This window comes from Scomber scombrus, chromosome 3 (assembly GCF_963691925.1).
Source record: "Scomber scombrus chromosome 3, fScoSco1.1, whole genome shotgun sequence".
NCBI classification, from domain to species: domain Eukaryota; kingdom Metazoa; phylum Chordata; class Actinopteri; order Scombriformes; family Scombridae; genus Scomber; species Scomber scombrus.
In genome coordinates this window covers 6024420-6168598 of record NC_084972.1, presented here as the reverse complement: position 1 = coordinate 6168598, position 144179 = coordinate 6024420, and the positions used below count along the sequence as shown (strand labels likewise).

The following is a 144179-nucleotide window of genomic DNA, read 5'->3' as shown; positions in this document are numbered from 1 at the left end:
TCCAGAACTAACCCTCTCTTTAAAAACCCAAACTGCTCCTCAAAATATGCGCTATATGAGCTTTTTTGGCTCATGATATAACTGGACATGTCTGAATGAGGCCATTGTATGTGGCAGAGAGGGGGACCTGGAAGAGGTGGAAACAGATCTCAGCGAGGGCCAAACCCCGCTACCAGCCAGCTGCAACCTCTTCCAGCCTTCCTCCACGTAGCAGAGGAAACACTCCACTAACCAGTTTGGTAATTAAATTGTTCCTCAACACAAACCTGTGGTTCACGGGGTTATATACAGACACGGGGTGGGACTGATGTGATGGTGGGGATAGGGAGGGAGGATACTGTTGGCTCAGTATGAAAAAGAATTAATACCACACAGAAATCCTTTTGATCTGCTGTAAAGTCATTTCATCACCCCTTTCTATATCCATGCACTTAAAACTGTAGGCTATAGGAATGTATACACATGTGTTTGATTAGACACGTGGACATAAGCAAACCTAAACAGAATGGGACCAGCTGCCCTGCTGCATTTTAAACATCAACAACATTAAACCATACAGACAACCTATACATTATATATGCTTTCAGATTTGTGCACAACATATAAAATACATGATATTGTCTAAAACATGGGTGTGTACAAATATATGTCCACTAATTCAGAAAAATGCATTATGTTTTATGGGACCTCAGTTTTTTTACATTCTTGTGTGTTGTATTAGTACCTCTGTAGGTATCATTAGGCTTTAATAAAGTTCACAATGATAATGGCTGGGATATGGCTAGTATCCTTAACACATCATTATATTCTAACACAGATAAATAAATAATTAAATGATCATATTATAAATGTTAAATGTATTTGAATGAATTTCTGCCCACCTGGCCTCAGATTGCTGTTAAAGTAAAAGATGACCATAATGAAGCATCCCAGACTCAAGGCAAAAACCATCCGAATGACTTTAGGTTTCCTCATCCTGAGTCTGTGGAAGGGACCGAGCAGCAGAGCCAAGTCCTGCCGGCGTTCATGCGACCAGAGGCGGCTTCTCCTTCTGACGGCGCCGCGGTGTCTGAGCTACTTCATCACGGAGAGGAGCATCGATCTGGCTCGCTGACCTTTGCCGCTCCTTATCTTCTTACGGTACATCCTCGCATGTCCAGTCTGGAAGTCTCGGTGGTGAAGATGGAAAAGGGGGGGGGGGGAAATAAGAGGCAATAGACGATCGGCAGACCCCCGGTGGTCCACCGTGTCTTAACGTTACCGTAATGTGACTGTGCGTCGGTGTAGAGAGAGTGGAACAGGAGGCATTACAGTCGGTGTAGTCCGAGCAGGGGCCGGTCTGTTTGTGGAAGAGGGGGTTTTTATGCCCGCACGGCGTTTTTCCAAACCTTTAACCCCTCTCTACCCAAAAATACGCCTGCAGAGTCTCAGCAATCCGCACTCCAGTAACAGAGAGATCCGGATAGACGTTTCAAAGTGACACTCCCATACTGAGCCCCAGGTGACAGCATTATTTCATTAGGATTTGTGCTTTTATTTCAGCTGTTCAGAACAGAAGGATCATTTTGTTCTTTGTGCAAAAAAAAAAAAAAAAGGTTTCAAAACATTGCATTGTCTGTACAGCTGTCACTCTTTTATAATAATTTAATTGGGTCTCAGTTGCTGAATCACAATGTGTTGTTTGAAAATAAATCTGCAAATCATATCCATCTCTTGATGTATTTCTTAGATTAATACCATCAGACACTTTCTGCAAACCACCATTAATAATTATACAATCTGTTTTTCATCAGATGATGATAAAGTACAAATGATATGTGAAATAAATTTCACTTAAAAAATGTGTTTTTGCTTAAACTAGACCGACTTAAATGTTCAATAGAATTTGATGGCGTAGAAAGACTTAAATGTCAACAGATTTAAATCACAACTATGATTAAATAGTTTGTGTTTCTCTTACTAAGATTACATTAAAATGCCCAGACTTTTATTCAACTAAAATTTGACAAAAACACATGTTGCCTGTTAAAAAACGAACAAAGTCATTTGATACAAGACTACATTTGTAGGTACATATATTATTTTTTACAGATGTAAAATTCTAAATGTCATACTTTCTACATGATGTCTACATGCCTCTCATGAGGACAGCTGTTGTACAAGTTTCAGTTGTTAAAAGCACAATGATAAAAACCCCAAAACAACTGCCAAAAGGGTTTTCAAACCTGTTCATATGGACTTTGAGTGCAGAATTTACTTGACTTAGTAGACCATTAGCTTTAAAGGAGGTGGATTCAAAGTGAAAAATAAAATAAATAAAACAGATTATTGTGTGTGTGTGTGTGGGGGGGGGGGGGGGCAGTGTTACAGCTATGGCCCTGAATACAGTGGACACTTTTGCACATATGCATATACAATAATAGTATACCAAACAAGGTGTAAGAATGGTAAAATTCAAGTTTCAGTTGGGTCTCCATGTCGAGCCATTCCCTGCTTTTATTTTGAAACCGAAATGAACACATATCCGTCCTTTCTCTGGCTGAGTTTACACAACTTTTAGTGTCGCAAACATCCACGTGTGTATGACAAAAATCTGTCAAATTGATGGATCAGTCTGTAGTAGAACATCTGCCGTTGATTTCTCCCATCATCCCCTCTGCATCACATCATTATTCACCCTTAGATCAAATGTCTCTGATGATATTATTTTCTATCTTTAATGATTTCTCTGTGGTTGTGCAATGTCACCCCACCACACTCAGCTGGAAAACAAACAAAAGAAAAGATAAAGGTCACAATGATCTCATCACTGGACACAATGGAAGTACAAAGGATAAAGAAATATTCCATTACTGTTTTTGTTGCTCTTATGTCATTTCAAATGACATTTGCACCATTTAAGAAAAATCAAAAGTAGGACTGAATGCTAATGAAAATGTCAAATGGTGTAACCACAAAAGAATGATAAATATTAAATATTTTATCCACCTACAGTGTTTTTAAATATACGTATACAAATAATGACTTAATTAAAAACAAAGAAAAAGTAAATAGTTCCTGATTGACATGATTCCCCAGATTAAATGTAATATTTAGAACAATTGTATTCGATTACCTTTATTTAATATAAAAAAGTTATAATGTAAGATCATGCCAAACTAGCTGATATGGTGTTTTATTGAGAATTCAGTGTTTTTATGGTTACACCACTTAGACATTTTTGCCATAATCCTCTAATACATTCTCTCAAAATGGATTAAAAGCAGAAATTTAATGCTGGGTCCACAAAAAAATAATGTGTGCAAGTTATTCATACGTTTATTTTCACATTTTAACCCCTTTAAATGTGACTAAACCACATGGACACAAAAAAACCTAATTGACCCTCATCCTAATATATGGTGAAAAACATCATTTTACAACATTACAAGTTAAAATAATTGTCTTTGTGGATGGTTATGTAAACTCTGAAAGTGTACACTATGTGGTACTATGGAATGAATTGTGCTGTAGACATTCTAGGTGATTTTCTTTGACAAATAAAGTCATAAATCTCATGACACTTTAATGATGATTCACTTCTGGTACGATCCTTGGAAACATTTTGCCAAGTTATCTGCAGTACAGTGCATAATCTTCCATGTGTCTACCCTTAATTCCAAACACTATTCTGAGAAGCTGAGTCTCTGTTATAACCCTCATTCCAGGATCACACAGGATATTCTGCTTATTCACTCTTGGCAGGCTATAGAAAGAAGAGGAAGAGCTAATACTGGATGTGGGATGAGACTGTTGGATCAAATTTCAACCGAACCATAATCTCTTGATCCACTTCGGTTCTTGCCAAACGCTGGGTAGAGCATCTGTAATTATGTGGCTAGGTTACTCAGATATAACCCAGAAATGCTTTTGACACACATCCTATCTCCTGGAGACATCATGGGGAGTGTAAACCCCCCCCCCCCCCCCACACACACACACACACACACAGGACAAAGCACATGACTGGTTAATCCGACATGTGATACGACTGCTCCCATCCTGAACCCTAAGGTCCAAGAGGGGATCAACCAGTCGGTGTCCTGTCACTCCATTTAAACCCAGAAAAGGAACCCAGGTTTAGTTAATTAGAACAAGGTGGACTTCCTGCGGACTTTCTTTTGACCTCTGACCTTTCCTCGCATTCCTCTTGTCCATCTTCCCAAGGCATCATGGATCAGATCCCTGGGAGAAGTCAGGATGGGTTAGGAACCACGCGACTGATCAAACCCCCGACCTGATGGCAGGACGGTGTGAAGCCTGTCAGTGTTTACTGTCTGAGAAAGGAATGATGGGTTACCATTGGTGGATTTGGGGCTGGTCAAAGATCTCACGCACATTCCCCCCCACCCCCCCGCAGCTGACCAATAACACAAGAGGTGTCAAGGTGAGTCGTTACAATGTGAGAATGTTAAAGCAGCTGGCTCGACGCAGAACGTTGTCGGTTTGAATCTGGTCTGTGAGGAGAAGAAGAATAACTTTCCCTGTTAATGAGCTCTTTAGCGAGACATTACGCTCCCAATTTATCTCTAATCGCCTGTCAGGAGACGACAGATGGAAAAGAACACAGAGCTCAGCGGACTCTCTGCTGTTCGATATTAAATCACAGAACATTAACTCGCTTTTAAACAAACGATGTGGAGCTTCTGGCTGCTGCTGTAGTTTTTCTCAGCTGAACCCAGCCGTGAAACTTGGCAGGAGAGACAAACAGAAACAAAGGAATGATGACTAGAATGTGAGAATATGATTGTATATGTGTAACATTTTGCTTAATTGAGAAAATCATCCAATAACAGACCAGAATTTGTTGTATGATGTCTTTTGTGGCTTTCGTTTTCCCTCCTTTTTAAAATGTAGAACTTTTTGTATCTGTAGAACAACTGTACAAACTTTCAAGTAAACAAGAGATTCAGTAACATTGTAAAACTTAATAATAACAACAATAATAATAAAAAAGACTGAGGCACACATATGAGCCAAAAAAACATCTAATAAAAAACATTTGATTAGAAAAGGAAGGAGTCCAGCAGTCTTATTTTTACTCTTTGTACTCTTTGCTTGTGCAGACAGACTTAATGAAGTACATATCCAAAGTGTTTGATGCTGTGTGTGAGAAGAAAATATCTGGATCTAAAGGAGGATGTGGAGTTGACTTTCAAAGATCCTCCCAAAGTATCCTCACAGGTAAAGAACAAATGATTGGATGGGTTCGTCATATTTCAAATAAAGAAACCCCATCACATGTATGCTGGTGGTGATGGCCTTGGACCTCTTAACCAGGACATATCAGAAAAATGGATTTATTTTGTTGAACTGCCTAAAAATCACATGAATGATTCCATACTATGTTCTTTGCAAGTAAAATTAATCATCACAAGTTTCATTGAATTATGGGGTGTATAGCATGTGAGAGCGCCCTGGTAGCTGAGTGGTTACAGCGCCTGCCATATGCAACGTACCTGGTTTGAATCTGGCAAAAGGACTTTGGTTGCATGTCATACCCAATTCTTTCCCCTAACCCCTAACTTACTAAAAAAGGCAAAATAGCCCACTCAAAATACAAATATATAAAAAAGGAATGCATGGCCGATGGCTTGAAGAAGAAGGACCGCACATAGACTCTCTTGTTTCAACACATCAGCCAAACAGGACAAACAGGAAGAATGGGTCAACTATCACAGAGGCATCCTATGGGATAATGACATCGTTCAGTAATCATCAGTAAGTCATCTGTGTCACCTGTATTATCATCTGTCTTTGCTGTACGTGTTGTAGCACCATCTTGTGATTAAATGAACACAAATCAAACTAGCAAAGGCAAGAAGAAAAAAAATCTAATTTCAGTAAAATTTCCAAGAAATAGTATGAGAGTGAAGGCCTCATTTCCCACAGAAAATACAAGAGCTGTCAATATCTGTAAATGTAACTAGAAACAACCTGGAGATAGAGAAGTCAATCAAATATTAAACATTTCTTTTCTGTTTAAGGACATTTATTCTGTGCCTTTTCTTCTTTCTAAAATATGAAGCTTTTTTTTCCCAACAGCTTTTTTCAATATAAGTCAATGGATTATTTAACCCTTTTCTACTGATTCATACTTTTCATCCCTACTCTCCTCCTCATTACTATCCTCATGTTCATTACTATCCTCTTCATCATTTCAAAATAAAAGCCGCACAGTGTCTTAACTAGAAGCTCAGGATGAGGCTTGTTTTTCACAATAAAAATCCTCCAGGTGGTAATAGCCGAATAAACAAAGCTGGAATTTCAAAATAAGTAATTCATTTCAGAGGCAAGACTTTGTGATTTATTTCAGCTGTCAGCACTCACACACAGTTTCTACAGGAAATGCATTCTCTAGTGTTATTATTCTTTTAATATGTTTGTATGTGCTTTCATTTTGTGCATTTCTTATAAATCTCTCCCTCTCTGGTGTGTGTGTGTGTGTGTGTGTGTGTGTGTGTGTGTGTGTGTGTGTGTGTGTGTGTGTGTGTGTGTGTGTGTGTGTGTGTGTGTGTGTGTGTGTGTGTGTGTGTGTGTGTGTGATAGGCTGCAGGTGGTGCGGTGGTTCTTGGGAACTGGGAATAGGGGACTCTCTTTCTCTCATATTGTGCCAGGAGTTCCCCTAGGCCGGTTCGTAACATCCAGTAATATTTGTAAGGCAAATCTTTTACAATTTATTACCAATTATTAAGTTATAAAAGTTCATAAAACAAACAAGAGCAACAAAACACCCAAACAGAAAATGGATTCAGACATGTATGAAAAATAAGTAACTGTAATGAAAGGACAAGTGAAAAGGAAAAATGGGAGCAATAAATAAATGGATAAATGGTTAGGCAACTGGATTGAAAATAAGATGAAATAACATTGGAGCTACCAGTTTCACAGGATGCTTTAGAATGCTTTACAGTGGGTCTCAAACAAGGACCATAAGAGAGTAACTGGATGAATTATTATTTATAATGAGTCCCAGATAGCTGAAAATGTAGTAATTGAGTCAGCTCTCTAAAAGAGTCTTTTGGCAGCAATCAAAGCGTGTTGTATGGTAGTCAGGAGCCATACAGTGGATTGACAGCAGCCGAAGAGTCCGGCCTCCAATTGGAAGCAACTCTTAACCCTCCCGTTGTCCGTAAGTCAGATTTGAGGAGGTCAACAGGTGTTAACTCAAAAATGAGGTATAGTTTCTTGCATGTATCAAATATTTTGGACCAAAATCAAGTTGCACATTAAGATTTAAAACACAAAACCTGATCTTACTCAACGGGGATGATTAAAGTAAATCATATATAAAAAGGAGCACGAATGAACTCCACCTTGACCAGCTGCTGCTTATATGTTAATGCATCATTTGGCTAATAATAATCCAGTAAAATAACATTTACAAAACAAAATTCTAATTATTTGAAACTGGAGTGTTTATTGGACCTTAATTTAAAAATTAATGAAATATCACTTTGCAGATGTGAGTTTTATTTTGTCCATCTGGAAGTTTTTGTAGTTTATTTTTCATAGCATGTTTTTTTAAACAAACAAAAGCATATAAATACAATGTTATTTAAAGCTCTTATAGGTCCTGTGTAAAGCTCATATCAATATCAGTATTATATGGATATCTGTAGACTAATACAAATCTAACACTCACAGAGCCCATTCTGCATAATGAATACTTTTTTGTGATAAATGACATTTTGCTGACTCAAGTAAATAAAAAGTTTTGAATGCAGAACTTTTAATTGCACTCTCTCTTCCACTGAATCTAAGCACACATTTCACCTTATTAACCCTCCTGTTGTCCTCGAAGGAAGGAAGGAAGGAAGAAGGAAGGAAGGGTGGAAGGGAGGAAGAAGGAAGGAAAGGAGGAAAGAAGAAGGAAGGAAAGGAGGAAGAAGGAAGGAAGGGTGAAAGGGATGAAGGAAGGAAGGAAGGAAGGAAGAAGGAAGGAAGGAAGGAAGGAAAGGAGGAAAGAAGGAAGGAAAGGAGGGAGGAAGGAAAGAAAGGAAAGGAGGAAGGAAAGGAGGGAGGAAGGAAGGAAGGAAAGGAGGGAAGAAGGAAGGTAGGAGGGAGGAAGGAAGGTAGGAGGGAGGGAGGGAGGAAAGAAGGAAGGTGGGAGTAAAGAAAGAGAGAAGGAGGGAGGGAGAAAAGGAAGGAAGTAGTGAGGGAGGAAAGAAGGACAGAAGGAAGGGAGGAAGGAAGGAAGGAAGGAAGGAAGGAAGGAAGGAAGGAAGGAAGGAAGGAAGGAAGGAAGGAAGGAAGGAAGGAAGGAAGGAAGGAAGGAATTAAGGAATTAAGGAAGGAAGGAAGAAAGGAAAGGAGGACAGAAGGAAGGAAGGAACAGTCAAAAGAGACATGGTCAATTTGACCCGGGAGGACGACAGGAGGGTTAATGAATTCATGTTTCTACTCTTCAGGATGAATGTGCTATCAATAATTCATATTTACTACTACATTCAATCCTTGTGCTTTTTTCTTTCTCTGCTCTCCCTGATAAAGCAGGAAACCGAGCTGTCATTCCAGCTTTATACCGCTTGTTCATGAAGGAAAACAGAAAAGAGAGTAAAGCTACTTTTAGGTTGTTATTCTTCCATCTGTCATCTTTATTAATGACACCACAACAGACCATTTATTTATTTGATTGTCATTCTCTAGAGGGGGAATAACACGGCAGCAGTGAGAACACATCACTAAACTCTTTCCCAACACTTCATCGTTCTATCTCGTCTGTCAAACAGATCCATGTTATGCATGTGAAATGAAATATAGAGAGCAGAGGTTGCACTCCCTCTCCGTAGGTCTGACACAAGTCCAACTCTCAACTCCCAGCTGAAAGGAGTCGCTCTATGCTCCGAACGCCTCGCTCTCCCACTGCAAAACCTGCCCCGAAGATTCATGAGCAACACTCAGTGCAGCAGCGGAGGAGGAGCAGGAGTACACACTGCTTTATGGGGAACAGCATGTACTATTAGAGCAGACTGCAGTGATGCTTATCAATGCACAGGAAGAAAAAAAAAGACACTTAGATATTATTGATGGGGTTTTGATCAGCTGTAATGTGTGTGTGATTGAATCATGATGTGAAACACTATGATGACTTATCGGAGCACTTTGTGTGACATGTTACAATGTGAGGTATTGTAACACAATGTACAACCAATAAATGCTATTATCCTAACCAGGTTTACCGGACCAAGACATTTGTTAGACTGCGCTGCCCCCTAAAGGTCAACGACTGTAAGCAACATGAGAGTGAACAAAAAGACATGATTTTCCAATGAATTTATGACATCATTGATTTCTGTTTGTGCCCGTAGATTAAAAACATAACTGTCTCTTCCTCATATTTTAACCACAGCGCATTACTTTTTTATTTTTTAAAAGCAGATGTTTATGTACTTGTGGAAACTGACATGATAAACATAGAGCGGAACAAACTAAAAATTCATCTATTTATTGAGGCTTTATGATAAACATTATAACACTTTTTAATATAATATTCAAACTGCAGAAATATACCATATCCTGTGAGTGCAGATCAGAATCAGAAGCATTACATTTGACATTATATCTGTTTTAAAGTCTTTACACTGCTTGTCTGACAGTACACAGCAGATATTGATTTTAATAATAAATTCTTGTACCAGTTTTTAAAGCTCTTCAGGGTCTAGCACCAGCCTGGGTTTAGTTAGTAGAGTCTTTAGTTGTTTCAAATAGCAAGACTGAATCATTTGATGTGGCAGCTTTTAGCTATTATCCTACAAAGCAGCTGAAAATGAAAACCTGCAGCCCACCTCTACCTCTATAGCCTGGCTTTTGATTAAGAAGAATTTATAGAAGTTTACTTTATTCACTTATTTTGTTGCATTCATGTTGTAAAATTGTAATTTTTTCCACTGGTATTGATTTTATTTCCCATTCTCATTTTTTAAAATCTATTTTCTCTAGTTTTTTTTTATCACACTATCATTTCGCCCATTTTAATATCACAGTTTTTTAAAATCTATTTAAGGTTTCAAGGTCATCTTTATTATTTTTTAATTTTTTATTTATATTATTATACGATTATACATAAACAACAAATACATCCAATAAATACAACAACAAAACAAATACTAAATGACATTTTTAAAGGAGTCATTTACAAGGCTGAATAAATGACATCATGGTAGATTTGGTTTGTTTTTTTAGTTTGATTACATTTTCATATTTATTATAGTCTCACATTGTTTTACACTGTCTTGATTTGCTGTCTTTTAATTGGTTTGTCAGTCATTTGTGAAACACTTTTAAATGCACTAACCTGTATCAAAGATGCTATACAAATATACAGATGTTTGATTGATTGATTATTTGATTGATTGATTGATTGATTGATTGATTGATTGATTGATTGATTGATTGATTGATTGATTGATTGATTGATTGGAAATGTATGTTTTTAAATGAATGTAATTAAATGATTTGTATAAGTATAGGAAATAGATTCATACATATGAGGAAGCTGTTATATTAGTAATCATTTATGGGGAAGAGGTGGGGTTTAATGTTCACTTCTTCCTGCTCCTTTTAGAATGTGGTTGACAATCTAGCATTGCATCATGCTTACTGTTATATGTTAGTCTATTGTTTTCACTATGACCATTTTGCTCTCTTTTTCATGTTTGTTCTTCTCTTTCACACATTCAAAATAAACTGTTGGACACAAGATGTCTCCTATTTCACTTCTTCAAGCTCATTCTCAGTGTTTGTGCACTGCAGGCATCAAGTTTCCACATCACACTTGTGTAAGCTGAATATTGGAAGACAATTGGTTGATGTCACACATCCTGCTGATTGGTACACACCTTGAGCTCAGATTTAAATATGAACCTTACCTTTTCACCTCAGGTTTGACTATCAGTGGACATCCTATTATGATCTAAGTAGTGAGTCGAGACTTCTTTCAAACTCACACACACCTTTATAATTCTTACAGGAAATAAGAGAATCATATTTCAGGTGAAGACACTTCATGACTGCATGACTCAGTTTCAGGTAAAAGCAGTTAACCAGGCTATCAATGAGTAACCCTATCCAATAGCATGTCATCATTACATTCAGAATTTTATATTCTGACTTGAGGCTGTTCGATTCAACGTGTGTTAATGATTTCCAGCGAGTACCACTCAGAGGAATCTTTCTACTCATTCGACAGCTGTAATAAATGTGAGACTTGATTACGTAAGCTTGGGTTTTACCAGCAGCTTGTGCTGGCTGGTGTTGATAAGGATTGTGTTGAAAGCAGCAAGTCATAGTGAAACAGGGATGACTTTTCACTTTTCACTGATTACACATGCAGCGTGGCGTCAGGTTTGTGTTTCCTTCTGGCAAACTCCAGCTTTTCCAGGAAACTTTATCCTGGAGTTACATCCTCCACAAAGCAGCTATCTGAAAGAGGAATCAAAGGGGAACTGGGTGATCTTTTAAATGACGTGTCAGTTTGAAGAATTGAAATGATATCAGACATAATGGAGGAAAACAAAGAGATTTAAGTTTCAGAGGCAGAGGAAGAAGGCCAGACTGAAGTCCACTGTGGTTTGTTCTCACTTAGTTCCAACATGAGCTGGTCTCAGATGACACTTCCTTATTAGAGGGTGGTTGAGTAAAAAGAATCTCGCAACAGCTGCAGGTCGCTTCTTGCAAGATATTCTCAGAAATACAATAAAAAAAAGAGTGAAGCCACAAGAAAGACAGAAAGAAAGTGAGAAGTACTCTTTTGTTGCAGTCTTGTCTATTGTTGGATGCATTTTAGTTAAAACCCTGACATACTGTTTATATCCTGACTCATAATAAGTCTCTACACCAATTCACATTCATTAATTCCCCATCAGTCATTGATAAATGTTTAATTAATCCTTCTGTTCATAATCACTATTTATGGTCCAGGAGAACATTTGATAGAATATGATGAATACAACATGTTTGAATGCTGGTGACACAGGTCAAATTTGTATATTTCCATATATAAAAATGTGTATCAGCTGCACAAGTATTTTAAAAAAGATGCATTTTATTTCCATGTCTGTAGGGTGCTTTTACAACTCTCAAATGTAAAATTGGGTCAAATTTGACCCTGTAAAGTTGAAATACTTCTGATGAGATCTCAAATATGTATTATTGGACGTTTAGAGGATAGTTATCTCTTATTTATTGTACACTGCTGATGTGCATAGTATAGGGGCCTTCTCTGTCCGGACCCCTCAGTTATGGAACTCACTCAGAACCAGTCATCTTTGAAATCTCTTCTTATGTCTTCTTATAGCTTTACTGACTGCATTCCTCATCCTTTTTATGTTTTAATTCTATATCATACATATATCTCTATTTCATGGTTTTGACTATTGTTGGTTTTATTGTTTTATGACTTGATGTTTTATAATCTAACTGCCTGTTGTTCGTTTATCACAACTATTAATTTCCTCTTCCTGTTTTAATTGATTTTATGGACAGCGCTTTGTAACATTGTTTTGTGCTATATAGATAAAGTTATGATGATGATGATGATGATGATGATGATGATGATGATGATGATGATTATGACTGTAAAAGACAAGCAACAGCTCCACCTCTGACACAAACAGCAACAATCCCAACTCAAAGTCCACTTACTAGCTTTTTTCCAGAGCTTTTAACTTCGTCACACAGTCTTCATCAGATGATGGAGTTTGCTCAGTTGTCATGGAGATACAACTGTTGACATGCAAGCTCAGTAGATGTTAGTTGTGGAAAAGCTAAGCATCAAAGTTCATTCTTGAGCTTAGAGACAGTAAATTGAGACAATCCAAACTCAAGATTCACTCATTAGTTTTCAACTGTATCAATATTGAATATAGAACTATTTCCAATGTTAAGGTTCAACTTTAACTTGTGATTCCACTTTATTACATGGACTGATTTCTTACATACAGTGTGTCCATCCCTCCTCTTGACTTCCTGTCGACAGTGCAACTTTTGTCCTCCTGGGTCAAAATGTACCTGATTTGGTTTGAATGTTTATAAAACACAAGGTATAATTATCACCCAGTTTTCTGTTAGACTTTTTAATCCAACTTCATTCCAACTTATTACCAAAAGGTTTTACACATAGTTTATCAGGAATTTAGGGTCAATAAGCATGTTGTCCTCCTGGGTCAAAACTGACCCAATGACAACAGGTGGGTTAATAACCTGATTACAAAGGAAAGTCACTGCCACTTTATCCTTAGCCGGGTTGTATTTGTGGTCTAACTTATGTCTTCTTGATGCTTTGTGTTTAAGGAATGATTTTTACAATATCACTGTAAAGATGACTTTATTTTTGTATGTAAAAGATGGCAAACTGTAGTATCCATCCAACCTTACATTTTTTGTGCACTTTTTTCACGTTTTCGCTTATTAAAATGGTGATTTGAAAGTAGTTTATAAACCATAATGCAACACAAGACACAAATGAGTAAATCACTGAAGGACAGATAACAGGATTTAACGTAGCAGAAGCATCGAATAAGACAAACAGTAAAAACAAGTACAACATAATACAATGAAAATGGAGCAGAACATTTCCACAATAACAGGAACATGATTAATACATTTTAAAAAATAGGCCAAACCTCATTCTATCGATAAATGTAATAATTAATTATTAGAGATTGATATTGATCTGAAACTCAGGCTTTATCTGACTCCTCTAGTGGCCAATGACAACCCTCCATGCACCAATAAAAGCTGAAAGTGGAAGTCCAGGTTGTTGTTTGGATTTATGCGTCCATCCCCTAATAAACACAGCTGGACACATTCTGGCTGTAGTTTATCTAACAACTCTGACACTTTGATTACTTCAACTAGAGAACATTTCAACATTAAATGAAGGAAAAGACTTGCTTCATTTATATACTTTTATACAGCATTTCTTAGCAGTTGCTGTGCCACTTTGGAAAACTGAACTGTTGTATAATAATACCTAATACCCAATGCACTGAAGCTCATGCTCATTCTGCTAGTATCAAACTGACAAATAAAACAGACAATCATCAATCATGAGACTTGTATTTTATTCTGGATGGATAACCATGCTGTCAGGTGGAAACCTTGTAACTCCATATGTTGTTGTGGACATACTAGGTTTCTGACAGTGACCATAACTATCAACATAAAAAGAATGGGTCGAGCCTTTGTTGTCATATTTTTGTGGAGCCTGACAAAAAGATACACCTTTTTTTTCTTTCTCCCATCGTGAGGGGCCCCTTTCTGCTCAAGGGCCCCTGGGCACACTGCCTGTATAGATCCAGCCATGATAATACCTGAGTGTAAATTTGCCATGGATGGATAGATAGATAGATAGATAGATAGATAGATAGATAGATAGATAGATAGATAGATAGATAGATAGATAGATAGATAGATAGATAGATAGATAGATAGATAGATAGATAGATAGATAGATAGATAGATAGATAGATAGATAGATGGATGGATGGATGGATGGATAGATAGATAGATAGATAGATAGATAGATAGATAGATAGATAGATAGATAGATAGATAGATAGATAGATAGATAGATAGATAGATAGATAGATAGATAGATAGATAGATAGATAGATAGATAGATAGATAGATAGATCAATTCTCTCAAAGCTCATACATATACATAAATAAACACATATACATAAATAAGAACAAATAACATTATTAAAGTAAAAGAAAATGATGTTAAGAGGAGCATTAAGCATCATTTTACAAACAGCTGGAGTGAGTCAACACATACTCATAGTTAAATTAAGATGCATTTGCTCTCCTTTTCAATGAATCATAATAATAATAATATTCCTGCAGCTCCTCCTCTTTTGTAAACACTAAAACCTTCTGACTAGAAAATCAATATACATTAAAAGAAACACCCAGACCATCTTGTGACATCCAGACCACATCCACCCTTTGTTCTGGTCACACCAGAGTAGAAAAAATTACTGTTCAGCACAATTGTTTCAGTTTATTAAGGAGAACCAGCTACCAACAGAGTGTGACGTATACATGTAAGCCACATGGACCCATGAGCAGAGGTTTGAGTAGTTTTAGAGAGAATAATGAGGATTTATAAGGCAGGATGAAGCATATATGTGTTTTTAAAAGACTGATATACTCTGATATTAAACTCCTTCTTCATTCCTTTGGATGTACGAGGATGTAAACGATGTATAAAGTGAGTCAGCACATAAGAGGAGCCGATGTCAACTTTGAACCCCTCCACAGCCTCTCTCACCCCGTTTGTTCTGTGTTACTGGAATAACAAACACCAGAGAATCAATGAGCTCATATCATAGATTACCCCCCCCCCCCCCCCCTCAATAAAAATGTGCACCGGCCAAATAAAAACTCATCAAAGCCCCCCGAGTTGTCATGGCAGCCCGTGTGCAGGTGACAGCGTTTTTTTCAGATGTGGGCCAACAAAGGCTTCACACCAGCTCGGAGGCTATTGATGAACACCGCCACATGTGGAGGCTGAATAGTCCCACACGGACGCAGACACACAGAGGAAATGAAGCTATTATGTCTGCGCCGCTCTCTGATGTGGAGCGTCGTGAATGGGCCCGCACCACTTCAACAGGACCATTTTGATCCACTGTAACCTGTGTGACACTCAAAATAACCCCCCCCATCTCTTCATGACATGAGTGGCAGCTGGTGTGGCTGAGGGGCCATGAGACGACACAGGGATCAGGGCCAAAGCAGGACCAACAACGTTTGGGTCTTAAATATAGGTCCGAATTTGGAGATTGGTGTAATTTTGCTGCCACTTATTTTATTTACATTTTTTCATTACTTATTTTCTCTCGTGTGCATTGGTCTCAATTTTTGTCTTTGAATTTGTTCTTTGTTTTTTTTATCCCTTTTCTTTATGTTGCCACTTGTTCTGTCTTATCAGCTTTTCAATAAACTGTGAAGAACTTTGAAATACATTAACCTGTATGAAAGCTGCTATATTAATAAAGTTTGATTGATTGATTGATGTATGATGATATTTAAAGGATATGAGATCTGTTCCAATACACACACACACACACACACAAACACACACACACACACTACTATAACAAAAAAACTGACACGATGGATTTAGTGTGAATACAATGGAACGTTCACACATTCACCACATTGATGCCAACTATTAAAGGTAAAATCATCACTATACTGGTTGAAATGCAGGAATTTTGCTAACAAAATATGAATGAAAAGTTTTACTGACACTAAATATACTATGTAAACTTGTGCAAAAATGTCACATTCTCCAGATTATCACTTTAAATTCTTCTGTATCCTTCTCTGACTCATTTAATTCCATTTTTATAAATAACATCCAACATTGTTCATATTGACATTACCAATGCAACTAAAGGGGAAATAACTCATAGCACACTATTTATGATACATAATGTTGTTACAGTGAATAATTTGAAGAGTATGAATGACTGACTCATGTCACAACCATGACACAGCACCTTTAGAGGCCTGCATATATATCACACATCCTTCAAAGATTATCACTTCACATTCTTCTATGTCCTTCTAGATCATTCTTTGACTAAATTACATTTTTATAAATAACATCCAAAACTGTTCATATTGATAATGTCAATGCAGCTACAGTGGAAATAATTCCTAATATGCTACTTATGATTCATAATGTGGTTACAGTGAATAATATGGAGAGTATGAAGGTGATGACTGATGTCACAGCCATGATACAGCACCTTTAGAGGCCTGCTATTCGCTAAGATATTGCGCCATTGTAGGTAGACATGATTGTAGTTCTTACTTTCCAACATGGAGGAAAGTGCACTTCTTTTAGGTTGTTTTTTTAATATATAAAACTTCTCAGTCATACTTTTTATTAAGAATTTGAAATCCTAAAATAAAGTTTAAACCCTTGTAAAAGTTAGTTACTATAAAATCTATGTTTAAAAAAAAAAAATGTACCACCAGATACAATGAGTCCTAATTAAAGGTAAACTGTTCCTTTAATACACATTTATAGTTTACAGTAAAATATTGTTATCAGGAAGGCTAAAAAATCTATATATTTTTAGCCTTCCTAGTTTAATAATAAATTACACAATATACACAAAATGTTACTTCTCTAAATTTAAAAGCAATAGTAATACTTAAAATATTGCATTAATCAGAGGATAGAAGAATGCTGCTAACTTGGCTAAAAATAGGCACTAAATCAATAAGTAATCATTGATAACTACATTATCAGTCCAGTTTGTATTGAGTTGATAGTCAAAGCTTGAATTAAGTCACACAAAAAGAAACATTCAGACAAAAGTTGAAGGTGAATCCATCCTTTATTAAATCTTTAGAGAAGTGATCTACAGTGGTTTGACACCAATAAACGAGTCATTTAGACAGATGACCAGTGTCACACTGACAGCAGCCAGAATACTGTCCTCTACCAGACTGAATATATCTTTTACATACACATAAAGCTGAGGCAAAAAAACAGCAAGATGCAACCAACAAGCATTAAGTTAATAGAGTAAAAACGCTTCTTTTTTTTCTCCTTCTTCTTTTAAACACATGACATTCAATTCAGTACGATTCAGGTTGGATTTTTATTCCATTTGGATTTTGATGTCAGAGGTTTGAAAGGTGAAAGTCTGCCAGCTCTTGATCCCCTCTGTCCAGCACCAGTGTTTTAACACTTTACTGGTCAAGTGTGTCCTCTTTTAAAAAGGCGGTGAAACCTCCACACACACACCGACTTGTACAGTACACACCTCAAATTCATCTTCAAATCCTGGTAAGCTGGAATGTGTGGAATGATTAGAGCTCAACAGAAGAGACATGAACACACACACACACACACACACACACACACACACACACACACACACACACACACACACACACACACACACACACACACACACACACACACACACACACACACACACACACACACACACACACACACACACACACACACACACACACACACACACACACACACACACACACACACAGAGTTTCCTTCAGGAACTGGATGAGAGGTTCAGAGCGGAGCATCCATCTGTTCAAACCTTTGTTTTAATCTGTTTTAATGAAGTCAATTTCAGTCTTTATAATAGGGGGAACAAGGGGGTTGTTGGACGAAGGGTTCGGGCCACCATCAGGTGCTTCTGCAGAGGTACATCGATCCTCGCCCACCTCAATATTTTGGGTTACGGGTGAGGACGTCAAAAACAGCCCAGACACACACCCACATACACACTCAGAGGTGCAGTGTGTATGTGTGTGCTGGTGCTCCTCTGAGAAAAAACAAAACACACTGGTGGAGCCCGTAGTATCAGCAGAGTAACCCCGCTGTTCAGCAGGCTGCACTCATAATTAAAAACCATCTTAACCAAGGGAGACAGAAACAGAGACCCCCCCCTCCCATCACCCTCAGTGAGCCGCTCCAGACGTGTTAGGTTTGTCCTGAGAAACGGCGTGGAGGTGAAGATGAGCTCAGAGAGGGGAGAGAAAGAGAGGGGTGTTAGGGGTCGGTCGGTTTTTAACATGAGAGCAGCCCGCTAAACGAGCAGGGTTTAACCTCAGCAACCGGACTGGGTGACGTCTCCGCCCGAGCTCTTGGTCACGTCCAGAGTGGTGAAGATCTGAGGGGGGGGGACATGAGACAGGGACACATTTAACCTTTAGTAACATTAAAACTGGAAATTAAACTCATTAATTAATACTGCTTCATGTTTAAAACTATAAATGTCCTGATATCTAACATACATGTTTCCTGAAGCAGTACTTAAACAGGAAGTGCATGTTTAGATGTTTACACATCTGTCTGGAAGCTATATAATTAAGCTATACATTAAAGATACACACATCACAAAGCTTAAATGTTAAAAACTCCATTAATATTAAAATTGAAGGCATTTTTAAAAGGGGAAAACACCTTTTACATTTAAGGTAGTTCATCAGGCAGATCACTTATAAAGATGCTTTTTTGGGGAAACGAGACACACAATATTCAACTTTAATGGGCACGACATGCTCGGTCCTGCCTTCATTTAAACATGAAGATATGTGGGCCAAAAATGGTAAACACAAGGTGTAAAAAACATCAAACAAGATGCACTCGAGCAGCTTAATGTGCTGCAATTATCACCGTAATACATTACCATAATGAACAAGACGTGCTGGGACTTTAGCTAATTAATGCACATAATGTATCACCGACAGAAGAAATGAAATATTAATAGTAAATCAGGTTTAAGCTTTGCAACAGACTAAAAAAGTGATTCAAATGAAAAATGTTTCAGCATAAAGAAAGTAAAAAATGAGACGTGTTAATACTTTAAGCCGCTGCCTGTGGCTGTGCAGGTTTTATGCGCTCTGATTGAATGTGTGTCTGGCACAGTGAGATCATTCACACAGAATTAGAGAGAGAAAGAAAAGTGGAGGAGAGAACGAGCAGAGAATGTTTCTACCAGAGAGGAAATGTTTACCACCTGAGCAGAGTTTCCATCTTACTGATTTAAAACTTAAATATTTAAAAGCAGCTGTGATGTACTCACAGTATATCTACACACATATACAGCTTTCTATGTGTGTTCTGTTTATAGCAGGATGTTGTCACTTCCTGTTGCGTTCTTACTGATTACTCACACAATACTTTAGCAACATCCTGTAAAAAACATTTTCTTACACTGGGAAGTTTGATGAAGACAACTTTATTTTACTTTTGGCTGCTTGTAAGCAAGAATGTGATGAACTAGTGCAGCGCCTGTTTAAAACATGCCTGGTCACAACACTGTTTTTTTGGCCTCCAGCTACTAATTCAACACATTCAACATGAATGAAGTGGAAGAGGTGTGAATCAACAGGAGACATGAAAGAAACTAACACTATTATATACAGATGATGTCAGTACTGTAATGGTAAATAGATGTTATTTTCTCATTTCAAAGTAAAATAAGGGCTGCATTTCAAAATAAAATAAAGTTGATAGATGATATTGAGCTCTTGGATCGTTCTTATTTTCTGAGCCTTCAGTTCAGATTTGAGTGTGTGCGTTTGCTCTGAAAGTTTGCGTTTTGTCTGTAGTGGCGCTTCACAGTCACCACTCTCGTCATAACATATGAGACTAACTGGGTCTGAACTGCTTGTGTAAGTACTTGTCCTTGATGTACTTACACAAGCTAGTTAAGTAAAACAGAGCAAATATACATACAGAGATTCCTTCCTTTAGTTAACAGATGTGAACACCAGGCTACAGATTCACAATTATCGTTTTTGTGTGTCTTTACATGATATATATGTATACTGAATTTTGTTTGTCTATGTAAATCTGGAGCGAGGGGCTCAATATTTAAAATTTGCATAGGGGGCGCTGTTGAGCCATTTTGCGATGCTCATTTCAGCAAACTCTAAAATATCACATTTTTCACTGGGTCTGGCATGGGAGCAAATTTTCGTGAGTTTTGGGCCATGTTTATCCTTTTGTTTTTGCAGAAGAATAATAACGAGCAGAGAATGTTTCTACCAGAGAGGAAATGTTTACCACCTGAGCAGAGTTTCCATCTTACTGATTTAAAACTTAAATATTTAAAAGCAGCTGTGATGTACTCACAGTATATCTACACACATATACAGCTTTCTATGTGTGTTCTGTTTATAGCAGGATTTTGTCACTTCCTGTTGCGTTCTTACTGATTACTCACACAATACTTTAGCAACATCCTGTAAAAAACATTTTCTTACACTGGGAAGTTTGATGAAGACAACTTTATTTTACTTTTGGCTGCTTGTAAGCAAGAATGTGATGAACTAGTGCAGCGCCTGTTTAAAACATGCCTGGTCACAACACTGTTTTTTTGGCCTCCAGCTACTAATTCAACACATTCAACATGAATGAAGTGGAAGAGGTGTGAATCAACAGGAGACATGAAAGAAACTAACACTATTATATACAGATGATGTCAGTACTGTAATGGTAAATAGATGTTATTTTCTCATTTCAAAGTAAAATAAGGGCTGCATTTCAAAATAAAATAAAGTTGATAGATGTTATTGAGCTCTTGGATCGTTCTTATTTTCTGAGCCTTCAGTTCAGATTTGAGTGTGTGCGTTTGCTCTGAAAGTTTGCGTTTTGTCTGTAGTGGCGCTTCACAGTCACCACTCTCGTCATAACATATGAGACTAACTGGGTCTGAACTGCTTGTGTAAGTACTTGTCCTTGATGTACTTACACAAGCTAGTTAAGTAAAACAGAGCAAATATACATACAGAGATTCCTTCCTTTAGTTAACAGATGTGAACACCAGGCTACAGATTCACAATTATCGTTTTTGTGTGTCTTTACATGATATATATGTATACTGAATTTTGTTTGTCTATGTAAATCTGGAGCGAGGGGCTCAATATTTAAAATTTGCATAGGGGGCGCTGTTGAGCCATTTTGCGATGCTCATTTCAGCAAACTCTAAAATATCACATTTTTCACCGGGTCTGGCATGGGAGCAAATTTTCGTGAGTTTTGGGCCATGTTTATCCTTTTGTTTTTGCAGAAGAATAATAACGAAGAAGAAGAATTCAGGCCCTAAAAATAAATGAGATAGACAAAAAAAAAAAAAAAAGATGAAATTTAGGCACATAAAGGGCGACTTGTGTTCTTACCTCAGCACAGGTCGGGTGGATGCCGATGGTGCCGTCCAACTGCTCTTTAGTGGCGCCGCATTTCATGGCTGTTCCGAAGCCCTGCGTTACCTCTCCTGCGTTTGGACCCAGGTAGTGGAAGCCGATCACTCGCTCCTACAGTGACGACAGGGAGGGAGTTAAAGCTTACTGGTTGCTACGGGTTACTGCTGAACTAAAAGTAGCGGAGTAAAAAAAACAGTGATGGTCTTACATTGTCCAGTTTGTTACAGATGAGCTTGGAGTAACATTTGTTGTTGTCTCTGCCGGGCACGGTGAACTCCAGAGGCCAGAACAGACTGTGGTACACCTGAACACAGAGAACACTTATGTTACAGCGTGAAAAGGAACAAACAGCATTAAATAAACATCATCAGTTCAACTTCAACCCCATTCAACACATTAAGGCAGGGAGGCCTTGTATTCACAGTACTAATGACACACATTTGCTCAGGAAATTAGGCTCTCTTTCAGCTATATCCACAGTTAAAGTCTCTCTGTGTGTGTGTGTGTGTGTGTGTGTGTGTGTGTGTGTGTGTGTGTGTGTGTGTGTGTGTGTGTGTGTATGTGTGTATGTGTGTTTTGCTGAGGAGCTTATATCACTGTGAATTGTGTAATAATACAGTGTTTGCTGGCTGGCAGCCTGCATGCACAAACAAGTAGAGGTTCACATCAGTGCACTGTGTGTGTGTATGAGAGTCAACATTCAGGCTGCAGGCAGTGACGTGAAATAAACTACACACACACGCTCTGACACTGTTTCTACACAGGAGGCCTTCAAGTACAGTACAGAGTGTGGGTCGTCTGTGTTCGAGCGGCTATGTGCGTAAAACTGAAGAAAATACAGTCAAAGCATTAAAATAGACTTCTGGTTGCAGTTACAGGCATTTAGAGTGAGCTGTGTGGTTTGTGTGGACAACTGGATTGATTAAAATACACAATACTGCTGTTTATTCATCTTTCTATTGATTTTAGAAACCCTGATTACTAATAAAACGTAATGTCTCAGAGTTGCACTTTGATCCAGACAGTCACAAGGTTCACAGTCAGGTGAAGCAGATAAATCATAAATTATTCAAATGACTGTGTGTGTGTGTGTGTGTGTGTGTGTGTGTGTGTGTGTGTGTGTGTGTGTGTGTGTGTGTGTGTGTGTGTGTGTGTGTGTGTGTGTGCGCGCGTCACACCTCGATGTTCTCCTGCCCGTAGAGCTCGATGGCTCTGTCCTCTGACAGGCCACAGGAGCCGTACTCCAGTGGGGTGAAGACAGTGGTGGGGACGTTGATGTAGTCACACTGCACAGACACACACATTATTCAAGTTAGAGGAAATAATGCACACTGTCACATGTCACACAATACTGCAGTGATATCTGAAGAGGGGCAGATTTGACATCAGTTAGGGAAGTTTTTAACAGGTGCATGTTTCAATAAGCTATTGAACATTTTTATTATCTTTTCATCAGGTTTTCATGCTAAATTCACACTGAAACAGCTGCAAATTAATAAGTTACATATGTGAAGAAATATTTTACTTTAAGCTTCTAGTGCCATCTTCTCATATTTCATATCACACTGGTAGTATACAGTGCTAACAAGTAATCAGCCTTTATAATTACAGCAGATAGTTTGTTCTTATACAGTATAAAACAAAACTGTGCACCCCTGCTCAGTATCACTTAAATGTTCAGTATAAATCCTTTCCATTTAATACTATTTATTTAGAGACACAATCCAAAGAAGAATGAAAACAATTTGAAAAACAAAATGTTTGATTAATTCATCTATAATGAAAGGTCCATGTTTAAGAAACAACTTAAAAAAAAAAAAATCAGCACACCCTTCATTAGTAAGACTCCATTCTTTCAGTTTTTAAATACGTTGTTTGTCTGCCTTTGATAACAGACTGGATCCTCCTGGACCTGGATGATTCTTCACAGATCATCGTTTACCTTCTATTTTTAAAATATTCTAAAAAGATGTTGTGTTGGATTCATAGTCTTGTGTCATGTTGTAAACTTCCTCTCCTGTCTACCCTCTTGAGACTGAGAGTCATCTTTTCTTCACCATTTGGGTAAACAAACTTGTATTCATGGTGCCATCTATAAATGTCACCTCTTTCATCTCGTTAAAAGAGGAAGTGTTTTTCTTGCCTCTGTCACCAAGTGCTGCTTGTGGAGGAACTCTGGGTCTCTAAATTAAACAGTAGAGTGTAAACAAGTGACCTCAGATAACTTAACATGCTGCTCTAACACTGATGCTTCAGTATTAATAATCTAATGATATATAATAGTCATATATAATAATATATCAGTCAGAGGGACCAAACCACTACTTCTACTGCAATACTTTAATTACATGAAGCTCATAATAGTCACAGAGACAGGATAGTACTCGCTTTATATTGAGATGAGTCCTCCTCTACCTCCTAATCACTGCTGCAACTGTGTTTTGGCTTTTGTTTATTATCCTCCTGAAGATCTTGTACCATGATCTTTATCGAGGCTCAGTGTCTTTTCTTACTTGTTGAGGCATTTCTTCACCATGTGGAGTCTCGCTGCATGAGACGCAACCCAGCACAGGACTGACAGAGAGTTGCATAACCATGTTTCTGGTAATTAGTGTGAACTACAAGTCACAGTGGTAATCGCTTTTGTCTCGGTGGTCACAGGTGAACTCGTGTTTGTTGCGCTGCGGCCTGTTTTCAATGTAGTCTATCTAACCTGTTAGTTTTTAAAGGACTACATACCTTGAGTGTGGCGCCCTTGTAGAGGCGTCGAGCCAGCAGCCTGCCTGCCTGGATGGCCACAGGTGTCAGCTCCCACTTGCCTTCCAGAATGTCTCCGATGGCGTAGATGTGGGGCACGTTGGTCTGCTCTTCATCGTTGACTGGAATCTTTCCATTTCTGGAAGGTTATAAAAAGGAGATGTCATCATACATTTAATTTAGGGTTGTTTTTTTTTTTTTTTTTTTTTAAACTTTTTCTTAGTATTTTAAACATATATGTAAGGATTTTGAGTTTTCCCAGAGCTAATGCTATAGTCTATTCATCATAAAAGTAGTAATGTAATATAGTGGATCAAAGGTCATGTTGGGGCAGCATGGAGTAAAGCAGCTGTAATAGTATTTATATTCCACACTGTACAGCAGCAGAACAAGCAGACCTGCTGACGGGCCCCTGAACCTTTTGCCCCCCTGGTGTGTCGGCTCCTTCTAAATACTGCTGTGGTCATAAGACCAGGGCATATGACTCAAAGCGCACTTTTAAAGCTCGCCTCATGCCGTTTTAATCTCTGCTTGAACAGCTCATTCACAAAAAAATCATGGAGAGAAAGAGAGAGAAAAAAACATCCTCTGAGAAACGGCTGCATTGTCCACACTGGGAGTAATGGAGTAAATGAAAGTGTGGATAGAAAAAGAGCTTTTTCTGGATGTGAATTTAGTTTTTTAACCAAAGCAGTGAAATTATAAATATGTAGGAAATAATAAAAAAAGAAGATGTACTGATGATGAGGCAAATGGAGTCTAATGAAATCAGAGCAGACAAAGAAGAAGAATAATGACAGCAAGATGAAAAGCTCTCAAATTCACATCGTTTATTTTCCGCCATTAAAAACCTGCTGATACCTTGTTCATGAGCTCTCTCATCTTACTAACAAGACCCCCCCCCCACTACCACTACTAAATCCCCCTGCACACACTCATACACACTCCACCCCCCCGTGGAGAGCCATGGGATGGCAATAACTGCTGAATCACCATGACTGTAGCACCAGTCTTAAAGGCACAGGCTGCCACGTGTGAATGAATGGATGGAGAAAGAGAAAGAGAAAAAATGGGAGATAATAAACTTACTTGGGGTTGACTTTGACCCCTGTCTTGTCCAGGCCGATTTTGTCTGTGCATGCGTCTCTGCCCACTGCTATCAACACCTGGGGAAAGAGAGAAAAAGGCTTAGTTTAGTTCAATCTAAGCTTCAGATAAAAGACAAGTGGAATAAAATAGAAGATTTTAAAAAATGCAGTGGAACACATGAATGTCTTATCTGGTTTAAACTGATTATCTCCACAGAAAAAAACCTGTTCATGTTTATAAAGTTATAAAAGATGTTTGAAGGAACATTTAACTGCTGTTTAAAAAAAAGTTTCTCTTGATGTATTTTGTGTGTTTTATTTGTTCCATTCAGTTTTCATGTCATGACATGCTGAGGCCAAAGTATACCCTCACACACATGCACACTGCAAAATTAAATGATCACAAATTAAAAGTCATTCTTAAATTGGTAAAATTAAGATAAAAAAAAGCAGCTTGAGTTTTGACACCAACCTTCCTTTCATTTTTATGTTTTTATTTTTTTTAATGTTATTATAGCTATATATTGTAATTATTCATTTTGTTCTATGTAGTCATATTATTTTCTGTAATATTGTGTAATTTTAACATGTTTTAAGGTGGAGGCTTTAATTAAGCCCAGTTGGGTTTTTCTGCCTCTCACTGTTATTTGTCATATCTGTTATGTTTTGTGTAAATTTTAACTTGTGCAAAATAAACTAAACTAAGATTTGTATAAATTGTTTCACATTAAAAACAATCATTTTTTAATAGACTGGCACCAAAAACTGATGGTAACCTTTGATTTAATAAATAAAAATGTGGAATAAAACAGGCAATGTACAGATATCTGTAAAAATAACAAAAATACACCAAGAACGAAACATCACACATAACTTTCAGTAACATTGGTAACAGATGGGAGAGTTAAAGGTGTGTGTGTGTGTGTGTGTGTGAAGTGATCAGTACATACAGTGTTGTATTCTCCCTCCAGGAGTTCACCGGTGTCTGTGGACTTGGCTGTCACCTTCAGCCTGCCAGGAGTGCCTGCTTCCAGCTCCTCTATCTGACACACAGACACAGAGGAGAGGACAAGGAAAAAGAAAGAGAAAAAAAAGAAAAAGAAAAAAGAGTCACCATTGTGCTTCTGTCAAATGTCCAGAGAGATAAAACTTCACATGAGACTGTACAACAATAAATGACACACAGATAAAGCGAAATGAAATAATTACAAATTAAAAGTCATTCTTAAATCAGTTAAATTAAGATGTAAGTTAAGTCTGGTCCACGCTAACCTTTACTGGGACGTATTTGCGGAGGAACTTGACTCCGTGCTCCTCCATGTGGTCCCCGGCTCGGTTGGCCATGTCCTGATCGAAGCCCCTCAGCAGGATGGAGCGGACCATGACAGTGACGTCGAGACCCAGGCCTGCCAGGAAGCCCCCGCACTCCAGAGCCACGTAGGACGCCCCGATCACCAGGGTCTTCCCCGGGCAGTGGGACAACGAGAAGAGGTCGTCGCTGGGTGGAGGAACGCACAGAATGATAACGTTACGAGACATTTATTCTGCATGTCACAAAAACAACCTTTGAGGATTTGTGAGATTAAACGAGAAGCACGAGACAATTAATGGATGCTCTGAGGAAAAAACGCCTGCTGAGGAGAAGTGTCCTAATGATTAGAGACTGACAGGAGATGCTTCTTCCCACCTACTGGTCTACTAATGTCATTATATAGAACAGGTGGTGTTATATATCTCATCCTGTGTTGTATGTAGCTCTCACCTGGTGATGCAGTACTCCTTGTCTCCGGGGATACCGAGGTAGCGTGGCCTCTCTCCTGTGGCTAAGATGAACTTGGCCGCTGTGTAAAACGTCTCTTTCCCTCGTTTATTTTTTGCCTAAAAATACAGAAGAGTCTTTTTCCGTCAGTGAGGAGGAGGATGTTTTGAAACGGCATTAACATTTGCTTTGTGTGCAGCTAAGGAAGTACTCTAACAGCACAGAGAGAAAATAAGAGGCTAAAAGTTTAAGATAAACAAAAACAAAAAAAAACAGGTTGCTACAACAGGCTGGACGCCATTTCACAGCTGATCGAGATAAGAGATCAGTTACTCTGTCGGCTCGATTAAAACTGAAACAAAGTGTCTGTTTTATCACACGTATCAAAACTGCAGTTACCTTGATTTTGTGTGGTTCAATGAACTCTGCATAGGCGTTGACATAGTTGACATTCTTGTCTTTCAGCGCCACCCTGTAGCCCCAGTTCAATGAGCCGATGTAGTTGTTCACCGCTGTCTTCATCGTCTCCCAGTTGTGTTTGACTGAGGGGACACACACAGAGATAAGTGGAATTAGTGGTAATGATAATAGTTCCGACTCCTCAGAAGGGCTTGCCTCTGATTTACCGCGGCAAGCCGGTCCGATGTCCCCCCTCCGTGACCTCCTGGGTCGTTGCTCTGGGGCCTCACCTGTCTCTTCGATCTCCCAGCCGAACTTGCGGGCGTCCTGCAGCGCCGTGCCGAGCAGGGCCGTTTGGTGCATCAGCTTTTTGGGGATGCAGCCGACGTTGACGCAGGTGCCGCCGAGACCTGGAAATGGTCGGTTACAGGAGGAGATTAGATTCAGATAAATGGGTCAATGACGTATAAGGATTTTCAACAACTCAATTTTAAATAATAAAAACAAGCATATCTAATGCAGTAGTTCAAACATTCAGAATGTTGTGTACCTGACAATTCATATTACAATTTGAAAGTGATTTTAGTGGGGGTTTTTCAAGATTAATTGGCACTGGCCTGAAAAAAAAGTCATTTGGTACGACCATGATTCATCTTGAAATGTCTTATCTAAATAAAAGATCATCATTTACAAAGATTTAAAAAAAAAAATGCAAATACTTTGTTTCCAAACACTTTATATTACTGAAAACTTGTAAAAAAAGATGTGAAGCGTGTTAAGTAAATTGATTTATTTCAAGATGAATCATGGTGGCACCACATGACTCTTTTTAAAGGCCAGTGCCAATTAATCTTGAAAAACCCACTAAAATCACTTAATTTCAAATGTATAATATGGAGCTTCAGGTACACAACATTCTGAATGTTTGAACTACTGCATTAGATATGCTTGTTTTTATTATTCTACAATTGAGTTGTTCTAAATCCTTATACGTCATTGACCCAAATACATTCATCTCTTGCATCTAACTGGTTATCCTGAAGTGGAAGCATCTTACCCCAAGTGGTTCCTTTTGGTGTGGGTACGACATAGTCCAAAACCATGACTTTCTTCCCCAATGCAGCAGCTTCCTATTTAAAAAAAACAAAAAACAGACAATGTTACTGTAACATCACATGAAGCTATTACTTCCTAAAGTAGAACCGCTGCTCAAACCCTAACCCTCAAATGTAACTACAGCTACTCGAAATATCAACCACAAAAAAATAATGACACAACAAAGGAACGACCGATAGAGGTGGAAATTCCTCAATTCTGAGATGCATCGCGACACAAATGTGAACGATTGTAATTAAACATTTGGAAATATAATTAAGCTTAAATGAAAAAAAACCAAACTGCTGTATTGGCTGACTGCTTGAGGATAATTGTTGACAGGTGAATCATAGCTTCACACCTCTAACAGCAACTACAGTGATAAAGCTTGAGCAGGTGACACTGAGCTTTGCTGCAGGTCATTTTGTCACCTTTGAGCAGGCCAGGCCTCCGGATCCTCCTCCAATCACGATGAGGTCGTAGTCGTAGGCTTCGTTCTCTAGTAGCTGCTGCAGGCTGCCGTCTTTATGGGCCTGACGGGAACATGAACACACAGTTACATCGGTACAACACCTCAGATCATACTACAATATTTACAGTCTGTTTTAAATCCTCTATTGAGCTTTCAGCATGAGCCTCTCACATAGCATCTAGTTAGTCATGCTGTGTAGATAGACATTACATTGTGCCCACTCATTCTAGTGAGTGATGTATCCAGTTGTTGTGATGTCACATGAAGTCAACAATGAGGCTCTGTTAGCCAGCAGACAGTTAATATTAAGTCAAGATGGTGCACTTTAAAACCTGACTGACACAGTGCTGTTTAATGTGGATTTCACTCCATTTCAAATCAGTCTAACATAAAGGGCAGACACCACTAATGCTCACTGGCTCCAGGCAGCATGTAAACTAATTACAATATGTGCCAACAGCATTATAAACAATTAACAATACAGGCCATATCATCTTTCTCTGCTCATTACTTTGATCAATAGATTAGTTTCTTTGTCTCGAAATGTTTAGAAAATGAAAGGAAAAATGTCTCATCACACTTATCAATGAATCGCCTTATCATTTCAGCTCTACAGTAAAGACGCATTCACACACTTTGAGTTTAAAACAAGCCCACTACCTCCCGGTCACTCTTCCTCATCATCACTGTGAGCCTTTTTATCATGTTTCTGATACCTGCACTGTTCTCTGTGATAACCTCATGGCACACCTACATATTTTTAGCTAGACCTCCTTCCTTTCCTGCGGTGTTTGCTCTAACAAAGGGTCTATTGAGTATTGTGTTGATCTGTTATTAGGAGGGAAGAACACACTGTGTACAATTCATGACTCATTTTTTTTTATGCAAATAAAGAAAACTTGTGAGTTGAGCTTGGAAATGTTGCTCCATTCCAAAAAAAACAGGCTGGTCTGGACAAGTGGAGGACATTGTGTTTGAGCTGGTTTCACGTGTGTGTTCAAGGATAGATGTAACAGTGAGTGATCGTATTAGGGCTCTACCTGCATGGTTTTGTCACAGCCGCCGAGGTGCGTCTTGTTGATAAAGACGTTAGGGACGGTTTTCTGTCCCGTCATCTCGAGCAGCATGTCCTGGTAGTTGGTTCCATCCTCTGGACAGAAGAGAAGAAGAGAAGGGTTCATGTAGTGCAAGTGAGTGAAGTCTTTCAACACATCTGCTTTTAACATGATGATATTTGTCAGGCGGTGCAAACCTTTTTTTAATATTAACTTTAAAATGTGGATTTACAGTGGATTTTTAGTATGAAGATATGAATGAAAACTCAACCTAGAATGTATGTAATCTTACTGCTACTACAGTAATTTTCAGGGCACTTAAAACAAAAAAAGTCTAAGTTCCAGTGTTTCCTGTTTGATTTTTAGACACTGTGGTGGGACATTTAAAAGTTAAATGCATCATTATGGTGCTCTTCAAGAGCTAAATGATGGGCTCTTATCAAACTATTTAATCATAAAACACACTGGCTGTATAGTATAGATATGAATAGTGATGACACAGCAAATATAACCTACTATTACAACTATATATACAATTTATTCTGACATTACTTTTCTGTTCACTTCTTATTTCTGCTGAAAAACAATCAACAACTACTTTCAAAACCAAATCATAATTTAAAGAAATGCCAAAAACGTATTTGTTGCAGCTTCTCAAATATATCGGAATTGTTTATGTTATATATGAAAGCAAACTAAATATATTCACATTTCGGACTGTTTAAACAAACAAAATATGACATTTGAAGAAGTCACCATGTGCTATGATATTATAACCAACTATAATAACATGTTCTGATGTTGTGTTAACTACTCGTTTCTGCTGAAAACGTGCACAAAAAAAATGTGTGCTCAAGGATGAACTAATTATTGCACTCACACAATATTAATCAAGCTGTTGAAACACTTGAAAACAGACAATACTGAACCAGCTTCTCATTACTCCTCTATATAGAATGAAATACACTTATAACACCAGCAGTGAGATAAACATGTTGCTCTATTTTTCAGTGATTTCTCTCCTCATCTGTAAAATATGACATTGAAGTTGCAGACTTCTGTTAACTTAGCATGGCTACAGGTAGGAGTGGCTTCTAGTAACTAGGGGTGTGACGATACACTCCGCTCTCAAGACGAGATATTGGGAAGTAACAAGTAATTTATGGAAGTAACAACCATAAATACAAAAGTATATTGCTAATAAAAAAACACAAATAAAAGTAAATTGCACAAATCCTGTATCACATAAATACACAAGTAGAACATATAAATTGTGTTATAATTTGGTAGTGTGACTCATTTTACTTTTTGCATCATTAGGCTTCCATAGCTGCGCTAGATTCCCTGCTCCTCCTACTTCAGGCTTTCAGTGTAGAGACTTGTGGTCAACTTACTGCTGCGTTTCGTGGTACGAGATCTCGTCACACCCCTACTAGTAACTAAAGCAACCTGTATTTCATAAGATGACGACAGGTCTGCACTCCTGATTTTTAGAACCACTGCGGTATATATTCGTTTGTTTTAACCACAGGGGTGGCCTGTCTGATGATACACAAATATTGTGTAAAAATATGCATTTTATTTTTGTTAAGACTGAAGTAACACTGTCTGCAGGCTCTTTGAAGTTATTGTTATGACCTTCCACCGCCACACTGTAATCTACACAAGCATCTGATGTACAGATTTAATTGTAATGTTGTTGACCAGCCACGGCGGCGGCAGGAAATCTGTTTATATCAGCTGGTTTTCTATTTCTTCTCGAGTCTCGGCAGAAAGACTAAATTTGTATGTTGTGGGCTAAAACTTTAAAAAGGACTTATTCTCATATCAGCTCTACTTTTAAAAAAATATTATTTTGTTTTTGGATTCCACTAGATCAGCTTTGCATGACTCAGTTACAAAGAACAACACTCCTTATTTATCTTCTAGTGACCTTTTATGCAGCCCCTCAGTATACACTTCTCTCTTTACAGGCTATTTTAGCTCCTGTCTCTTTAAGGCCCCCCTCTCAATGAAGCCACTCTGCTCTGATTGGCCAGCTTTACGCATCAGTTATCTAACTTTACTGCCAATGCAAACCAAACATTTCCTGTGTTATTGCTTCAAATTAGAAACGTTTAGAATATCTAACTACCAACAGACATATATTATAAAGAATTTTCAGGAAGTGAAACGTGTTCCTCACTGAATAAGCAGAGCTTCATTAGAAGTGCTAAAAACCAGCCAAAACAACAATATATGGAGCTATTTGGAGTTATAAATAATGCAGGGTGGAATAATACAACAGTGACGATAAGGACATGATGATGAGGATGTTTGATGAAGAGCAGCTAGTGACCAGCACACCTCCAACAGGTAAACTACTTGTATTACTTTGCCCTGCTGTGTAATGGAGCCATGACTCGGCACTACTACCCCTGGAGTGGAGCAGCGAACTTGTGTGTTGTGCACGTTCATGTAGTCCATATAAAGAAATCCCCTAATTTCTAACTGATCATATCATTAACAGTATTTATATTTCTAAGTCATTCAAATACTTATCAATAACATCTCCACACACTACCTTGCTGAGGCTCTGACAAACATAAATATGCAAAAACTGAGCAGAGAGGTTGGAGTATACTGAGATATGGCACGAGGCCAAGATATCTACAGTGAGTGACTCAGCATGTTTGTGCCGCTGCAAAAGGAAGAGCACAGCCCAGTCTGGAGTCCCACAACATCACTATTATAATGATTTTCACATGTCGGCAGAAAACTGTGTCCATTCAGATTCAACTGTGAAAAATGACATTGTGTTGAATTAAACCGGTAGTACAGGATGGGCTTAGGAGGTGAACAAACTGCTAACACGGGTGAAATAACGCTTCGTGAAATGACACAGCTAAAACTATGTTAAACAGACACATAAATACATATAACAGTAAGGGTTGTACACTTTTCTCTATTTATTAAAGGAAAAGTGTGCAGGTTAAACTCCAGTACAACTTGTTAACAATTAAAACAGACGTGAAATTATTGGTATACACCCCGAGAAACACAAACACCTTTCAGACTGCTGTTCTTCCAACATTATCCTCTGCTTCTCTGTTATTCCTGTTCAAATAAACTTGTTTTATTCACTCAGCCGCACCAACAAGTCTAACTAAATTATTTGCTCAGAGAGAGCGGTCACATCTACGGGAGAAAGGTTTTTTTTTGTGGGCCAGCTCCCTTGATGCACCTGAAAGGTATACAAATTATCCTGCATAATGAGTTTTTTTAGGAACTGTATGAATGGAAAAATGAAAGTGTGGGTCAGCCGATGTTGCTCATTTTGGCATTATGATTTTCTTTCTTAAATACCAAAACCACAATCTCTGTGTACCACCTTAATAAATCTAAAATATTGGACTATACTGCTTTGATATTGCATGTTTGTTGTTTTTTTTTTAACTGAAATATCTGCCAATATAACAGTATCTCCAACCTCTCACTGAATTTAGTAACATCTTCAACAAACTGACAAAACATCTCTATCTTACCAATGAGATCCAACTCCACCACATTGCAGTCCACCTTCAGCTCTTTGAACAGGTCTTTCACCTACAAAAGACAGGTGTTAAAAATATCAATTTCATCAGCCACATACATATAACCAAGTCACATTATGTCATTTGATAGACTGGTTTTCTAATCAGCAAAGATTCACATGTTATTGATTTAACTGCACGGATACATGCTTCACAGAATACTGTAATAATCTGCATTCATTATTTTACATGAGTCACCAGACATTACTTTGATTCAATACATTTCCAGTTAATTGTTAGCTTAACTCTCGATGAGTAAGTCAGCGGAAGTCTGAGCGAATTAAATATATAAGAAATAGAAATCAGAAAAAAGAGAACTTCAAAGAGACTTCTCCACAAGTTCAGATCCAATGAGTTGATTAGTTAGTGACAAATTATGCAACTTTTCTGTTGTAACCACATTCAGATAAGCAGCTAACACGCCGGTATCTTAACATGATAACACTTGATATGTTCTCCACCAATTATCCACCTCATTAAAACGGCTCAAATGCACAGACGTTCATCGTTTACGGCTGATTTGATAAGAAACGTTACATTCAGCCTTTAACCTACTGAAGTTGGTAGCTGCATTATTGCAGCGGGGTCACGCCAGTAATTAGACCGAGCCCGGTCAACGTTACTTCGCGGGAGAAGCTGGAAGTTTCCGACTGGTCAAAGCAAACGTTTCCCCCCCGGTCGATAAAACAAGTATCTTACCTTTACACAGTACGGACAGTAGCTTTTGCTGAACACGATGACCTGATTGGTGTCAATGAGCTGCTGTATCCGAGACTTGAGTTCAGTCTTGCCGGTGTCATTTTCCACGGGAGGCATTTTCGAGCTGTTTCCGCCTGCGCAGGGCAAAGCTTGGCTAGAAGGCTGACTAGTGAATACTGAGAAAACAAACTAAATTAAAGTACCTTACTATCTTCAAGTAAATATACGAGTTAACCCACGCTTCTTTCTCCAGAAAATATGACACAGGAGCTGGACAGCAGCTCTGACCACGGCTCCTCTCCCTCTCCTGTCAGCAGCTCGTCTACCAACCGCGCCAAACGCCTTTCACCGTTTCTTTCCTCACTACTCTGTGGTGCGCTCGATTTAAGTCACTGCGTACACCGTATATTCCGCTGCACATATAGTCAACAGAATAACTCCGCCCACAATGGCGGTCATACATTACAAAACGCACCCACTTATAAAAACGTCACAGAGTCGCCTATTTACGTGCCTTAAAAGCAGAACTACATTCCCCAAAATATACTCATTCAAAATGATGTACTTTCCAATTCAATGTGTGTTTTACATTAAATATAAAGACCCCAAACTAATTTGAGCCATGGTAACAGAAGCGAGGGGGCCTACAGGCGCCTCTGGAAGACAGCTATCTTAAGAAAGATGTGAAACGAAGAATAACATGAATGTATTAAGCAGGTTTCATATTGTAGATACCTATAAATGATTAAATTATTGATGGTGTGGTAGCTCTGAGCACTTCAGATTTATCCTTTAAGTGTCTGCATGTTGGTCGTTGAATGATTAGAGCAAATAGTTTGGTGTCTAGCCCCATCTACTGGTGAAAGTCTGATAAGTAACAGGTGCACTATACAGACTGTGGGAGTAATGTGATCTTCATATATATATAGCTGATAAGGTATATTGATACATTACCAGAGGGCCCAGACTACTTAGTTATGAACTGATTGAGCTTTACTGATGGGAAAAGTTATTAATCATAATGACTTAGCAATACTTTAAACTCTAATCAATGAGTCAGAGTATTGTTGCACAATATTTTCTGTTCACTGTTAACAGTATCACTCAAAATAGTCAAATGAGTTGTTTAAGAAAGAAGTTTTACCTCAGGGATTTACTATTGCACTTTTCAAATTCAAACTCACTGGTGTATATGCAGACATCTTCAATCTGTCTCTAAACCAAGCAGTAGTCCCCCGTATTTTTAAATCCTCCACCATTGTACCAGTCCCAAAAAAACCACACCCATCCACACTGAATGACTTCAGGCCAGTGGCACTCACGCCAGTCGTCATGAAGTGTCTAGAAAAATTGGTTCTCACACACATCAATCACACAATTCCGAGCACGACCGACCCCCTCCAGTTCGCCTACCGCCCCAACCGCTCAGTGGACGACGCAGTGGCCTTTGCTCTACATCACATCCTGCAACACCTGGACAGCAGAGGAGCATACGTCAGAGCGCTGTTCCTGGATTACAGTTCTGCTTTTAACACCATCCGCCCGGGCAGGCTGACTGAGAAGCTGACAGACCTCGGCGTCCCGACTCCCACCTGTAACTGGATCTTGGATTTCCTGACTGAAAGACCACAGGTGGTGAGGATGGGAAGGAGGGTGTCTGCAGAGCTCACCGTCAGCACAGGATCACCACAAGGCTGCTGTCTCAGCCCTAAACTTCACCCTGTACACGCACGACTGTGTCTCCACCCAGGACAACACCATCATCATTAAGTACGCGGATGATACCACCATCCTGGGCCTCATCAAGGGGGGGGACGAGTCGGGCTACAGGAGTCTGGTGAATGACATTCTTGTCTATGGTGAGGTGAACAACCTATGCCTCAACACAGAGAAGACAAAAGAAATAATAAATAAATAGAAAAAAACCACCCCCCCCTGCAGCCCCTCATCATCAAGGGGACTGAGGTGGAGAGGGCTGACAGTTACAGATTCCTGGGACTACAGGTAACATCTGACCTGAGCTGGACCTTGAACACTGCTGCCACAGTGAAAAAAGCCCAGCAGAGACTGTACTTCCTCAGGCTGCTCAGAAAAGCTGGTCTGCACTGTCGCCCTCTCACCCAGGTCTACAAAGGACTGATAGAGAGCATCCTCACCACAGGCATCACTGTCTGGTATGGGAATACCACACAGACAGAGAGGAAGGCTCTACAGAGAGTCATAAAGTCTGCAGAGAGGATCACCAGAACCGAACTCCCCTCCATGGACACAATCTACGCACAACGCTGTCAAAAAAGAGCAGAGAGAATCACCAGAGACACACACATCCAGCTCATTCCCTGCTCAAACACAAACAATGCACATACAACCTCAGACATAGATGACCGGACAGTATCATCACAAACACAACACGTTTCTTTAACAGCTTCTTCCCTGCCACAGTAAGACTCTCGGCCAAAACAAGATGAACTACCTACCTCACAGTATATATATCATATTTAATTTATTATATTTATTTATATTGTCGTCCTAACTTTCCCTTACACAGGGTTTTTATGCACTTTTTTTAGTATATGTATGTGTTTTATGAATGTGTCTTACTTGTGTCCTTTAAATGTTTTGTCTTGACTCTGATCAAACCGCACAAACATTCCTATGTGTGCAAACACAAATGGCAAATAAAGTTCTTGAATCTTGAATCTTGAACTAAACATAAACTCGACAAGACAATGGTCAAAATAAAAGCAGCAGATATTCTGCTTTAATTGTCTCTTACATCAGTCAAGCTGGATCCTACACTTCCCATAATGCAACATACAGCATCTTTTGTTTGACCTTCCCTGCCTTGTAAAATGCTCATATCTGTCTAAGTCTACTCAGCCATTCTGTAATACACACACTTTCTGTTTGAAATCTGAAGTTTCAGACATGAATTGAGATCATCCTGATGACATAATTAGAATTATTTTTCAGACTTTAAGAAATCAAGTTTGGAATGGTTAAAGACACACACACACACACACACACACACACACACACACACACACACACACACACACACACACACACACACACACACACCTGTACGTTATAGTACTGTATTGTACTGTAAAGATGCAGGGCTGTAGCCAGGAGGTTTGAAGGACCTATAGGACATGAGTCCAAATCCACCCAAGTGCCCCCCATCTCCCTGGGAAAATTGTTACTGACCACCAAATATGTCTTTACATAACATTTTCTATTAAATTATTTTGCTCATTCAACTGTTCAGTCATAATGTTTGTACAATGTATCCCCATATGAAGATCTATATGTTTTAGATGGAGAAGTATATGATACAATTAGATTATATATTGTAATTGTTATTTCGATAATAGTAGTAAAATGTCCTAAAACTCCCAAATTCTCAGAAAGTATGGAGGACCTATGACTTTTTTCAATCAAATGGGGTTTTGTTTTAATATAACATTCTGTTTTTCACCAAAATATTAACTGGCTTTTCCATTTGCATTTACAAGTAAGTGCAAATATGAGTAGCTATATTGGTCATATTAGTCATATTAATAACAAACAGGTTAGTCACATGCCTATTGTGAGAAGTAGATGTATCAACTGTAGCCAGGTCAACAAACAGTGTTACTCAGCTCACCAACCAGCTGATGAGGTGATAACAGTGTTTTCTATGCCACAAGCATGACCAACACAAACAGGCTGCTATTGAGCAACTGTACATTTCATTATGCAGATGTTTTACAGTACCTACAAGAGAGGAACTGGCTGTCAAACACGGCCAGTGTTGGGGAGCAACTAGTTACATGTAATGGTGGTATGTCATTTAATTACAAAATAAATGTAACTGTAATCAACTACAGTTAAAAAGTGTAATAGAATTACGGTTATTTATGAAAATGTTGATGATTACAAAGGAGGTTACATCTGAAGTCAGACTTTTAAGATTTGGCTCAGGAGGGTTTTTTCCTCATTTTTTAATATTTACTATGTTAATGAATACATGTATTGCTGCTTTTAATTATTTGAAATCAATATTTTTTATATTATGTAAATAAATCATGATGTGGGCATGCACATTGGTTTAAATGGTGTCACAGTACCAATTAAGCCCATGCCAGACTTTTGACTTTTTAAAAATATATCAAAATATCTTTATTTTAAATTCCAAAATCTACATGAACTAATGAATACATTGTCAAATGAGAGATACATCTTGCTTTATAAGAAATGATCTCCCTTATAAATCATGTCAGTATCCATGAAAAACACCTGAACTTAGATTTTGGTGCTTAATGGGTACACTTACCCTAACAGCTGAAAACATTTGTTAGAAAATTAGAAACGTTATCAAAAAGTTATCAAATAAGTTACATTACTTTGATCAAGTAATTGAAATAGTTACATTACTTATTATTACATTTTAAATAATGTAACTAGTAATCTGTAACCTATTATATTTCTAAAGTAACCTTCCCAACCCTGAACACGGAATTGTGAAGTCCTCTAACTTTTTTTTATTAAAAATAGAAAAAAAGAAGAAAAAAAAACAGCAACGGAGTTTTTGGAGCTACATTTGAAAGCAGCATTTTAACCACTACCTCTAATCCCCGCTCCGCTACTGACGTCACCGTGTCCGACACGCATCACCAGAGAAACGCAATCTACACACATAATTTACAGGTGAGTGTAGTCGGATGACTTCTACCTTCAGCTGGGAGTGCGGTTTTTGCAACAGTGTAGGCTTAACCATGTTTGTGCAACAGTTTAGGACGGGTTCCCAGTAATTCCTCCAACAAGTTTGAACAAGCGCACACTCCTGCTGATGGTGATGATGATGATGATGATGCTGTGAAAAATTGAGGTTGATCACCGCCTCTTTCTGTGTGTGTGTGTGTGTGTGGGTGTGTTTGTGGGTGTGTGTCTTGCCATTTCTATTGTTGCTCCACCTCCAACGCCTTGAATTGAAGTAGCAGTGCAGCAGCGGTGAGGCAGTTTCTCAAGAGGAAGCAGACGGGAGGTGGTTGAGCTCACTGAGGAGACTATACACAGAAAATTGACGATGGCTGAGAATAATAAGATGGGCCCGAACATCCAGGCAGGAGCCGGATTCTTTGCCAAACGGGTCCAAAAGTCCTTGAATCGAGCTCAGGAGAAGGTGAGCCAAATAAAAATCAAAGTTTGTAAACTTGAGGAGTCCATCTCACTTCTTAACTGTACACTAGAGGCATTGTTGTCTGTGTGGTAACCAATTAGACAGACTTATTCTAGTTGCTTTTGTCAAACAGCTTAATCCTGTGGTTGTATAAACTCATTAGGAGCCTTACTGTAAAGGCAACCACACTCTTTAGACTTTAATAACACTGTTTGGAAAACAGAGCACAAGATATGTCAGATGGGGGTGTAGCTTGAAGGATTAGATGTGGTTTCAATATAGAGACAGATAAAGTCACAAAGAGTTTAAGAGGAAACATAGTTTAATATCACTAATATTTATCTTTGTAGAAATTGGCACACAAAAACATGGCTGTACTTAGGAAATACTGTATGTTGTAATCACTGCTGCGCCCCCCCCCAATTCTGCCTCATTCATGTACCAGTAATGTTATCTAGATATCTACAAAGTTTTAACTCATAATAAGATGCCGCCAAGTGAGGGGATACAATTAAACAACCTTTAATACCGGCCATTAGAGAGAGGGGAAAGGTTCTACGCAGCCCATCCTATGTCTAGTCTGTTTTACGTTTTCATTGTCTACGTATGAGTGATTCCCCCTTTTAGCTGTTAGCCTGATATATGAATAAAACAGTATATAGGACTTTCCATGCCACAGCACCACGATGTTGTTCAGTTCTGCACAGCTGTTTGTGGACACACAAGCTGCCACTTCCTGACTGTGCACTTCCTCTCACTTGCTGAAGCTTTCTCACTTAGTTTTTTGGCGGTGGACTCGTTTGATTTTGCTGCCTCACCTCCAAACAGCAGCAACAATGTATAACTGGAGTTTGCATTCTCTAAAGTTGCAAGACCCAAGGCTATTTTGGTGATTCAGGTTTGGGAAAATGGGTGGATAGACATGATAATGAAAGCCTTTGTTGGACATTTAAAGTAAAAGGTCATGTGATTATATGTATCATTCAGTCTTTCTTTTTTTTATAACCAAATTTATTCTCATTCAGTCTTTCAAACAGCTGCATGCAGCGGACTGTGAAGGGCTTTGCCTTGGTTAACCGCTTGTATCTAGTTTAAGTGAGGCATAGGAGTATGTGGTATGTGGTGTTATGATTAAGAGTGCTAGGTCGATAAGTCACTTGGTCCAATGGACCCCAAATAAGTCCTGTCATTTGCTTATGCTTTGATATATCAGTGTCAGCATATGTGTTAACTGATATGTAATGTTTGAGGTAATTCAGAAACAGTGTTTGTCCAGCAGAGAGCACTGAGTTTATTTTATGTGGTTTTTAGCACATTACTGGCATCACTGGCATTATTAAAGGGAGAACTCTTACACTAATTTTAAACACCAAAGTGTGTGTCCAGGTGTTGAGGAGTAGCCCTACTGCATATGTGAAAAAAATGCTACAGTTTGAATGTGTAAAGAAATCAGAACAACTGAGGTTAGCAGACCTCTGTAGGTTGCTCCTCATCTCTACTTGAAGGTAGCAGCTGGAGGCTATGTTAGCTGCTACTAGCATAACATGCTTGAAGCTGTACAGTTGAGTAAATTGAATTGCATTGTGGGTAATGTAGGTGCCAGATTTTGTAAAGCAAGAAGACCGCATGGAATAAAAAGACAAGGTCTTTGGTAGGGTTTGCTATCGGTACTCGATAACTTTAAGGTGTAGACCGAAATAAATCAATACCAATTATTATTATTGAAACGTCTACCGTCAAACAATACCTACAATTGATCCTATTTGTACCCAGAGCTAGAAAACATGACTCTCTGTATGGACTTTGCTCAGAGCCAATTAATGCAAGCATTCTTTGATTGGCCCACTGCCACAGCAGCTACAACCTATCTGTGGTGGTGAAGTCGCTGTGAATTTGAGTTATTAGTTAAAGGCCTTTGTGTAAAAATCAAATCATTTAGATGTGGAGGAGAGGGGACATTATAGGCAATTTCTTGCATATTCACTTGATGGGTATTGAATGGAGTACTCAATTGGCATTGTTGTCACTTTAAGGGTACTTGGATTGGTACTAGTATCGTAATTTTGAAAAGATACCCAGCCCTAATCTTTGGTTCTGTTGCCTCGATTTTAATTGCGAGTCCAACAATGTTATACTCTTTTAATGCTAAAAACCTATGATCTAATAAAATCCTACTCACTCCATCTGTTGTCCTCTTTCAGGTCCTTCAGAAACTGGGCAAAACTATGGAGACCAGGGACGAACAGTTTGAGCAATGTTCCCAGAGCCTCAACAAACAACAGGTACACCAAAACGTTACTTATCTAACATGAGAAGGTTTCTACTCTTTTGTTATGCATTGTAAGACTGCAAAGTCTTTGCTTTAATCCACTTTTTTAGTTAAATAGCTTACTAAAGATCTCCAAAAAAAACTGACCGGGTTTTGTTTTGGCTGTTATTGGATCAAGACGCCAACACACAAGTTCAGACAGTCAGCTTGGCATTGAAAACAGGAAATAGTTGGAACAACATGCAACTATTTCTTAGTGTCTTATACTGATAACCTTTTGATGAGATATACATTTAAAGGTCTAATCACACTTTTATTAACTTATAACTTGACCCAGTGTTGGTCATCTAAGGGGTTCAAGTTGCTCAATGCTCTTTCAGTGTTAAGTTCAACAGCTACGGTACATATTGGAGGGAAACTGACAGAGCGGCAACAGGAAGGAAGCTGATGTGCTGACAAGACACATCGCTCTCACTTCACCACTACCATCACCACATCAATTGTAGTGATTGCCATTTAAATTTAACTCCATACTGTGGTCAGACAGTACTGTATAATTTTGTTGTTTTGCATTTCGCACACATTGATTTCGTCATCTTAAGGAAATGATGAAGTAAAAGTGGCTCAGATCAACCTAGAGATACTGTAACTGAGTGAATTTAACTTCTTGGTGTTTGACTTATTCTCTGCCTTGTATCGTCCTTATGCACACAGATGGATGGAAATAGGTTGTTTAAAGATGTCAGAGCCCACTACGCAGCAGTTAAAGGTAGGTTTGGAAAGCATCTACAGATACCCAACACAATGTTAACAGAACACCACCCTTTGTAGCGGAGAGTTAGTGAATAATAGGGAAGTGAATTTAATCTATTCTGGGATCCTTTGTCGACTTTTGCAATACCGTCTGCGTTGCCATGTTGAACAAGAACAAATAAAATCCTGCAGTGAAAACAGCAGACGCAGCATTGTATGTATGATTCATGTACAAGGAACTGTTGCTTTTCTGGTGTTGTCAGCTATTGCTCCTGCATTGTGAGCTCCAGCCAGGAAGCCAGTGTTGTTCTGACCTTCTTATTGTGGGTGTAGCAACCGAGCCACAAACCCTAAAAACAATACCACCGCAGTGCTGTGCGCTGCTGATGCTGGATGATAAGTTGATCTTTAAGTTAAAATGAGTTATGAAAACATCTTCAGCTTTTTTCCCCCCTTGTCCTCCTACAATTTCCTGTTTCTTTCCCACAGCTGTGCACGACACGTCCAAGCGCCTGTCCCAGACGCTGCGAGAAATCTACGAACCAGAATGGAACGGAGCAGAAGAACTTCCTGTCATTACAGAAGTATGTTCATGATGTGTCATTGTGAAGGTTTGCTTGAAGATTGGAGCCACAAAGCCAGATCAATGGATCAAATCGGGGTCATTGTGGGGTCAGGACTCAGGAGTGAATCGGGAAGTTGGGGTTGAAGCTTGGTCTAAGTTACCATGGAACCTTTTGTTTCCAGAGTAGCGTGGTCCCTATTTCACTTTCAGCATGCACATGCAAAAGTGAAACTAGTATTTGGAGATGAAACTCCATGACAACCGGACATCTATCCTTATGAAGTCGATATGGCTAACATGTTAGCAAATACTTGCCCATGTACACATCCAGCAGACATGGAGTACCATTAGCATTTATTTGGAGTTATTGTCATTCACTTCGTCTACCACCAACTCTCCTTTCAGCTCTGTTTTGTTCTCCTCGTTCATGATTCACTATTTTCACCAGCTGCTTATTGACTGTCTGTTTTTGGAAGGTAGGCAGCCAGTGTGTGGTGGGTTAATCAAAGCTTTAATTCTGAAAACAGCTGCTGTTGGAAACAATGGGTTGAAGTCAGCACTTAGACTGAACCATAACAGTCAAGTTGCGGCCTGTAAATGAGCTGAAAGAAGCTAAAGTGGTTTGTAGAGTTGAAGGAAACTGCAGTTGGGTAATAATTAATGTGGGTTGGTCACTGTGAGAAACCTCTTCCACATTACACTTAGTCATGTTACCATGTCTACATAAAAATACAGATCACAGCAGCTTTAAGTACAAAAAAGCCACATTATTGGAGACTTGAATAATTTTTCTTGTCACTGATTATATTGTCTACAAATTCTCATCACTATAATATTCGCTCAAGCTTGCTAAATTGCAAAAACTATTGGTGCAGGAGCTTATTTTTGTATTTAAAATGAACACAAGACGGAGACTTAACTCACTCAGGGTTGTTGATGCACATCCCAGCAATCAGTTTGAAGCAAATACGACCTGGCTTCCTTCCTTTTCATAATAAATATAAAAAATGACAGTTTTAGAATAACTTAGGACAAGTAAAACATGGAATACAAATGAATGACACCTTCGGTCCCTAGTGCTGATGAATGTGGTTGAGGTATGTTGCCTTGAAAAGCAGGATCATACCCCATGTCCTTCATAGGTGAATTTCTGTATATTGTTAATTTTTAGTTAGTCAAGCTTTTTATAATGATGTGATACTTTGTCTCTCAGAGTGAGGACTTACTGTGGAACGACTATGAGGAGAAACTGAATGACCAGATTGTTCGCACCATGGAAAATTACACAAGCCAGTTCCCCGAGGTCAAGGTAACCTGACGCTTTTTAATAAGAATCAGATCCTGCACAAAAATTCTAGAATGGCTTTTTTTGGGGTCTCTGAGCCAACCACCGTCTGATATTTGATGGTACATAGAAGAATGATTCATCTTCTTAATGACCTGGGCTGCCTGCGTGACTGGTAGCAGGACATATGCTTGATTGACAAAAATTCTATCTGTTTTTCAGGAACGAGTAGCGAAACGCGGTCGTAAGCTGGTGGACTACGATTCAGCACGTCACCACCTGGAGGCCCTGCAGAGTGCTAAGAAAAAGGATGAAGCCAAAATAACCAAGGTAGTATCGTATTACTGTACACAGAATACAGAGAGCTAGTGCCGGCTGATAAGACAGCAGTTTCAACTTTTTAAAACTAAATTCTGCTTTCAAATCCTGTGTAACAGGCGGAGGAGGAATTCAACAAAGCCCAGAATGTCTTCGAAGAAATAAATAACGAGCTGAGAGAAGAGATGCCTGTTCTTTATCAAAGGTAGGGTTGACCATCGCAAATGAGCGTGGGCCTAAAAAACACTTAGATAAATCTCACAGTGGAATTTGGGATAATGAGAGGATTAAAGGCAAAATATATTTTAGTGAAAGGTGAGAAGTGGAGTGGAAATGTGAAGTGAAACTTGAAAATGCAAACCTCAGATCTGTGTTTACTGATAGGGAAACTGTACTTTAATAAATGAAACCAACATAAATTCCACATTTTCTACATCATGGACTGGAATATTAGAGACACCAACTATTTATCTTGATGAGCACATTGCCTAATATTTGCTCAACAGAAGTGAATGTGTATTCATTTGCATTTTTTTTTGCCAATGTTCTCGACATTTGGTTCAAATTTGGTACATTTGGATAGGACCGACTCTGAGAACACATAGACACAATTCTTTGGTGTGAAATTTATAAAAATGTAGTTTCTGAAACATGTTTACACACAAGGTTGTCTTGTCATCTTGGTTGAATATCAGATTCAAGAGATCCTAATGGTCATTTTAATTAGAAACTGATTTGATCATAGCAATCAATGCAAAAGAACTGCTCATCTGTAACTTTATTTTTGACTGAAAGTTTTGAACCACAAAAACTTGAGGTGAGGTAGCAGCAGATATTTTCAGAATGTGTAAAACGCATAATAAATGAACTGAAAGAGGTTGTTTTTTTGTGTCTCTTTAGCCGGATAGGTTGCTATGTGACAGTGTTCCAAAACATATCAAACCTGAGAGATGTCTTCTATAAGGAAATGAGCGTGGTAAGATATCACATAGATTTGTATTTTTATTTACTCTCTCTCATACTAGTAATGTGTAAGTATTTATTGTGTAAAAAATGCCCCGAAAACTCTTGCAACTGGATTTTTGAATGACATACAAGAAATGGCATTTGTGTTGCAAGTTAGATTTTGTGTTTATGTTGCACTTTGTATTGCAGCTGAACCATGAGCTGTACAATGTGATGAAGAAAGTGGAGACTCAACACTCGGGGAAAGCTTTCATCATCAAGGGTCTGAATAGGTAAGGCTCCATGTTTACATGTACTCTCGTGTGTGGTTGTGGTGCGCCCAACAGGAAATGCCTTGATTAGTTTAGATAATATTTGTATCTAAGTGTTTACTTCTTTTAAGGTCACTCTGTGAGTCCAAAATTAACTACTTCATCTTCTCACAGCACAACGAGCAAGTCGAAGAAGAGAAAGTCCCTGGTCATCTCCAATCCCATCCCCTGTAATACAGCTTTCCCAACCGACCACGTCTCCATCCACGCAACCACCCAAAATGGAAAAGACAATGAACCCTCTTCTCCTGGTCAAAGAACTGAAAGCATCTCTGAAGAAACCAGTTCACGGGAAGAAAGTGGCGTCTCATCCAAAGATGTGAACTCCTCAGACTCGGATCTCAGCTCCGCCGGTACCAACACACCCAAGAGGCAGTCGGTGTGTGACAATGAGAACAGTGACAGTGTGGCAAGTGAAAGTCAAGAAGATGTGGCAGCTACGGCGGCGGCAGAACCAGAGCTCGCTACAAACCAGTCAGATGACTCTGGTGTGGGCGTCCCAAAGGCGGAGGCTGCAAGTCAGGAAGTGTCCAGTCCCTCTGATTCTACAGAAAGCGATGTACCACAAAGTTCTGAGCAGGAGGATGCGAGTGATCCTCTATCAGGGGAGGCAGAAACCCAACCTGGACCAGTTCCCATCCCTCGCCATCGCTCCACAGATAAAGGCATCCCGGCTGAGGAACAGGAGACAGAAGCAGCATCAGACAACCAGGAGACAGCAGAGCCAGGAGAGGAGTCTGATTCCCTTAATCCACCTGGCTTCCTATACAAGGTACACAACTATGCTTTTGGAACTTGGTACGCTTTAGGTGGTATAGATGTACAGTTCAGCTGGGTACCTGCATATGAGTGATTGAAAGGGAATGAGTGTACTGATAAACTAGCAAAAAGGTCACTGCAAATGAAATAACATCACCAGTTCCACTTGAAAAAGTAGACTGAAAAGCAGCGAACAAGAAGAAAGGAACAGAAAAGGTTGGGGGAAGACCAGAAAGGAAAGGGGTTTTACAAAATACGAAAAAGGTCATTACGAAGAACAATGAAGACAGGAACAGAAGGAAGGAAATCATCATAACAAGACTCAGATATGGATCAGAGATATGTTTGTTTGTTTGTTTGTTTGTTTGTTTGTTTATTTTAAAGCTTGAAGCAAGATTGATATCTGTCATGTTTGTGTATTACAGTGGGCACAGAGCTGGAGTCAGAACATTAGCTTAGTTTAGCTGAAAGAATGTAGAAAACAGCTAGCATAGCCACATTCAGAAGTATGCCTACTGTACCAACACCTTTAAAGTTCAAAGTAATTAACTGTAACTGAAAGAGAGGAGAAGGGAAGTAACATTAGCCACCATAAGCTACTGACCAAGTGAGGCTATAACAATGGGTGTCAGTACTTAGTGTATTTTGTTGCTTTTGAATTCAAGTATTCAATTGTTATTTCTTCATTGTGTCTTAGACTAGCATGGGTTTAAGTTAATTTGTAAGGCTTTATTTATATGCAGTAAAAAGTATTTACAGGGTAATATTAACTTTAAATTGACTCAAGGATATGTGCTTTTATATATGTGCAATTTATGTTTTCTCTTATATGGAATTCAGTTTTCTTAAAAGATTTAAATTGCAGTAAGGTGAAACATTTGCATTAAACTGCCTTATTCATATTAAGAGTTGGACAATTTTAAAAATCAGCTATATTTTTATTAAACATTTACTATAAGTTTCGGTCTTTAAACTTTTTAAAAGTTTATTTTTTATTTTTTACAGATACTTACTTTACCTTTATTACAGATAGGTCAAAAACAAAACAAAGGTGGGACTCAAATTGGGACAGGTGGCAGTTCATTGTCATATGGTCCAATATATAAATAAATCATATATTGATGAACTATTGATTAATTATTTAATGCTGCTACAATACCTTCTTAGTATACCAAATGTCCTTTTTGATTTTAATATATTAAATGGCAACACACCTTGGTATCTTAAGAATTTTTGGACCTTGGAAGATGATATTTTAATTGTTTAAATGTAGTCCACAGTCCTCTCTGTAAAGAGTTTTCACTGATACTACTTTTTAATGAAGAAATAGTCCCTATGAAAAATGTGTATTATCCTGATTAGCAGGAATGCCTTGTCTATAGCTGCTGTTGAATTTAGGAAATGTTATTTATAAAATATGTGAGCACCATCAACATTTGTTTTTTTTGTTGTTGTTTTTTTTTTTTTACCTCCACAGTATTGGTTTGGAGCCAGAAATCTATTTATAACTATAAAGTACTATAACACTAGAGATAATTGAAAAAACCCTGCTATTTAATATTTTGGTTGAACCAAGCCTTTAAATAGTGCGAAATATCATTTTATTACTTTATACTGATGTGATCTGTGTTTAACACCAGGGGGTGGCACTAGAGAGCCATGCAGCATCTGAAGAAGGCCTGCTCCAGTTCGAACAGGGAGACATCATCCTGGTGCTTTCTGACACTCATGAGGTTTGTGTGTGTGTACTTGTAAAGCATATCTGCCTTCCTGTGACACTTGAGATAGAAGATTACATATTTCCTGTTGAGACTGCCCTCTTTTTCACTTCTCTACACCTAAATAAGTTATTTAGGCCAGTAGACTATGGGAATGATCTCTCAGTGTGAGCAATTTCTGTGCATCCTCTTTGAGAAAGGATATACTTTTCATCACATTTCTGCTTTAATTTTTTTTGTTAAGTATGAGTTTGGAGTTTTTCCTGTGGGTAGCCTGGCAAACAGATGTCCCACTCTGATATTACTGCAAATAAATTGTCTGACTGCAGGAAAAGTTTGAAATGTTCAAATTAAAATACCACTGCTAATCATCAGATTTCAGGATCAGTGTCCTAGAGCACAGGAAACCAAACTAAAAGTAAATTCTGACACTCATTCACAAAATATCTGATCTGAGGGTGGATTTGTTTCCTTAACGTTTTACATGTGTTTTCATGTTTGTGTCTCGCAGCAGGAAGGCATGGTGAAGGGGATCAGGGAGGAGAGCTGGAACCAGCACGGGGATCTAGACAATCACTCTGGGATCTTCTCGGAAAAACTCATCCAGCCCGCTCAGGCCGAAAAATGAGGCAATAGTCACTCCTCAGTCTGTAATACTTTCTTATTCCATCAAGCAATTTGTGACTCACACACACTCACACATATACACACACCCACACACACACGCAGAGGGAGTGAACCCATATGTTTTGGGTGCAGAAGCTGTACAAACAGATGAGCATAAGTCCCACGTGGTTACTCACATGTTATGATGTTGCAACTCGTGGAACAAAAATGATGAAGCTTTAGAACATTTTGTGAGATGTTATGCTTGTTACATTTCACAGTATTTTGCTCTTCTTGTATTCCTAAATCTTAAAAACTGTGAAACAAAAGAAATATTTTATATTGATGCTTTTATCTTATGTGTAAAATTCCCAAATAAAGTTTGCATAAAAGAGAAAATGATGTTCTGGTATGAAATCTTGACATGTGTTAGTGTACCTGCATACATATATCATATAAAAACACAGTAAATGGTAACCAGTTAAAGGAAATGTCTGACATTTTGGGAAATACACCAGTGACTTCCTTTCTGAGAGATAGATGAGAAGATTGATACCACTCGTTTGGTTACTACTGTATGAGGCTGCAGCCGCTTAGCTTACTTAGCTCACTTTTACAACGTTACATCTAGTTTGTTTAATCAGTACAAACCAAAAGAAAGGGGTAAAAATGAAAAGTTGTTCTTTCACTGGCAGGGCTATTTCTTAGCAGAGCTCATTGACCCCCTGCAGTCTAGTCATTTCCATTCCACCTGTTTACTGTTTCTATGCTAAGCTAAGCTAATGGGCTGCTAGCTGTGACTTCATATTCAATGGACAAACATGAATGTCATCTATCTTTTCATCTAACTCTCAGCAGGAAAGCAAATCATTGCATTTCCTCAACTATCTAGCCTAGCATGGACTTCGACTGATGATGTAGCTACTTTGGGAGTTCAAAGCTCATTCTTACTCAAATTTCAAAACAAGGAACCTTATCTTGCCACTCGCTCGGCCGATCAAGCGATTTTCAATGTAGACTGAACGCAAAATTGGATTTGCATATCGTAAATAAAGGAAATTGTTTCTGCAAGCTGGTAGATAAACAACCTGAGCTTGACAAGAGACTACAGTGATTCACCAGAGTGGAATGTGAAAATATTGTCAAGACCTGGAAGATTAGACACGTGGATTGATTGACTGTGAAAAGTTTATAAAAGAGAGGTCTGTCTTGTTTAAAAAACCTACTCAGCTGCCGGCGCTCACTTCACTTAGTTTGGCACTTCTACCGTGTGGAAATGAGAAAGTAAAGTATACACAGACATAGACAGCTGCTTAATGGTGCCGAAAGTGGGATACAAGTAACTACAGCTACAAGACAGTCCTGTAACATGGGTGTTTCATGGATTTTCAGTGAGATTTTTGCTGTGATTTTCTGGTTGGGATTGGTGTGGTTATGTTAAGGTCAAACAGCTGGGGTAGCCAGCATCATTTAAGTGCATGTCCCCTAAGTACTGACACAAGGCAGTATCGCACATTTAGTCTGAAAAACAAGACTAAGAGGAGACAATTACCATTCCTGTGGTGCTTAACACTATTGGACTTTTGAAGGAATGCTCATTCCCAACAGCATGCAGTGCTAATTAACAATGTACATAAGTCCACAGTCATTCAATAGATCCCAATGTACATAACAAACACAAAATATCTACAATAACTGGCTATATGGCACATACAGTTCCCCATAGCTTTCTCATCGATGTTAACCTCAGTAGCAAAGTTGATCTATCTTCAAAAACGTGTACAACTCCCCACAAACTGTGTTAACCGTATCTGCTGATGAAGATCATGTGATATGATTGATGGCTTCAGAAAAAGATTATTAGTTGCTGTTTCAAGGTTCAAGCATGAATTTCAACCTCATATATGTCAACACAGATTCAGTTATTCTTCAATTATTTTAACTGCATTGAAAATTTGAAGGAAACAATGATTTTTAAAAAAGTGACGTTGTACCAATATAACTTAAATATCACCGGCTGTTTTTGATAGCTTGGATGTGAGAATGAATGCTGGAGGGACAGTTTTTTGTGTTCCAGATAAGAGTGTACAGCTGCATGACTGTCAAAATCTCTATTATTCGAGTAAACTTCATTCTGCACCATTCCTGCTAAATGAAGTCACCACAGTGACACAGGGACTTAGTGTAATACTGGTCTGACTTGGATTAGAGTCCTTTTTCACCCCCCATTTCCTGGAAGAAGAGCATGAGATCAGTTCAAGTACCAATGTTTTTTTTTTTTTTTTTTTTTTTAAATTCTCTTATGAAATTACGGATATTAAGTGGTTTACAGCTAACACATCCTCTTATTAACAGCTGCTGGTATTGCCAAGAAAGCAGGGAAATGTGTTCCCCTCCCTGGAACATTATGCTAACAAACAATACTAACATATTTGCCACAATAAATAACTCTTCACTTACAGGAAGGGTTTTCAGGTGGGTGTAGGCATGGTGACCGGTAGGCAAGGGGACTTCTTATCGAACACAGAATAATGTTGCATTTCCTTTCTGAGCATACTTCATCCTCAGCTTCCTTAACCACAAAAATAACTGTTTACTCTTAATTTCATTCTCTCTTCCTGGGCTTTCTGTCAAGTGAGAATCTGCTGCGTGACTCAGGGACTGACAGAGAAACCTGACATTTTTCATTGGAATATTTATTAAACAACCAGGGGGAATACACACTGAAAGCTCCAGTAACTTAAATTCTGTTATTTATAGAGCTGCTCCATCACTGAGAGGTTAATATTGAAAGGTGATTCAAAGTGGAAGACTCTGGGCTCTGCTCCAATATGAATATAATGCATTGTTACTTGTGTTTTTTCTCAATGAGAGGCCTTTATCTGAGCGATAAAATCTCTCTGAGGCCCGTTTCTTTCTCCGCTGGCCTCGTGCTGCTCTGCTTATTTGCGGTGTAAGTTTTCTTCGCCGTTCCTCTGGGGAATAGGCGTGTAGGTTACACAGGGCTAACTGCTGTATTAGCTCAGGTCCATTAAGAAGTGGTGTTGTGTCGACAAGGCAGTTGACAGATAAATGTTGATATGGTTGGGTTATGGAGTTTCAACCACACTCACATTTCTCGCCCCGCAATTCATTCTGGATGAGGTTGATAGAAATTACATGCTTAGATGATGCAAAGAAACCAATCAGAACTTTTACTGCTATGCATGCAAATGCATTCACTTCAGATTATGCACTTTCACTGAGACAGCAGAAAGATTGCAGAGAAAGGAATACATATCATTAATGTCAATACCCAAGTTATCAAAGTCATTAAACAAAGTAGAAAAAAGAAGCAAGGGGAAATCGTTAATCTTTATTTCTTCCTGCAGCAATATTGTGTTTCCTCTTACCCCCTGTTCAAGAAGATAAGAGGTCAGGTCATGCTCAGTCGTACAAAAACATCCTTGGAGCTGGCCGTGAGTCAGCATGTTGCTGGACTCACGGCCACATGGGAGTTTAAGCTTGTGTCCTCCAGTTGAAGAGCAGTTTTCCAACCCACAATAAAGGCAATGATAAAGGCAATGAGAGAAACACTAGCTCTCACACAACTGCGCTGTGTTTTTCTACAGGAAATGAAAAATATCTTAGCTGATGATCTTGAAACCTGCAACTTGTTTTCGGAATCACTTAGGGGTAGTGCAACAAGCTCTAAACATACTATCGTTGAATAAAGTTGTCATGGAAAACTTGTCAATTGCTTATTTATACAGAGCAGACACAGAGCACCATTAATATTTATTTGGAGTCACATTTGGTGAATGAAGTCCAATATTCACTTTCCTTTTAGCTCTAGTTTTGGTCTTAAATATTTGGCTCTTTAGCTGCTAAATCCTATATGCTCAGCAGCAAGTCTCTAACTGTGACTGCTGTATAAAGCTGGACAGGCTGCACAGTGGGTTTATCAGAGCCTTTTTGATAACAAATAACTGCCTACTGCTGCTATACTGAAAAAGGGATTGGGTGAAAGCAGTGTAAGGGAAGCAAAACACTTCAGTTAAAACCAAAACAATGGGCCTAAAGTTGCTATAATGCCATATAAGAATTAAGTGATGATTCAATTTTAGCACTTTTCAAACACCTTTTACTTTACACATAGTAATTTTAACATTTGTTATTGCAAACATATTGTCCACAACTGCTTTAAAGTCCATTATTTGAGCTTATCAGTTCATCATGGAAGAACTTGCCTAGAAGTACCTACTATACCCCACATATACCAGAGTTTAGAGCCAGGAATAGAAACATTTTAATGAATTTGATACATTGTTGGTTGATATACTTTGTGACAGACTATAAACTTAATACATCAGTTTGTCAACTTTAAATCTGCTAAAAGGGAACTTAAGCCAAGCATCCTTTCGGTCATACCATCACACTTTGACTTGTGACTACAATAAAGGAAATAAAAATATATCAAGCCATATGAGGGTGTGTGATCTTGCTGAGGTGAGTCATTTCAGGCTTGGTAAATAGGCGGAGGCTTTAGCAAGTACTTAAACCCCTGTGAACTCCATGAGCCGTGTTGTTGTTTTAATTGTGGTTTATCTTGTGGCTTCCTGTGTGAGTAGGCAGCCTTATTTACGTGTGTGTGTGGAGAGAAGAGTGCATGCAGAACCGTATGCAGACACTCCCAGTAGGTATGTGTTATGTCTCTTATCACCTTCTTCTGACATAATGCAGACTGCGAATGTGTAGAGGGCGGGGTGGGGGGTTTTGGGGTAATTTGGGCTGTGAAAAGACATAAATAAAATCCCCCACACACAGCTGGCGAGTTGACCAGTGGAAAATGAAACTCCTTAAACTTTACAAGCATCCACATAGCAAAATAATTGCAGAAATGCTGAAATAGGTGTTCTAGCTTTCTTCTTTTCTCAGGCTTTTCCAATTTGCCTGCAGATGTAACTAGCACAGCAGGTCTTTGTGCTTTTGCAGTTTCAGCGTGCTCCTTGATTTTTTTCCACAGTCCTTAGCCAAATCTGTAAAGGTCTCATGTGTTCACTTCTTCCCCCTTTTCTTTGAGGTAAGGAGTCCATGCATCAGATAGTAATATTTACTTTGAGTCTGATTAATCTTTTTTTAATGTGATAACTGGCTTTAGTTTTCTGGTCAGTGTTCACACTTTAGTAAAGATAGAAAGCAAACAATGCACAGATTCCCATGTTTAGCTCCGCTGTCATTCATACCAGTAAAAGCTCAAACTTCCCCCTGAGGTGAGCTTCCATTTCCAATTTCCTACCGAAATAAAAACCTGATGCTTGATTTGGACCAGAGAAAATATTTGTATCTGATAACTAAATTTAAACACACAGCAGGGGTTTGAAGTCATAAGGAAACAGTGTTGTTGTGATGGTGTCTTGATACTGCAATTTGACATATTTCAGGATGTTGAGACAAAAGTAATGGTTCAAAAGTTCAGTAAGTGTAAGAAAAAGAGTTTTGTTGTTTTTTAGGAATGAAAAGGAAAAAAAGATATACTATATGGCTGCGGTTTGTGGTTATTTTTCATTGATATAGTATGTTGCAATATTAAAAAGTGAACAGCTAATTAGATTGTTGATATCAGAGGAACATTACTTTTTCTTATTTTATGAATTTTTAGCTACATGTAGACAGTAGAACAAGCTGCAACATTGACATATTATGACTTTTAAAGTTAAGGTTTGTATTAATGTGTTCGAAAGCAGTTGCATATTTTGCCACCTGATGAAAATAAATTCAATATTCTGTGTAACACTCTGTTTTGGTCTCCACTAACTCCCAAGAGAAAATATCAAGGTGTTTAGCTGCTAAATGCTAAATGCTAGTTGCTAACTTAGGTGTTAGGCAGATAGTGTAAAGTTGTCATAACTTTTTTTCTTAAAAAAAAAAAAAAAATGGCTGCCAGATGCTGCTGGAGGTTGATGGGGTTAGTGAGAATGAACCAAAACAGTAAAATTATAGACCATAAATCCAAAAAACAACGAGCAGAAAGATTACAAGAAACACTAGGGAACAGGGAACCATAGAGGAGCTAATTCACTGTGGGTTTGTAACTATGAACACCTTGTACATAACACACTCAGTCATTTGAACCATTGTTATGAAAAATGTTGATAAGAGCAGCTTTAAATTACATAAAATCACAACAACTGCTTTTACGATCTTTTTTTAGTATAATGAGCATGTGTTTCTTATCCTCCACGCTACATGGGTTTAATTACTTTTTACTAGTTTGCTAGTAGCAAGCTAGTAGGCTCAATTTGCATTTTCATCTCAGCAGCCAGTTCGTGGATGTCAGAGTTTCCCGCAAGCACACAAAAGAAGAATGTACAACATAAATACTTTGCGTCAGAGGGAAACTTATTGTCCATTAGTATATGTATGCTTGTTGTAAATTGTTATTACATACAGTGTAACATTAACAGTTCCTTCCCCAGATGCTTCCCAAGTCTAGGAGCCAATTAACAATAGAGTGTTCATTTTTCCAGTGTTTATCGTCATCATTGATAATTGACCATGAGTCAACAGAATTCTACAAGGAGCTTCAACTCCAGCAACAACTACAAATCATTCATCCAATTTATAGCTGATGGGACTAACAAAAGACTTGATGGAGTAATAAAAGATACCCAGGAGATGAAAACAAACCTGTAATTCATACAGAGCTTGGTTGATGATCTAAAAACAGTGGAAAAGAACACGAAAAAAAAGCTGCGTGCCATGGAAGCAGAGATCAACAAATCGCTGGAGGACCTCGATGGGATGAAATAAATCTAAATTTGCTTACACGGAAAATCAATCGAGGAGGAACAACTTACGTGTGGACGGCATCACTGATAAGCAGGGAGAGAGCTGGGAAACTTCTGAAAAGAACATCAAAAATATGCTGGAGAATAACCTAGGCCTGAAAAGTGAGTGCATGGAAATTGAACACGCTCACATAGTTGGCCAATTCCAGCAGCATGGGAGACCCAGACCAATTGTTGTTAATTTTTTCAAAGATGGACAATCCATCGTCTGCTGTGAAAATGCTAAAAGTCAAGACAATTTTATTTATATAACACCAAATCACAACAGAAGAAGTTATCTGAGGGTATTTTTTTTTACAAAAAGCTGGTCTAGACCATTCTCTTTAATTAAACGGAATCAATGAAGACTTCCCTGACATTGTGAAAAAAAAGGAGAGATCTTCTTCCTAAGCTCCAAGCTTCCAAAGAAAGAGGTGACAAAGTTAACCTGAGGTATGACAAACTAGTTATTCTGCCCAGGAGTCTGGCCCTGACTAACTTAACGCTAAACTAGCAATTACTTTGCTTTTAAATCGAGTGTATATATAATATAATATATATATATATAATACAGTGTTTTTAATATGACTATGAGCAACATCTGTGGCTTTATCTAAGAAAGGTTTAAGGATTGCACACCTTAACATCTGCAGTCTGAAGCAAAAAGTTCAAGATCTCTCTATGCTACTTAACAACAATAATATAAATGTAATGGCAATTTCAGAAACACATCTGGATATCTCATTCAACAACTCTGAAGCAGCCATACCTGGTTATAGTATGTTAAGACATGACAGATATAAGCGTGGGGGCGGTGTTTCCATATATGTGTAAAACCACATCCCAGTTAAGGTCAGAAATTACTTGACGAATCTTATTATAGAAGCCCTTTGGTTTCAAATTCACCTACCTCACATAAAACTACTGCTAATCGCTTGTTGTTGTAGACCCCCAAGCACTAATATATAATACACTGATGACATATGTACTATGCTTCATAAAGCTACAGATGCAGACTGAGAGATATACTTTCTTGGGGGCCTAAGCTTTGACTGACTTTTCTCAGCCTGTGCTTTGAAACAAAGTGTACTAGTAGCAATGAATGTATGCAATGTATATCTAATAATGCATGTGCCTACCAGGGTAATCTTTAACATGTGTGGAGTCATATCTGCCACATGCAGTGACCACATTTACACCAATGCCAGTAAGCTCTGGTTTAAGGCCATATCCATCCCTGTTTTAAAGACCACAATATAGTTATTATGGCATGAAAAAGTAAAGTACTGAAAGGTGGGCCAAGGGTTGTGCTGCAAAGATCTTGTTGTTAATTACAAAAAATCTACAGTGGGACAGAGGGTAGTCAAAGAAACATATTGCACTAGAGATGTTACAGACTGTTGTTGACTAGCCCGCACCAACTAAAAAAAATCACTGTGAGAAGAACATCAGCCCCATGGCTCAATGAGGAATTGAAAACATGCATGCATGCACGGGATAAAATGAAATGTGTTGCAATAAAATCAGATTACTCTACTCAATGGAATAAATACCATGAACTCAGAAACCAAGACACAAATGTGAATAGACTAAAAAAAAAAAAAAAAAAGATCTCACTATAAAAACAAGATTTATAAACAAAAGCTGGATGGGAAATATTAGTCCAAAAGTACTTTTATTAAATCAAATTGTGTATTTATTACAAAACCCCTTGAAGTTGCCAACTATTTTAATGATTTCCTTATTTATTTTATTTATTTATTTTATAGCTGATCACATTGCTGAACTGGTATCACACATTTTTAACCATAGACTGAAGGCATGGAGAATTACCAAAAGAATACCTAAGAACAGTAGGAACACCTTCAGTGGGATAAACAGCGGACCTATTAGTATTGTACTTGTTGTTAACAAACTCATAGAAAGACTAGCTATCTCATATCTGGAAGGATTTCTCTGTCAGTGGTCTTGATTCTGAGATTCAGCAAGCATAGCAAGAAGGCTACTCAACATGTATGGCCTTTACACATGATGGATGATTGACAGATCAAATAGATCATAAAAAAATGTTGGTGCTGTCTTGCTTGACTTTAGTGCTGCTTTCTGTCAATCAGAATGCAGTGTGTGTACTTTAATGGTGGTTTTCTACCACAAGAAAGTTAGGGTGTGGGGTTCCCCAAGGCAGCAGCCTTGGTCCTCCCCTCTTCTCGATTATTACCATTGACCTACCCCTGGGGTTAAATAAGTCATCTATAATGATGTACACTGATGATTCTACCTTGTACAAGTCCACCAGTAGTCTAAATGAACTAATGTTCAATGTGTGTCAGCTTGTGCCAAATGCATCTAAAACAAAGTGCATTATCTTTGGTTCAAATCTTGCATTAAGGTATGAGCTGCTTCTTTCCCTCTCAATGAAGGGTATATAGCTTTGGAGCACTTCCATGATGCTTTTGGGTGTAACTCTGGATGAACAACACACCTGGTAAAGTCATACAGATAAGATTGTATCAAGAATGTGAAGATCAATGTCAGTCATCAGTAGGTGTGCTTATTTCCTGCTTGATCATTCAGTTAGGCAGGTTATACACTCACAGGTTTTGTCTCATCTTGACTATTGCTCAGTAGTTTGTTCAAATGTGATTAAAAAGGATTTCTAGTTCTTCACTGTTCATACAGGTTGAGTGTCGAGGGCAAGCATGAACCTCTCTCCTGGCTAAAAGGTGAAGACAGATTTTTAAGTAGTCTCCTAATTTTACTTCATATTATCTGTACATTGACCAAGCTGAAAAGCCTCTTATCTCAATAACAGACACAGTCATACTACCAGAGAGGTAACACAAGGTCATGTAATAGTAACTAGAAACTTATGCTATTCAGTAAAGGGTTTTCTACAGAGTTACCTCTTATTGGAATATGTTAATATGTTCCCTAAAAAAACTACCAATAGTTGTCTGGTGTTTGACCTTATGACTTTTGGTATTGTTGTTTTTGTGTGGAACTTCATAAGGATCTTGTTTTGTTCGAGTTTGTTTCCGTTTCCTTCCTGGTGGAAATGGTGTTTTGTTTAGTTCTATTTTATTTTGTTTTCACAGTTTATTCCTAGTATTATTATCATTGTGTTATAGGTGAGAGTGTTCCATGAGGGTATGAGGTGATCTGTGGTGTGCTAGATGAGTTGAGGGTAATCAGGGTTTGGGGTGTGAAGTGTAAGTGTTGTGTTGTCTGACATGTTGCAGTTCACACTTCATGCCCATAGAGGTCAATAAAGGTCATAGATTGCCTGATGTCCTTTAAATAAGAATACAATCCCAGGCACCAGCTACCTCTGGACTGGTGTAGGTTGATGGAGGCAGGACACAGCCTGTGGAGAAGACTAAACTGAGGGAACACAAGTTGTACGACTGGCATTAAATTGATTGATTCAATTTTGCAGTAACAGGTAATAACTGATATTATAATGATTTCTGTTCTATGTATAATAACCTGTGAAAATGGGTGGAAATGTCCTTTTAAATCAGTTGAAAGTATACATCAATTAATCAAATAAACTGCTGAGTAAAATAAGATCAGCACATTATTACACCAATTGTTACTTTATGAGTGGAACTAACTGCTAAATTATCATTTGCTACAAGGCAGAGAGTGCGGCCTCTGTGCCATGTGAAACTGTGTTTTTACAGAGAGAAAACTTTCTTTGTCCAAGTTCTGTTGCCTTTGGCAGGTAACACATCATGACTCACTGTTCTTCAAATCTGGGGGCCTCTTTTCCTATAAGCTACAAACACACACACACACACACACAGATGTTGACAAGGAGACCTACAAATAATCACGTACAGTGTACTTGCCTGCTTGTCAGTTTGCCACGATAGCAAGGTCAGTTCCAACTGAGTGTTGAGAGACAGACCTGAAGATGGATGTCTGCGGGTTTTCCGTGTTTAGTCACAGTGATTTCTGCTTTGACATGTTGAGTATGATAGAACAAAACCAGAAAATTATGACATTAAGCCTCCTGTGGGAGTGCACTATAATATGCACCAAAGGAGTTTGAGTTTATGATAAACTTTGGCAGATACCTTCAGTTTGCTAAAGTGTTGTTGCTGCTGCTGGTGAGGAGACAGAAGTAGAAGATTTTGTGTGTGTGTGTGTGTGTGTGTGTGTGTGTGTGTGTGTGTGTGTGTGTGCGCGCGCGGGTGCGTGATTTCCAATTTTGTCTTCCAACTTCGAAGGCAGGTGTAGGCTACTGAAATCTGAAATCTGTTTTATACGGTCACAATATTTGCTTAACAGCTGTCAAAATGTGTGACCCCATCTTATTATTAATAAATCAAAATACAGAATACTGTGTGACAACAAGTAAAACATTTGTATCATAGCTGAAGATCCTGATGAGGTCACAGTCTTCTGTGCAACACCCACATGCATAATATCATTAATTAATTAATGTAGGTGTTATTAATTACAACTGTGCTTGTCAGATTGTGTGCAATAAAAAATGCATGTTGGAAACGTCTTAATGCACGCACGCACACACAAACGCACACACACGCACACACGCACGCACACACACACACGCGCGCGCACACACACACACACACACACACACACACACACACACACACACACACACACACACACACACACATGTATATGTACATACACACTGGGTCATTGTAGTTGATCTATGAGTAAACTTTACCCAGTACCAGTCTGCTGTTTAGAGTCAGTGTTAATATGACATTCAAAACTCCAAAAGATAAACATCTTAATAATAATCCAACAATATACATGATACCATAGTTTAGTTTGGGTAAATAACTCCAGATACAAAAAAATAACACTAACACTGGATGACAACAATATATTTTCATAGGTGATTTTCTAGTTATGGGCACCAGTTAACCCAGTGTTGTGTTGGTACCATATTGACTCAAACTGGGAGGAAGAAGCAGCATCAATTATTTCCTCAGTTAGTATTTTATAATATATTCTATGGCAGTCAAAAGTTTACAAAGATCTGTCTTCATTGGATTTTTCCATTATAACCAATTAATATGGCACATTATATAATACTACTATTCATTTACAATATGTTTATTGTACTCCGTGATGAGCTTATACTGACTATAACATATTTCTTTATAGTGTTGTCCTCTTTGTTGTGATATTAGTGATTTTGTGTCTGTTTTACACAGTTGCCACATTATTTTTTTCTGTATGGAGACAATCTGCTCATATTTAAAGCTCCACCCCAAATGAGGTTGCACTGATTTCTTCCCCCTCCCTGTCCCTCTGTCTGTGTAGCCTTCCCTCACTTTCCACCATTCACACTCTAGATCAGCACACTGGACCTGGAGGAGCTATTCACCACACAGCAATTTAATGATCACGACCCAGACTGTCCTACATAAGGAAAGGCACGGATGATGCGTTTTGCGCAGCAGCCATTCAATGAAAGAAGAGACGCGCAAACGAAGAGATGGGCACCGTTCCAGGACTTCTACCTTCTACCTTTTCATGGGGAAAATGTTGTCATCACAGCGTGCTGGTTGTACCTGTAATAGTGGCGGTTCTGCTCCAGCTTTGCGCAGCTTTTAACTTGGACACAGAGAAACGCGTCGTCTTTACCGGACCACAGGGAAGTTATTTCGGTTATTCTGTGGAGTTCTTCACTAACTCATCCAGGTACAGTCTTCATGCATCTTCACAACACTTGATGTTATCTTTCACTTTTGCATTTGCCAAGTCAGAGGGAGACAGTTTACAGCAGTTCTCTACAGTTCAAAATGACTTAATAATACTCTTTGTGATTGACTGGAGCTACAATCTTGCCCATTAAGGAATCAACATATTTATATAATCTCACAGGGTGTTTAGACTACCATGCACAGTATGCTTTACACTTTTCCTCTCTTATAGTAGCCTTATGATGTTTTACCACTACATAAGCCTAACAATATTTAACAATAATGTAGTTGTGCTCTTTTAAATAGTCAGTTCTGTAGAGATATTTTCATATTATACAATATCTACAATATAATGTAGGTTACTCTTAGAATATTCCTATGAAGCTTGTATTTTGATGTAGTCAGTATTTAGTTTAAAGTGATCTTGCCATGGTAGCTAATCATCCATATGATCTAATAAGAATTTATATTAACATGATATTATAGTTAATAGTAGTCTTTTTCATATATTTCATAGTGATACAGTGGTTGAAATGTTTGGATATAAAGTCATATTAAATAAAACATTCATCTCTCCACTCTCACTCTCTCTCCACACTACACACACACACACACACACACACACACACACACACACACACACACACACACACACACACACACACACACACACACACACACACCGAATTCCAGCCAAAGTATGATTGGAAACAGACATACAAGTCTGTATATGTGTGTGTGTGTGTGTGTGTGTGTGTGTGTGTGTGTGTGTGTGTGTGTGTGTGTCAAAGTAAGAGCAGGGGGTTAACCTACAGCAAAGTAAGAAATATGCTAATCTTCAGAATATATACTACAGGGACAGTGGGGGTTTCCTGCTGCTTTTCTGTTGACAGATGAGGAACTGCTGAGTGAGATAAAGTCAAAGATCAAACATGTTCTTGGACTGACTTAACGGACACGGCACGTACCATCGACCTGTGTTGACTCACTGATGAAACTCTCTTCTGGGCTGTAGCGTGGAACACACACATGCAACAGATAATACAAAAGTACAAATATAACAAATATAATACAACACATGTGAAGTAAATGAATCACGGCTGGTGGTTTTCATTGTGCTCCATTAATTAGTTGCACACAAACGTGTCTAAACACAATATAACACTAGGTCAGTCTCTTACAGATTGTTTCCAAATGTAGTCTGCTGTGATCCAACACTTTCTTAACTTTCAGTTTCCCACTCCAAAACACTCACTTGGAGAAAACTCAGTTAAATGAGACAATGTAATTTCTGAAAAAGAAATAAACTGTGAATTCATCAGCAGTAAATCACATCCTCACTCAGTCTAATTTGCTAATAGTTTATTTGATGTGGTATGAAGCTTATTGTAGCCACTGAGCTAGTGTTAGCAATTTGTAGGTAGACAATATGAAACTGTGTCGCATTTTTGAGATGGTTTGCTGACTTTTTGACTTTTCTTTATTAGTGCTACTGCTACACACGTGTGTTACACTCAATAATTTTGCTTTAAACTGGACAAGCTATCATTAAGCTAACTAGCCAGCAGGCTCAATTAGCAAACGACCAACATTAAAGTTACCTGTTGGCATAAATCAGGTGTAAGCCTACTAACTATGCACAAGTCCAATTTTAGAGTACGCTATTTTGAATATTTATTTTTGAATTTCACAGAATTTCAAATAAAAATGGTTTGTAACATTTTACTCCACTTGTCACCTGTATTATAAAGTAAAAGATCATAAAATATGACGCTTTACAAGCACGCTAATGTGCTAACGTGAAGATTTAAACACTCTGGAAAGCAGTATTTTGCAGATGGAGTTATTTTTGATACATTGTACCCTCACTGGCCTATTATTGAGTTCGTAGTGGGTGGTCGGGGTTTCAGTGGATTGCATTATCTTGAAAAGTGTTCCCAATATTTTGCCCCTCTCATGTTTGTTAATGGAGTAGACAAAATATTAGGAACACTAATGAATCTAATGCACCCCAGCACACCACCACCACCCACTACGACCTCAATAATAAACATAAAGTAGAATCATCACCTTTCTGACAATGTCAACAAAAACTGAAAATGTATAAACTTTGCAAGAAATTGAATTTATGGTACAACTGTTTTATTGGATTGAATATATTGCACAGGTGAACCTAATGAAGTGGTTGTTGAGTGTTCTTGTTTCTTTTTCACCACTTCAAGACATTGATGGCCAGCAGAGAAGACATTACAGTAGAGTTAACCGGCTAACAATCGGAAATTCTTTCAATACAACAATATGATCGATCACATTCAGTGTATTTACTTCTGTCACCACAGCCAAACACAATTTGGCTTTGTCCACCCAAAACGCCCTCCAGCTGTTCACAGCCGCTGTCCCTCCTGAAGATGTGTTGCATCATCTGAAAGCTCTTTATACATGATGATAGGGTTAGGGTTAACCTTGTGCACAGCTGTTAAGCTTTTTTTATCTGCTCTATGATAACCTGATGGCGAGCAGCTTGTAGCAACTAATCTTCGGTTTCATACATCCCTGTGAAAGTTATGTACACAGCTGATCCTGTAAGTAATACCTTATCAACTCTCTGTATTACCTTTCTTTCTCACTTAGCCTACATCCTCGAGGCTTCACGCGTGGAGAGTGATGTTAGTTTAATGAATGTGGATATTATCCTGTGAGGAAATTGGCTAAGATTCCCTCAATTTTCCTAACTAAGCCTCCAGCAGTTAGGGGACATGTTGTGGAGTAATTACTGAGATAGATTGATTCAGACCAATTTGCAAAGCCTACCCCCACTTCTTCATTCCTCTGGTGTTTTGGCTTACGCTGGACAATTTAGTTCCTAACCAAATTCATGTATTTTATCGTTGTTGAACACATTCTTTGTTTCTTCGCTCTTGTTTTGTGGCAGGTAAGTAACGCAGCAGGAAGAGAATGCTCTCCTAAATGAATGAGATGTTTGCATTCTGCTGATGGGGTTGTTTCTGCTGCCTGTCATGCTTTCTGACAATTACTAGACTGTTCAGCTGTAGGGAGCCTTGTTAAGAGTTGTTCCCGTTAACTCACTATACCATCTCTGTCTCAGCACACGTGTCCAATTTGAGTCACTAAGTCCGGTTTAGGAAGTAGGCGTCAAGTTCGCTGGTATAGCTTTTGCCTCCTCATACATATCAGATGCTGTACTAAATAAATATCACCCATGTATTCAAGTGTACTAAGCTTTCTTTTGGTACAGTGCAAGTTTTAAGGTAGTAATCAGAGACACTTTGGGTTGACAGGCTCGTGGCTCTGTGCTGCTATGGGCAACTTTGTATGCTGTAAGTAATGAGGGGTTTTCCAAAACTTTTTCAGTTCTGTTTGGCCAAATTTTGAGATAATCAGAACTGAGTCAGAAATGAATGAAGCTGGAACATTTCAGCACATTAACTGGGCTGGAAATGAGGTTCTGGATGATTACTTGGAGGGAAAAGGACATTTTATGTTTATTTTAATCGCCAGTGGTACATGCTCTTTAACTTTGACCAAAAGTGGACTGAGGGCTGTAATACTCAAGCTGTGTCCCAATTCCATTCACCATAATAATTGTATAAATCATCGATTGGTGGAGAGGTGACAAACTACTTATGTACATATTGTTTTTCAATTCAATTTAAAACTTTATTAAGGACACAGCTCTTGGGAGGTCCATATCGCAATAAAATATAAAGGGTATAAAAGAGGAGAATAAATAAATACACAGGCTAGAACGCTAATGGTTCAACATTCTAGATGAGAACCTGGTAGAACTCAGCTCAGGGTTGGTTAAAGGCAGAATAATACTATTGGCAGAATCAGATGATCTGCATATACATCTATACATAAGATTAATTCAACTTCACTTTGGAAAATCTATGAAAAAGTATTACTTAATAGATCATACATGCGCCGGCTCAGCAGTAAATACTTGAGTAACATTTCATTTGTGGATTGCCTTGTGAGACATTAGTGTACATCAAAAATGAAATTAAACTTTTTTTAGTATGCATTTACTGACTTTTTTGAGCATGATTTTTTTTCCCCCCTTTCCAATTACAAGCACACTACATACACAAAACCTGCTTATCATTAGTAAGCAGTAGAGCCAGACTGATATATCGGTTAGACGATAATTGGCCTATAACATATATATTTCGATATCTGCATATATGTTGTCCAGTATGCACCAATATTTTTTTTAAAGTTATATAGGCAGCATTTTATCCCTTTTCTTAATTCAAGTTTAATATCTAAATATGGGTTTTTCTGTTGTGTTTTAGTATTTATAGGAATTTATGATTATCGAACTTCTAATGAAGTTAACTGTTTCAGTGCACTAATGTCGGGTCTGATAACCACCTTGCAAAAAACATGTGTTTATGTATATATTTTGTATATATAAGATTATCAGCCAATATCTATATATCTGAATTTTTTTATTCCCTAATATCAGTATCAGCATCGGCCCCAAAAATCCAGTATTGGTCAGGCTCTATAGTAATCAGTATAAGAATGGGACACACTATTGAAATCATGTGGCCTGATGTCAGTAAACTTCCAGGTTTACTACAGAATGTACCACAGCTATGTTGTTATTTACGCCTGTTACTCTCTCTTACACTCCATTACTCATTGAGTTTCAGTCATGATCTCATGGTTGAGACAAGCAGGAGAGAAAACACACTAATTGAGTTTTATGTCGGATAATGCTGACCACCCACACACCAATGAGTTTAACATATTTACATGTTAACCAAATAAAGCAGATGTCCAAGTTGGGGATCTGGCTCGTATGAGCATCATATCCTGTTTGTTATAACAATCCAGATAAAATCTTGAGAAACTTGAAAGGGCTTAACTGGGATACAGACACTGTGTTGGCTTTCATGGGCATATATTGTGTTCATAACTAAATATACAGGAAGATCATATTACTGTATGTCAGTGGTTCCCAACCTTTTTGGCTTATGCTTCTTAAAAAGGAAGTGTACTTGTGACCCATTGTCATATGTTTAATGTGACAATCTTAGAGGCTCAAAGGGTAAAACTACTCAGTGTTTTAGAAAAAATGACTTATTGAAGAAAGTTTGAAAAAGTAAACATCATTTTGGGTAGAAGAAATGTTTTTTTTGTGTCTTTCCTATCTGACAGTTAAATTGAGTAAGACCTACTATTAGGATATGACTTGTTTCAAAATAATGTTGCCATGTAAGTGTAATCACCGGGGCTCATAAATCCTTTAGTAAAAATTACATGTTGCATCTTTGACCTCTCTGTGCCTCCAAGCTGTTTCCCTGTTTGCAGATGTTCATGGTGAACATGAGTTATAAGGAAAGGAATCCTGGTTTCATGTCTTCACAAACGCATCCATCATCCAGCTGATAAACATCATATTGTTAAGGAGGCTTTTGTTTTGGTGTTACGGGTGTTTTTAATTGTCTCAGGGGTATGTTTCAACTCCACGCGTGCACAGATTACAAGGGGAGGTGGCAGGCTAGAAGTTGTACCTTTGAAAGAGAAGGCCATTGAAAGCCTGCGCCCTGGTTGGCTGAGCGGCTGTGGAGTGAGTGGTTTATAAGGAAAGCTAATCCAGCCATGTAAATATTCCTCTTGTGCTCTCCAGACATTAGGGGGGATGGAGGTTGGGGAGGAGGAGGGGGGGGGGGGGGGGGGGGGGGCACAGTCTGTCTGATCTCTGCTAATGTCATCAGTCACCAATGTCTTAAGTTGTGCCATTCGTTCTGCGCCAGGCCTTTTTAAGCAGGGCTGTCTGAAAACCTTGAAAGCTCAGCTGGTTTGTAATACACAGTCTCATACACGCACTTGCACGCGTATACTTGCATGTGCTTGTATGATTTACACACACAGTCATGCAAACACATGCAGTGATAGTGTTGTGGTGGTTGTAGCATCTGTTTTGCTATAGTATCTCTTTCATATACTTATGCTATTAATTCATTTTCAGATTGTCATCTTGCAAAAACATGCAAAAATGTCTCCAGATATTTCTTGTTTAGTCTTTCATTCTTCATGTCCTCACACACTTTCTTTTAAAACTTGATTAGGGTTAAAAACAGCACAGCAATAGCAGTTTCATTGTCCATGTTTTCTACACATTTGTTTTGTATTTAAGTACAGTTTTGAGGTACTTGTACTTTACTTGAGTATTTCCATGTGATGCTACTTTATACTTCCACTCCACTACATTTCAGAGGGGAATATTGTACTTTCTACTCCACTACATTTATTTGACAGCTTTGGTTACTTTTCAGATGAAGATTTGACACAATAGATAATATAACAAGCTTTAAAAATACAATACATTGTTAAAGATGAAACCAGTGGTCTCCAACCTTTTTGTATTCTGGCGTCTTACAAAAAGCAGTGTGTAGTCAGGCTCACATTTCAGATGTCTATAAGTTGTTAACAGCTCCATCAAATAGTGATTTTTCCCTCTAAACTTCTCACATGGTTTCATTTCAATAAATGTTCAAATGATCCAATATTTCAGCAAAAATCAAAGATTATAAAAACTGAAAACACATTTATGTATCAGAACTTTGTTTTTTCTTCTTTCCTCTCCCATTAATCATCTCATGACCCCCCACATTTATCTGCTGACCCTTTGGAGGGGCCCCAAACCCTAGATTGGGAACCACTGGACTAAACTAGCTAACTCTATAAAGTAGTTGAAACCGGCTTCACCTCCAGCAGCTGTAAAAGTAACAAGCTGCTCTAACACTGATGCTTCACCATTAATAATCTAATGATGTCATATATAATAATATATCAGTCAGAGGGACCAAAACAGTACTTTTACTGTAATACTGCATACTACATCACTCATAATACTGCAGTACTTTTACTGTAATACTGCATACTACATCACTCATAATACTGCAGTACTTTTACTGCAACTACATTTTCCTGATAATACTCAAGAAAGAGTATTTTTACAATAATGTATTGGTACTTTTATTTAAGTAAAAGATCTGAATACTTCCACCACTGCTTGTAGTGCAGTTACACGACTACATTTCCCATCAAACAGCCTCTCTTCATCGAATGGAGGAGACCAAAATCATTGCATCTTTGTCTTGATGACAATGTAAACTAAATAGAGACCAAAACCATCACCAAAAAAGCACTTCAGATGGTTAATTGTCGTTCATTAAGCTAAAACAAGCTACAGTTGCACTCTGGCGTCATCATTTCACCACTGCTCAGGCTTCTTGCACCCACTATAACTTGTAATCATTCAGCCAGCTCGTGTGGTAGTTTCAATATAGCAACTGTGTGGCGAGCTAAATTTAAAGCTGCACTAGTCAATATTTTTCCATTAACAATTGAAGAAATAACTACACACAATACGAAAAAAGGTTTAAAGGGACAGACCACACAGAAAATGATCACCTGACTCTGTAGTTTTCTCTCAGCTTGGCGCTTTTTAGCATCTTTCAGTTTGCTGTTTTTGTTTTGAGGACTCGCAACTTTACTCTTATGACTCACTCTCACTGCTCTCAATCTCATTTCTACCTGCAGCTATAAAATCCACTGCATGCTATCTTCCCAACACCAGGCAGCTTTGTCCAGCTAGTTGCTAGACAAAGCTAGCAAGAGTTTAGCCGCTAATAAGATGTTTTAGCCTTTAACAGGATTTTTTTTCTCAAGAGTTGGTGGAGACCAAAACAAAGCTAAAAAGAGGCAGATGCTTGTGTTTCTTTGTGTCGACCAAATGTGTATATAGCTAACTGTTTGATAGCATGTTGGCTATATTAACTTTATAAGGTCAGTGTTGGACTTATAGCTTGTTGCATTGCCCCCAAATGTCCAGAAAAAATCAATTAATGCAAGTTTAAAAGCCAAATTCATCTTCAAGAAAACCCCACAAGTGAATATTAATGATATCATTTATTTTCTGTATACATGTTAAGTTTTAATTAAAAATGTAAGCTTGCTTTCAGTGTAATGAGTACACACTGTAACCCTGTATGGGGCCCACAAAATGCTCCTGCTTCTGTTGAACTCATTTCGCCGGACAAGACACTGAGTCATGGAGGAAATTGACACAATTACAGCTTTGTTAATGGCAAACAATGCTTCACTTGGCAACATGTCAAAACTACACAGTGTTCTAGGCCTCTACAAAAGGCTCCTCTGGCTACATTGGTATTTAATTTGTACAGTAACAGAAGATAGATGATGATAGATGATGATAGCTGATTTAGATCTCATGCTGAGGTTGCAGAGCTTTGGCTAAACTTGATGTTGGCATTATGCAAAGTTGCATTTGTTGATCATGAATAAATATTTAACCTTCTGGGCAGCAATACTATACGTGGAGTCTTTTCCCGTATCCTACGTCTAACGACTTCCATGACCGACTGGTGGTGGTAATGATAGGGATCAGTAGAAATGTGGTGACTGCTTTTTAAATGTTCTTTAAATACTATTACAGAACAGTTGTGCTCTACCTTACAGGCTCCAGTAAACAGGAGCATTTGTCCATAAGGGAGAAGTCAGCCTCAGTACTACTTTTTAAATTTTCTTTATGGTGGTTCTTGGTGTTTTCTACAAACTAACATTCTTTGGTTTTTCCCCATTATTTTAGCTCCTGATTAACAAATCCAGGAATCCCTGCTCCCCTTGTCTACCTTTCAACGCCCACCCCATCCCTCCTTTTTACCTTTAAGAAAACCATATTCTTTACATATTTCTATTTTATGAGAAGTGCATACACCAAAACTTTAATGTGACACAACTTAAATGGATTTGACTTGAAATAAAAACAACTGTTTCTTGGTATAATCTCTGACTTTTTGTGGATTCAATTCTTCACCACAATGTAAGACTGTGTTTCTTCCTTTCTTTCTTTATTTCTTTCTTTCTGCTGTCTAGTATCAGCATTTTGATCGGCGCTCCAAAAGCCAACACCAGCCAGCCCGACATCACCGAAGGAGGAGCTGTGTACTCGTGCCCCTGGAGCCAAACTAACTGCAGCATTATCGACTTTGACAAGCAAGGTAGGGTGCCTTGTTAAAACTAAATTGACGGTTGGCCTTTTTGTAACCATATCAAGGAAAAATAAATGTGATGATTGAACATTCATGCTCGATATTCGAAATCCAAGGGAGAGAATTTTCCCTACATCATAATCACAGCAGTGGCTAGTAATTCACATTGTTCCAGGATGTAAAAATGCCACTTTCCCTAAAAGGTACTGTTTAACAGTCGAGACAGGGCTGTGCAGTAAACTTCAGCTGTGTCTAACCAGCCATAAAAGTGGCTGAGAGAAGCTATAGGTAGCATCCAAAGTTAGACACCACTGTGCTTGACCCTAAGGTCGGGAGAGAGCGGCTCGCTGCCTGCTCAAAGCTCCTAATCAAACAGTTCTCTGTTTTGATTGAAACCAGGTTTTGATGTCTCTCCTGTGTTTTAATGGTGGCTGAAGTTTTTCCCTCTGCTCCACCCCTCGGTCAGGTCTCCATTTTGGGGCATGGTCTGTATTTGCAGTGTTTCCGCAGTGCTTTGATTTCCTGCTGGACTTGGGCCCAGTGTTGTGAGCACTCTTTAATTAGGCCAGAGCCATTACGGGGACAAGGACCCCAGAGGACCTGGGCTGCCCCTGGCTCTGCCAGAAATATAATCACTCCCATCAGAAACACAGGAAAGCGATAAGGAGCGCCGTTTGAGGATCACAGGGTCTAAGTTATCGTACGCTCTCAAATGGAGATATCGAGTGGCGGTTTACACAGAGTCAGAGCTGCGATTATGAAAACTCTGCCTACATAAATACACACATACAAAGTGTTTACAAACACAAACTACCTCTGCAGACAGCCTCCGAAATGTGATACATCCCAGGAAAAGGCATGCTAAACCACACATATGTTAACAGACACACACACACACACACACACACATACACATGCACATGCACACATGCTGGTGCTTTAACATTCAGTAGTCTTGCATTTCCCATTAAAGGCCTCAGGATTCATGGTGTGTTTGAGGACACAGCCCAGACTCCATTAACCAAACAGGCACCCTGAGTTGCAGCCAGAAGAGTTTCATATCACCACTCCGCTACAGACGGCAGGAGCATATATTAGACAATATACCACAGTAAAGCTTTCACAATTACAGGCACATTTTAGCATGATTTAAATTTGTTAGGGCTTAAACAGGGACAAGCTTTCTCAGTCAGGCATATTGCGGGTGTCAGGTTTTGTTAAATGACTTTTCAAGGATGCGGAATGGCAAATATGTTTGACAATTAAAATAAATTAGGGTCTGACAGCAACTCTCAACATCACAAACTTTTATTTAGTACTAGGGATGTGAGGATGTGAGCACTTTTTCCAGGTCAGAAACTTGTTTTTACAGTGTTCCATAGGACATTAAGTCGGCCTGGCTCACCTACCTGGCTCAAGAGTTTGTTTTAAGGACCAGGAATAGCAATTCAAGTAGAAATATTACTGTCTTGTTTTTCCCCCAATTAATTATTAAACCAGTCAAAAGTGGAAAGTGAAATTCCTGGAGGTGTAATGCTGCTGAAGTTGCAAAAATAAAGACTTTGCAATTTGGCAAGCAATCACACTCTCACATATACACACACACTCCTAGCGCTCCCACCACCCCCACCTTCATCAGTGCCTTAGCACGGCCAGGGCCTCTTCTCAAAACAGACCCTGACAATGAAGTACAGCCGTTTGGGTTACAGTAACGACAAGGTCCAAGTCCTTTTGAGCTGTTTGATGTGTGCCATAGCATGGAGGATGGATTAAGACTGCAGACCCCGGGAACAAGGCCATAAAATATCCATGTAAAAAGCCAAGAACATGTGGCTCTGAAATGAAGCCCCAACAGTACAAAAATCAAACACCGATGACAGCGGGATCTTCCACTACGTTAAAATAGCAACTTCTGACATCACAGAAGTTTCTTTAAAGTCCCAGTTTCAGACTAAAGTGTAGCAACTATAAATTATTCATTCACAGAAGAGCTCTATACAACTCTGTGTAAATATGCTTTTATGTGATTTTCTGTTCTATCTTCTTCTAGGTGATCAGTATTTTTATATAAATGGCGTCAACACTCAGGTTGAGTTCAAGTCCCATCAATGGTTTGGAGCTACTGTGCGTTCCCATGGCAACAGTGTCTTGGTAAGAATGGTTCTATGATGTTTGGAGTTTTTCATTATGGGGTTTTGGGAATCCATGTGGGACCAGGTTGTTTAATATTTCTAAACCTGACTTCCTCTGCACACTAAAAATACAATAGAAAAGTAAACTCAAAACAATCTGAGGAGTCTCTAACTATCAGTTTTGGTACTAAAAACATTGTCATTGTCCAGACAAGATTGAATAACCTGTGTGAAACTGTCCATTATCTTTGTTTCTCTCGCAACTTTTGGCAGACATAATCAGAGAGCACTGAATGTTAACAACAACTCTGCAAAAGCGCTTCAGTTTGCATATAATGTATAATCAAACCGCACAAATGTAAAAGTCCCAGTCAAAAAGTCAGCCACCACTTGATAATTCATGTAAAACAAAACAATGGGAATAGAGGAACAGCATTGTTCTTATATTGGAGGGTAGTTGGTGCTTGTACCATAACCTAGCCTCAGATATTGACTGAGTTTGAGGGTTACCATTTATTGTATGCATTTTCAAACAATATAACCATCTTACTTTTACAAGGATAAAGGTTACAAAATAAGCACTAACTTGATTAGTATGGCAAATGACATGGCAGGATAAAATGACATCAAAGTGTTGAGTGAGTTACAGCACACTGCTGCGCCTAGAAGTCTGCTAATGGATAGTAAACATTTGAGACTGGCGCCAATGAGCTGGATATATTGTACCATTCTTGAGCAGGGCACCATCTAACAACCTGTAATTCCAAAGTGTAGTTGGCTAAATGTTATGCTTCTCCTTGGCCATGTAAGAGGATTTTCTTCCAGGCATGGTAATGTTAGTAGTGTACTTCAGAGCACACATTGCTTCATCCATAACTTGTAGTTGCTTAGACCACTGCACAAGCGATTGCACAATCCTTCAAAGGAGGAGTTTAGCAAAGGGTCAGTTTAATTCTACTGAGCTAGAAAACATGATCAGGTTCTTTGGTCATTGAGCTGTTTGTCTGTGCTTTCCAGGCCTGTGCTCCCAGGTATTACTGGAGGACCGAACACGACATACCCTTCGCCGATGTTACAGGAACCTGCTACCTCTCTGTAGACGGTCTCAAAACGTTTGTGGAGTACGCCCCCTGCCGAACAGGTGAGTTACTGCAATGATAGCTATTCTCTTCTTGAACTGGCACAGAGAAAGTTACCACCTTCAGCAGATGAATGTAACGCTGCAATCCATTGCAAGTTGGAAGTCGATAGTTCCAAGTCGGTATTACCGACTTCCGATATAAATGCGTGCCAGTGCATCTGCTCAGGAGAACATGGACGTCACAATAAACTGATGTTTTTATGGCAAGTCTCTGAACTTAACAAGTACCTACTGAGGACCTTTAGATTGATACACTTTAAAACAGAAGGGGAGGAGTAGGACAGTACCAGATGCTCACAAAGACTTCTATCAATCACCAGTCAACTGAACGGAAATGGCAACTATAAAGTTATCACAGCAGGTTTCACAACACAAACACTACATGATATGAAAGTTGATGAAAAGGTCATTCCGCTTACTTTATATTGCTGTGACATGAGGTGTGTTGCTGTTGGCAAACTGGTGCTAGATGGATCTTACCCTAGTTTCTTGGACTTGGAATTCCAGCTTGTATGACCGTTCCATTGCACTTTCAGTACCCGAGGTTGTTTTTTTTCCTAATTCCAAGAACAATGGTTTGGATCATAAAAACATCCTTCTCATGTCAAACTCTGCACATACATCATTCTGTACATATATGTGAAGTTATAATAAACACATTTTTAAGCTTGGGGGGACTTTAAGAAGAGTGCTGTGCACAATTAAGGCCAGCTTTTTAAACTAGTTCACAGACCCCGATATTCACAAGTCTTACCCAGGTATAACTTAAGATAAGTATTTAAATATTTAAGAAAATATAGTCAAGTCAAGTCAAGTCAAATTTATTCAAAAAGTATATTTCAAAACAACAACCGCTGACCAAAATGCTATACAATCAAAATAGCAAAAAGATCAGTTACCACAAGCTATAGAAAGTGGATCACATAATGTTGTTGGAAACCTCTGAAAATCAAAGAAATGGCAGCACATGCGCTCATATTAAGGCTTCATCTTTTCTGTATTTTTTTCCTGTTATTTTTAAAGTGATGGTGTTGAATTTAGTTTTGGATCAACGAACAAATGAAATGTGATGAAAATTACACTGGAGAATGTTGCTTTAAACAGAACTGAATGTTTTGTCTCTAAGAAAGGTTTGAAGTTTCTGTATAAGTGTTTCTCATATTGCTCTGCTGTTTCACTACAGAAAGACATGGACCTGCTGGACAGGGATATTGTCAGGGGGGATTTAGTGCTGACTTCACCAAGGTAAGGGAAATATTTGCTGGAGTTTTCTACATAGTCACAGTTTTTCTGTTTTGGCTGATGTAAGCAGGGGAGATTACAGTGTGTAGATCAGACTTGCAGAGTTTGTTGAAACTCGTGATGGAACTGGTGACACACGAGATTCCTCAGTTCTGGCTACTGTTCTGTGTTTCAGAGTGGACGGGTTGTGCTTGGAGGACCAGGCAGCTTTTACTGGCAAGGTGAGCTCACAAGAATGTGGAGCGGCATTGGATTTTTATGAGATATCTTTCAATGGATTTTCCCTCTGAGAAAGACAGATCAAATCAATCCATCATTGTTGTCAGCCGACGGTCTACAATGTAACCTTTCAGGCGCCAGAGCTTTAAAGTCACACGTCTTATTTTAACCTCTGACCTTTAACCTCTTGTTACCCATCCGTCCTGTAGGTCAGCTCATTTCAGCCACTACAGAGGAGATTGTGAAGGCCTACTACCCCTCTTACTTTCTGCTGTCAGTCGTCGGCCAGATTCAGACACGACAGGCGCAGGGGAGCTATGACGACAGTTACCTGGGTGAGGATATAAATGATTATGATAGATATAAATAATAAAATGATTAAAATTAGATGTATTATTATGACTATGTGCATGTGCTACTATTAATACGACAAATACTACTACTGATACTGCTGTTGCCACCATTGTCAACTACGTTTACTACGGCTGTACATTTTTACAGCAGCAGCAGGGCCTCTCTTGATCCAAGACAGATGATTTTTTTTGGCTATCTGTTTAACAGTTTGGTCCACAGTCACATACATAAACAGCTACAGAATGCCATGAAATTTTATATGATATTCACGTTCCTCAGAAGGTATAATTTGATGCTTTTCGCTACCCTTTAACCTTTTGTCCTGCACCATCACAAGGTCAGCATTTTTAACCAGAAGTGGTAAATCCCAGTTACGGAAATAATAAATAGCTTGAAAACTGACTGGATTTTCATTTAGTTTGGTAATAATCTTCTGACTTTAATTCTAGTTCCACCAGCAGGCCAAAAACTGCACTTGGATAGCAGAAATATACAAATCTAACCAACACACTTTCCCTAAACTACCACCCTTCCATTTTTGGATACTTGTAGGTTTTCCACTAACACCACCCTTATGTCAAACTGTCAACTTTATCCTGTGCACAAGAAAACTGAAAAATAACTGTTGGATTGCAGTAATTTTGCTGTCTGTATTCACTTTCTTCTGACCTTTTCTCTGAGTAAACTAAAGCCAAAATATCCTCTTACACATGACTCATGTCATGACTCAAGATATGTCATAATCTAATAGGCAGATTTCCAATGAATAGGCTGACTTCAATCATGCTCCCCAAGGGATAAAAACGGATCATTACAACAGATGGCTTTTCCTCCAGTGCATCTTTTTTGTATTTGATCCCACTTCTAGTAGCAAAATCAGTATTTCATACATTTATTATTATGGGGCTTAAGGAACTTTCAGGATTTTTTCTTACCACCATTTTTTTTTCTTACCGCAGTAAAAAAGCAATGTATCCCTGTGGTTTTGGGGTGATGGCGGTAATGAGCTCAAACCCGCTGTAGGCATCACATGACTATGGTAATAAGCAGTAATAGGCCTCATGGAAGAAAGACTCTTACGAATATACACTTTCTAAATATGCACGAACGAATGATTTAAGAACATTGGTGACATTTAATCTAAAGTATGAAGGAAAATTACGAGTGGTCCAAACCTGTCCTACATGTCATGAATAGATTGTCTCTAAAGATATAACTAAAACAAACATAATGCAAAATTTAGATTCTCTTCACTGTACTATCATCACCATGGCTGCCAATTTACTGAAAGGTTTTTCAGATCTTGAGATTTTATTGGATTTTTATAGGCAAACTTGTCCGACAGCTGCCTCTGTGATTCTGCAGGTCTAACTGCTGTCTAATTGTTTTGGGTCCTCTCCTACTAACACTCTTAAATCTGGTATATTTTAGTCTACTGATCTCTGAAAGCAGGACTTGAAGCTGCATGGTGTTTTTGCTCTCTGAGGACTTTTTTGTGAATGGACATGAACATGGAGCCTTATATGACAATTTTAGATCATGCTAATGATCAGATCTCACAAACCTACTCATGAACAGGTGGCATTCATCAAGCTTAAAACGAGCAATTTATGACAAGTTCAGGCAGTAGTAGTAGGCAAAGCACAACAACGCCTCTACTTTCTGAGGAGGCTAAGGGGAGCCAGCCTCCCCCAGAGGCTGTTGGTTAACTTTAACAGATGCACCATAGAGAGCATCTTGACTAACTGCATAACAGCCTGGTACAACAGCTGCACCAAAGCTGCCAAAAAAGCCCTGCAGTGTATCATAAAAACAGCACAGGACACTGTTAGCACTGAGTTGCCATCACTTGAACATCTCCATAACACTCGCTGTGTGAGAAGGGCTAAAAACATCCTCAAAGACATCACTCATCCTGGACACAACCTGTTTAAGCTCTTCCCATCAGGCAGGCGCTTCAGATCAATCTACACACGCACAAGCAGACAAAAAAATAACTTCTTCCCAACAGCCAAAAACTTTCTGAACTCTGATATCTCCTCAGCCTGAGATAACCTCTCACTGAACATGTACAATAAGATATGTTGGAATGTGCAATACACTGTCTACTATATGTGCAATACACTGTTTACTATTTGTACAATAAGCTATGCCGCTAATGTGCAATACAATCTTGACTATATGTGTATAAAATGCCTGAACTGAACAGTTAAGAGAGTTTGTTGAATCCAACTTGGAACATACAAGATGATGATGAACAGAAGTACAGAAATAATTAAACACAATTATTGCTTTCAAACCTAACTGTATCTCTTCTCTGCATGTCTTTCCTGCAGGTTACTCTGTGGCTAGTGGCGAGTTCAACGGGGATGATGAGGAAGGTGAGGGTCTTATTTACAGTGCAGAGTCCCCAAAACAGGGGCTGAGTACAGGGTTTGTTGACCCCTCCTCAGCTCTGTCTGACCGCTCAGTCCAAACACACATGCTTGTGGATGGTCTGCTGTATTATGCTGTAAATAGATTATTAAGTCTTCTAGGGAGAATGAACATTGAGAAACACACAAAATCTCAGTTTCACTTCTTAGTTCCTCTTTTGTTTTGCAATGACCCCTCCTAACCTTTTGCCCCTATTGCAGATTTCATCACAGGAGTTCCGAAAGGCCTCATGCTGTATGGTTTAGTAAGGAGTCTCCACATTTTCATTTTACACCATTTTACAGCGCAAATAGTGTGCAAAGCATACAACTATAAAGCTGAATACATTTCAGTTGAAGAATCCAATTTACAATCTATAATGACTTTTGTCTGTCTCAATATAGGTGTCCATATTAAACGGAAGTGATCTAAAGTCTGTGCTCAACTTGACAGGAGAGCAGGTATGTGCACATCTGGCTGGAGATATTCTGTAGCCTGGCTCCTTATTTTTCATATATGGGTACACATTTAAAGTGGCATGTGTAAAGGAGGGTTGAAGAGATGAAGGAATTTGCCCTGTGGAGAGGCCTATACCAGGGTCGGAGGTTGAGCTTACAGTATGCACAGCTCATGATTTCCAAAAGCTGAAAATCAAAGCCAGAAACAGCAGACCAGGATAGTGTTCATGTTGTCACTGTATTGATTCGGCATGTGCGTTTTAAATGGGAAGAGTGGCAGCTTGGGTTTTAGTCATATTGCTTAAAATATAACCCACAGATGATTATTTTTGAAATAAAATGTCACTAACTTTCTTCAGAAACTTTCTTATGAGCAAAAAAAAAAGACTCATCTGCTGTGCATTTTAAAGTGGGAGATGCCTCCCACAGACTACCAACTCAACTTCCTGTAGAAACTGAAGTGCTAAATAAAGTGCAATGGATTAGATTCACAGTATAGTTGCCAGCTACATCTTGGGAAAACTTATTTGTCTGTTACTTTCTTGTGTACTTAAACAAGGCTTCATTGTGTAGATGTTGCAAGATGTAAGAGCATGTGACCATTCACAAGTGTGTGTGGCTGTGTCCGTGTGTATCTTCAGCGTGGGAGGTCATCAGTGACTGCTTAGAGGTGTCAGTTTGAGGGTGGGGGGCGCCATGAGTAAACTGTTAATTCATGGTGAGAGTGATCTAAGGTAAACTCCTGGTTAATACACTCTTTGCTCTCTGTGGGTGAATGCTGGCCCCTCTGTGGGTGCTGGGACTTGTGTAGTTGAAGTCAGCTGCAAAAACACACCAGAGGCAAGAGGCCCTGATGATCTGGTGAATGAAACCTCAGATTTTGTCATTTGTTATGCCATTAAACAAAGAGAGATGTCAAGACACACAAAACCAACATATTTCCTCTGTTTAGCCATGTTCCACTGGTTTAGCTGGCTTTGGTGGGCAAATTGCACTATTGTTGGGCAATATGATGATATATATCCCATGAGATGAAAGAAATGTGCCTAGCGTCAGAGATTTTGCAACATTAGATACCACGCTAGCTCTCCCTTTAGTATCTCTGGTGGTATAAGACCATTGTGGGCAAAGCAGCAAATCAGTGAGCTGTACAACTGCCCTGTTTCTATTGGATTTGAGGATTTTTGCATTAATGTCAATAAGTGTCTGGATTTTTAAGCTATTTATTGCACTGGATAAGTTATTTATTATATCTATAAATTGTTTCTCAATAAAAAATGTTGGATGCTGGTCCATTTCCTGGTATTAGAAAATGATACAGTACATTAATTTCTTGTATACTTCCTTCTTCTTGTATATACTGTATTGTATATTTTACTGCATGTAGTATGAAATGTGGACAGAATGACATTTTAATGGGCATGGACAAATGTGCACCATGGACTGTTAAAATTGTGCCTGGGTCTGACCACATAGTGAAAGCCAACAGCAACACATTTTCTAACAAAGAAATGTGGAATTTTACTAGTTTAGTATATTGCCTTTTATAATGTTACAGGGCTTTCTGTTAGCATAGTTAGGTAAATGTTAAAGCTGTAGTAGTTCAGTTTTTGGCTGCTCTCAGCAGCAGAACAGACTGCAAACAAAGAATTTACATATTTTTACCTTTGATATGGCCCAAGTGTTACACTAGCTTTCTTTTAAAGTTGTATTTCTGTCCATCTGACAAATGGAAGGCTTTTAGCTCTCTTTTGGTCTCCACCAACTACTAAGGAAAATGCCTGGCGAAGGTGTTTGACTTTCCTTGCTAGCTAGCTTTTAGCCGCTAACTTTAGCCACTAGATGCTCCACTTTGTTGATAAGCTAGTGGCTAACTTTGTCGGACAGGTAGCATACAGTAGGTTAGTCAGGAATCTTTTTGCTAGGTATGTCATGTGAGCCACTGTTAGTGTGACAATATTTGTTGTAGTTGTAGTGTAATTAAAAGGGCAGGTTTAATAGAAGAAAAGAAAAAAGCTAATATAGCAGCGTTAACTTCAACCCAAAAATGGATAAAGATGCTCTTCATCTATATTCCTATAGTCCTTCAGATAAAACTACTTTACTATTGCTAGTTGGATATAAGATAATCACAAACATTAGATCAATTATGGTTGCTAATTGTGAAAATTCATCCATGGTCAACTTTCTTAGCTTTCTGATTTCACCTCACTTCACCACAACTCAGCTGAACTTGTGTGGCGGCTCAGCTCTATAGGAAGTGTTGATCATGTTTCTTAAGAGTGTGAATGTATGGCAAAGCAGGGCTCCTTGGATATCACTGTGGATTTGAACTTTGTCCTGAGCCCCAGTTTGATTTATGTTGATATGAGTTGTTTTGCATGTGCGATGCAGGAAGTCAATCCCCCAATATTCAGGCTTGTTTTTCACAAGGGTCTCTAAACACACTTCTGCGTAGCCACACTACAAATCACTTTGAAGCAAGAGTCACCCAAGGATGTAACATGACCCTAATTTATCATACATGGTATGAAATTAAACCGGAAAAACTTGAGCCCCATGAGCATTTTCTTGGAGTGAGATTTAAAGGAGTTCAAGTCCTCGATCTCCAGACCCCCTACCTCTCCTCGAGCTTACAGAAGCCCTAACACTAAGCTCCATGAAAAGGGAGAAGAGGAGACCCCGGGGGATTGTGGGATTGAGAGACTGAAGACGAAAGCTTCTGGGGGCGGTGGTGCAGGGTACAAAAGAGAGGACATGGAGAAAGAAAATGAAAGAAAAGAATGGGATCTATGCACCATCGTGTGATTACAGACTAACTGGGTCTTGTTTATAATGTGTTCCAGATGGGGTCCTACTTTGGCTATGCAGTGGCAGCCACTGACATCAACAGTGACGGGTGAGTGAATGGAGTGATGGTGACACAGATGGTGGTAAAAAAAAAAAAAAAAAGGGGAAAGGGTGACAGAGTGGGTGAAAGGGAGATAAATATCAACTCAAACAAGAGGCTAAAAATAACGGGTGAGGTCAACAAACTGAGGTCAACAGTGTGAATTCTTGGAGGTTTCCCATGCTCTGTCTCTCTATGTGTCATAAGAATTCTGTTCTCTCATTATGTCTATAGTTCCTCTGCATAAAGTTCCGTGGCAAATTTCACTTCCTCACCTTGGAGAGACACACCCTCAAACCCATGGGAACCTGTGTTTTAACAGTTTCAGTTCATTGCCTATGAAATGAAGCCCTTAAAGAAATGGCAGTTATTTTGTTTTCTCATCCTTTTCAAACTGTAGTTAGTGTAGTAAATATAAAGCAGTTATTTCAAAATGAAATTGATTTGGAAGTGCTTACTGGTAGGTGTACTATATGCTGTCATTTAGTCCTTTAAATTGCTGCTCTTTTTTGTCACTCGTGAAACCAACTTTCTTCCTCAGTTGTTGACGTTCGCTCAGTTGTCTTGGAAACAGAACAAACTTAAGTGAAAATATCTATTTTTTTCACAAGATCGTTATAACCCAATTGCACATGGTATTTTAGGGTGTTTTTTGAGTTGCGGTTGGGGCTTCTGGAGTGAGGATGCTACCTCAGCAGCATAGCTGGTGGTGACCATGTGGACTGAGAGATTTAGCTAGTGTCACCTGTGAACAGTATAGTCATATTAGTAATAATTACTCAGCTGTCCTTGTTCCTTTACCCCGGTTCAACCAAGACAGGTCATTCAGTGTTAACGACGTGAATTACAGGACGGGTTCACAACTTTTCAAGTCTGTCTTAAAACAATAAATAGGTGCCAAAATGAACATTGAAACAGTGTTTGCTCAAAGTAATTTTCCTCCTGACCATTAAATAGATATGTCCTCCTAATGAGCTTTCAATGTAAGTGATCAGGGACAAAATCCACAGTCCACGATCTGTGCAAAAATATATTCAAATGTTTATCAGGCATTAATAAAGATACCTTCTTCATTTGTGTAAGTCTGCATATATTAACCCTGCATCTATCGAAGCCTCATTAGCATCAGATGACATTTTGAAAACATTTTTGTACAGTATAAGAACTGCTGATTTTATACCCCAATGACTTCCATTTGAAGCAGCTTTGGAAGGGATTTGTTAATAGCCAGTAATAACAGGAGTGATGACAGCAATGGAAAAATGCTCATATGCACACCTGACTGCTGATATAAGACAGACTTTTTGTGAACCTGTGTTTAAAGGGGAACTTGATGGGTATTGGGTTTGGATATTTCATTAAGTGTCAATATCATATAGCTTCCATGAAGAGCTTGAACAAACTGATACAGACATACTATGATACTGCCAGAGAGTGTGGAATAATACTTAAGTGTAAATGCTAAAAGTCTTGTATCTATATTTAAACTTCAATTCTTATTTGTCTTCTTCCTCTGTCTTCATCTTCAGTTTTTGTGTCTTACTTTTGCCTGCCTCCTCAGTATGGATGACCTAGTGGTGGGAGCTCCAATGTTCATGCGTCGAGGGTCCAATGGGCGCCTGGAGGAGCTGGGTAAGGTGTATGTGTACCTCCAGAGGGGCCCTCTGATGCTGGAGCCCAGTCAGTCCAACCTCCTTGGTCCGCAGGCATTCAGCCGGTTTGGCACATCGCTGGCTCCTTTGGGCGACCTCAATCAAGATGGATTCAATGGTAGGTGTGATAGATATAGTACAATGTGTGGCTGAAACTCATAGAGTTAAATGTTGGATAGCAAAGTAGTGATTTATATTCTCCATCTGTTACATTTTATCCAGTTAATTAAATATTTTTTGTGGAACTATATGAAAGCAGGGTATTTTTCCCATTCTTGGAATGTGGTCTCACATTTTTGGACCCTACTGTATGCTTTAAGGGGATCTTTAGCCTATTTAAGGATAAACAAAAGGGGGAAATGATAGAAAATGGTGAAAAATTCCCTCACACTTATATCGAAATTGCTTGTTTTTCAGAGAAACAGTACAAAAGCTATTTTATTTACAATGACACAAAGGAGAGAAAAGCAAATCCTCACATTTAAGACATTGAAACTAGAACTAATCGATTCAGTGTTTCAGTACTTGTTTGAGCAAGGTCAGTTGTATTCCAAATGTGAAACTTGGGAACACTAACTGACTTAGTGGAACAGTCTGTATCTCATTCAATCATGATTTAGCCAAAGAAAATTATCAAAAAAATAAAATCAGTAACCATTACAACTTGTTTATTGGCCCTCAAGCACACTGCTAGTTATACCTACCCTACTATACCCTTATCTATATTCATACTTTCATATATGTGGTATATAACCATTAGGGCTGGGTATAAATCGAAATAAATCAATACCCAGTAGTACTGACACATCTCCTGTCAAACGATACCTGCAATCAATACTTTTTGCACCCAGAGCTAGAAAATATGACTAATTGTATGGACTTGCTTACAGCCAATTAATGCAAGTTTCGCAAGTTTAACGCTTGGATTTAATGCGACGTGATTGGCCCACTGCCACAGCAGCTACAAGCCATCTGTGGTGGTGAAATCACTGTGAATTTGGGTTGGCACACTTAGCAGTTCAGCAGCCAAGATGTGTTTACGCTACATGCCTGTTACACTAGATAAAAGCAAGTGCACTAAATGTGTAATGGGTATCGAATAAATTACTCAACTGCTATTGGTATCATTTTAAGAGTACATGGATTTGTTACTGGTATCATAGTTTTTAAACGATACCAGGCCCTAATAACCATTATGAAAAAATATGAGATTCTTTACACAGTGTGTTGTTGCTGTTTACAATCAGACATGGCCATTGGCTGTCCCTATGGAGGAGATGACCAGCAGGGATTGGTTCTTATTTATAATGGTTATACTGGAGGACTAAAGGACATACCCACCCAGACTCTTGCTGGCCAATGGGCTTCCAGCTCTTTCCCCGCCAGTTTTGGCTTTTCTCTGCGAGGCAACAAAGATCTGGATCAAAACGGTTACCCAGGTACTACAAGAAACATTCCACCTGTAGACCTCTATCAACTCTTTACTCTCTCTTCATTTAACTCACTTTCCTTTCTTTCAGATTTAATTGTTGGTGCTTTTGGGACTGACAAAGTCGTGTTGTACAGGTAGGTTTAAGCACTACACCAGTGTAATAACAGATATACAGACAATTCTTCTTCTTCTTATCCTTTCATACTCTTTGTGTTCACTCAGAGCTCGTCCAATAGTGAGTGCAAGCGCCTCTCTCACAGTGCAGCCAACCATGTTCAACCAGGAAGAGAAGACTTGCGAGCTGAACACTGGGAATGACACCATGGCCGTATCCTGGTATAGACACCCATTTTTTCCTGTGCTGCTCTGGCATTGTTGCATTTTTCCATTGTTTTGGGGGTACAGTGGGGGTAAAATTAGTAGTTTATCTGTTGAAGGTGTGTTGGTCATCTGCTGCTTCTTCATCATCATCATCATCATCATCATCATCATCATCATCACTGTGGCTGTTTCTGCTTGTACTATTCCTCCCTGCATTGTTTTAACTGATCCACTCAACAAATAGCTCCAAATATCTACCCATCCACTTACAAAGCTCTGCTAATTTGTCGAGGAACATGTTTCACTTCCTGTTAATTCTTCTCAATAACAGTCTCCCATTCTTTAATATTTTAAAAGCTTTTAATATGAAGCAGTAAAGTAGGAAATGTTGGGTTTGTATCAACGGTAACTTAACATGACTCTGATACATACTGCCCCTTGGTAACTTTAAGAAAGCTGGCCAATCAGAACAGAGAGGGCCTTAAAGGGACAGGAGCTAAAACTGCCTGTTAGAGACAGAGGCTGAACTGAGGGGCTGCATAAACTGCTGGTAATAAGGAGTTTTTTTTAACTGTGAATCATGCAAAGATACTCCAGTAGAGTCCAAAAATAAAAATTTAGAGCTGGAAATTAGTATAATATGTCCTCTTTAATGGTTTAATAAAAAGCTTAAGAGTGGTTAAAGAGCTGTCTGACTATAACAGAACATGGAAAGTCTTGCAAATGTTATGTAACACACATCTTATTTCAATTTCCAACGTTTGCCTCACGAGAATGTCAAATGACTTCATGTTTGCCAGTGTCCTTTCCAAGCTGTTCTGAACTACACTCAGTATTCTTAGATCAGAGGGAAAAAAAGAGGAAATGTACCCAGCATTCAATCTCAATGAAGCCCTTTCCACAAGTTCAGTTTAACCATAATCGTAATAAACATTTTTAGACTGCTGTAAGAAGCATTTGTCACACTGGCTGGTCTTTTAGTATTTTCCTGATAGGTTGATAGGAGTGAGTCTTGTTTTCGTGTTTATTGCTGTTTCGGCTGCCTTGGAGACAAGAAGAGGAAGTGGGAAAAAAGGTGGAGTAGCTACATGGAAAGATGAAAAGATGGAGAGAGTGTCGAGTGCAGTTATGGGAAAGGTTGGAAAAAGGATGTAACTTTCATGAAATGAATGCGATATTGTTGCTCCTAACAGCATGAGGCATACCCTCCCTCCACGACCACACACACATACTTTAATGTGATTTTCTAAAGCATTTTTTGATACTTGGATTAAAAGGAAACATGCAAGTATAACAAATCAGTGAAAACACATCTCTGTAAGCTCAGTGGGTATGCATGTTAAGTGTTTTTTTCTCTCATATTTTTGTCTGTCTCCAACCTCCAGTGTCAGCATCGGTTTCTGCCTGCTGGCTAATGGGAAGCACCTCCCATCTCATCTAGGTGAGGCACGCAACACACACACACACACACACACACACACACACACACACACACACACACACACACACACACACACACACACACACATACATACACACACACATGGTCCCTATTACATTGCTTTCTTTGTGTGACTACAAGTATGCCGGACCTCACTGTGGTCAATTTGGCAGTTAAGATCAAGATAAAAGAACAATCATGTAAATACAGAGTAACTTGGTGGGCTCTGGCAGTTTAGAAAAGTGTGTGTGTGTTTATTTTAAGTGCGTGGGAGTGTGTTGTCTGGGTTCCCTGCATAGTTGTTGTCATGTGGGACATGGCAATACCCTCTGTGTGTTTCTGTATACTGTACAGAGAACAAAATAGCACATAAAGGCACTTCACAATAATAATGTTTACCACTGTGTATGTGTGTGTTTGCATGTGGTGAGGCATGCATATAGTATGTCTGTACAAATATGTCTTTCTGTGTGTGCGCATACATTAAAATGCATTTTTGTGTGTAATGTAGGCATTAAGATACAGACGATGGGAATAATAATTTTTTTCTTGCCTCGTCTTGTGTGTGTGTGTCTTTATATGTGTGTATTTTCAAGGCTTTGTCGCAGAGGTTCAGTTGGACAGTGTGAAGCAGAACCAGAAAGAGTCCATCAGGAGGACTCTGTTCCTAGACAGCCAGCAGCCCAGTCTGGTGAAGGCCCTCAACCTCACCATTGGAGAACGCTCGTGCCATGAAGCTAAGATCTATCTCCGGGTCAGTCACACAAATTGTTTTACACCTCAACATCAGGCAGATTGAATATCAATTTTTGAATGCTGCAAATGCCATTTAGATATGTTTCTATCAGGTAGATTAACAACAATACATATTCTTTAACAATTAAACAAGATGCTAGTGGCTCTGTGAGCCTGCACTTACTGCTTTGATCTAAATGCTAATGTCATACTGATGATTATCCCTTATAAAGTTAACCATTGTCACCAGTTAGCTCTAAACACAAAGTACTGAGGCTGAGGGTAATGTCATAAGTATTTGTCATAAACTAGAGTATCGGACAAATTAAAATATTGAGTTATATGAAAGTTAAAGGATCACCAGCATCACTACAAATCATGTACTGAATTTCGTGGCAATCCATCCAATAGTTGGTGAGATATTTTGGTATGGACCAAAGTGGTAGATCGACCAATCACGCTGTTCCACTGGCTAAAAACATCCTTTACTGAAATAAGGGTTAATATTGTTGTATTTGAGGTAAATCATTTATAATTGAACCATCTGTGTGTTAGGTGACACTGCACTCACCACAATAATTGGAGAGATTTCGGGGAAGAGCTCTCCTCTAGAAAGCACAGCACCGCGGGGCCAATAAAATACAAACAGCAAACTGCTTTGCTCAGCAACAAAAAATCTTGGAAGTTCATTCTCTGCCTCTGGGAACAGTGCATAATCTAAATAATCTTGGCTCAAGATCCAGCTTTTTGGAGTTTTCAACTGTATCTCTCTCTGGTCATTGACTTTAACAGTCAATCTTGTGAGCCTTTTTGGACTGCTGATCACAGACAATGTATGTCGTCTACAAGACTTCTGATTTTGTTTAACTTTTCAGTTGTTCTACCAAGGTTGTGTCCCAAGTCTCACTGTAAATAAAACAGCATTGTGCATCTAAATCAAACTTCAGTTTGAGCCCAGTAGCTCTGTAATAACTATAAATCTTCACCTTTGTTTAGACCTGTTGTTTAGACCATTTGTTTAGGTAACTGGGTTAAAAGTACCCTGTTAACATTTTTCTATAGAGCAATGCATGATAAGCAGGCCCTTAATTTTGTACAATATCTTGTATACAAGAATGTATGCGGCTGCCGGTGTCGGTAACGCACCAATAAATGTAGCAATGAGCCATGAAAGGCAGGGAAGAAGAAGAAGAGTGGCAGCAAACATTGATGTAAACAATGACGACTTCAAAATGGCCACAAAGTCAGCTTTGAAAATGTCTTACCGGGAAGAAAATGAAATCGACGTGTGTGTTAGGGGTTAAGGCTACAAACAGTGGGTTTTGGTGAGAAACTGTGAATGTAAATATAACTGTGTTGTTTACCAAAAAAAAAAAAAAAAAAAAAAAAAACCTCCACTGTGCACCTTTAAAGTTGAACAGTTTAAAGCTTGTAACTTCTTGGACTACACCATATAGCTGATTTCACTTGTGTCACTGTATTGTAGAAACAGTTTTGATGAATAGTTCTGGTCAAAACATATGAGAGTAAGCCCCAGGTTGTTAAATAACTAATTTTTTTCCTTCCTACTTAGACAGGTCATTTACTTATGATGTAACGACTTGTGACTATTCCTCAGATCATCTCAGGATCTGTGCCTTTTATATCTTTACCACATTTTCCGGTTCTTAATCCTGGCCTTCAGGAGCCAGAGCCCTGCTGGTTTTCATTCATGCCATCTAATCAGAGACTGTTTTGCACCTGCGACACCAGGTGAATGCAATTAACTAGTTTGTAGGACAGAGGTTAAAGTCATTTCCTAATTGTCAGGGTTTGAAGTTCCTGTTTGAAGTAGTATTTTGGGAGGTACATCTAACTGAACACAGAAGTGAAATACTACAGTACCAATCTTTTCATCACTCAGCGGTGACCTGATCAAAGAGTATGTCTGACAAAAGCACTTAAGTCATATGTGTAGATATTCACTGTAAGGACATAACGATCAGAGCCCTTTGCTCTTTGACAGGAAAAGAGATGGTTTGACTAGAAACTGCCAACCATCCACTCGCCTGTCAGTCAACACTCGTCTGTTTGCAAACCATTTTTTTTTTTCATTAAAGGGGTCACATGATCTTGGTTGTATCACTTCTTTAGAAAACAGGCTGAATCCTGCATATAGGCCATATATCGCTGTAACATCTGCTTTTGATTTTATATAGTGTGACATGCACATCTTGGAACAGGGCTTCACACAAATCTGCTATAAAAAGCTAGACATTTCTACCCTTACAGGAAATTGCTAACCATCGTAGATATTCTGCCTCTCAGTTTTGCCAGTTTGGTTCATTTTTACCAATTTTCTATGCATTTATTTTTGTCTGTTTAGCATTTTTAAACTGTCCCTACCGCACATGTATGGTGTTGTTTTGTTCATAAACGTATCATTTTGTAAGTTTACCAAAGTACCAGGAACCCATGACACAAAAATTTACAAATGTGAAGTCATAATCACACACAGCTGTAAAGGTTGTTAAAAAGAAAAATACTGTTTAACTATTCATACACACTAAAACAGCAGAAAAATGTAGGTTATAAAACTATAATACAGTCTATTTACATGTAAAGGGATTTTCCTCTAACTTGTTTTTTCTTTGAAAATGCATGCCACTGTAAATCAATGAAAATATGACTAATTCCTAGTTGCAAATATATCTTTCAAAATGTTTTAACTCGTTTTCTGCTTGTCTCTACATGACATATAAATAAAGGTATGTTACTATAAATAGAACATGCTCAGTAACAGATGGGTGCTGTTTATCAATCCATGTAGATGACACATTGACTGTCATCACTTCCTCCACAATGACTCATGCAGTTGCATCTCTGTCTGTTGCAGGGTGAAGAGGAATTTCGGGATAAACTCTCTCCAATTTACATCAGCCTGAACTTTAGTCTGGATCCTCAAGCCCCAGTGGACCAGCATGGTCTCAGACCTATCCTGAACTATCAGACAGAGCAGCTTATACAGCAGAAGGTATGTCTATGAACTCATATGTGTAAAGTTATTTACCTCATAATATCATAGCGCAGAAAAGGTCACACAGTAGTCTACATCAGGCATGTCCAAACTATTCCATAAAGGTTCATGTGGCTGCAGGCTTTCATTCCAACCAAGCAGGAGCACACCAGACTTAACTAGTTTAATCAACTGATCTCAGTATTCAGACAGTTGATTGGTTGAATCCTGTATTCTCTTTGGTTGGAACAAAAACCTGCAGGCACAAAGCCCTTTATGGAATAGTTTGGACATGCCTGGTCTACATCATAAACTGCTCTCTGTGATTGGTCATTACTGAAGTGCATAATGCATTCCCCCCACTTATAACATATTCAGTCTTTCCTCCATGTTTCTGGCTGAGCCCAGTGTGCGTCGGTGCTGATTGTCGGAAAAATTGCAAAAATGTGTTGGCCACACCCACACGCACCACCCACCAGGGCTTAAGACCTGGATCTGCAGTTGTGCCCTATCTCAGGAAAACTCCACATTTGTAATTTCATGTGTTTCAGATTTTTATTAGATTGTGTATTTCATTTGATTACAGTGCAAGAAATCATGGACTGAAATGCATCATTTAACTCAGGAAGTCGACTTGGTTTAATTGCTACACAGCACTTTCACATCCAACAGTGAAGGTTGGACAAAAATGTTATTTTTTCTTTTTCCAAAAACTGTCACAACGAAAAACTTTCACATTAAATAGGCTAATTTCATCTCGATTGATGGCCCCAATCAATCCAAATATGCATGCTGTCAGCTAATGAGTTCAGTGTAAATCAGACATTAGTTTATACTGTCTACTGCTTGAATATGATGTTGGAAAAGCCCTTTTTAGAAATTTAGGGTTGAGAAGTCTTTCCCAAATTTTAAACCAGGATATCCATGAGGCACTGTGCCCTTTCATTTGTCTTTGGAAGCTAAAATCTCACAAGGATATGAAGTGTATCTGTGTCGACTTGTAAAGTGTATCTATATATTGCATTACCACACTAAACATCTAGACCATACCACTCATACAGCCACACGCCTTGCATTTTATGACCTAAACAGATGGTCACCACAACGATTACCAGCAAAGAGAGAGAGCAGAACACATGGCCTGATGAATATTTTCACAATACCTTACCAACACACGTTCAACCTCTCGAAAACCACAGCGAATCTCCCACTGTTTACATTTTGCGCACAGGAAATTTATTTGAATGGCAAAGACGGAGGTTACAGGCCGCCATCTTCAAATTGAAATCAAATGTAAGGCCCCCTTTATAGTGCTGAACCCCATATGGTTAGAGGTTGAGGGTCAGAGCTGATGGAGCGAGAACTGATTACTGCACTCTGGTCCCCATCGGTAGTTTTTTTTCTTTGTTTCTAAGAGTCGGAGGGTTTATGGAGGACTGGCGAGTCATGGCTGTGCAAAAACACAGAGGGAGGACTGACAGCTCTGTTTGGGTGGGGCGGCGCTCGGCCCTCAGACATCTGGTTGTGGTTTGTTTATGTATGTTGCCAGTGCTCTCCTTCACCAGGCGAGAGCCGTAGCCCTGAAAGCGTGCACATGTTTATGTGAGTGATATAAGGGGAAGTGTGTATGTGATGTGGCTGTGTGTGTATATCATGTGCTTGTAACTGGCTGTTTTAAACAGAATACACCGAATTTTCTTCTTTCTTTTTTTTCAGCCCAAAAACTTTTAAGGCAACACTATCAATCAAATCTGTTGTCGCTCTCTCTTCTCTTCAAATAAAATCCTCATATGAAAGGAACTGACGGACTTTTGATCCACTGCTCAGTGAGCCTAAGTGATGAGAACACAGATGCAAAAATCATCAATGATCCCAGTAGAGTGTGGGCCCTGATGCTTCATGCTAACACTTTAGTTTCCACTAGGCACTTCCTGCCTTACTGTGAATTCCCATTTCAGTGTCAGTCCATGTGTTTTATAGCATTGTAGATCATCAGCACTGACTGGCTGATAGGTTGTGCATTGTTATGTAACTGTATGTTATAAGTTATGAAAAAATGAGCATAACCCATTTACAACACCAGGCAAGTTAATCTGAAAATCCTGTGTTTGCTGCCATCAAGCTGTTAAATGTTTAATATTAAGGCAATTATGTAGCAAATGTACTATGGTGTAATGATAAATCACTGATGGGTGTGGTTTCAATCCAACAGACCACAATTCTGACACAGCAAAGCTTAAAGTTATAATCTTTGATCCTCCTTTTCCTTCACTCAAACCGCATTTATGACAATTAATGGATGCTATCGTTAAAGATCCCCTTCAAACATGCATTAAGACTTTTAAATACTTTGCATGGAGAATGTGAAAACTTGGCACCTATATTACCAACAATGCAGCTTTATCGATGAGAAGCTCATTTGAAGATTTGGTGTGGTATGCTAGTAGCTGCTAATGTAGCCTCGAGTAGGCCTTGGTATCAGTACTTGATACCTTTAAGGTATAAATTGATACCAAGTATTATGGAAACGTCTCCCGTCAAACGATACCGGCAATCAATCCTTTTTGCACCCAGAGCTAGAAAATATGACTATTTATATGATTTTTATTTGCCAAGGTATATGCATGCACATACACACATACATGGATTTATAAGTGCATGTGATGTATGCTGTGACCCACATGCTAGTTTTGAGCATTTTGTATTTAGTAAATGTTAAAGATCAAATGTATTTGTGCAACAATCTAATCATTTAGATGTAGAGGAGTGGTGACATTTTATACAATTTAATGCTTCTATTAACATGATGGGTAAGAATAAAGTACTCAATTAGTATCAGTATCACTTTAAGAGTACTGGTACTGGTATTGTAATTTTTTAAACGATACCCAGCCCTAGCCTCGAGCCATTAGCCTCAAATAGAGATGAGGAGCAGGCTATAGAGGTATGGTAACCCTTTAGAGTACTTTAAGTTTGTTGTCTTAAGCCATAAACGACGCTCTCAAGTGACATCACTAGAGGCAATTTGTGCAGCTCTCTGTAGAGGCACAAATTAAATTAAACTTTTTCACATATGGAGTAATACCCCCCAAAATTGAGTTCCCCTTGTAGCTATATGCCATAAAGATGAGGTACCAATTGATTACACTGTTCCCAAGTAAGGATTTGACTATAGTTATAATAGTTAATTCATATTCTTAATTTGTTAGTGCTCCACAGTCACTGAACATAATCTTAGCATGAAGCACAGCCAATGATCCACCAGGTATACTTTTAAAGTCTGTGTTTTCTTGGCTTCAAATCCCTAAGTCAGACAACATGCCAGCAGAATGGTCTATTCCTTTAAAAGCTGGAGGGAAACATGGGTCACATGGATCAAATGAATAGGAAGATGTGGAGATGAAAGTTAAAAAAAAAGATGAAAAGTGTTCAGATGGAGGGGAAGATAAGTTGGGACTCATTACTTGATCTTAGTAAGTCTATCATAAAGCGTGTGTGCTCCTGTCTGTTTGGTGTTAAATGACCGATAGCTTTTGGGTCCCGGCTGAAAATAAAACCGGGGACTTGAATGAACGATCTCCACTGAGACATTGTTAACCATTGCCAGGCTGATTCTTTGCACTCTGTAGTCCTCCATAGCATTCTTTTAGGATTCTAATGTGTCCCATATGTTGGAGAGAAGAGAGTACGGCAACAATGACAGTGCGGCTCAGTGAACTACATAGGGGGAAAACAAATGGTGGAGAGAGAAAAAGAGAGAAGAGAGTATAAAGAAAAAAGCTCAAGGGACACTCTGGAAAAGACAATACCGTCGAATCAAATCTCATTTATCTGTTCCTGCGGTTTTTACCCAGTCATCTGTCACGTACGACTGAAGAGCAGATTTAGCCCTAACCTCTTTAAAATTCAAGGGTTTTTACTCCTTTTGATCGAGGCTTTTCCACAAAAATGTAATACTTGTTTAGATGGAATTAATCATCCTTTCATTCTCTTAAACCTTCACCATGTTTTCTCTGTTCTCCCCTTTCTTCTTTCCCACATATTATGTTCATCCTGGAAACATGAAAGAGTTCTTCTTTCACGCAACTTTTTGGCATCTAATTGTTGCAAATATTGTTACAGTGTTGTGAAGGTATTGAGGATGTGTATACGCTATTTTCTCTCATCCTTTCATTATATCATGAATCTAATTAATGGCAGCGGCACCCGAATGAGTTTTGAAGTGGGGAGGGGCATCCAGCTTTTGATGACATAATATGCTAGTAAACTTTTTCAAGTCAATTTCCTTTCAATCTCACCACAGCTTACTGTTTTTGTACAACTAAAATATGGTGAGCAATATGGTAGCAGCTTCTTTTTCTCTTTTAGCACAACGGTCCACCAACAAGCAGCTAAAAAGAGCATCCTGACTCCTGTCCCTCGTGTTACACTGTAACTAATCAACCAGCCTACTTGGCAGTAGGTTTTTTTAAATAAGACTCCAATGAAAATCTTTACAGAGACTTTACATCTAATATGCCTACTAACTAGGGGCGTGCATCTCTTCAATATAAGATGATCCAATACGTATCTAGATACATAGAGTACGATACAATTCAAGGAAGATACATTTGGAACGATTCGATACGATTCAATACAGTCCGTTTCTTGTTTAAGTAGACATTCATTTTACATATAATTAACATACGTCAATCCTTCACATGTGGCATTGCTTACCTTCAAATAGATATATTTTATAAAAAGTATTTTTGTTACTTTTGACATGTATCAGTTCAGAACCATGTCATTGTGTTTATTACTGTAATACATTGCACTTTGAGAACTTTGCAAAGCCCCTCTGACAATGACAACAAACGTAATATTCAATCTTCACTATTGGCACAAATTAGAGCCAAAGAAACTAGTAAAGCAGATGAAAACATTTGGAGAGAGTTCTGTGTAGGCTCAGATCAGAGAACAATGTCACAATGTCAGTGCATGAGCCAACAGAAGAGAGTTAATGCAGCAGTAACAGTAAGCCTGTTTCCCCATGTCGTCTCACTAAGTGAGTGTTGAGATAAGTCGTGCTTCCGCTGTGCTTTAGTGCTGTTTTACACTCCTTACATATTGCAACGGTTTTATCTAGTGTTCCTTTCTTCTTGTAAAATCCAAATCTCTTCCGAACTTTGTATTTCAGACTTGAAGGTGCATTACAAATCATGTCGGTGTTGTCGGACATGTTTGTCTTTCCCTCGCAAGCAGAGCGCTAACTTAATGTTACTGTGACGAGTTTCAGAAGGGTGTTATGAGAGAGAGACAGAGAGCTGTAGACACTGAGCAGACGGAGCTTTCAGCAGCATAGCTGATTCATAACTTTGTAATTGGGCCATTGGCTGATTCAAGGTACATTTAGACCAATCCAGGGGTCCGTGTATCGATGCACTCACATCTTTTAAATTTAAACCGATTTCTGATTTGTATCGGTTATTTGTTACACACCTACTACTAACTATAGAATGTAAAAAAACATAGTAAGCTTGACGTCACCAATGGGTTTGTGGACTGCCAATTTGATGCCTCAAGTTTGGTAATTTGTCACTGTCTTGGATTTTTGGAGCCAGAATGGGCCATAGAGGCAGACACAAAGTCAGATGCCCCCCCTTTCCAGTATCAGTGGTGTAAGGCTTCCTTAAACATGCACTCCCTCAAAAGCTTTTCTCTCTCTATACCTTTGGACTCTTTGTTCCCTGAATGCCTCTCTCTCTTTCAGCCATCATATCCATCCCTCGCTCCTCCCTCTTCCTCCATTGACCTCTATACTGTCTTTCCCAGGCCCAGATTCAGCTCGATTGTGGAGAGGACAACATCTGCGTCCCTGACCTGAAGTTGGCTGTTTATGGGTGAGATGAAATCACCTTTCAATTACTTTACCTGTTTCAAAAAACACAACTTAAACCCTCGGGCCATGCAATGCTAATCTACCACAGTTTCCTTCCTCTGTGACCAATATAACACAGCAGAGTTTCAACCTATACCAAGGAAAGCTCTTATATTAGCTATATGGAACAGACAGTGTCTGGGGGGTCTTTCTTCTGGTGTACATGAAGTGATGAATTATGTTTTTGGTTAGTGCAGACTGAACAGAAGAGGAAGAGCTGCATAGTTAGCATGAGCTACAGTTGCTGTCTTGGCTGAACAGACAAAGTAAACAACACTATTCACAGCAACCACATGCAGAAAAGATACTAAAGCACAGACCACACTGGGCACAGCAATATTAACTTAGGTTCTTCGCCATTTTTCCTTTTATAAATGTGTTTTGGCTAATGAGTTACTGAACAGTTGCCTATTCATGCATCCCACTATTATGAAGCAACATTAGCATTCATTCAGTGTTGTGTTTTTAGCCATTGGATATATAAATTCAATTCCTTTTAGCTCTATTTTGGTCTGCTGCTACTTGTTGCTCGAAGTAAGATTGATGAGAGCCGTGGGAGTGAACCAAGACAGTTAATGCTGTAATACTAAAACATTCATTTAATCCATTGGTAATATAAAAGTATCGATTCGATGCAACTTTAACTACACTGGAAGGTGATTGGTACCAAACAACACAGAATAAATATAATCAAGTAAATGAACCTTATGGGATTTTAAATAGTGATATTTTCAGATATTGTTTGTTATCCATCATTTTAAAAGTAAGTCAGGTATTATAGGATCGTGTGTCATGATAAAAAAAACAAAAAAGGTGGAGTTTTATGAATGTATATCATTTATATCATGACCACTTACCAAAAAATTATAGAGGGCTGAATGTAAATTTTCAAACGTGTGTTTATCGTCACTTACCTGTGGAGTTTTTGACCACTGTTAGCACTATGAAGCAATGTTTTTTTTATGGTTGCAACTAACGTTTTTTTGAAGCATTAATCTGTCAATGTTTTCAATGAATCGATTAGTTGTTTGATCCATAAAATGTTAGAAAATGGTAAAAAAAAAAAAAGAGCTTTGTTTCGTCTACAACCCAAAGATACTCAGTCTACTGTTATAGAAGACTAAAGGAACCAGAACATATTCAAATTAGAGAAGCTGAAACCAGAGAATTTTGACCTTCTTTTCTTTAAGAAAAGAAAAAAAGACTCAAAACGATTAGCTGAAAATCAAAAGAGTTGGACATCACTGTACATATTCCTGACGCTGGTTTCAAGTTATTCCACTGATTGAAAGTTGGCGGCTGTAAAGCTGTCCAGCAAGTGCAGGTCAGAAGAAAGTGCAAGCAAGCAAACATGGTTGAAAACAATGCAGGCTTTAATATATTCCAAGAATAGTTTTTTTTTTTTTTTAATGGTTTATGAGGTAGAAAACACATTCAAGTAATTGTCTTGGGTTACAAGAAAGATAGTTGAATGTGACGACTGAAAGACGATGAAAAAGAAGAAGCTTTGGAACGAGATACAAGAAGAGTTTAAGATGTGGAAATAAACATGATGTATGTTCTATGAGAGCATTTAAGACACAAATGATGGGTCACTTGTTTAAAACTCATACCATGCCTGCTCTAGAATACACATCTATCAGAAAGACTCCCGGCTCTTGGCACGCTCACATATTATTGTTAATTAATCATCTCTTCTTGTTTTTGAATGGACGTCAGCCACATATTTGGCATGAGTTTCAGTCCATTCACAAAGACACACACACACATGCACGCACACGCACACGCTCAGACTTTTTCCTCCCAGCCAGCCGCTGTTATGAGGAGTGTTTTGCATTACATGGCCATGTGATTTCTCTTAACTGCAGAAACACAATCAGCGCTAAAAGTTTCCCATGAAAACTCAAAGATCTGCTTTTGTAGTAGCCAAGGGACCAAACTCCAATGATTCAGCACTTTCACTAAACTGAATTTCCCTTCACTGACATACTATAAGACGCAGTGTTTCCAAGAATTTGCAAACAGTGGGATGTTTAACATTCACAACGCAGAGGTCTCGTCACCGGTGTTTGACATGTCTCTAGCTTCGTTATCCGCTGTTATATTTTCCCAGCAAATGAATCTCATTGAAGTTAACATCTCAACTATAAGCTGCACACTTCTCTCCGCTCTCTCTGCATCTGCTGACTGTTGGTGTTAGGCCATCAGCGTTGCTTCCCCTGCATTTGCTAAACTTGCCGGGCGCCTAATTAAAATCATCTGGTGGATGTCTTACCTAGCGAGGGGTCACTGCGTCCAGACCCTCTGAAGACAGGGTGGGGGAGGGGTGGAGGAAACATGAAATGAAAGACGAACCTCAAATTTTGACCCTCAACCAGACGCCTTTCTCGTCTTTCTGCTCAATAGAAACATGAATTTACTACAGCAGAGCTGTTTTGGGGGAGGGGGGAAAGGGTCGAAGTCGGAGGGCGTCGAGAGGATTTATCACTACACTGAAAGTGTGTTTGGCGCACAGGGGGGGCGTCACTGTGAACATACCGAATATAGGTGGGGGTCAGTTTCCTGAGACAAATCACAGTGATCAGATTTGGGTCATTTCCCAGGTCGGTCACGGACAGATACGCAGGAGAAAATGGCCTTTGGGGGACTGTCTAAAACACAGATGCATTGTCTGGAAAGAGTGCACGTCGCTGCTTTTCATTACGTTTTACAATCGCTTCTTAGGCATTTTAGTCATGCTTTGCACCAAGTGACTGAAAAAGAAGGCAGCAGTGGAGACAGCGTGAACTGTGCCAGCATATAAAGGCTGCTGTTTTCACTCATTGTAATTGTAGATAAACAGGCTGTTCTAGACTGACAGAAAATAATGGCTGTGTAATAGATACGCGCTTAATAAAAAATACATCAATCATCATCAGTACAACAGGCGCATTATCATTATACATTTTTTTATCTTGATTTCTTGATCTCTGGATTACATCTGTGTCTGAATTTAACCTCAACTTTAACTTGAACTTTATTTATATAGCACTTTAAACACCACATAGTTGATCCAAAGTGCTTCACACAGAGGAAAAACACAAAAAAACAAAAAAAACAATAAAAACACACACACAAAAAAAAAGAAAAAAAAGAAATAAGAAATAATACAACATTTACTGCAAATTCATTAATAAAAGTATATGGTCATATAGAGCACATAGAGACTTAAGGTGAAACACCTCAGCTGTTTTTTTTATTTGAGTATTTATTTTCGTCAGGCACAGTTGAAAGCTAGGGAGTAGAAGTATGTTTTCATGTGATTCTTGAAAGTCGCGATAATTTAAATTTAAGATATAGAATAAACCACACAAAATAGTCATTGTAAATTATAGAAGACATTGTATAGTAAATTAGTAGTGCTGATCAAGTTATTGATCTATATAGTTTGAGAATACTGGTTTTAAAACTCACTGGTCACTAGGGCTGGGTATCGGTACTCGATTAAGGTATCGACTGAAATAAATCGATACCAAGTAGTAATGAAATGTCTCCCGTCAAATGATACCTGCAATCGGTCCTTTTTCTACCCAGAGCTAGAAAATATGACTAGTTGTATGGACTTGCTCACAACCAATCAATACAAACGTTCTTCATGTTAATGTGACATGTGATTGGCCCACTGCCACAGCAGCTACAACCCGTCTGTGGTGGTGAAGTTGTGGTGAATTTGAGTTAGCGCACTTAACAGTTCAGCAGCCAAGATGCCACCTAAAAGCTCTAAAGTGTAGCTACACTAACCACCTGTTACCCATTCCAAAATATGGAATGGGTATCTAATGAAGTACTCAATTGGTATCAGTATCACTTTAAGGCTACTTGGATTGGTACTGGTATTGTCATTTTTTAAATGATTTGTTTAAAACAAACCCTCCAGAGTTCAGTAGCTTTAAGGCTGAACTAATCAATATTCATATTAGCAATCGATCAAATGACAGTGTGCAACATAGCATTACTTGTAGTGATGAACTCATAGAAAATAACCACCCGAGTCTGTAGTTCTTCTCAGCTCATTATTTTGGTTTGAAGGCCAACAACTTCACTTTTTTAGTTCAGTCTCACTGCTCTCATCAATCTCGCTTTCAGCCGCAGCAGCAGGCAGCTTTTTCAAGGGAAAACCTCTAAAAACCTCCTTTCAGTCCTCAGCAAGAGTGCTACTTGTGATTGACATAGTGAAGCCAAAACATAAAACATAAAGTACTAGGGAGGATGGTGATATATGAACTCTTTACTGTATATGTCTGTTTGATATCTGTTTTAATTAAATTGGTTTTATTAATCCACATCATAAAAAAGAGATGTTTTAGAATATGAAAGGGTGCATCAGTTGTTGCAATAACACATTTATAAGAAGTGTAGTGTTGACATTTTGTTTTCCTCTCTCAGTGACAGAACGGAGGTTTACCTGGGTGATGAAAACTCCTTGAGCATGACCTTCAATGCCAGGAACGAGGGGGAGGGAGGCGCGTACGAGGCCGAGCTCTACGTGGTGCTTCCCCCGGAGGCCGACTACAGCGGGATAGCGCGCAACAATGTGGTGAGGAGGACCGGGACTCGAGGACCATGTGAATCTTTGCGTGGTCACGTCCTCGCATATACTGTTTGCTTATCGCTTGATTTTTGTTTCCCACAAAGAAAAACTTGAATGTCGGGCTGTGTTGCAACTGATGTGGAAAAACCCACATTGTGTATATTCCCACCAGCATCTCAGCAGAGTACCAAGTTCCAACTATTAAAAAAAAAGAGGAATCATGTAGTGGCAGAAAACATCATTATCATTGTTAGGAAAGCCACCAAAAATGTAAATGTATTGAAATATCTTGTACAAATAAGATCTTAAATTTTAGTAGTTTTAAAACTACAAAATACAGACTCACTTCTGTTAGCAATACAGCTAACTAGTGACTAGTAATCATAGAACCTAAGCGGTGAAGACTTGACAGTAATTGATGTTTTTGTGTCTTTTCCAGAGCCTGACTCAGCTGACGTGCAGCTATGCAGCAGAAAACCAGACACGCTACATTGTGTGTGATCTGGGAAACCCCATGAAGCCTGGTACCAGTGTAAGAGCTAACAAAGCCCACATACTGTCTTTGGCCCTTTTCAGTTTTTTTAAGTTTCAGTACAATTAAGTCAAATTGTTCCTGCATGGTGAAATCACACAATACACACTCAGTTGTTACATTTACCTGATAAAAGTATCAAACTTTCATGTGGAAACAGGAATATAGCAGTAGAATCTTTATTGTCTGTTCATAGTGACATTTCTTTTCTTTCTGGCACTTTAAAGAGCAAAAACTGCTTTTCAACCTTTTATCACTACCAATAAAATCAGTTGGACTTAAATACTTGTATACAGGCCAGAGGCCATTTTTACATCTACTGAATGCTACTAAGTGAAAGTAGGAAAAGTATTGGCTGCCTTGTAAAGAACTACTGGAACAAATTACAGAACAAAATCAAATGTAAGACATCCCTTTGATTTCTCATGTTCTTTGGATTAATCTTGCATTTTCTGTGGGTTATTTCCTAGTTATGGGCTGGCCTCCGCTTCACTGTGCCAAGACTGAAGGACACTCACAACACCGTGCAGTTTGAGCTCCAAATACGAAGGTAGGTCTCTCTTTATAGCCAAGTACTGTATCATGAGTCACGTGTGGTACGTTTAAGTCCTTCAATGTTTGAACATCTCTTGAACTCCAAACATTGTGCAGGTATATTTTCAATTTAGTGTAATATTGATGCTGACAGATTTAGCTGATCTTTGGTTTTTGAGTCTGTTAAAATCCAATATCAGATCACATTTAAACAAGTATTAAATTAACATCTGTAGTATCTATAAGTATCAATATTAATTCTCTTCGGTTAAGATTTATTCCAGAATTAATGCTATCTTGACAAATCTCATTTTGAAAGTTAGTTTTACATGTTTTTGTTGGATGATAAATATATGTTTCTGAAACATCAAACTTTTGCTCATTGTGTATTTTGTAGTAAAAATGTGAATAATTCAGAGAGTGAAGTGGTGCTGTACGAGCTGGACGTGGCTGCGATGGCTGATGTCATTCTCCAGGGGTGAGACTTCATTTCTAACTCTACCACTACATCATTAAACTGTAGAAACATTCTTTTTATTGGGATTCCTGCTGAGGTTAATTGCTTAAGTTGGCGTTTGTTTGTTGCAGCGTTTCTCGACCAGACAAAGTCATCTTTCCCACTCCAAACTGGAGTCAGAGTCAGAGTCTGATGGAAGAGCAGGACGTCGGCCCTGAGCTTCAGCAGGTCTATGAGGTACGCTGTGATCTATTACTGACTCTTTCTATATACTTTGAGACGTGGTAGTTTTATGCTTTTTTCTGACATTGCAACAACTATCAAATGAGTTGCCTTTGACATTCATGCTTCCCAAAGGATAATACCTACTGACTTTCGTGATGTCCTGATTTTTCTAGCAAGTTAACATTTCTGACTTTTGGTGAAATATCTTAGTTGCTACATTATAGGCTTGGTACAGACATTCATAGTTCCCAAATGCACCACTGTCAGGTCAAAATGTATCCAATACTTTGCTTTATGACCAAATATCTGTATACAACAAACATTCCTGTCAGCCTCAACTGTACTTGTTTAGTGCTAATTAGCAAAGTTAGCATGCTAACAGGCTAAATCAAGATGGTGAAGATGGTAGACATGTAAAGGCAGAGAAAACCCCAAACACTCTAGCACTGAATGCAGGTATAATGTAATGGAATATCTAGAGTAGAATTATACCTGCATTGGGAGCAGATTTAGTTTTTTGGTCCAGCACCTGTTTTTTAAAAATGTATTCTCGATGTGTGCATCTACTACGTAACATTGAAGATGGTAACCATACCTACTTAACATCATTATGTCATTGTGAGCATGTCGGCATGGCAACATTAACATTTCGCTCAAAGCGCTGCTGAGCCTAAATACAACCTAACAGAGACTAACTAGCACAGCTGTAGACTCTTATCTGCTGCCCCATATCTGTTGTTTTCATTCATAATATAATGTTATCACTGAAAAGGCTGTTGGATTAAAATTGAATTCAGTCAATTATTAAGCCATCACAAATCTATTATACTGAACTGCATGAGGTGGGCAGTGTGGCTGACCTTCATGAAGGTGTTGCAAAAACAGCACCAAACTTGCACTTATCTCCTCTCTTTCAGTTGGTGAATAATGGTCCCAGTGTGGTCAGCCAGTCCACATTAGAGGTGAGATGTCCTCTGAGGGCTCACAACCACGAGCTGCTCTACCCAGTGGAGGTGGTCACCGAGGGGCCGCTCCGCTGCTCCTCCAATCACACCTTCAACGCACTAAAACTCAAGGTGACCACACACACACTCATACACACACAAACAGCCAGTTACTCTCAGTCTATTCTTGGCCCTGAACATTTGATTGTGTTTATTAATGACCCTGACAATGTCCTTACATGCAGCTCCAGCCTCCAGCAGCACCCAGTCCCACGTCACTGAAATCCAACACTGAGCACCACATCCAGAGGAGGGAGGTGTACAGAGATCCTCTGGCTGAACATGGAAACCTGGTGAGATAACGTGGAATAGAAAGGAAATCCAGATATAAGGAATGATTGGGGAAATCAAAGACAAATAGAATATAAGGTGTATTCTCTGCTCAGTAAAGCTTCAATAAACCTTGAGCCTAAACTTCCCTCAAAGATACACACCTAACCTTCATTCCTACTTTAAATGAGAGAGGATTTGTGCGCCCTGACATGATAGTATTTATCCTCACTTAACTCCAAGACAGGGAGCAGGGTGAACTCAAAAACAGACTTATTTTTATATCAGTGTTCACATCTGAATTTAAAAGCATGAACAGACCAAATTGATCTTTTCCTTTTGAACTTCTTGAGAACATTAGTTCCTCATCAGGAGAGAGCCGTGTGTTCCAGTAAGCAGCAGGAGTTGTTTGTTTTTCTCCCTCTCTTTCCTCCATCATGTGGAGGGAGTCACCGTGACGCGAGTCTGTAGAGCCGTTCACTCTGAACAGCACCACAACAGACGCTCTTAAAATAAAATCAGTGGCTCTCGTGCTGGTTATTCAACTCATTCGGTTTTCGTTAATGTGCGGCTATTACTATACTGAAGTGTGCTGTAACTTTTTCTTACTCTTTCAGTCTCCTGAGGGGGTTTTGCACATTATGTCGTACATTTAAACCAAAATAGTTTTGTCAGATTGTAGGAAGAAGTAGCTCTGGTCTCTGTACTTGAAGATTTTGAATTATAATGAGATTATTTCTTTCAACGGAGGAAATGGGAATAGATGTAATGACTTCTGGTCAACGTCTCCTGCTGCTGGCTGTAATTGTCTGTGAGATAAAGTTAATTTGGTTTGTGATTTACTGGGTTGCTTTGTGTGACTTTGCGTCACTGACTGTAACGCTTGACAGCTCATCTCTGACGGTATTTAACCTTTGAATCGGAAAGTCCGACCACATGTTGAATATTTCCTAACATCCGTGCTCAACTGTTTTAATGCTGCTGTTAATATGAGAATTACTCAATCATTGCTTAGCTGAAGGGAATTTTGGAGAGGATGCAGCCCTGTCTGAACCACAATTACACACAATTTAATAGAGAGAAGTGTCTGTACCAAAAAAAACAACTGCGTCAAGGTTGTTCATTCACATGGAATTGTTTAATGTGTCACAATAATGAATTCAATGACAAAGGAAAGAGTGAATACTTCATTTCCATTAGAAAGTCCAAGGATTACTGGCACATGTGGCTTGCCTACTCCTCACAATCACTGTGCAGTATTTTAACAGTATTATTATGCTGTAATACTACCAGCCCTCAATTTCCTGTCAGATTATTGGATTAAACACAAATTAATTTGGGAATATGCAATTTATAAAGCCCAAAATAAAAAAAACAAAAAACAAAAAAAACTTAATTGCCTTTCATTTAAAGTTGCAGTGTGTAAAATTGAGTGCCATCTAATGGAACAGACTTGGCAGAAATATAATATAATATTCTTAAGTTTGTTTTTATTAGTGTATAATCCTATAAAAAAAGTAAGAATAATTGCATTTCGTTACCTTAGAACGAGCCCTTTATATCTACATAGGGAACGGGTTCTATACACTATTCAAGACAGGGCTTCAAGATGAGCTACTAAAGCAGGAGCCATCTTAATGCCCTTAAAGTTTCCGTTAATATTGCCAAATAAATGTTCAATGAAACCTCGCATGGAAAAGTTGTTCTCCTTCTGGGGCACTAGAGCAGTCGCCTGCTTTGTCCAGCTGGTAATCCGGCCTTGTAACATGTTACAGGGCTGCCAAAACTATTTGATTGATATGTGATGTCTAGAAGGTTTAGTACAGAAAACACAGTAACTAGTACTGAACTCAACAAACTAACAAAAATGCTAAAAGACCCAGCATCATATTTGTGTTTGACTACTAGGCCACTGCAGTCTATCCATTCATCATTAAAAAAAAGAAGTATTATTGCATGTTATACTGAATGTGTTTGACTCTGTCCCATCACAGACCTGCTCTGCAGTGGAGTGCTGGCAGCTGCAGTGTAATGTTGGGCTGTTGGAGAAAGGAGCCAGTGTTATACTGAGTGTTCGCTCCAGACTCTGGACTGAAACCTTCATGGAGGTGAGACTATATATTGCTCTTATCTGCAGTGCTGGTTTATACTGATGATTGTATATTGTTAGTACAAAGAAACTCTTGGAAAACCCAGACTATGCATAACATTAGAGAATGTGAGTTCCTATGCTGCCCTCTGTAGGTCACTTAACAACAATTACTGATGGTCTGTCTCAGCCATAGACAGGATATAAAGAGGCCCCAGTTCCACACTACATGATAGTTCCATAAAGCATATATACAGGATATACTCATTTTACACTATATATACTTTTTTTTAGTTGAAATTAATGTACTTCATCATTTTGCATAAACACATGATGCAAAAAGATGCAAAAGTTCATGTGAAATCTAGGTTGTCAGTCTAACTTTATCTTATATAAAAAATATTACCCTTATCAGTTAACATTGGCATTCTATAAAACATGACTGTATATCTTTGTCAATAAGTGTTACTAATTTTTGACAAGATGAATAAATAGGATGTAGTTAGTTAATTGACTATCTCTCTTAGAATTGACCAGTGTCCAATGTCCAGTGTCCAAAGCGAAAATCTTTGTTTTACCTGTACAAATAAACACAAAAAAACCCAAATAGTAAAAAATACTGACTTTTGCCAAAAAATATGCAGCCTTCAAATATCAGTCCTTGATTAATATGTCTGTTTCCAACTGTGTTTTGTCCGTCCACAGAGGCCTCATAAGCAGTTTCTTCTTGAGTGCTCTGTTCAGTACAAGGTGGACAGGATGCCTTATTCTATTCCTCCCAAATACAAACCATCGGGATCCAGAAAGGTAACAGCATGGGATTCTTTTATCAGATTTTTTTTAAATTCCAAGAGCTTGTAAACTAGCTTATTTCCATATGAATGTCATGGAACAAATCTGCACACGCCCATTTGGATGTTTGGTGGTTTCCTGTTGTTCAGGTGGTGACGGCTGTGATGTGGAACAAGCCGGACAGTCTGTTCTATGTTCCTGTATGGATCATTATCCTGGCTGTTCTAGCTGGACTGCTATTACTCTCCCTGCTCATATATCTACTGTACAAGGTAACAAGCTTATAAATAACCCTGCTCATACCTTTATCTCAGAAAATAACCGATTGAGTATCAGGACACCTCAAGAAAAGTTCAGATGGATTATATAAATATTCAATTCATATTTTCAGATAACTTGGGGTATCTTTTCAGAGCTGCCAGCCTACTTTTCATTTAGCCAGTCACAGACATTGTTTACAATTAGCCACAATTAGTACTTTTTCTAAGTGCTGTGAAGCCACAAGTTTGTGTTTTTTGGTAGCTATCATGATGATAGTTCTGAAGCAATTCCTACAGTCAAATAAATGAAGCTTGTGTATATTGATGTGTTAGTTTTTCCATGAGGGGAGATCTAGACTTTATTGAAGAAGTGAGAACATGTCCTTTCAGATGTCACTTACAGAAGAAAGATCATTTAAGCTGACAGAGACTGTTAGTTTTGTGTGAGTGTGTTTGACTTTACTACTAGTGTGTATTCACAGAGATTTGTATCATCTGCTTTAGTGATCCTCCTCAACACTTACTTTGAGTGTTTTAGTATTTTCAGCTGCTTGCTTTGGTTTTACAGTTTGGTTCAGTCTCACTGCTCTCGTCAGCCTCACCTCCAGCATGATAAACTGACTCAATAGTACTTAGCCAGTTCCAAACAGCTGACTCACAAAGAAAGCAACAACTCTCCAAGGAGGAATGTGCATATTTAAACATTTCTTGATGAAAATGTTTTTTAGCATTTAAAAAAGTCAAATATGAAGGCAATCTTCTTGTTTTAATGTTACAAAAGATTTTTTTGGGAGTGGAAGTCTCAGCATACATAGCATATGGAGTGTTCATGCATGTGTGTGTTTGACGAATTAGTATGACTAGTGTGACTGGCTCCAATCAACTTCTTACATCAGAACTGAGGCATGCTCTAATGGGCCAACATCAGAATGACCTTTATCTAATCTAGAAATCATAAATTTTGTACTTTAAGCAAGAAACTTCCATGAGTGTAAAACCCATGTAGGAGATAGAGAATAATCCTTAAAGTCTAGACTGTGTCAGATTGATTTGTACCTGATCTTCCTGTCTCCATGTCTCCCTCCAGATGGGCTTCTTTAAAAGGTCAGATCCGTACGGTACGACCATGGAGAAGGCCCTGCTCAAACCCCAGGCGTCCTCTGAAGCCTAGCCCCGACACGGAGCCTCCCCCTGCAACTGCAGCTGTTCCACAGAACTGGAAGTATTGTCACATTCCTAAAGAACAAAAACTCATGCTCACGATAAGCAGGCAACCCATTGATGAAGGGACAAATATGGGTGCTGCATCACTGGAACACATCATATCTGGTGCTGCACTAAAAATGCCCAAAGCAGGGAAAGACTACGAGGGTCACGCAGTTGAATATGCACTGCTGTTTTGGACATTAATTTATACAATCAGAGCAGGATTTATAAAGCTTCTGCAAGAAAAAAAGCAACAAGGACTTGATGCTTAGACGCTGATCCCTGTGGAAAAATCTTCGGAAAATAGTCATCGGCGTGTCGAACAGGAAAAGATTAGGATTTAACAGCCTGTATCAGTCCAGGAAAACAAACGCACCTCCAACAAAAGGCACTAATTCTACGGTATTCCTGCATTCTTTAAAAAAAAAAGGAGAAAAAAAGGTGTATCTGAAGCCATATTTGCAATCTCAGTGTTTGATATTTTCTTGAGGTTTTCCTGCTTTTGTACGTTCTATACACCAATTGTTATTTATGGCACAGTGATTTCCTATTGATTATTGAATGTTGTACTGTACTGTCTGCAGGACAATCCTGATCGAACTGCAACGTTTAACTTGAATTATTCCTCTCCCATATTGGGAGGTATTTTGCGTATGATGTCCTGTATGTAATGTATTCATTGTGTTATGACCCATTGGTGTTGTGGCCCAGAATAAAGCCTAATTTTGTATACTCACCCCAAAATGTGCATGTGCCAGCTGTGGGGAAACCGAGGTTAAACAAAAGCCCTTGCTATTGACATGAGTTGCGTGGGTGTATGTGGGTGATGGAGAAGTACAATGGAGAACATCACAAAGACCCAGCTACCACAAGATAAACATGACAGAATCCAGATGTTGAGTCTTTTGAATTGATTCACTTTTTCCACAATGTGTAAAAACACCCCGCACAAAATAGATTAAAAACGACAATTCAGGTTTTTTATGTCAGATTTTGAGAGTTTTTATTTATATGACTTAACAGTTCAACCTTAAAAAAAAAGAAGTTTTTTTCCACTGAGCGCAGGCAATCTGTTGTCTATTACCTCCCTCTGCTGGTGACATGTGTTACTACACTAAACATTGCCTGTCCTCTGATGCCTTCAAGTGCCATCACAAATATTAGAGGTTTCCAGTTTCCACATCACATTTGTGTTAAATGCATTTTTGACCCTGGTTGGCTTCTTCTTCAAACTCACAGAATCACTCTGATATGTACACAGAAACTTTCCTCCTGCATCAAATGATTGTAAAAACAGTCTTCTAGTGTCAAGTAACAACAACCAAAATACAGTTTGAATAAAGGGAAACTTAAAATGGTTTCTCCTCTTGATGACCCATCTTGGACTTTCATGACAAAACTGTGCATAAACTATATATGCAGTTTTTTTACTTGATATATTGTGTAAATGTTGATGCTTTCTGTGCATTCTTTTCATATGAAATGACTGTCTGCCCTTTCTGAAACAGAGCCAAAAGGACTCTCTTCTCTGGCCTAACACTAGATGTTACATGTGTACTTGCATTCAACAACCAAAGCGTGAAGTTGTTGATTTGTGAGCAGATAGTGACAGCTTCCTGTGTGAATGTAAGAAACCTCCCAAACCCACAAAGGAAGCAGAGGGTGACAGTGTGATGAGGAACTGCTAAATTGAATCTGCTCTTCATCCTCTCTGCTGGCAGAGGTTCAGGGTTGGACTAACCTCTCTTATCCTGTCATCCTGGGCTTACTGTTGACTCAGTGGGTGTTCAGGTTGTTTTTTGAGGTCTGGTAGCAGGTAGGGTGCTGAGACTGGTTCAGTGTGTTCGGTGGACTGCTGTGATGCAGGAGCTTCCTGGGACGATTGGTTGGTTGATGTCCACTCTCGAATTCCTAAAGATACAAGAAGAGTCCCGACCTGAGAAATGGAAGAACAATGAATGGATCATTGTGGACATCTTTTCCATTGAGTGAACTTTACATTTATTGTTTTGCTTTCTTTTATATTATTGGATTGGTACAGAAAAGCAATAGATACAAAGATGTATTTAATTCTGGTAAACTGTCAGCACCAATGCTTACCAAACAGAATTTACACTATTGAATATGAAGTGAAGGCCTGCAGGGTAAATCACCTTAAAATAAACCAACTTTAACCTGTGTTGCTGGAGGTGGATTTGAGTCTATGGTGATACTAGTGTATCACCACTTGCTACCTTTCTAGTTTCTGGTAGAAGAATTACTTACTGACATTGTGTCAAATGTGCAATCTGATGAGTGCAATACACAGCATATCCACAGCTGCTGCAGGGTTTCTTACAGTTCAGCCTTGAGGTTATGGTAATGCTCACTTATTGGAACATAAGGTGGTATTTGTAAGCACTGCTGTGATCTGGGTGTTGTATTAGTTACCTGCACATCTGTGAAAAAGAAAAAGGAATAAGATAAAGAAACATTTAATTTTTAAAGAAGTGATAAGAAATGGTTATTAATTATATCTTGCATCTGTTTGGTACAGACATCTATACTTTGTAGAGAAAAAAAAAGATATAAAAGAGTCAGTAAAATGACTGCACTATTAAATAAGTCATTTTTCAACTTGCAGTATTGCTAATATGGTCATTTATTATTAATTTACCTTTGATAAGTGATTCCTTTAGTGCATTCTGGGTCTGCCTCAGGGTCTCATGGTTAGAGGTTCCCCGGATACCTCCACAGGGAGGTGTTGAGTTATTTCATGACTGAAATTCCTCAACTGGCTCTGTTCAACATGAAGGAACAGCAGTAAAGTGTTGCTGGGATCTCACCAGGAAGACATGATGAACCACACCAGCCATGGACTAAAAGTTACATTCATTTCTATACTATGTCCTGCATGATAAGACACCTCCAATCCACATAGTGATCCTCAGTGACTGGTGAATGGTTAAATGAATGTATTAACAGGTATTACATTTAGGAGTAGGCCCTTAATCCATCACCTGTCATGCCCTCTAGGTTCTTTCCTCTCTCTGTGCATTTTGCTTTATCGTTGTTTTTTGTGTTAATTTCGTTTACATGTGCAAAATAAACTCTGACCTTTGATATAAGGTGAACACTGGCTGTTGCTCGTGTTTGCTCCGACTGGTATTTGTGCTGAGTGTGTGTATGTGTGGTTCTGCTGAGTTCTGCTGGTTGGATGCACCCTCCCCAACCTGCAGATAGGGTGTTTTGTGTCTCTCCTCTTCTCCCTCTCTCCCTCCCTCCCCCTCTCTCTCTCACTGTATGTGTATGTATGTGTGTGTGTGTGTGTGTACTCCCTGGCTATAAAAACCACGTTGTCACGAGGGCGTTACCCTGCAGAGGAGCTCAAGTGTCGGTCAGAGAAAGAAACAGTCGAAACAGAGGACTGTGCTTGTCTTCCCCTGGCTGTGAGTACCCTGTCTTATGTAATTAGAAAGAGCTGAGTGTGTCGTTTCTAGTGGAGCATGACATTAATGTGCATCTACTGTGTCTTTAAAGCCTGTGACTTTGACTTTGCAGTATGAGATGACTCAGCTGTTTATATCTGGAGGCTTAGTTTAGTTAGCAGTGAAATGCAGAACGAATATGCAACAAAAGAGAGTTTCATGGCCACAGAGCTCTAGACTAAAGCCTTTCTTGTTGTCTGCGCTTCAGATAAAGTAGACTTTCAATGGAGTCATCTTGAAGAAAGAGACTAGACTGATATTTCCATTTGCTACATAAATATAAACAAGCCTAAGAAACTGTCTTAGGGTTTCTTCTATAATGTATAACTGTGTTATCTACTTGAGTAGATAATAGTTAATTAATTAATTACAGTAAGTAAAAACATTCTGATATAAAAATCCCTATGTTGGATAGTTTAAAAAAAATATCACACTTTTAAAAATAAATATTCAGGTTTCTTAGGCCACTGGTTTCTATGTCAACAATTTTCATTGCTATGTGGACAATACTCAATTATATCTTTCAATAAAGCCAAATGAAAGCAACCAGAACTAAACTACAAACATGCCTTAAGGACATAAAGGCCTGGATGACGTGCAACTTCCTGCTACTAAACCCAGAAAAAGTTATTGTGCTTGGCCCCAAACACCTTAGAAACACATTATCTGATGACATAACTACTCTGGATGGCATTACTTTGACCTCCAGCACCACTGTAAGGGACCTACGAGTTATATTTGATCAGGATCGGTCTTCAATTCTCACATAAAACAAATTTCAAGGAATGCCCTTTTCACCTCCTCTCAACCCCAGCCGGTCGAGACAGATGGCCGCGCACCTTGAGCCTGGTTCTTCCTGAGGTCGCTTCCTGTTAAAAGGGGGTTTTTCCTTGCCACTGTCGCCAAGTGCTTGCTCATGTGAGAATGTGGGGCCTCTTTACTTTAAACTTAAAGAGTATGGTTTAGACCTGCTGTATGTGTAAAGTGCCTTGAGATTACTTTTGTTGTGATTTTGCGCTATATAAATAAAGATTGACTGACTGACTGATTGATTGATTTAACACATGAAATCCCAGGTTGTTTTTCTGCTGACTGACCGGTTGATCCTCTGTGATACCTCCTATTCAGGATGTAAAGAGGGAGGCTTTTGCCTCGTCTGTTGTGCTGTGAGTCAGCAGACAGGGTATTAGTGTTTGGGTTTGTGTAGATGGCCAGGCTCGGTTTGGGCCTCTGGGTCCTCCCTCGTATGGGCTTGTCTTATTTTGTAACTTTTGCAACCCCGCTGGACCCAAAGCTGTATACGTCAGCAGCTACTCATCCATGTGCACCAATGTTGTTCAAATTCTACTAAAGATCCCAAATGTTTCAATCGGTCTAAAGCAGTCAATCAATTTCCTCTAATGTAAGACCATCCTTGTATGTGTTTGCGATATTAATATATAAGGATATATTATGGCAAGCATGCTACTGAAAATGATGCAGATGCAGTTTAGAATGAACCAAAGCCTGATTCGTAGGGGTTGATATGGGATTCTGTTAAAAACTGCAGCAGATGCAGTTATTGATCGAAGTTGCTGTTTCTGCTGTGCAGGACCTGCCTTCTCTGTAAACGCTGTAATCATGACCAGAAACCTGCTGAAGAATCCCAGTGGGGAAGGTAAGATGTCATACAACTATCTTAATGTTTGTTTTGCTCCATAAAGTAGGTGAAATTTACAGAGGGATTACTTTATTGTGAGGTTTTTAAAGCATCTATCATTGTTTTCCTGTACATAAAGCCAGATTTGTGCTCATTCTTAAAGGCTTAGGTTGACATTTTGGGAACAACACTCATTAAATTTCTTGCCAAGAGTTGGATGGGAAGATACATGCCACTTTTATGTCTGTATGGTAAATATGAGAATACCACCAGCAGCCAGTTAGGAAATCAGCTTGCCTTAAGGTAACAACATCCACCCTTCCTGCACCTTCAAAACACACTTATTTACTGTCTGCTGGCTGTATCCTATATTTAACAGACACGAGATATAAATGATCAACCTTCTTATCTGACTCACAAGACTGTAAAAAACATCCTTACTCACATTGACAAAATAATCTTGATACAAGGTCCACTCGCTCCTTCTCTGTAGCTTCCAATCACATCTCATGGTCTTCATTAGCAGATGAAGTGCTCAATTGTTGATCCATTCCTTGACATGATGCAGTTGATGCTCCTTGTGTTTAGATGTTTTCGCCAAGGAATCTCTGAATCTCTCTCAAGGTCTTGGTCCTCTGTTGGTGGTTATGACTTGCACATAACTAGTCCTGATCTTGGACCTGGGCTTGATTCAGTAAAAGTGTAGATGGTATAAAAAAAAACCATAATACTGCTGTTGGCAGCTTGAGACTGTGCATTTCCCTCCCAGAGCAGCTGGAATTCTGGGAGCTGACGGAGAACGGTGGGAGCCAGTGGAAGGTGGAGGACATGCCAGGAGACTGTGGCCATGACTTCTGCAATGACGGAGTGACCAAGTACTTTGCAACCTCCTTTGAGTGAGTACTTATTACTGTTTGTATAGATATACAACTGATATTTAAATGCTAAAAAAATAATCAGCTACACTCAGTGGCTTTTGTACAATGTGTCAGTATATTTTGTAAGTGAGTGTCTTGCTTCTGAATAATGTGTCCTAGGTTGTGTCTGAAGAGGCAGGTGATTGACTTGTTAGATGAGGGTTACTCCGGCGAACAGCTAGACGCTCAGCCTACCGTCTCAGTTGAGGACTGGTGAGACAGAGGTGGACCGACATTCATGCACCTTCTGTAAGTGACTATTGTCTGCAACTGATTCTTCACTGGCTCATCTTGCAGGTACTGTGGGAGGACGGACTGCGGCTGCACCTACCAAATGACCGTGTGTCTGCTGGATGATAATCACGAAGTCATTCAGGAGTACAAACCCGACCCGGTTACTCTCGACCCCGACAGTGACGACTGCTCATGGAAACAGGTACGCAGAGAGGGTGAGATGAATTCCCTGAACATTCAGAGGCTCGTCCTGGAGTACAGGGGAACACTAAGGTCAGAGAGATCTCAATTCATTATTTCCTCCTTTGTTGTCAATGGTAAGGACAATTTTTCCTTAGAGACTTAGTCCTAGGAGCACCCTGTACCTGAGTGCTTACAGCACGTAACAGAAACCTTCAATGTCCCTGGTTTGAGTCCAGCATGGGACTTTTCGTGCATGTCATACCCATCTCTCTTTCTCTCCCTTTGTTTCCTGTTGGCCTCTATGCCACTATCTACTTACACAGGCAAAAATGATTTAAAAGAATTGTCAAAGACTCAATCCTCTTGGTGTCTTCTCATCATCCGTACAACTTTTGTCCTCCTGGGTCAAAATTGACCTGGTCTGGTTTGACTGTTCCAACTTACACATATTTTTTGGAAATTAGGGTCAACAGGCCTCATTTAAATTAAACAATACCTCACTTTTAAGTTAACACCGCTCTTCCTCCTGGGTCAAAATTGGCCCATGGACAACAGGGGGGTTCAGGACATTGTGCTACCCAGAGAATCCACACACACCTGACTATACAGATCATCACTGTAGTATTCTCTCTGTATTTGTTCCAGATCAGCCATACATTTTCCGACTACGGTCCAGGAATGCGCTTCATCTCCTTTGAGCACGGAGGACAAGACACCAAGTTCTGGGACGGCTGGTTTGGAGTGAGGGTCACCGGGAGCTCTGTTATTGTGGAGGACTGAAGCAGAGGAGAAAACAACAGAGCGATAGGGGAAGGGAACCGAGGAATACTGAAAGGTGGAGGAATGGGAAGAGTCATATAAAGGCTCCAGAGTGACAGAGTGAAGTGTAGGTTTGGAGGTTTTAAAAGGACCAGCTTTGCATTATGCAACTAGCTTGCACCTCTGTATATCATGCATATTGCAGTTCATGCTGTGGAAACATAATGCTGCTATGAATACCGTAGTTAAGAATCTGTGAGACACTACCACAAAAAACACCTTACCTTAGTGGCATCTTTTAAATCTAAATATTACTGCTTGCAACAATCATTAATTATGACTGCGACACAGTCATGTATTAACTACTACCTCTGCACAGCAACTCATCCTGCGGTTAAAATGAAGTGTTTGGTGGGTGGGGGCAGGTGTAACATATCACGTGGTTTATCGTTCAAATGGGATTAAAAATGACAATGAAATAAAGTGTAAACGACAACATTGCCTTTTTTTGTCAAGTTGAACTATCATTTAAAGATCAAAGCAAATTGAATGTACATATAATTGGGTGGTTGTGGTAGACTACTGTTAGGATGGAGTGTATAAGAGTCAGGCAAATGTTAACCTTTGCAGTAAGTATTCACTAATTACCTGTGCTGTCATGTTGCTCTTTTAATGTAGATTTTACTCACTCTAGTATGGGTTGACAGGGGATTGAAGCTAAAAGATTGTAGAATTCAGATTATTTCCAGTTTTAACCTTACAAAACTAACATTTGAATCTAACTTAACCTAAAACAGGAGTCACAATGGAATTTAAGATAAGACATCCAGTCACAATCATGACTTTATCTACGGTTTTACATTAGTATGTGGATATGGACACTACACAGAAAAACATACATTTAAAAAAAAATCTTTTATTTTCATGAAATCAAAGAAGTTGTTCAGAGTGTCTGTAACAATAAAATGCAATATTACTTCATGTACAGGCCAAATGGCGTACAATGCAAACAATGTCATTCATAACATAGTGTTCAAAGGGAGCACCATTAACACTGGCACATTAAGGGCACTGTCTATTCTATAGCTACATTAAGAAATGTTCATGAATGGCTGGAAAACAAACTCTTGCTGTATTGCTGTTCCAACTTGTCGATAGCTGTGGCTGCAGTTGTAGTCTGCCAATAGTAGCTGAAGTTATTGTCTCTGTCATGGCCAATATCAGTCAGTCTAGCCCTACAGTCTACATTATTTACAGTACCAGTCAAAGGTTTGGACACACCTTCCCATTCCTTTAAATGAGAAAGTGTGTCCAAACTTTCGACTATTACTGTAAATCAACAAAAATGTGACCTTAGCAATGCAATCAAACTGCAGCCTCACCTCCTTTCACGTCTTATGCTGGTTAAAGATAAAAACTTACCTATTTTCACATGAGTGGATGTTTTGTAGTCAGCAGGAGCTTAAAATTTATGTCTCACTTGAGATCACTGCACATTAGCAGGTAGCAGTCAGATTGCTTGTTTAAGCCATGTTGCACATTTGATGTTTCTTTGTGCAGACTCTTAAAAGAAACCAACTGAATGCTACCTGCCAAGCACTGGACAACAGATTATCCATTATCCTATTGTTCTCAGGGGTTTCTTAACCAATACTGGATCCATGACAATGAGTGAGAACAAGGACTCCAGTGGGAAGCTCATGTTCTTTTCTTAAGTGTAAGTGATGTTATCCAATGTGATCAAATCTAAGCTGATTAGAATGTGATGAACAGACTTTCTACATGAAGAAATGTTGATTTTGGACTCACTTACTGACAGCAAATCATTTAATGTGGCCCTATTTACATCTTAAGTGAGAAGTGGTGTATCCTGAGCTATTCACACTGGTATCTGTGAGTGAGTTTACACAGCTCCTATCTGTTTTTGACCTGGGCATCTTCAAGAACTCAACACATGTACAAAAGGTACAATACTATATTGTATTATATACTAAAAGTACTATACACAGAGCATGCAAGCTCAGTTTAACCGTGACATAAATGAAACACAAAGTGAAGTATTGAAGGAAAAGTCAGTGACCTAATGTGTTTGTAGGAAATATGCAAATCTGCATCCCGTTCTCAATGTTTGCTTTCAGTTAATGGTGCAGCTTATAAATAAAAAATAAAAAAACTCTCTGGCATATTCAAGCAGGTTAAAAAAATCAGAGGAAAGTCAGTAAAACAACAGGAGCAAAGATTGTCTGATTCAATATTAGAAAACAATGGCCTTCTGTGTGTTTTTCAAGTCTTCTCAGGATGTGAGACAGCACCACAAATCTACCCAACTATACTGTTTGTTTGTAAGTGTGTGGTTGGGTTCAAGTTTGCATGTACGTGCTGTTTTTCGGAGGAAGACGGATCCAGGTGCAGATCTACATGATGTAGGAAGGAGGAACTCTCATTCTCCTTGTGACTGCATCTGTTTACAGAAGGTCTCAAACTGCTGCTGCTCCAACTCCGTCATCACCTTGTTCAAAGCATAGATCTGTAAAGAAAGAAGAGGTATGACACACAGTACAAAACACTTGGCTCACTACCACAGACTAGATTAGTGTGTGTGTGTGTCAGGATCAAAAACAGTGCTGTGATTCACCTCTGCTCTCTGCCTCTGTTTGAGCTCTTGCTGTGCAGATTTCTGCTTGGCTCGGTCTCCTCTGGTCGGGGTGGAGTTCAGCTTCGGCTTGTCTTTACGGCAGGCAGGCTCCATGGTGACAGTCTTCAGCTCAGTCAACCTTAAAGATAGTTTAAAGAAGAAACACATATTCACACGACGCATTGGACTGAAAGTAACGTTAGTGACGCAGTTCATTGTAGCAATAACGTAAAACCAGCTAGAAAATACCTATTTGTAGTTAGCTAAATGCTAAACGACTAGTATTAAAGCAGGTAAACGTTAGTAACAAGACTCACTGTTAGCAGCTGTCGTTTAGCTTAGCTATTATTCATACAGTCCAACCACCAGTCATATTTGAAGCAATTCGATGACGCACTTTACTTACCTGTGAAATATAAAGGACGGTTGACAGTAATATTAACGTTAACTAGCTGCTAGCCGGTCAAAACAGCTGTTCCCAGTGTGTCACCGATAAACAAAACCGACTTCAGTGGTAAAGCGTTTGTATAAAAGGTTCCGGCGGTGACATTGGTTCCGCTTTTTTTTCCTTCTTCTTCTGTGTTTTATGGTGCTTAACTGCGCATTACCGCCACCCAGTGCTGTGAAGTGGGGACTACAGTTTTATTTCTTTCCTGGCGAATTGACCCTTTGTTTTGTTTTTATTAGGTGTGGTTTCCAACCTTTTAGGCTTCGACCCCCTTAAAAATAAAGTAGTTTACCTGGTACCCCTGCTCACAACATTACATTTTGTATTTTAATGAAATACCCCCCCCCCCCCCCCCCCCCCGACATATTTTTTACAAACCTTTGAAGAGGCTATTGTGAAAATCACACCTTAATAAGTTGTTTTATAATGATTAAGTACTCTAAGTTAAAAAAGAAAACTAGGTATTCTCATGTTTTTCACCATGTATCAAAATGTGTGCTGTACTGATCACAAATGGCATTGATTAGCCTATTAATTAGCCTACAATCAAGTACCTTATTTCCTTTTGTGCACTCATGCTAACAAAGATAATGCTATACATGTTTTTATTTATTTATTATCATTTATTGTATCAGTTTACTTACTGTATTAGTTTACTTTTAGTCTCAGTTTCTTCTGTCTCTTCGTTTAATCCCAGACTAGCTCCATGATGTTAAAATCAGGTCTCTGTTGGGTTCATACCATCTGTTGCAGGTCTACTTGTTCTTGCTGCTGAAGTTAATTCTTTATGACTCTGGCTGAATGTTTGGCGTCAGCGTCATGATGCAGAATGAATTTGGGACCAATCAGACGCCTCTCTTGTGGTATTGCATTATGGATAAAAATTGAAACATCTAAAGTGCCCAAAACATCTGCACATTACTGTAAACAATCACCAACGCTTTCAATATTTGTTCTTTTTGTAATGTAGCAACAGTTAATACTCACATACTAAATGTTCTCAATTTAAATGGACAAAACTCATCAGCAGGATCATCCCTGAAAAAAAGGGAGAGATATAATCACTGCTGTTTAACTGTTTTGTGACCACCATCGAGGGTGACACTCATAAGCAGCAATGAGAGTGTCTGTAAAACACCATATCCTGCAAAAAAAATAATTTAACTTATTTAGGTGATGACTACACCTTTTTGACAAGCTTCAGCATTACCACATCTGGTCTCTTTTTTACAGCTCATCTGCTCTCCAGCCAGGTCTCACCACAAGATGTCACCCTTGTCTAACAGTCCAATTATACTCTTTAAAGTATAGGCGTTTGCATTAACAGATATTTTGTGCTTTTGACATCATTTGACATTAATTTAATTTGTGCATCTTACATAGATGGTACATTTGAAGAAGACAGAAGTTCATCTTCAGAGGCTCTAATAAACTGATCCTGCTGAAGTCTTAAGTATCACTAAAGCCTGATCCCCTTACACCTGCTCATAAGGTAAAAAGTAATTTTTTACATGATCAAACTGTTTTCTAAGTGTTTTCCTTCTATTTTCACCTTTGATTTATAACAGTTAGGCGTTAGGCCTAAGTGTTACTGGGAGCGTATACACACATTGTACAGACTCCCTTCAGGGCACGTCTTTAATGTATAAATCAGCTGGGTGAGGAGTGAGCCTGACACCAGCTGAGGGGTGGTCCAGAACACATTTATCATCACAGAAACAAAAACAGTCATTATGAGGGACAGAGTAACCACTCTCACATATGAAGTGAAGGGATTGTCCTCTCAGACAAAACCACCTGACAGCACTGGTCGTCTCTGGTGTTGTTGTGAACTTGAGTCTGAATGTGTGCATGTGTGCCCTCTGGCAGTGCTATGCCACAGAGATTTATCGTGCAGCATACCAATGGTTTACCTGGATTTATCCTCCGACTACAGGAGAGTGCTCTCCCTCGGAATAATATCCTGCCAAGAACAACTTCTGCGGAACGCTGCAGACAACAGCCAGACCTGCTGTTCCATATGCACAGCAACATAAAGAAAAAACACACTTATATAAAGCTTGACAATCATCAGCAGGGGTTCGCTGTGTGCTGTGCAGGATGCAAGTAATCCCTCAACTTACATATCATTGTTTTTTGTTGAAAACACTATGTGAAAAGTCACATTTCCAGGAATTTCGATAATATTCTGGATTATTTCTGCCTGTTTTGCTGCTTTCTGTTAGCAGTTGATACAACACAGTATATATTCAGCCTCAGCCAAGCTTAACCAACTTCATGAAATCTTTAACATTTGCTGTCGTAAACCCCAGAGTTGAAAGAGAGGGGGAAAAATCCTTGGGATGTGATGTTTCTCATGGAGCCAAGTTCATCTGAAATAAACAGTACACAAACTGAGCAGTTAGCAAGTCATCACGGCTCTCTGCAAAGCATCCAACCCAAAGAAAACCAAGGCGAAAGACGTCACAGTGCCGACCACAGTGTTTGATTGACAAGCAGTTTTTGGAAAGAGCAAAACAGAAACGCCACAGTAAACGAAAGAACCAAAGAAGAAATCTCAGGAAAAAGGTGGTGCAGGTGTGATGAGCGACTGCATGGCAACTTAATTAACCTGCCAAGGAACGATGATTTTAAATGAGTTTGCATGAAGATTAAATATTGGCTTTATTTGAGGTTCTCACTGATATATCACTGATATCAAATTAACAGCAGGTACATTCTCTGATATCGATCAATGACAACCAACAGTGACTTGGCTGTAGTAAAGAAACCTCATTTCTATTCCACATTTTTGTATGTGCCCGTGTCATTGCAATTCCTGTGACAAGCAGTCATGAATGACATAATGTATATAAATCAGGAACGCATTATGTCCTGAGCGTCATACCTCTGGATCTGCGGACTCACCAAACATTACTTGCTTCTCTCAACCTCTTTGGTTATCTGGCTTGTATACCTCCATTGCTGTAAGAGTTTTGGCCTTTGCGTCATAAGTTTTAAAATCATTTCTGGACTTGCTTACCAATTGTACAAGTGAATTGTACAGAACAGAATCAGCTAGGTGCTGGTTAAATTGACTCTTTTGAGAAGGTCATCCCACAGGCCATCCTTGCAGTTTAAGGGGTGCCCATTACTGTTATTGATTGACCGCCTCAGATTGTGCCGCTTTGGAGTTTCCAGAGAAATACTTTAACTTTAACGTCTTTTACAATGGCACACATGACCTTTTCAACCATCAACTGAATGAACTCACCACAAACAGTAGATGACAGATAATTTGTATTTCCCTTGCCCTTCTGTATTTGGCTAGCTCCTCTAATAGCAGTGGATCAAAGCCACTAATTAACTCCAAGCAGCCCAAAAAGTTCCCAATGTGGGGTGATCCCAGTAGCTCATTGTTGCCATAGAAGGGCAGTCCTTGGAAAGAAAGAAACTGGATAGTTGCCACTATATGTTTTAAAATGCCATGCCATGTTCTCAGATTCCACTTGCTGCACTGAATTTGAATCTTTTTGTGCATTTTTATGTCCAAATGATGACAGACTGAACACAGCACTGTGATGATCCAAAGAATTCTCATGTTCATGTAAGCGACTAGAACCATTTTTCCAGTCATTATATCTGGTGGTAAATGCAGTGTCTCTTTTACTGAACAACTTGCCGCAATAACAGAATACAGAGCCAGTAGACAGTGAGTATTCTAACCATTCTCGTAACAGTATTTCCCTATTTAGTTTTTTCCCAAAGAAATGTTCCTTTGTTAATCTTCGGTTTGTGTCTCCGTAATATTCTCAGTGACGCAGAAAAATCCCCAATATTTTGACAGGGTTTGTTTGATGCAAAGTAGTCAACCATTATGTTGTCAATTTTGTTCCAGTTTGCAGGGTCAGATAAATAGCTTGCCATCATCCTGTCTGGGTTTAGAGGTTCTGTGAAGCCTCATGTTGTCTGGCTTGCTCTAATTCCGTTGTCTTGTGATGTTGATGCTGACGTTGTTTTTGATGTGTTGTTTTCATCTGTTGACCATCGTTGTTGCTTGTGGAGGTGTTTTTTTGTGGTGTTGTAGAGGAATCATCCATCATCCAGTGCTGCTATACTATATGTAATGTAGTCTGCGCTTTTCTGCAACCAAAAGCATACCGAAAAGCTGCTAGCCTGCATGTCGCTGCTGCTAACATACAAGCAGGATCTCCACTGAACTGCAAATACTTTGTCATGCACATTGGCACTTATGTTTTAAAAAATAAATAAATAAATATAGAAGCATTGAAATAAACTTTTAGAATTTTTATATCTTTAAAACATTTTAAAATGTGTTAAGCATTCACCTTCAATACCTGTGCGTAGATCTGGCCATGTTCAAAAAGTTGCTAATATGTTTTCAGGGCACACAAATGTTGCCAACTGTTTGTCTTTGTTGTCTCCTCCAAAAACATAGCAGGGTTTGTCTAAAGCTTGATCATATGTCCACTTGATGTCTCGCCCCATTAGTCAGACTTTTTCATCACCACTTTGTAGTAATGCTGGAATGTTCCCAGATCACGGCAGGTAACTTTATGAGTACAATGTCACAGATATTATCACCACTAGGAATGATGGTCTGTACTACACAATTATGATCAAAATTATAATTAACCTGAATTATTCTTTAATTTGACCATGTTTCTACAAACATTCTTACATTTATACACATTTTCCAAAGTTGTACTTAATAGTGAGTGCACATGCACACTGTTAAGTACCAGTTGTCCATGGTGCTGAAGATGATGCTGAAGCTACCTACAAGTAACATATTTAACTGTAAGCCATGCTATACATCAAAAATACACACGCCAGAAAGTTATGATTCACACTACTGGGTGCAAGTCAGTTTAATGTACATTTTGACTTATTTAGCTGCTGCTCGAGACAGACGCCCTGACTCGTGACCGACGTTCTCGAATATGCACGTCATCTGTTGTGAATGCTACTATATGTAAGCATGTGTAAAGAAAAGAGAAGATATGGAACCTCAAAATATACCATCTGGAAAGTGTAATTTCATCTAGACGAGATTAATGTATTAGTTAAGAAGAGAGAGAGGATAACAATGAAGACAGAAACTGGCAGTTCAGTTGAAATGATTTGATTTGTGTGTGCGTTGGTTCAGTTTTATTATCTCATTTTTAAAATGAATCATCACTCATTTTATATCAATCATTTCCTAACAAAGAACATCTGTGTTCATGATAAAAGATTGAAAAATGAACAAAAGCACAAAAACATTAAGTTCTTGGTTCCTGGATGGACATTACAGTTATCTCATCCTTATGATGCTTTTGGAAAAATGGGGTCCTCATTTGAGCCTCGGGTGCACTGCTTCATCGGTACTGACACACCCCTGCTGCACAGCTCCACCCACTGAGGAGCAGTCAGGTTCATGATTCTCGGCAAAAGAAGTAAACACATAAAGGTTAGATCTTTCACAAACTCACAGAGAGCATCATTGTGTTAACCAACTTGATGATGACAAAGAATGTAGTTGAGAGCTTTTCTCCTTTAAATGGAATCTTATTACCATCTGATGTTGAATCATAAAGTCAGTCAGGATCAAGGAGAGGGAAGGGGTGGCAGATGAGAAGGTTAAGAAGTAAGAGAAGAGTGGATGGAGAGATGGTTAAAGTTTTATAGAGTGGCAGAGAGAGGGCTGGCGAGGGGAGGGATGAGGTGTGGAGAGACGGGCCAAGGAGACGGCAGCGGCACAAGTGTGTGTTAGGAGCCTTGTTCTTCTAAATTAAACTCTCTCTCCAGGGGGAAGCGCTGCTCTGACTGCTCTTTCACACCAGCGGCCCTGAACACACAAACTCACCACAACCTCCTAACCCTGCTCGCCAGTCCACTGCCAAAAAACACACACACATACACAGCGTTCACACACACACACACACACACACACACACACACACACACACACACACACACACACACACACACACACACACACACACACACACACACACACACACACACACACACGTAAGCACAGTGTGTACAAATCCCCGTAGACATGTACATACGCATACACACAAAGTCTTTCAGGACTAAAAATAAACGACCACGCTGACTGTGCCTAAAATAACTGGACACACACGCACAAACATATGCTTACTGTACACGCATGCACACACACTGAGACACGAACATGCGAACACACTCTGTTGCTCTCTTCACGCCTGAACCCCAATAGACTTGCAGCCGCCAAAATAAACAGCGAGCGGCAACCAAGAAATGAAAAAAAACCCAGATACGGACAGGATATGACCTGACAAGTAAGGGTCAGCGTGAGTGATACAACACACACACACACACACACACACACACACACACACACACACACACACACACACACACACACACACATTTGAGGTTCCTGTTTTGAAGGTGGGAGAGGTTTTATAGATTTCATGCCTTCTTAACGCTGCTCTGCTTCACTATTGTAGAGCTATAAGTGGGTGCCTGCTACAGCTGAGGATCCAGAGAGATCAGTGCCCTGCTCAAGGGTGCCTGCATAGTAGTAACTTAAAGGATAAGTTCACAACTTTTCAAGTCTGTCCTAAAACAACAGGCAGGTGTCCATATGAACAGTGAAAGAGGTTTCCCTCGCTGTAATCATTCCTCCTGTTCATACTGACTATTAAAAGATCCCCCTTTAAATGTGATTTCAATGTAAGTAATGGGGGGCCAAAACCCACAGTGTGTCTATTTAGTGTAAAAATGCATTTAAAAGTTGATCTGAAGCCTATGTGAGGCTTCAGCAGGATATTTGCCACATTTACAGTCTTTTTAGCATCAAATTCCCTCTTTGTGTTTCCTCAGAAAGTGATTCCTTGTCGAGCTGCAGTGGAAGTATAAAATCCAGATCATAAAAATAAAACATGTGACAGGAGAGGTCAAGAAGCCACAATCTGACGCTGCAGACCTCCCCTCAACTTAGGGAGAAAAACAAACAATAACAGAAAAAGGGGAAAAAAACTAAGCGTAATTTAGGAAAATACAACAACAAATTCATGAGAACAAGAAGCACACAAAATGAACAGAAAAAAACAGTAGTCAACAATCTAATAAAAGCAAAGAAGGGAATATTCTGGCAACAAAAAACTGTTTCAATGTTTATTTGGGTACCTGACTGTTGACAGGTGCCTAATTGTGAACCTTTCCCTTAATGTAGATTAACAGTTTTCATTGGGTGATTGGATGAAGAGACTGTTATTGATGTGGTTGCTTCATGAGAACAAATGTCCAGCCAGTTATTCTGGCAGGGGTTCACAAGCCAGGTCCTTCAGGCCACAAGTCCAAGTCAAACATTGCGGTGAAGTCTAAGACCAAGTGGGATTTTACTAGATCAAAACTGTCTTTCAAGTCACAAGTTAAGTCTAGTCTTTGGGGATTTAACCCCCTTAACCAGAACTCACATCAGTCAATGCCAAGTCTAATCTCAAGTCCTCATTCTGTGAAGTCAATTATTCAACCTGCTGGTGATATGTTGCTTGTTTTGTTATTGTTTTCATTATTCAATCGTATTGTTATGAATGCTTGGCTGTTTTTTGTTTGTTTGTCTATTAGTTTTGTTTTTGACTGAAAGAGTTTAAAAAAGAAAAAGGAAAGAGAAAAAAGGGGAAGGACTAGAAAGGCTCTTTGCGTCATCCTACACCCATTCCAACATTGGATATTTATTGTTTTGATGAATGTCTAAACATTTTGCTGTCATTTCTATTTTGTTATAAACCACAGCCTATTTATTTTAACATGTTCGAATGAATAAATAAATAAAATAAAATAAATAGTCAAACCAAGTCATGCTTCACATTGTCATATTATGAGCATGGTGTGTTGCTTTGACAACTTTGTGAACGTTGTCAATATCAATAATACATTAACATTATAATCTAATTACCAGTTACACAAAATGATGGAGGTAAAGCACAAGAACAACCACAGCCATCACTTTGACTAACCTTTTACTATTATACTCACAAAGGTTTCTTCTGCAGGTGATAACAGTCGTCCATTGTTAACATCCATTCAGTGTCGGGAAATTGATTGTAAAATAAAGTTAGAACTAATGGTTGCAATGAGACATTTTGGCTTTGGGAAATAAGTTGGCATGGAATTGTTGATCTTTAAGAAGCTTGGTCAAATTAAAGTGGGTGCAGAACCCATCTCCATCTTCTCAGAGGTATTACAAACTCTCTGCAAACACTCCCAACATATCTATGTTGAACAACCAGTTCTGTCCCAACCCCCCTTCAGCATCAGGATCTTTCTGGAGACTGAGGGACTTTAGACCTTAATCTCCTGTCTCCTCTTCTAGTCTCTCAATCTCACATAACACACTTAGTCTGGGTTGTATTTGTGTTGAACACATTCCCATGTACACATATACACATTGTGTCTCCTTTGACCATGGTACCAGGATAGTGACATATGATATAGGACAGTAGGACTTCTTCTCCTTCTGTCACTGTGAAGAGAGAGATTCCTGTTCCAGCGTCCACAACAGACAACGGAATCCACAACAGACAACGGAATCCACAACAGACAATGGAATCCACAACACTTTTTGGAATATTGAAAGTATTTCTTTGTAGGCATTTACTCCAGGGCAGTGACAACCAGTTTCACTAGTGATTAATCCATCAATTATTTTTCAATGAATCATTCAGTCTATAAATGGTTCACTCATTTGTGAACCAGGTAGGTAGAATAATCATCATATTGCAGCTAGAATAACGAGCTGATGGAGAACAGCTGTGCTGGCAGGTGAACGAGTCAGGTGACTCACAGCAGAAGAAAAAAAACACTCTGCTCCGGCACGGTGGTCATGCTGGTCGGCGGGTTTGGTCCCTGAGGTATGTAAGCGGGAAGTAAAAAGGAAGCGTGTTCCTGTGTGTTTATGTATCATGTTTGTTAACGGGGTGGACAAAATACTAGGTACACGTTTAGATATAATGCAGTTCAGTCCACCACCACCAACACCAACCACCACCACCCACTATGAGCTCAATAATAAACATCAAGCAGAATTATCACCTTTCTCGCAATGTCAACAAATATGAAAAATGTATAAGCTTCATAAAAGTAGGAGTGTATGGCAGAGCTGCTGTATTGGATTGCACAGGTGTTTCTAATGAAGTCAATGGCGAGTGTATATGAGTCAAGGTCTTAACACATGAGCTTCCACCTGGAGGAGGAGGTGTGTTGTTTTTCCCCTCTACTCCTACCACATGTAAGCTAGAAACTCAGTCACCAGTCACATCATATGGAATAAATGAGAACATAAATACATAAATAAAGGACACATTGAGCACTTAGTCCCCACTAAAATGAGGTCTCAATAAGAGTACCAAAGAGTACTGGTGTCAATACCTTTATTGATAAAATCCCATCATTGGTTTATAATGGGCTGTAAAGATGTTTAACATGTTTTCTGACTTGAATAAACTTTTTATATATCTCTATGGCAACCAGTAAAGTCCATCATCATCACAAGGTCTCTGCTGGATGCACAGTGATACACAAACCTATCAGTCCCCTTACAGATGTATTTATTAAGCCTTAAATGTGAAATCTGTGTATTAAAAGGGATGTAAGCTAGTGTGTATGTGGGGGTAAGTCACTACCTACTCCAAATTAACATTCACTGTGGCATGTTTCATTTCACTCGCTCCTTTCACAGCCAATGCATCTCTAGACAAGCTTGTTCAGCATAACTGCCCCGTGTTTCCCGCACGCAGTTACAAATGTACTTCTAATTGCCATCACTCACTTCATACGCCCTCCCCCCTCAGCCCCCACCCAATCCCGGCCCCCCCTTCAGCCTCACGCTCGCACCTCGCCGGTGAATAGAGGGGGTGAGAAGGGGACAGGAAGGAGTGCTGTAGGGGTGAGAGGAGTGAGGCTGACGAAGGTGATGGTCGTGCTATAGGAGGACAGAAGGGAACAGTGTATCCTTTAAGTCCATGTGAGAGAGACAGCGGGGGTCAGTGTGTTTGGCCTGGCCGGGTCTCCTCCATCCCTCTCTCTCTCTCTCCCTCTCTCTCTCTCTCTTTCTCCCTCTCTCTCTCTCTCTCTCTGTCTCTCTCTCTCTCTCTCTCTCTCTCTCTCTCTCTCTCTCTCTCTCTCTCTCTCTCTCTCTCTCTCTCTCTCTCTCTCTCTCTCTCTCTCTCTCTCCCCCTCTTTCTCTTTCTCGCTCTCTGTCCCAGGAGCTGCTTCTCATTAAGCTTGTTTGTTTTGGCCGTCACACAGTGGCACTTAGCAGCAACACGCTCACCCACATGTGTGCACGTGGATGCACAAGTATCACACACACACACACACACATACACACACACACACGCACACACACACACAGAGAGACTTTAGTTTGTTTTGGCAGTGACCAGGTGCCACTTAGAAGAGCCTCTAAACGCTAGCGATCAGCCAAACACACCACTGTGTTTACTTTCGCCGAGCGTGGACACACACCCCCCTCGGCCCGTACACACGTCTAACCGAGCTGAATATGAGGTAAATATGAGTATGTACACCAGCAATTCATATTTTACCTATTTTCACCCCAGTTATTTTTTATAACTGCGCGCTCTCCCAATAACCTCTGCGACAGCAACCGCACTTTCTTTGAACAATATATTTATTGTGAGTCATAAACCTTTTTATTGCTGCACAATTATATGTTAGAATATACAAATCTTTTCTCTAGTCAAACCACATTACCTACCTCCTGCACAAGTTCAGGTCAACTCATACTTAGAACTAAGATCCTTATTAAAAAAAAACATATAAAAAATATATTCAAATATACATAAACATTTCACAAAATATTGAAATGTGTCCATCTAAAGTTCCTGAGAACTGATTATCCAAATCATTGTCAATTACTTTTCAGTATTATAGTATTTCTGACTTTATTTACTTCTATAACTCTTACATACTGTTCATATTCTGAATCATAATTAATCTCTACACCAATTCACATTAATTCATTAACTAAATGTTTGCAATAAAGGGAAAAGGGAGGATTACATTTTTCTGATGCAGAGGTTAGTGTTTCCAGAGATTTTTGAAGTGATCTGATATTTAGTAGAACAAATTAGACCATGAGTGGTGTGCGTAGCTAGAAAAGAGGTAAGTCCTGTGCCATTATCTGCAAAAAATAAACTGTCAGCTTAATTAGGAAACATCACCAACTACCCCAAATATACCCCAAATTATATTCTATAAATATATAAATATATTCTATATTCTAAGAAAATAGCTCCACATTAGAAGTTCTTCATGAACCACGCTCAGTGACTTAAAAGTGCTGATCAAATGTTGTAAGCCTGTGTTGTACATTTTCATACATACTATAATTTCATGCATGACGGATTATATTGTCTGCAAAATATTTATGTGGCAGGACTCCACTCAGCAGGGCAAAGTCAGGATGGAAGGGAGAGAATTTTTATCCCACAGTCTGATATCAGAGGATATATTAGTGTGTTGTCCCTGAAAGGTGTTCTTATAAGTGGCACCTAAACCTCCTGGCTAAGAGGAGGCTGATCACTCGACTCCTTACAAGGTGCAAATTGGCTTCTCATGCAGCCTGAAAGTGACATGGGCACCTCCACTACTCACAAGGGTTAGGCTGCTATTTATTTTTAGGGTTAATAGAGGTCATCACAGCAAACCAGAGGGCCACTCACTTTCCATGAACTTGCAATTAGTGAATATGGAGGTCTGTGCTTCTGCAGAGAATCTCAAGTGGACCTCCCTGTGTCACATCTTAATTTGCATTAATGAATTAGTACGGTATTTATGAAGCACAGGATTACACATACTCCCTGAAAGATGTGCAGCTGTCACATTTATATGATTCATTGTGTTGTGACTACAGTGCAAACACACAGAGCTCTTGAAGAAAGATTATGTAGGCAGTGTAATGCTGCCTTTTGTTATCTCAAGTGTGGCCATTCAAAACAATGAATACAACATGTTGCATACTGGATCCCAAAATTTAACTAATTTTGCTTGAGAGAAACCACTTATTTATGTTTCTAATTTTCAAATTAAAGACACTCTAACATCTGGTCATGTGCCATGTGTCCTCTTAGGGTTTTATGCAATTTCTCACTGTGAGCTTGTCTGGATATAAGTGTCTTTTTGGTAACAAAACCTTAAATTTGCAAATCACTTTAGCCAATGATGACTAAGCATTACACTGCATACATTTGTGTTTAACCCATATTACACACTCTCTCCCAAGAGGAGGATGGAGAGAATGCTGGAATTACACACACACACACACACACACACACACACACACACACACACACACACACACACACACACACACACACACACACACACACACACACACACACAGTGCCAGTGTATCTTGTGTTTATGTTCCGCCGAACACTGACACCCGTTTAGTTTAGATAGAATCGATAATACCCCTTAAAGAGCCTGTCACAGTGAGGCTGCTCTCGACCACAGCGGGCCAAATCCAGAGGAAAACATACGCTACACAGCAACACACACTCGTCCCACTGCACACACGCTGAACACACAGCGCAGGAAACAAACGCAGCGTTCTCTTCTCTCACCGAGTGTAATTTAGACCCCAACCCTCCCAATTTTCTGTCTGGGACAGCCTGTGGACAGGCTGTGGAGAGCAGCGAGCTTACAGCCTTGTTAGGCTTAGGTTTCCCTGCCTGTTTCCCTACACACACCAGGAATGTGATAAACAATACATGCATTCTTAGGATCCGGCACATGCACACACATACACAGATACGCTCACATGCAAACATGCATGCTGTGAGACACATACAGACAGGTCTGACTGTGCCCTCCAGTAGTCATAAAAACTATTGTGTGTAGGTTAAAACCACTTCTCTTACACACACACACACACACACACACACACACACACACACACACACACACACACACACACACACACACACACACACACACACACACACACACACACACACACACACACACACAGCAGGACTGTGAACACACACTTAATTCAGCGAGCGTTCTCAGCAGCAGAGTGTTTCCCAACAGGGTCCAGGCACACTGCAGCCCTGTGGTCAAAATGTTACAGAATGATGTTGGATTATAACCAACAGTCACTCTTTTCTTTGGAAAAATGGGAAACCCTTATGCAACATTCAAGCCTGCAAAAAAAGACACTATTGGCAGAAAATGTAGCATATTGCAAGTCAGGGATATACAGTGGATACATTCACAACTTGTCATTACTATGAATCATGAAACAATATCGACTGTGTGAAAAAGAGGAAAATACCAACTATTGAACCAAACCTCTCTGCACAGTTTATATAGGGACATTTTAAATAAATACACAAATAAAAGACTTGTTGGCTTTATGAGAATAAAAACATCACAAATAGGCTTAAAGGATAAGTTCACAATTTTTCACATCTTTCTTAAAACAACAGTCAGGTGCCCAGATGAACATGAAAACCTTCCCCCTGTTCATACTGATCATTAGAAGATCTCTTCCTACTGTGATGTGTAATGTATGATGGGGAAAAATATATTCAAAAGTTTGTGGCTCCAGCAGTCTGAGTTAAATCAAGTGGATATCTTCCAAAGTATTTCTACTACAAAATGATTTCCCTTTGTTTCCCTGTTGAGTGACAGTGAAAGCATATTTGCACTAAAAAGGTTTTTGGACACTTGATTGGACTAATTTGCACAGTTGAAGCCTCATATTAGCTTCAGATAAACTTGTAAATACAGGTTTACACAAAACCAGGACAAAATTTTGTCCAACATCATCCATTCAAAGAACATTAAGAAATAATCTATTAATGGCCAATATGAACATGAGGACTGGTTACAACACTCAGAACTCTACTAGTGTTCATTTTGAGCACCTGAACTCTGTTTTAAGACAGACCTGGGTTTATCCATGTCTTATTTTTTCTGAGCTTGACTCACTAGTAGAGCCAGACCAATACATCGCTCAGTTTATATTGTCGGCCGATATTGGATTACCTGATATGCACCGATGTTTTTCTTTACATTATATAGGCAGGGTTTTATGTATATTTAATCCTTTTTCTTAATTCAAGATTAATATACTTTTATTGTTGTGTTTTATTATTTATAGGAACATTTCATTATTAAATTCCGAGTGAAGTTTACAGTTTCAGTGCACTGTGTTTGTAGTTAAACTGTAAAATATCATGCCTGCATTACATATATTCATCACAGGGATCTGATAACCAAATTACAAATAATGTGTTTTATATACTTATTCTGTATATATAAACTTATTGGCCGATATATCGATATCAGAATGTTTTAATTGCCTAATATTGGTATCAGCATCAGCCCCAAAAATCCAGCACCAGTCAGGCCCTACTCACTAGTCACCTTATACAACCCTCAAATTAAAACTAATTAGTTTCAGTCATGAAGTGCAAAGTGAGAAGAGTTATGTCAGGTGTGAACGTTGCCAATCAACTTCTGGTGCTGGTCTGTTCAAAATGAAAATGAAAGCAAACAGACCAACTACAGTATTTTATGATAGTAAATGTGTTAAATTACTGTGATTTCAAAAACTAAACTGCTATTAAATCCATCTGCTGGTTATGAACTCTTCAAGACGTATCTGTAGGCGATATTAATGTCAATATTTGGTAACCACGGTAACAGGTTGGTCTTTAGATCTTTTTCAAATGAGGGTGGATAGATGTGATAGCTGCTCAGCTGTCACAGGTGATAAACCTGAGTGAAACTTGAACACTGTCTGTAGAATAATCATAATACACACAATTTAGGACTGCCAAAGCAAATGCAGCGGTAACATAGGGTGCTAATGGGAGATTCCATGATTTTCCTCACAGCCTCATATTGTTTGTGTTCACTTTTGAGAGATTTACCAAAGTTCCTGAAGACTTCTGTCAATGAACCATTTAAAATGATGAGTGCATGTAGACATCAACATCTTCCACATGGTACCAGCATGTCATTTCTGCAGGGTTCCCATGCTAATCGTTTAGCACGTGTGTTCAGTGATGCCAAGCTTCCTGAATTCAGTTATTGTTTACTTGCTCACTGTGAATAAGAGAGTTGCCTGAACTTGACTCTGGTATTGAGTAAATGATGTTGCAGTTGAATTGAGCTGCAGTGTGGAGCTGCTGGCTTGTGGTGGCGACAGAGGTGTGAGGTCAAAGGTTTAAGGTTTCTGTGGGACGTCTGAGGACACTGCACTGCCTGGTTAGACCCAGCTGTCAAAACACACATACACACACACCTACACACACACACACCTACACACACACACACCTACACACACACACACACACACAAACACGTAGAAACACACAAAGAAACATGCACTCCAAGACAACCAGGTGTCTTTGTATGAATGAGTGTAGTGTATCCGACCTGCACACGCACATGCACACACACACACACACACACACACACACACACACACACACACACACACACACACACGCACACACACACACACACACACACACACACACACATAGTCACACTACAGCTCAGACAGGTGAGACTGATGACCTGAACTGTGTATGTATGCAGACAGGCCTCCAGAAGGGGCGCTGTCTGTGCTGAACTAGCAAACTAGTAGGTAGACCTATCAGAGTTGTCAGCAAATTGTGTCTGAATGTTTGTGTGTGTGTGTGTGTGTGTGTGTGTGTGTGTGTGTGTGTGTGTGTGTGTGTGTGTGTGTGTGTGTGTGTGTGTGTGTGTGTGTGTGTGTGTGTGTGTGTGTGTGTTTGTCTGACTCATTTTGTGGGGCAGTCAGGGTACTGTATGCATGCATGTGTTGACTCAGTGAGATTGGCGGCTTGGTCTCGAGGGAGCTGTGGCTTAGCCGACGCCGGCGCACTGTTAAAGCTAAACACACCTAATTGAGGAGGACGCTTACAGGCCCTCCTCTGTGTGTGTGTGTGTGTGTGTATGTGTGTGTGTGTGTTTGTGTGTGTGTGTGTGTGTGTGTGTGTGTGTGTGTGTGTGTGTGTGTGTGTGTGTGTGTTGGAGAGAGAGGGAGAAAGTGTGAGTTAGACAAGAAGGTATGGAGCGAGGAGAAAACAACAGTCTTGCTGTGGTAAATACAGCAGCAAATGCGTCAGTGGCCCTTTCCGCCCCCGTTGTTGACAATTTACTGATGTCTTGTTTCAGCTCATTGCATGTACCTATGTGAGAGTGAGACATATATATATGTAAGCACTCTCACATATGTATGTTAAACTTGAGTATATATACACTCACGTTTATTTTTAAAGGGGCAATTCACCTCTTTTTTTTTTTCTTTTTTTTTTTTTTTTTACAAAACATGGTGAAGCAAAATAATCTGAAGGGTACTCCACTGTGATGAGGGACAGTAAAAAAAAAATGCTGTTTCAAATGACATCCCTTGAGGCAATTAATAAAAAAGGCTTTTAATTTTTTGTGCAGTAGTACTCCTCAACACCTGGAAACAGTCTCACTTACAAAGATTTTCCAAAGCTTTCAACCATATTTCATGGACTTTAACTTCAGTAAAGCCCTTTAAGTCCTACAGCTGTCCAGCAAAGCAGACAGTTTTTGTTTTAATGTGTCAAAGTATTGAGAGAGATGTCAATGAGATGTCTTCTTTGACCCAAACACAATTGACCTGAATGGAATTTCATTCATGATGTTCAAATTGTTGAAAAATGTACCAATTACAAGAAATAATACTTAAAATTCATTGTTGACAGGGTTCACTGTACCAATGTTACCTGTTGAATGCCAAGTAACGACCTAAAAGTGTTATCATAATGAAACTCTTAAAGCTCGATGCTCAGGAGAAATGCTTTGAAACTGTGAACTGTATCTTAATGCAAAAATGCAACGCAGAGTGAAGAACGAGGTAAATTAAGTTTTAAAACAAAGCATTGTCAGTACACCTTGTATTTCTCTGTCTGAACGGGGCCTTAATCCACACATTTCCAAAACTGATGCTATTTCAAGGATAGTTCCCAGTCAGTTTTTTCATGTGGTTCCTCACATTTTCTACAGAAAAAACTAAAGTGCATATAGAGATAGATGTAGCAAGGTGACATCACCATTGGTTTGCATTGGAGCCAGTTGCAGTCAGTGCCATCTTTTGGAGCCAGGATCTTCTAAATAAGGAGTCTGGAAACACGCCCTGCAACCTCAGACCCAAGCTAACAGTAACTTATTGGGAACACCAAGCTGTGAAAACTTGTGCTAATATTATCTAAGTAACTCGGCAGGTATTGTTATCAAATAACATTAAACTTAATGAAATATTGGGACTACAGTCCAACACAGTGTGAGTCCTGGAGCTGGGGAAAGCAGCAGGTGAGCCAACTGTCAATCACAGCAGACTTCAAAGCCAATATTCATCTTTATATCTTATTAATAGAGCAATCATTTTCAACATGACCTGCAGCAGCCTCAAAATGACTTGTTGAAAAAATGAATTGACTCAGTATTTCATGAGAGAAGTTGATGCTTTTTGAACAGGAGTCTGTTGTTGCATGAGCAAAGCAAACCTTAAAAACCAAACCACAAAAAAAAAGAGTTACAGTGTTGTCATTTAACACAGTAAATGCTCTTTTGCATTAGTACTAGTTATAAGTCACCATTTGTGTGTTGAAATGTGTCCATTTGTTGGAATTATTTTTAAATCCACATATTATTCTAAACTGCAAATATTTCCTTCCACATTCACAGTGGTTATATTTTTTGGCTGTAACCTGACATGAACAGCTTCTTTAAACTGGAATCTCATATCTGCTGCCTCTCCCACATGACGTTAATGCTGCATTAAATAGGGCAGGTGCTGCAGGTGTTGCAGATCTGCTCTGGGCCGCCTCGCTCACTGAGCCTCGTTCAATGCGGGCACTGTTAAGTGAGTGCGTGATTCCAGTGTTTTAGCAACTCCTCTGGCTGCTTCCCTCGGACGATTACGCCAGCAGGGTTTACTTAAGGATGGGAGCGTGACAGCTGCTGGAATGCCTCTGCTCTGCCCACAGAGAACGGGACATGGGTCACACCAACACTACAGTTACACAGGCCTGGGCAGCACGGTTCCATCAGGGAGCTTAAATGGGCCGTGGATCAGAGGAGCTCGTTCCTTACTTGGCGACAGATGCTGACATGGATTGTATGTTCTAAATGTCCTGAAGAACGTTTACATCTGTCCTTAACTTTTGCACATTTTTGTTGGTTTTATAGATTTACGGTAATTCTATAATTATTCTTACTTTTTTTAATTTATTTTTTTTCATGACGGACAAGAAAAAATGGGGTAATCAACTGGATTCCAGCTGCTCCTTTGGAAACAGTCCCAGTAGGGAAGAATGTGCAATAACCCTATTGTGGTAGATTATGTCAGTGGTATTTTGGTGTAAAGATGAACAAGTTTGTGCTGCAAAAATGATACAAGAGTTAGAGATCAGCTACATCAATATGTAACCAAACATTTTGTAACAAATTGTAACAAATGAAAAGCAGGAGAAAGGAGAGTTGAGAATGTGCAACAAATGTCACAATCATTGGATTTTCAAAGAAAATCGGGTCCTGGTCTTTTTACATAAAAATCAGTCCACAGGCAGACACCCCACCAATAAAGTCAAGGCAGGTCTAATTTTTAAAGTTCTGTTACAACTCTTTTGCTCATTGGCTATATATATATATATATATATATATATATATATATATGTAAACTATTAATAAAAGTTGCGTTATCACTCTTACATATAGAACTTAATTGAAATAATGCTGGGGGCTTTTGGTAGTTAGCAAGTACTGGAACTAAAAATTCAGGATTTAGCTCCTGCCAGTTATAAATATAAAATCTGAGCTGAACTGAATTATATCAGCTCAGCATGGAAAGGAAATATATAATATTATAATATCATCATCAATTTATAATAGACTGTAGACAATATGCAGAAATGCAACATTTATTGAGTAATTTAAAGGTAATATATGTAAGATTTGGCCTCCTGACAAATTCATACTCCACACCAAACAAACTGGGGGCAGCACTAGAAAGTTGGGGTGTCTACCTCTATCGTAAGTAACAGGAAATGCACAGTCATAGCTTTTTGCACCCATCCCTCCCGCATTTTCTTCTTTATAAGCTGTCGCTAAAGCGCCAACGTTACCACTAACTCCTGTTTACATGCCAGTCTTCAATAAATGTTGCAAGTTAAGCATCAAACCTCCTTTACTCACCAACAGCTGTCTCTCCAGTTATCTTAACTTTTGTTTTGCTTCTATTTGTATCACTTCTTCTCTTTATCGCTGATTGTGGTTTTTTGTTGGGAGCGGGTGGTAGAGGTGATAATGGTCTCTTGCCAAGAGCGTCAGCCATCGTTGTGTTTACTGTTCCAATGGGGGGCAGTACCTTAAATATGATTGATGAAAGGTTAGAATACGCTTTCGAGGCAGCACTACTTCTTCCTTTCATTTTGTACAGAGGCAGACTGGACACTATGGTGAGTCACTATCAGCTCTGACAGGATGGGTTGGCATGCTAACTTCAGTTGATATCTCTGCAACATAATACATATTTGTCTTTGGCATAACCTCAAAACTGTTATTTTTTCACATTCTGTTTATAATATAGTAATTATTTGAATTATTCAAGCTAAAATTCTTACATATAGTTCATTTAACCCAGGATGTAGCAATTCAGTATTACAGCTTTATAGTTAGGGGACTTGTGATAGAAATATTTTAAAAAACGGTCAAAATCACTGCAGTAGTGAAGTAGAATCAGTAGTATCTTGATTTGTAGTGAAAAACGCTGGATCCTACATTTCCCATACTGCAGCTCAGTAGTGTGTCTTAATTAGACCTTCCATGCCCTCTGAATACTTTCCATTAAAACACTGTGGTCTTTAAGCTACAGTCACCATCAGGGTTATTTTCTTAGACTTCACAAAGCTCCTCTGGACCTGAGTAGTACTCTCCATGACGACTAAACTCATCTTGATGGGTAAAATCTGTGGCGTGTCTTGTTAAAAACATATTTCTCATGGAATTTTGGCGTTATTATGAGGTTTACAGTAAAGAACGACAGGGAAGATGAGGCAGTAAAAATACAACAGTCTCATACCAGTATCCTCACCTCATTTCTTCCTCTGAATGATAGCAGCTAGGTCAATGTTATTCTGTTCTGTTTGGTCAGAGCCTGTAATGTATTTTTTTTTGCTTTCATGTGTCCTTTCAAAACACAATCATTTTTATAGTTGTGTGAACATACACGTTCACCTGGGACCAAACATTACTGGAAGGCGTGTTGGTCCATGGTCTTCTCCAGCTGTATTTATTTCCTGGCTGGCAGCTCAGTGATGGTGACGATGGTTCATGTTAGTCACGGCCTGGCTCCTTCAGAGCAGCCACAGAGAGTTACTCTTGGCCCGGCTTCAGCCTGGACCAGAGACCTGATTGGACGCTCAGGACGGCAGCCGGATATCAAGTCTTTGGACATGCATTCAGAAAGCTGATGAGTTATTTGTCTTTGCTTGTCTATGTGCGCATTTACTCATTCCAACTTCCAACTATTGAGGAATAATATCTACATTTTCATGTGACCAGCTGCTGTTTTTTAGGGCCTGTTGGAACAAAATTAAGGATTCAAATGTGATATTGTGATAATGGATGAGTGCTAATAAGGTCCAAGTAAGTGGCAAGAATTGTGGTTCATCACTTACAGTGTTCCCAGATCTTCTATAAGCTGTTTATATGTGGGATTTTTTTTTGCTGACAGTCTGTTTCTCTAGGCCATGGAAGAACAGAGTTGGCTGGGCGAGAGCCAGATAAACAGCTCGACATGAAAGGTGAGGAGGTCCATTAAGCAAATTGACTGACAAAGTGAATTGACGTTGGAATGGCCTTCAGCGTGAAACTGGCACTCAGAAGTCCTTCATGCGAGACAGGCATGCCACTCATTCGATCTGAAATTCATAAACACACACACACACAGACACAGACACAAAAGTTCAGCGAGGTGGGAAAAGAGAAAGCGACTTGGCATCAGTGTGTGCCCTTAGCCCCTACTGTGATGCTCTAGCTACAAGAGATAAGAGCTCTCAGATCTTCAAAAAACATAGGTGGCTGCAACATGGGACCATGAGTACTTGGCTCACAGCAGGAGATGTCAGTCACTTAATCAACACCATATACAAGTATACCCTAAAACATCAAAGAATATGAATTGTGTACAAAAAGTTACATACAAACCTCCCATGACAGACTCCACAGGGGCAGTTCTGAGTAGTTTTGGCCTGCCACTTGAGAATAAGGGGTTTGGTGAAGTTCAGTTCAGAAATCTTTCAGCACTCTGGCCTTAGTTGACCATTTTTATTTGGCAAAGTAAAGCCAGATTGAGAGATTTGTCTTTGCTGTGTTTTTAACAGACCATCATATTAACTCAGCAACCCAATCTCCTTAAAATGGCTTTCTACTCTCTGAATTTGCTGTCCTGAATAAGTTTAGAGAAGTTAAGAGGGAATGTGATCACTGCCTAAATATTTTTTCCAATACATGATGTGTGATTTCCTGCACAGAAACAATAGAGAGGATGTCAGGGTGAGTGTACAAAGTAGAGGACTTTGACATTAGACGACAATTTTACATTTAAATTTGCACTGATTTTCTTGGCCACTTGGGGACCTCAGATTTGAGCGTGTTAGCAAACAGTTACTTATGTACACTTCCATCTGACACGGAGCAACATTAGCATTTGTTGAAATTGTGAGCCTGGCTGACAAATGTACTGTAGGTCCAATACTCACTCTCCTTTCAGTTCTGTTTTTTTGTCCATTTGCCTTTCCAGGCAACCAAGAGTTGTGGGCTTTAAAACCAAAGCAATTGGCTGAAAGACATTAAAATGCCCAGTAAAGCTCTGTGGCTTTATCACTGCGGGGAACCTAATGCAAGTTTCCTAACCTCCTGCGACCCTGCATCCTCATATGGGGATATTACATTTTGGGTTTGCTGGACCTTATACTTTATTCTGCTTAACTTTGACCTGTTGTCCTCATTCGTACATACCTTTTTGTGCCACCTAGTGGTAGCAAAAAAACTCAATACATTAATCAGTGTAAAAACCAGATGGTAGGCATCTTGGCCAAATCAATCAACAGCCGACCCCAGACAAAAGTGGACCAGGTCCAAAACCTTATCAAATGTAATGGTTGAAACTTGTTTATTTAACTTTAATCACTTTGGTTTGATATGTTATATAAATTTGACTAATTTTAGCAATAGCAACAAGCTACGACACATCTAATCAGGAAGTACTCGTTTGAGGACATTGGGACTTAATTATCGTTCGTGCAAAAGAAAGGAGTAAATGTAAGGAAATAGTTTTATACACTAGTGAATTAATTGTGTTATACAGTAAAATAAACACAGTGTCCCCATATGAGGACTTTTTTTTCAAAAACTACTTCTTGTTCAAAGACGATGCTTAGTTTTTGTACTCATCAGGTTTTACTAATCCTAAATATATAGAATTTATTGCATATTTGCAGACAGCTTTAACTTTAGATAGATAGATAGATAGATAGATAGATAGATAGATAGATAGATAGATAGATAGATAGATAGATAGATAGATAGATAGATAGATAGATAGATAGATAGATAGATAGATAGATAATGAGAGTAAAAGTGAAATTAGGCTGCCTGCTGTCTCATGGAACATCTGCATTATAGACGGTACCTTCTGTCCTCTGAGGTTTGGTGATCTACTTAAGGAGAAGTGGACTAAAACTTGGGATTTCAGGAGAAAATGTGTGTGTATGTGTGTGTTGGCGCGAGCACACTACCACAGCTGCTTGTCATTTCGGCCTTAGCACGCATGGCCACCTGTTCTGAATAAAGTGGTGCTCCCCCCCTCCCCTCTGCTCTCCTGTGCATTTATCATGTAGTTTACAGTAAGGTGATATTCAACATGAGGGCTACGTTCCCCGTGTGCTGCTCCACTACAAATCATAGAGCATCTGATGAGTGTGATAATGCAGAGGGCTGCAGGGCCTTTTCAGCTCTCCTTTCACTAGTCATTTCCTTACACTTCTTCACTTTCCCCTGACTTTCCATCATAAATTGCCATAAGTAATGATGTTATAGAAAATAACAGATTGTCCGTATACGGTCACTCAGCGCACTCAAGGTGATGACAGGAACTCTGAATATTTTAAAGAATAAAACGGAACGTGGCAACAAATCCAGTCATACCAAATAATAAAGGAAGTGTGGGCAACAAAACATGCAGTTCTACAACTTGGGTATGAACCTCAACACCTCCTGGCAGTTCTTCTGTGTTTGCTGAGGTTGTAATATACGCATACTATGTAGATAGCTCAGCAGTCCTTTGCAGTTGCTTTGACAGTACATCACATATGATCAGACCACCATGGATCCTCATTTTCACATCAGGTGCACACCTGTGGGATCACCCAGGATGTGTTTTAGTGCTCAGCGTGAGCATGTCACTACCAGTGGTGCATGAATCTCAGCTTATAGTTCATATGACATACTGGAAGATGCTGTGGGGTGATCAGAAGCTGCTCTGTGGGATGGGTTTTGATGGATTTCAACATTGTGAATGTAATGTCATTTGTAACCGCTCCCAACAAGAAACAGCAATCGGCAATAAAACATTAACCTTGTATAAAACGAGGAGAGATGCATTGCATCTTGTGTTCAACAAGTCCTAATACCTGAAGAACAAAACCTTTTCAAATAACCAAAATAACAACTTCTATCATCAGCGTATTGTTATATTCAGGTAACTGATGATTAGGGAAAGATCCCATTCATGGTTAAAAACAAAAAAACATGCATTGTCAATTGCTGCTAGGAGATCAGGTCAAATAGTGGTTGTTCACGTCAAACATGTACTGTGACTCTAGATATAAAAAAGTCAAGCTAAGCAAAAGCTGCTCTTTTGCCTCTAACGCAGTCAACATTTGCAAGACCAAAAGGGAAAATGTACACAAAATATAAGTCACTGCAAGTGTTTGAGGAGGACAACCTAACAGGACAGGTGACTCAAAATTACTGGTGAGGTATTTAGCGAGAAAGTGCATGTTTCAGTTTGGTCCTGGCAGCTGCTACATGTTAACGAGTGACCAGCATAATGAGGAGGTTGTAAAATCCATTTTGCTGTCTAGAGTACAAACATTATCCAGTATGATTGTTGGAACTGTCAGTTTGTATGGGTTAGAAGGTAGCCTAGCTTTCCCTGCTTCCGTGTCTGTGGTCTCCTTTGGGCTCACTGGGTGTAGCAGACACATGTCCAAAAGAAACTGACAATCATACACATATTTCTCTTGCCTTTTCACACAATGACACAGACGTAGATGCAGACGTGGACAAACATTTTACAGACTTTACAGAGTGATTTGAATCCAAATGACTCCAAACATAACAGAGGGACTAGCAGACAATAGATGGTGAAGATATTGTTCTGCGTCAGTGTTTGTGTGTCTAGTAAACCACAAGATCTTGAGATTGTTTTACTTTAACTGCAACAGTTTTTCTTTGAATGCAAGGTGAAATGTGCTGACCTTGTGTATAAAAACTACAAAAACGAGTTTTATTTTGGTAAATCTGGCCAAACTGACTTATGTACACTGAGAGGACATATTCTACCTCTCACATACCAGTACTTCTCAGTCCCTGTGTTTCTCCAGTGACAGTCCTGCTGCTGCTGCTGCTGCTGTTGGTGGAGAGAGAGAGACAGAGAGAGAGAGAGAGAGAGAGAGAGAGAGAGAGAGAGAGAGAGAGAGAGAGAGAGAGAGAGAGAGAGAGAGAGAGAGAGAGAGAGAATGCTGCACCATCAGATAAGAGAGGTGCTGGAGCATGCAGTTATACACAGGTGAGGTGTATGTCTGTGTGTGTATATCTCTAGTGCAGTGTTGCATGAAGAGAGCAGAGCAGCACAGTAGATGACCCAGATAAGAGGATTATTAGTTTATAAAACATCTCACCTACACAGCTGGGCCGGGATCAAGAGGAGCTCACTGCAGCCTGCGGCACTGTGGGTACTGTGAAAGATCGTCACCCTGCCGCTCATCTGCTACGTCAATACCTCTATTTAGGACCCACTCTTCAACTCCTCTTGTTTTACGCACAGTATCTGAGAGCTGCTGCAGGTTTTTGTCATATTATTGTACTCCACGGTTATCAACTCTATCAAACGCTATGTTTATGCCAGATAACTAAAGTCTTCAAATGCTGCTTCACTAACAAAGACCACGCCAACTTAGATGTGAGTTTAAGATTTAATGCAACAATAGCAGATGGGTTAGTGGTGGAGGGATGAGGGTTGAAGGTCGAAGAGTTGGGGATGAAGAGATGAATGGATGAAGGGATGGGGGTGTAGGGTAAGGGATGGAGGAATGAGGTCAGAATCAGGGTGCCAGTTGGATGGATTGAAGCATTGGGATGCTGTACCAATCATGGTGGGTATACGGAGGGAACCAGTGTGGGGTGAGACTCTGGGTGGGGGTTTATAGTTAAAAACTTAATTTCAAAGCTCTGTTTTCCAACTTTTTTTTTTAGATAAGTAGAATCTTTTGCACAAGTGCTTTGGATTAGAAAACAAAACTGATAAGTAATCTATGAGTAAACTGTGAGTTTGCTGAAG

At 39.1% G+C, this 144179-nt stretch overlaps 6 protein-coding genes across 10 annotated transcripts in view; 3 read left to right on the top strand and 3 right to left on the bottom strand.

The window, feature by feature from the left end:
* Positions 1-1332, bottom strand: part of LOC133978100 (carbohydrate sulfotransferase 11-like) — a 22720-nt gene extending 21388 nt beyond the window's left edge. Inside the window, exon 1 of the mRNA XM_062416452.1 lies at positions 882-1332. Coding sequence (XP_062272436.1) covers positions 882-975 — 94 coding nt within the window. The 5' untranslated portion in view covers positions 976-1332. The remainder of the gene's footprint in view (positions 1-881) is intronic.
* A 16051-nt stretch (positions 1333-17383) lies between these two features.
* txnrd3 (thioredoxin reductase 3) lies at positions 17384-35048 on the bottom strand. Of its 2 annotated transcripts, none has more exons than XM_062443704.1 (16): positions 34650-35048; positions 33903-33963; positions 30364-30473; positions 29283-29384; positions 28814-28886; positions 27984-28166; positions 27757-27899; positions 27361-27476; positions 26871-27096; positions 26549-26641; positions 25600-25676; positions 24493-24649; positions 22932-23039; positions 21962-22057; positions 21730-21864; positions 17384-18713 (listed from the first exon to the last, which is right to left on the bottom strand). In XM_062443704.1, the coding sequence occupies exons 1-16, from the start codon at positions 34764-34766 to the stop codon at positions 18651-18653; spliced, it is 1860 nt and encodes a 619-aa protein (XP_062299688.1). In that variant the 5' UTR covers positions 34767-35048; the 3' UTR covers positions 17384-18650. The 2 variants fall into 2 exon arrangements, with proteins under 2 accessions (XP_062299688.1, XP_062299697.1); XM_062443713.1 differs by having other exon boundaries at positions 28047-28166; positions 34650-35046.
* Positions 32715-49750, top strand: bin2b (bridging integrator 2b). Of its 2 annotated transcripts, none has more exons than XM_062443733.1 (13): positions 32715-32733; positions 39632-39816; positions 42015-42095; positions 42797-42851; positions 43325-43419; positions 44614-44709; positions 44908-45015; positions 45123-45208; positions 45904-45979; positions 46159-46241; positions 46395-47052; positions 48680-48772; positions 49272-49750. In XM_062443733.1, exons 2-13 carry the CDS (start codon positions 39721-39723, stop codon positions 49383-49385), a joined length of 1641 nt encoding a protein of 546 aa, XP_062299717.1. In that variant the 5' UTR covers positions 32715-32733; positions 39632-39720; the 3' UTR covers positions 49386-49750. The 2 variants fall into 2 exon arrangements, with proteins under 2 accessions (XP_062299717.1, XP_062299708.1); XM_062443724.1 differs by having other exon boundaries at positions 49269-49750.
* Positions 49751-61520: 11770 nt separating this feature from the next.
* LOC133977574 (integrin alpha-5-like) lies at positions 61521-109912 on the top strand. Its single transcript, XM_062415771.1, has 30 exons — positions 61521-61860; positions 70797-70921; positions 72963-73063; positions 74062-74185; positions 75369-75430; positions 75603-75648; positions 75856-75981; positions 78337-78381; positions 78637-78680; positions 78820-78876; positions 81720-81772; positions 83325-83533; positions 84663-84854; positions 84936-84981; positions 85070-85183; positions 86554-86609; positions 87206-87363; positions 90220-90357; positions 96151-96218; positions 100682-100832; positions 101266-101358; positions 101829-101908; positions 102290-102370; positions 102481-102586; positions 103492-103650; positions 103764-103871; positions 105843-105956; positions 106643-106744; positions 106879-107001; positions 108077-109912. The coding sequence occupies exons 1-30, from the start codon at positions 61655-61657 to the stop codon at positions 108158-108160; spliced, it is 3171 nt and encodes a 1056-aa protein (XP_062271755.1). The 5' UTR covers positions 61521-61654; the 3' UTR covers positions 108161-109912.
* Positions 109913-111560: 1648 nt separating this feature from the next.
* On the top strand, positions 111561-115939 carry fbxo2 (F-box protein 2). 2 transcript variants are annotated; one of them, XM_062416148.1, is made up of 6 exons: positions 111561-111623; positions 113254-113319; positions 114071-114197; positions 114339-114431; positions 114516-114654; positions 115281-115939. In XM_062416148.1, the coding sequence occupies exons 2-6, from the start codon at positions 113283-113285 to the stop codon at positions 115413-115415; spliced, it is 531 nt and encodes a 176-aa protein (XP_062272132.1). In that variant the 5' UTR covers positions 111561-111623; positions 113254-113282; the 3' UTR covers positions 115416-115939. The 2 variants fall into 2 exon arrangements, with proteins under 2 accessions (XP_062272132.1, XP_062272131.1); XM_062416147.1 differs by lacking the exon at positions 115281-115939 and having other exon boundaries at positions 114516-114903.
* Positions 115940-116303: 364 nt separating this feature from the next.
* svbp (small vasohibin binding protein) lies at positions 116304-118527 on the bottom strand. 2 transcript variants are annotated; one of them, XR_009924976.1, is made up of 4 exons: positions 118436-118527; positions 118030-118168; positions 117425-117921; positions 116304-117202 (listed from the first exon to the last, which is right to left on the bottom strand). XR_009924976.1 is itself a non-coding variant. In XM_062415995.1 (3 exons), the coding sequence occupies exons 2-3, from the start codon at positions 118141-118143 to the stop codon at positions 117835-117837; spliced, it is 201 nt and encodes a 66-aa protein (XP_062271979.1). In that variant the 5' UTR covers positions 118144-118168; positions 118436-118527; the 3' UTR covers positions 116304-117834. The 2 variants fall into 2 exon arrangements, 1 of the variants encoding a protein (XP_062271979.1); XM_062415995.1 differs by having other exon boundaries at positions 116304-117921.
* Between the last annotated feature and the right edge of the window lie 25652 nt (positions 118528-144179).

Excerpts from the sequence above, each read along its gene's own strand:
- txnrd3 (XM_062443704.1), bottom strand. The coding sequence starts at position 34,766 with ATGCCTCCCGTGGAAAATGACACCGGCAAGACTGAACTCAAGTCTCGG. Across the intron at positions 29,385-30,363 it reads GCTGTGACAAAACCATGCAG|GCCCATAAAGACGGCAGCCT; the intron begins GTAGAGCCCTAA and ends TGTTCCCGTCAG. Across the intron at positions 22,058-22,931 it reads ACGGGCAGGAGAACATCGAG|GTGTACCACAGTCTGTTCTG; the intron begins GTGTGACGCGCG and ends CTCTGTGTTCAG.
- bin2b (XM_062443724.1), top strand. The coding sequence starts at position 39,721 with ATGGCTGAGAATAATAAGATGGGCCCGAACATCCAGGCAGGAGCCGGA. Across the intron at positions 42,096-42,796 it reads AGAGCCTCAACAAACAACAG|ATGGATGGAAATAGGTTGTT; the intron begins GTACACCAAAAC and ends TTATGCACACAG. Across the intron at positions 48,773-49,268 it reads TGCTTTCTGACACTCATGAG|CAGGAAGGCATGGTGAAGGG; the intron begins GTTTGTGTGTGT and ends TGTGTCTCGCAG.
- LOC133977574 (XM_062415771.1), top strand. The coding sequence starts at position 61,655 with ATGGGCACCGTTCCAGGACTTCTACCTTCTACCTTTTCATGGGGAAAA. Across the intron at positions 78,681-78,819 it reads GCCTCATGCTGTATGGTTTA|GTGTCCATATTAAACGGAAG; the intron begins GTAAGGAGTCTC and ends GTCTCAATATAG. Across the intron at positions 103,872-105,842 it reads TGGCTGAACATGGAAACCTG|ACCTGCTCTGCAGTGGAGTG; the intron begins GTGAGATAACGT and ends GTCCCATCACAG.
- fbxo2 (XM_062416147.1), top strand. The coding sequence starts at position 113,283 with ATGACCAGAAACCTGCTGAAGAATCCCAGTGGGGAAG. Across the intron at positions 113,320-114,070 it reads GAAGAATCCCAGTGGGGAAG|AGCAGCTGGAATTCTGGGAG; the intron begins GTAAGATGTCAT and ends TTTCCCTCCCAG. Across the intron at positions 114,198-114,338 it reads TACTTTGCAACCTCCTTTGA|GTTGTGTCTGAAGAGGCAGG; the intron begins GTGAGTACTTAT and ends AATGTGTCCTAG.
- svbp (XM_062415995.1), bottom strand. The coding sequence starts at position 118,143 with ATGGAGCCTGCCTGCCGTAAAGACAAGCCGAAGCTGAACTCCACCCCG. Across the intron at positions 117,922-118,029 it reads AACAGAGGCAGAGAGCAGAG|ATCTATGCTTTGAACAAGGT; the intron begins GTGAATCACAGC and ends CTTTCTTTACAG.